At 39.5% G+C, this 144179-nt stretch overlaps 3 protein-coding genes across 7 annotated transcripts; all 3 read right to left on the bottom strand.

The window, feature by feature from the left end:
- Positions 1 to 24866: 24866 nt before the first annotated feature.
- Positions 24867 to 89306, bottom strand: MOXD1 (monooxygenase DBH like 1). Of its 4 annotated transcripts, none has more exons than XM_088161774.1 (12): positions 89271 to 89306; positions 62072 to 62218; positions 60469 to 60636; positions 60020 to 60103; positions 42537 to 42716; positions 40171 to 40273; positions 37325 to 37491; positions 35741 to 35932; positions 32996 to 33055; positions 31122 to 31264; positions 28502 to 28670; positions 24867 to 25787 (listed from the first exon to the last, which is right to left on the bottom strand). In XM_088161774.1, the coding sequence occupies exons 1-12, from the start codon at positions 89289 to 89291 to the stop codon at positions 25623 to 25625; spliced, it is 1599 nt and encodes a 532-aa protein (XP_088017900.1). In that variant the 5' UTR covers positions 89292 to 89306; the 3' UTR covers positions 24867 to 25622. The 4 variants fall into 4 exon arrangements, with proteins under 4 accessions (XP_088017900.1, XP_088017902.1, XP_088017901.1 ...); XM_088161776.1 differs by lacking the exon at positions 89271 to 89306 and adding an exon at positions 74657 to 74970; XM_088161775.1 differs by lacking the exon at positions 89271 to 89306 and adding an exon at positions 74661 to 74848.
- Positions 89307 to 93181: 3875 nt separating this feature from the next.
- On the bottom strand, positions 93182 to 124817 carry STX7 (syntaxin 7). 2 transcript variants are annotated; one of them, XM_088161772.1, is made up of 11 exons: positions 124688 to 124753; positions 121316 to 121541; positions 118222 to 118362; positions 104381 to 104450; positions 102752 to 102842; positions 100981 to 101118; positions 100273 to 100325; positions 99515 to 99605; positions 98797 to 98869; positions 97723 to 97805; positions 93182 to 94593 (listed from the first exon to the last, which is right to left on the bottom strand). In XM_088161772.1, the coding sequence occupies exons 3-11, from the start codon at positions 118301 to 118303 to the stop codon at positions 94501 to 94503; spliced, it is 774 nt and encodes a 257-aa protein (XP_088017898.1). In that variant the 5' UTR covers positions 118304 to 118362; positions 121316 to 121541; positions 124688 to 124753; the 3' UTR covers positions 93182 to 94500. The 2 variants fall into 2 exon arrangements, with proteins under 2 accessions (XP_088017898.1, XP_014729738.1); XM_014874252.2 differs by lacking the exon at positions 121316 to 121541 and having other exon boundaries at positions 124688 to 124817.
- Positions 124818 to 138510: 13693 nt separating this feature from the next.
- On the bottom strand, positions 138511 to 139621 carry TAAR2 (trace amine associated receptor 2). The gene has a single exon (XM_014874146.2). The coding sequence runs from the start codon at positions 139546 to 139548 to the stop codon at positions 138511 to 138513; it is 1038 nt and encodes a 345-aa protein (XP_014729632.2). The 5' UTR covers positions 139549 to 139621.
- Between the last annotated feature and the right edge of the window lie 4558 nt (positions 139622 to 144179).

Here is a 144179-nt window from a genome sequence, read left to right as displayed (position 1 = left end):
ACAGACTACCTGATTTCAACTTTTCTTTGTACCATCTTTTTTACCAGAACAGCCAATTTGCCCCCATTGAAGATTACATTAGCTGGAAAAGAATGATAGAAAACAGATTTACTCCTGGACACTCTTCTGTCTGCAGATCCCATGAGAGATCAAATCTTCACCCTTTCCTTCTGTAGAACCTGGTGTTTTGGGCCTCATCTTCTTCCTGGGAAAGATATTTCATTTGGAATTATGCTTTCTGTATTTATTTCAATCTTATTCTTCCGAAGCTGTAGTGTGCAAAGTAGCCTGTTGACTTTCTGCTTCATGCCTTGCTCTGAATTCTTTCATTACTTTCCTGCAAATGCTGGGATTTATTGATACAATGCTTTTCACCAAGTTTACATTTCCAAGAAGTCTGTCTCATGCTAAGGGGGGAGTAGGAAGAAACTGCACATGAAATGAAAAATGTTCTCTTGACTGACTTCAGTATAAATTGAAGATTGATTGAAACTCATCACAAAAAGTCATCCAGAAAGGATCCAGAAGTAAAATTAGTCATTGGCTTGGTATAGCTGTCTGCACTAAGTCCTCTTTGTATTTCCCAACAATGCACACAGTTTAAAAATAATAGTCACTGGAAACCAAAAAAAATATGACTGATGCTGAGTTGGTTTAAGTGTAAATGCAACATCAAAAAAATTTTAAAAATACCTCAAAGATAAACACATCTGTTTGTCTGGTAGCCACCTCTCACTTTACAGCAACAGGTTTTTTTTTTTCTGTTCCTATTCTGTTCAGCTTCACCATCCCAAATGGAATCCTGGCTTGCTTTCATTTAATTTTATTTAATTCAATACAAACCATTTTTTAAATGGCTTTACTTAATTTTTAGAACTCTAAATGAACCAGTATTAGCATATTCATCAGTGTGCATTAATATTGACTGCAGGAATTGCTTGGGCCTTATAAACAATTCTGTTGCCAGGACATAGGAGTTCTTGACAACAGTGGACTCAATTAGCAATTGCACATAGGCTGTGGACATGCACCCTCCTGGCTGTGGCTGCACCAGCTGAGCAGGTCACTGAAGCAACACCTCATCTCCATGTGCTCATCACCTTCTCTCTGGCCCCTGCCCAACATCCATCCAAAAGGGAGGAGACAATGCTAAGATTTAAAGACCGCTCCTGTTATTTTGACTGAAACAAGTTATGGGAAGTCACATGTAGAGCCTGGCCAGCAGTTCAGAGGGGTTGGTAACTTCCAGTAGCAGAGTGGGGAGGAGGCTGTGGCACTCATCTTTTTGTTGGCACAGGTGCAGCTGGAACAGGGCATGCATCCATTGCCTTGCGCAAACACCAGCTGCAAGGGAGGAGACGACAGAGCCAGAAGAAATGCCATATGGGCATGTCAACGTGCATGCAGCTTGAAGCAAAACATCTTGGGCTTGCAGTGAACTTATTCCACTCCAGGCAGCGGGAGCTCTGCCATTTACGTCTGTGGCAGAAATAATTCTGAGTTCTGAGGACGACTTGAACTGCATTAAGTGAAAGGACTGTTTATCACACATCATAAGATGAGTGTCAACTTGCTAAACCACATAATTAGATCATGTATCTGAGCCCTGAATTCTTACTTATGCACCTAAAGAAATAGATTGAATTTCATAAGCTCTGGGAATCCAGGCATCTCCTGTTGACTTAGTCATTCCAAGGGTAACTGTAAGGTACCCAAATTTTGTGAAAATAAAATCATTTATATGGCCATGGAACCTACTTTTAAGTGTATTTGTGTTAATTTTTCAGATTGTGAAATTGAATGCAAGGAAATAAAGCCTTTTCGGGAAGGAAAACTTTAAATGATGCCTCACTTTTTTCAAAATACTGCAAAATCTGTAAGAATACTCATATAGACTAGAGCAGCCCAATTTTAATGTTTTGGATGACCATGGTAAGATCTTAGTTTAGTATCATCATGGTTAAATTCTTTCTAGGTACATAATTTCTTTTCTACAGAGCATAAACTGCTTATTCCCATCAAGCACAAATCAAACCCAAAAACCCAAGCACATCCAAACCTAAAAAGTGTGACAATCACTTCAGAAGCTGTTATCTTTCAGGTACATGTAAGTAGACCTTACAGCTTCTATGTTTAGTCATAAAAGAAAATACTTAAATAGCCAATAGCAATCTCTGAAGAAAGCAATGACATTTTGGCCCTTCACTGATTTTACTGTATCTTTCCCAGTGTATTTAGAGGTAAAACTGGCCCACTGCCAGGGGTGGAAAGTTTTACAATGGTTTTTTGTGCTCTAGACTCAGAAGTTTCATGAGAGTGAGGCAAAGAAATTATTTTTGCAACTTAATGGTTTCTAGATTTGAATGTGCTTGTTAAGGTAGACCCAGCTGTGTTTAGCCATAGTAGTCACCTTGTCCAAGCTCAGTGTGCAATTGGTGTGGCAGCTGCCAAAGGCTGTGGAGCACACAGTGATCGTGTAGTGATCGTGGTGTAACCACAGTGTGCTTTGGTGGAGAGGGGACTCTTGGCCTTGGAAGGGACAGACAGGAAAAGAGACAGAGAATGGAGGGGATGAAACTCTGAGTAATAGGAGATATAAAAAAGAACCCCAGGTAAAGTCTCTGCATATACTGCACGTACTTAGCCTTTTTCATTACATCAAAACTATGTGCAATATACCATAGCATACTCATTTTTACAGGCAAAGTTATAGATATTGCAATATCTCACTTTCCAACCCTTCCTTCATAATCTCTTTCCCATATGTTAGGGATGTCATATTCAAGAATCAGACCTGCTGTACACAAAGTTCATACATCAGACACATGAATATAATAGGTGGGAAAGGCAGCTCTGAACTGCTTTTATCATTCCTCAGACCCAGACCAGCCGTGTCTCAGAGTGCCTGGAGACATGAGGGAGCAGTAACTTGTCTTTCCTCCTTTATGCTGCCTGAAGAACCTTCTGGGGGAATCTGTACTGGCTGAAATCTGGAAGGAATTATGATGCTGTGCACACTGCCAAGACAGTGTCCTGACATGGGCCAGGTCCTCCTGATCCCCATGCCCAAAGCTTTTATCCTCTCTCCACTTGCCATATGTTGTCATTAGGCAGTCAAGCCCCACCTTGAAAGCGTGTTCAACACAAAATACCTATTACCATAATTTAACCTTAACACACGTATAAATGAAACAATCAGTTACTGACTTTATAGATTAATCAAAGAGATTACCAGGGACATGTCATCTCAAGAACCATTTGCCACTGGAAATACACGAGAGAAGCTTGAGGTTCTTGCCACCCTTCTACCTCATCTCTTTCTCATACCTTGACTGATCATTGCTATCCCCTGTTTCAGCACATTCATGCTGTGCTGGGATGCTGCTCAGGTCCATGCAGACCATGTTTAAAGTGGACACTTTTGGAGCAGCATTAGGTGAGCTCTTACTACTTGAGGAATCTGACCATGCATTTGGTGTTGTTCTCCCATGCTAGAAAAGCTGATGTTCTAGCACGGATAGGAGAACAGTGGCCTTTCTACCTGCCATTGTCTGTGTTTGAAAATCAAACACTCAGACTGTGCTGGATCCTTGAAGTTCAGATGGAGATTGAGGAATGGAAAGTCTTCCCACTTTGAAGTGTTTTCTTTTTCAGTGCAAATCAAATCAATTCAATTCAAATCAATTTGGCATTAGTGTATCAGACAATTAAGACCCTGAACTGAAAGCCAATTATGGATAAATTTAACTCAAAATTATTATGGCTTGACTCTATGCTGAAAATATTTACATACATGTTTGAACTGGTTAAAGAACCATTGTGTTTAGCATGAATTAAGTTAAATACATGTATTCGGCTGAAGTCTAAGACCTTGATTCAGTAAGTGGTCTCCTCAGATGAGATACAATCATTGGTCATGATAGGTCCCAGCCTAATGTGCCAAAAAGCTGCTATCTGAAGAGCGGGACAAAACATCCAATTTTACTTCATATTTGCATGAACTAGGCATGCATATCTGGCTAGTGACTGTATCCCAGCTGTATCTTGGCATCATCTTATGTTATCATTCAATTTATGACTCTGTGAGCATTAAGCTGGATTCACAGGTGCAGCAGGTCACAGCCGGTCACAACAAATAACTCCAGCCTTGAAAGTGTCTAATTTCCAACCCCTCTTGGCATTTACTCATTTGCTTTCAGCCATTGCAAGCACTTCCATTGTGTCAGATTCCTAAATCTTTATGCAACATATCTAAGACTAGTACTGGTCTGCTTCGCTCATCTGATCTGGCAGATGTTCTTATTTCTGCTAATGAAGTATCACCACAGTAGAAGTGCTTCCACCTTTTTGCCTCAGATAATATTCAGCTCCATCCTCCTCTTCCCACTGATCTTCAAGAAAAGCTCTGAACTGCAGTGTGAGAGGGTCAGTCTCAATTCCATCCTGAAAGGCCTTTTCATGTCCTAAGCGTTTAGAGGTGAACACCATAAATTCCAGGCAATAGACTGCTCTGAGATCCTCCTTGATGATTTGAGCAATAAACTACAGTGAAAAACCACATGTTCATTGGATCAGAGGAAGATAATGAACAGTTTTACAGACTCTTGGGTCTGATATTCCCATGGCCAGAAAAGCATTTCAGCTGCCATAATTTTTGACTGCTTGACTATGTTGCTGGAGGCTTTACTTCTGGGAGAAGAGCCCCTCTTCCTTGGTTCACTGCTCTTCAAGGCTCTGCCCTGTAAAATGCTGCTTTTTGCCATAGATTGTCTTGGAACATCTAATACTCATGGTGGTTTAATGGTTATCCAGAAATACTGCATCCGGTTTCAAAGACAAAGAAAAGGAACTAAATTTCACATTCTTCTCTCCTCTGGTCCTGTTTCTGCTAGCCCTCTTATTATTGAAGAAAGCTCAAAATGGCCATAATCTGTGTGAATTTAGCAAAGCAGGGGCAGCTAGAGATTGAAGAGATCTGAGGGCAGTGAATTCTAATAAAAAAATCTCTTCCAATTTCCTGTAGTTTGAAGATTGTGAAGAAGTAGAATTTCAGATAATATTCTCTCTGGTTTATTTATAACCACGCTGGCTTTTTTTTTTTTTGATCCAGTTGATGAGGATGTAGAGCTCTTTACCTATTGTGAAAGGAGGGTAGGATTCTTACCTTTCAGGCAGTGGAGTTGTTTAAGACATCTAAAAGACTAAAGCTGCATTACAACACTGAAAATTCCATCTTGAGCAGCAGATTTTTATTTAATTCCCACTGATCCTCATCAGTCTGGGTGCTTTTTAAAAGTTTATCTCTACAGCCTTAGTTCACAGGCTCTCCAGGGCAGGGACCAGCCATTTCATCTGTCTGCAGAACAATATCTATTCATAGGGTTTTCAGTAATAGCAAGTGCAGCAGCAGTCAACAACTTACCATCAATTTAGATTTATGAAGTATGCCACCTGGCCTGGAAACATTTGCTTCTCCTGCCTTTCCCCTCTGCATGTACTGTTACACTTCATCTGAGAGCAAAAGATTCATCACTATCTCCCTCCAATGGTAAAGTTTGGTAATTTCTTTTGCAGAAACAAAAAAAAAATTACAAGATATTACAGAGCCCATTATCTAGAGGCTTTTTCTAGTCTGATGAGTAGAGGGAAAGATTGATGACTTTAAAAGTCAAATACCCTTTAGAACATGCAATCACTTCTGAAGAATGATTTTCATTTATTATGTATTTATTTATATATTATAGAATCACAGGGCTGAGCCAGAGTCTGAGCAGGAATTTCTATTCCAAACACCTGCCCATTGCAGGGCCAGCTGTATGCTCAGACCAGGATGCTCAGGGCCGTGTCCACTCCTGTGTGGCAAATGCCCAAGAGGTCCCATTATCCTCAGCAGGAGAAAGCTTTTCCTTACACCCAGCCTGGACCTCTCATTTCACCTCGGGCCCCTTGTCCCTTGGCCTCCCCTCCTGCAGCACAGTGGAGCCCCTGGCTGCCTTTTCTCTACCACCTGCTCATGGGTGCAGATTCCTTCCCCAGGCTAATCCAGCCCTGTTTCTCCACTTCCCTGCATGGGAAGAATGTTTTTTCCCAACGCTTCAGAGGCTCCCTCTGAGCTTGCTCCAGTTTGTCCATGTCTTTCTCATAGAGGTCCCAGCTGAAGGCAGCACCTACGCATGGTCCGAGGAGTGCTGAGCTGAAATACCATGTAATCTGGTGTCTGTGCTCCTATTAATATTACAAAATATCAAGCCTGAGAAAGCTCTCATTGTCTTTCCTCCGTGCTCATGAGTGGCCGGATGTCTCTCTCCAATATTGGGATGAAGGCAGCTGTCAGCATTTAGCTGACGGCCACAGGGCAGCTGCCTCTCCTGGGCTCTGCCCTCAGGGAGAAGAATTCCTATGGCAGTCCTGGCCCTTTACAGGACCTTTCTTTTCGGGGTGTGAAGAGGGGATGGGCCAAGGCAGAAACATTCACTCAAAGCATGTGTCTTTTACTGAAAACATGGAAAATATGAATGTAGCTCAGCTGAAAACACAGATCGCACAAGTCAAGGTCGGGTCTTGCTGTGGTTTCACTGTTTCCCGGTAGAAGTTGCAAGAATTTCCATGCTCTTCTGATCTGAATTCATTTGGAAAGTATGTAAATGGCTATTTTCATTGCTTGTATTGGCTTAGTCAGAAACTCATGCTGAGGAAGACAGGCATTTTCCAGAATTTTCACAAATAATAAAGCCATCATAGCTCACTCAAAAGATGCTAAAAGAGAGGTTTGACAGCATAGCTGTGGAACAGCTCAATGTGGCAGAGCTACTGGTTGTCACAGCTCAGCATGCAGCACTGGCAGGCTGTATGAGGAAGCAAAAGCTGTGCTATTGGACTTCAAAACATCCTTGTTAATAGCAGAGAATTTTCTTGCATCCTTTGTTTTGATATCCTATTCTGCTCCTGGCTTGCAGTGATTTAGTCAGCAGCATGGCAAAATAAATATTAAGTGTTCAAGGGAATAGAGTTTACACAAATAAATTCAAAGACTATGATCACAGAATTTGCAACTAATTTCAGGGATTAAAATGATGTGTTTAGCATATGTGTATATATGTGTAAGTAAAGACATGGAATAAAATTTGAGTGGTAATTTATTTACAAAATCTAATTTGGCAAAATAAATTTTCAGAAGCAGCTCAGAGAACTGCAAGTCTTGGTCATTGTCACTGTCAATGAGACTGAAGTGTTACTCCAGCTAGTTAGTCTAGCAGAGAATTGTCATCCATGAGATACTCGAATATCTTCACATCTTAAAATATAAATGTGCAAAAGCAGAGAGAGAAAAGAAAAATCCATTTCAAGCAGGGCCAAAGAAAGTAATTTTGGTGCCTATGGTGGAATACAAATGAGTTTTTCCTCTTTCTCCAACCCTCAGCATACAGCAAGCAGCACATTCAAAGCAGCATCAACACAACTAAAGAATGAGGTGATTTTGGAGACGGTATCTGATCGTCTGAAACACACTGGGAATCAAACTTTTCAGCTGCTGTTTGCCAGAAGACGGCTGAAAGCTCCATTCCCTGTTCCTTAGTACCCGTAAATCATGGAGGATCCTGATGCAGGCTGTCAGTGAGCCAGCCATGTCTGGTGAGAGGCACTTGAAATGGTTCAGAATTTAGGCTTTTCCTGGTACTCAACTCAAGGGCCACCCTACAGTAGTATGCAAGCCTGGGAGATGATTCCTCTTCCCTTACCCTCCTAGAATGTTTATTTCCTCTTGGCAAAGGAGCAGATCTGTCTTCTCCTTGATCCATACTGTGATTCTCTGTCAGATGATCCAATATGATGCCTCTAGGGACAAAAATCATGCCTTCTTGCAAGTCTATCACTCTGGGCTGAATATCAAGCATGTAGTGAACTAGATGCTGGATTTCTTACTATATCTTTCTAATGTCTTTAGTCCGATGATGTTACTGCCTGTCACATTTCCCCTTGCCTCTCTCTGTGGTTGATCAAAGTCCTAGGAAGGGAAATAAGCCAAATCTAAAGGATGCTGTATATAAACTTCTTAACTGAAGAAAAATTCTTATCTAGATCTGAAGATCTGTCTCCTAGTATTTCACTGTAAAGTCATACCATTCAAAAGGCTCAACCATACCAAAATTACATTATTTTACAGATACATAGACTGAATTCAGGAACAAGTCAGTCTATTAAAATGACAAAATAAAAGAATGAAACAATTAATCATCAAACCATCCTATATTGCTCACCCCTAAAAAAGAGGGTTTTTTTACTGTTATTACTTACCATTCGAAATGGTAAATGATAAGTTTTAAACAAGTGGTGATAGGAAACCCTAGATTTATGTCAACAGTCTGAAGAATTGTGTGATAAAATATTTATGCTAGGTAAAAATTTTTACTAGGATGATTTCATACACTGCAGAAAGAGAAGGTAAAGCTGTCTGAAGGTCAAAAGTTAAAATGCCATTTTCAGGGGAGGAGGTACATACAAAATTCAAACTGAGACCAATATTTCCTAGTGCTGCGATTTTTATCTCTGTACATTTCTTATGATCAGAATTTCTTCTTAATAAGTTCCCCTAGAAAAATTTACTCTGAGGAAGTAAAAAATATATTATTCTTAAACAAGAACACAAAGAATTCTTGGAAAGAAGGCTTGCTCTCTTACTTATAAGGTGCTCTTAGTGAACTTACCTGATCATTTGACATGAGGTCATTTGGGGACATTTACTTCTTTGATATCTTTTAATGACACACAGTAGAGATTGCATAGGTAATCAAATATTAATGATAAATTTTCTTAAGTATGCAGAACTTGCTAAACGGGCAGGTGCTCACTCAATGTGGTATATTCCTGTATATATCTGTATTCTAATCTCTTTTTTCTCCGTCCTTTCTGTTCCTAAATATTGCTAAATTTTATTATTCCTGGGATGAAATCCTATTTGATATACAGGATTGTACATTTCAGCGCAATAAGATTCCAACCGTTCAAACAGAAACATTATGCCTTATTCAAGATACAATTTATAGTTTATATAGTAGATGACTCATTAACAGAAACACATTCTAAAGTGTTTTTTTTTCCAGAGAAGCAGAGAAAATGAGAAGAGGGTCTGAAGAAAATCCTACACTGAACAACCAGGGAAAGGTCTGCCCAAGTCCTGCCATGGGCGTCTCTTAAACACATTGCAGCACATAATGTTCTCTATGGCAGGATCCCACAGACATACGAGAGCACAAATATTTATTTCACAAATTTGGACTCTGTGGTGGAACATAAACATTTTGTATGTTGCCTGTAGCTTATTATCACGGATCCAATGTTACATTTCTCAGAAATCAATCACCTAGAGTGCACTTTGTACTGAGATCCAGGGCAGGCAAGGAATAATAAGGCTGTGTACTTCAATGGTTATCCAGATGCAAGTATAGGTGTATTCCCCAGGAGCCTGCTGGAGAGCCCTGAGTGCCTTGACTGCAGGCCAAGCCATCAGTATTGTACTGTTCATGGTCCTTTCCTCACATTCACAGCCAGCCCTGGAGCCTGCTCTGTCTGGACTCTCCAAGAGAGCTGGGTGTTCTTGGCCAAGGAGAGAGTGTTTTTCCACAGCCAGGGACGCAAAGGCTCAAGTGGGTACTCATGAATGGAGGGGAATCGGGCAGGTCTCTGCTGCTGGGAGGAGGTAACTCCTGGTCAGGGGTAAGCTGTCAGCAGAGGAAGGAAAGACAGAAACCTTAGCAGGAAACACACTCATTTCTCTATGGAGAAGTCTCATATCTGAGATCCCACTTGGAGATCTCAGCTGGCAGATGTGAAGGGTCTTTTGTCTCTCATGTATCCACAGATATTTCCACACCTGAAATTTTTCAAAACATTTGAGATTCATTGGAGTGAATCACATCTAATGCCAAACTACTGCAAATTAATTTACTCTTTTTTACTTTATAATAGAATAGTTAGAAACAATTCTTCTCTACCCAGAAGACACACTTTGAACCATCCCTCTGCCATATTAGATAACTGAAGAATAGTCGCTGACCACAAGAAGTATCTGTTTTATGAGTTAAAACAAAATATCCCTCAGTATTAGAAAAATGTTATCCAGCTGACTTTAAACCCATGTGTGCATTGGACTCTTTAAAAATGTATGGCATGAATTGCATAAACTGACTATAAAAACATTTGCAATTTTTGTTCTTAAATTATTGCACAAGGATAGCTACAAATCTCTCTTTGTGTTATGATGCAACATAACAGAGGAACTGTTGGTGATTTTGTTTTTTACAGACCAAGTTCCTCTCACCTTTTCTGAACCAGACATGAATAAATGTTGCAGTTTTTCACATCCTGCTGTAGCTCACCAGGCCACTATCCCTGGCCCTATCTTATTGGTCCCCCATTTTGATGCTTGGCTGCAGCTGTGGTACCCACAGCACAAATTAGGGCAAATTCACGAGCTGCTCTAATGTGCAGTCTCCCATCCGTGATACTAAACCTTTCTATTACCTAGAACTGGCCAGGAACAAACCACCCTTTCTCACTTGCATGCCATGGACCTCAGGAGAGGTAGAGTAAGGCACTGAAAGAACAATTGTGCTAACTATATAAAGCATATGAAGAATCCCCCAAGGTAATATTTGAGGGAAGTTCAAGGCTGCTGCTGCTTATGCAGGCGTGCTGAGAGGCATTGGTGTCACTGAGGACCAGAGCCTGGCTCTCAATTCCCTGATTGTGACGAAAGCCCAAAGAAGGAATTAATGAAACTCCTACTGATTTCTTATGCCCCTAGGACCCTGCAGGTTAAGAGAATAAAAAGAATCCCATGTTGTACCTTGAGAGAAATTGTATGATGAGATGAAATCTTCCATGAGGTATCAGTACTAAAACTTGGATTAATTCCCATTAATATGAGTCAGGAACTGGCTCCCTGAGTCTCACTGTGATTAGGGAAGTAGTAAGCTTATGAAAACATCCAACATTATCTGAGATTTGAGTAACTTTTTGGATACCCTTTACCCTTTGACTATAGAGGTAACCTGATAGGCTGCTGCAGCCCTTCAGTGTTCACTCTCAACTTTACCACCTTAAATAACTTGTTATTATTGGAAAATTCTGGCACGTGGCTTCCCAGACACTTTCTAGAGGACTTCTGGAGATGCTGAGCACAGATGTTTGCAGAACACAACGGATGACATCTTCTGTTGTGAGAAGTTGGCACAGCTCTCTTGGTATTATAGTCCTTTTAGACCTGCAGAGACACCAAATCTAAATACACAGCTGCGGCTCATCCCAGCAGTTATACCCCTCTGTCATGAAATAATCACCAATAGTATCCTAAAAATGTGTGTTACTCCTTAGATAGGTGGAGTGAGAGAAGGATAGAGATTTAGAAACCATGAACAGTGCAACAGATTTGAACAAGAAATTATATTTGGAGTCTGTAGGCTGATTTTTAAAGGTTGCATGAGTCAGTAGTTGTCATAAGACTGAATCAGAATTGTTGCTTCTGAATATATAGGAAGGTATGTGGAATTTTTCAAAAATTATTTTAGGTTCTCCTTGCCAACGCTTTTGAGCACCCAGTTTGGGTGCCTGTCAGAAGTCCAGAACAACAGAATTTTCTTCAAAGAAATGAAATTAATAAATGATCAGTCACTCATTTCATTAAACAATCAGTAGAAAGATCACATGAAACTGTCTTGTGAAACTTCAGGAAGCCAAAACCTTGAGATGACTTCCTTGCTGTTTTTAATTGTTGTTTTTGTTGCTGTTGATAATTGTGGATGCAGCAGGTCATCTATCTGGAAGAGGATCAAAATTCACTTTTAAAACATCCCCCTGAGATATAGTATAAGATAAATATTTCTTGTATTGATTTAAGATTGTACTTTTCAGAACTTCTATGACTTCTACAGTCTACAGTCTTCTATTTATGTGGTCATAAATTAATTAAAGTGATGTTAAATGAAGTGCAATTTCACATGCTTTAAAATAAATTGTTTTTCAACACTTGTGATTAAAAGAGAAACTCACTTAGATTAAGAGAGTGGCTAAAGCTCTAATTTAAAATAGGTGTAAACCATCTTGAAAATCACAGACCATCTGGGAAAGCTTAGATGCAGAGAGAACATCTTGACTCAGTCTGCATCCAAGGCCAAGAAATTTCAAGGAGGTAATGAGTGATTGAGGCTGACTGCTACTCAGAGGCTGTCAGATATCCAATCCTCTCTTTTCTCCATCTCTCAGCTTCCAGCCCAGAGCCTCAGCTGGCAGCTCAACCTGTATGCTGCTGTCCTGCTTACAGTAAGCCAGCTATCCAGTAATACATTGTGATATGTGGTGAGAGAAACAGCATCCTGCAGGTAATGAAGACTGTTGCTTCTTCAACAATGTATGTATGTGTGTGTACATAGAGAAAAATAGACTGTAGGTGATATGGAAAGAGAGGAAAAGACAAAGAGAAACAGAGAGGAAAGAAAGCATTTGCAATTGATTAATATTTGCTATTTCTCAGTACAGAGAAAATATTTTCCCCTTCAGACTGCTTTGGGTTTTTTTCCAAACTGTAGCCTGAAGAAAACAGGAAGAAAGAAACCATCTATTTTTCCAGATATCATACCAGGATGCCAGCCTTTTCCTAGGTCACCGTATCAACCTTGCTGATTGTTCAGCTCACTGTGATGTGCGTAAGTTGTTTTAACAGTTGTGTACCAGCAGCAAACATTTGCCTGTTGCCTTCCTGTGTCACTGAGCTCCTCTCTTTGCCCAAGAACTCCTGGCCAGCTGCCACAGACAGTAGACTGACCATCTTGACTCGGTCATATTTATTAACTCACTCTAGATAAACACAGCTGATCAGCAGCAGCCAGTGTCCCTTACTCAGCTTCTTTTCCTGACAAACTTTATACTCATGAGGCTCATTGTGTTATTGATTTGGAGGGTGACTATCTTCACAGGGCTCTGGAGAAGGATGCAGTCAGAAAGTGTGAAGAGTTAAAGCAAAAAGCTCCAAAACAAGCCCCGTGAGCCTCTACAACTCCTAGGAAACAACCTTTTCCAGGTTGACTGATGAAAGTGTGAATTAACAGACACAAGCTTAATTAATTCACTGCGTCTAATGGAAAATGACATTTCTTGGCTCGCCCAAAGAAAGGAAAGAATGTCAGTTTAGAGAAGGGAAAATATTACAGCTAAAAGGGCATAGTTATCTTCAGGGATGGCGATTAATTGCCTGGGAAATACATGGTCTGAGAGCTCATATATAAATATTTAGTAAGCACCCTAAACCAGTTCATAACAAATTCCCTTGAACATTACTTTTGCCACACTTGTCAGTTTTGCTTTTGTCTTAAAGATGCAAGGATGTCTTGCATCAAAGCCACACCTACAGAAAGGATTTGTGTCAGTGACTGATACAGGTACCTGGGAGAGCTGTTCCAGGGAATGGAGCATCCTGGCAGCCCCTTCCTGCCCTGATGATGCTTCTCATCTGCCGTGACTCTGGGTCGCTCACATTTGCCAAAAGAAAATGTTGAGAATCAGAGAGCCAAACAGTGAGGAAAATGATTGCCTGTTGTGGTTTGGTCTGTCTGCTGTCTAATCCTCTGCCACTGCACCAAATTACTTTTCTTGCATTTCCTGGTTTGAATTTTTCTTTCTAGTGCTCTGAAGAGGACTATTAAAGTTCTGCTAAAAAAAGTCCTGCAAGAGGAGAGTTAGTTTGATAGGTGCTGATTGGTAGTCTCCAGATACTACCAGAAGGCTGTTTTGGGAAGGAGAAAGGGGTATTTTCACCACTGACAGCTGTAGCATAAATCTCTATTAGTTTTATTGTGTTTGGTTAAAATAGTTCTCAGCTGGGCTCTGTGTGGAAGTCAAGGCTACACATTGCCCCTGTTTTTCACCCTGAATAGGGATTTTGTTCCTTGGATCCTCTGATGTCATGAGCTCAATTTTACTCTTGATGCAATGCCCATTTGCTTTTTCCCTGACTGCCAGCAGCACAGAAACAGGCACACAAGGATGAGGGAGCCCACGTGTCCAGTCACCTACCCACCAGGGCACAGGGCTGAAAACAGAAAAGGAAGATGAATGGAAAACAGTCCAAAACTCAGTCCAAAAGAGCTGAATAAAGCTACAGAGCTGGATAAAATGGCCCCTCTTACCTTTGGACCTGCTGTCTCAGCTCTGGAGGCAATAACAAGCTGGCTTTGTTTTTGTGATGCAGCCTCTGGTTTGTGGGACAAGGCTGGCAGCCAGAGGCCCTTGCCCCGTGCTGGCAGGGGAGCGGGGGAACACTCACTCCAGGACAGTCAGTGGGAAGATGGATTTAGACATATTGTGCAAACCTCAATAAGTCTTCTTTTCTACTATTTTTTTTGGGCAAGCATGAACCTTTCCAAGGAAGGGATGATACAGTAGAAACAATATGTAATATTTTCCAAGTAACTCTTCCCTAACCTACTATTTAAAAAAAAATTGATAATCTATTCTTGGCATAGGCCCTGCTCTACTGAGAAGTTACTTGAGAATAGAGCAGAAGAGGAAGGGAGGCAAACTAACTGATTTTGATATGCCATTCTCCAGGTGATTTTTATCACAAAAGCACAGAATTTGTTAAAATTCACAATTGAATTAAGAATGAACAGTTGTGGTAGAGTCTGGATAAGCCTGCAAGAAACAACAAAAATACTGAATTTTAAGTTTTTAGTAGATCTCACTTCTAATAATCACAATTAAGAAAAATCTTGCCAATTCTTCCTCATGTGATCAAAATGTTGAAGAACAGGATGATAACAGGGAGTGGTAATATTTTATCTTAGCTTCTGAAAAGTTCATTAATTTGTCTCAGCTACTGCCATATATCTCCAAGAAGACGAGTTAGAAGAGAGGCAAATATCAGCATTGATGAAAAAAGGTGCAAACGAATAAAAACATCTTTGTTGAATTATTCATCATTCCAGCAGGATTACTCTAAAATTGCTGAACAGAATCAGCTACTACTAAGGTTTCCCCATCATTTCCCATTTGCAGGTCCTATTTTCAGTAGAATATAATGTTTCTGAATGCTTCATTTGGACAAAATTTTCCATGTCTAGTGTCTGCTTTAGGCTGCTTTGTTTGTGGAAAAATTCAGCCAAAATGATTCATTGGTTTCCAAATAAGAGGTTAGTTAAAAATACATTGTTTTTCACACAGTAAAAATGTTCTGATCCTTTTTCCCTGAAGGCAATGAAGTATCCCTCTCATTTGAAACCTGGGATAGGGCTTGGTACGAATGCTTAAAGGAGAGGGGAACTCAGGTAGTAGAGGTGAGCCTAGAGCAGGCTCTAAGGTATAGCTACTAAATCAGCAAGACCTGTAGTCTCCTCGCTGTCTTCTCACTAATCACTCCTCACCTTCCAGCAAATGTCTGACAAATCTGTTGTTGGGTCATTCCTTCTTTTTCCCTCTTTCCATACCTATCACTCCTGTGCCAGTACTGTGCAGCTGTCTGCAAGAACCAGGGAGCTCTGGATTCCTGTATGCTTGGAATGCTCCCTGGCTGACCAAAAATTGCAGATGCTTCTCTCTCCTTGTCCAGGAGAAACTGAATTGTGGGCATTTGGCTGTTGAATTGTTAACACCTGGGAAAAGCAGCTGGCATTTCCATGGGCAGCACCTAGCAGCTTCTGTCTGATTATCTTGTCTGGCAATTCTTAAGGACGAAATTGAAAAAAAATAAAATATAAAAATAACATCTTCCAGGTTGCAAAGTCAGGCCTTTTCATCTTTGGTTTTTACAAGGTGTCTGCCTTATCAGTTGTAGAGAATAAATACAGGGAAATATGAATAATGTTAAGAACTGTTAGGTAGGTTTTAAGCAATTCACTAGCTGCTTATTCGGCTTAGGAAAAAGTACATTGTTATGTGTCTCATCTCTTTGCACAAAGGGAGTACATAAGTATGGTGCTGGTGGGGAATCCTAATAATCCATCAAAGAAATGGAACACTTCTGGGAGGCTGCTGGTCTGTGTGCTTGTACAGCCGTGCCCTGCACTGCATCAGCACATCCTGTCCTGGCTTCTCACTCAGCTCCATTTCAAATTATTTCCTTCTGTATGTCTATAGATAAGGGGGTGCTGGGCCACATGTCCAGGTACCAGCACTCAGAGTGAGAGAGGGTTAGTATGTCAGTGTGCAAATATCAGACAGCATCACACTGGTTTAGCTGCTGAGCAGGACAAGGGGCTTGCGTCTCAGCTATCAATGGGATTCCCATTATGTGTATGCAAATATTTCCCACTGATGGGTCTCCATCATGGACTGCTGGGGGAGGGAACAGGGTTAGGCTGTTTGTGCTGTCTGTGCATGGGTGAGCGTCACTGTTGGGGCTGCTTTTTGGAGTGGGTCTGCTCTGTATTTGCATGTAATGCATGCCTCACGTTAGTGCACGTGTGCCTGTTGGGGATACATGCTCAGTCTTGCCGCTGACCTGGGGATGTGCAGCAGCAGCAGCTTCACCCCTCTTGGGATGCCAGATTCAGCAAACCCAAATAGTCACTGTATTTCTAAATGCAGACTAAGCGCCTTGTGTTCTAATGGGAAGGTGAAATGGACAAGTAAAATAGGCAGATAAAACCGATAAAAGTATTTTAATAGGTCCCATTAGGTGACAACTGAAATGTTACAGTATTTTAACCCCTCCACCGCTGGCTGCCAGAGAAGTAAGACCAGGACAGCTGCAGAACTCGAGTAATTCTCCCTAGGTACCACAAGATGGCAGAACCTTAGTTTTAAATCTTTTCTATTTCTACCTTATTGATTCTGCTTATTTTTTGAGTTTTGTTTTTTTTTTTAATTATTTTTAATTTCCTGTCATTTTTGGGTTGCCTGACACTCTCAGATACTTTTATTTACATTGTTAAACTTAGAAAGTGAGTGCAAAAATGATGTGTCTTTAGTAATGAGGTTTTGTCTACACAGCAGCTTTGCTTTAACTCTGGAGGGGATTAAAAATAATTCTGCTTTATAAGTATAACTTGACATAAGTAAGTTCACCTTTCTGGTTCTCTTTTTGTACCATTTTTTTCGGAGTAGGCCAGCCACTGCAAATATCTTTACACTGGTATAAATTATAGATGTAACCGTTTACACACAAAATGTCCTAGCTTTTGTCCTTGGACAACACCTTAGTAAAATGAATTATTTGAAAAAGGCAGATGCTTAGCTGTTGTTGGGGGTTTTCCACTTTTGTAAATGTGTTTTCTGAAGTGCACTAATGGTGCCTGGTTTCAGCTCTTCCCCTCTGACCTCTGCACCTGACACTATATCAGCAGGCAATAATCCAATGGGGCTGAGGATGAGATTCTAAGGGCTGGGTGTACTTTGAGCCTTCCCTCCTTCCTTTCCTTCGCTGCCAGTGATTCTGGCACTTCTTCTGGCACTTTCCTCCACTTCTCTCTCTTGCCTGGGGGGGCAAACAGCAGCGTTTAGAGCTGGCACAAGACTGTTTAACACCAGCTCTTTGTTTCTTCCATGGTAAAGTGTCCCTTTTGTTGAAAAGATAAGAGCTGATAGCATGTGCAGATCTCTCAGAGGGCAGCAGAGAGTGCTATTCAATAAGCAGTTATTTTTTCAGTCTGGTTCTCTCTTTTTCAGGTTTTAAAGCAAAATAGAAGAGGAAACCATGAAAGCGGGACGAGGGGGAAGAAATATTTTACTCCTTCTGCTTGTAGGAAAGAGCCCTCCCTCCTTTGCAAATTAAACGGTGTGATAAATACAAGCTGGATGTGACAAAAAAAAAAAAGACATGAAGAACCTCACAAGTTTGGCAAGTCCATTTTTCCTGTCTGAGTATCTCAGCTGTCCATTGCTTCAAGGCTAGCAGGTGGGCAGGGGGGTTGGTCCACAGCTTATTGTGAGGAAACTGGCAATTACTTGCTACCATTCCAGAGTCAACATTTAAAAAATTCCTCCTCTGCCGTTATCCCACTCTGTAGGCAGGAGCAGCAGAGAATACTTAAAACATTCATCAGGGCCAATGAAGCAAAATAACAATTTCTTTGTCCCAGACAGAGTAAAATCTATGGCCTTGAAAAAAAATTTAAAAAATTTAAATAATTTAAAAAATTTTAAAAAATTTAAAAAATTTAAATAATTTAAAAAATTTAAAAAAATTTAAAAATTTTAAAAATTTTAAAAATTAAAACTCAGTGGTTACACCATCATTAGCTGGGATCTTATGTTACATGCTTTAAGGTAGCAGAGGAATAGAAGAATTCTAGCTAGGGTTAGAATAGGAATAATGGGAGGGAAGCAGAGAAAGGAATTTATAGTTGTAAACCACCTGGGAACTAAATCCAAAGAAATGAAGATAACCCCTAGTCCAACAACTACTAATGAAAGGGGAACCGCAATATTTAAAATTTCAGAGTTTTCAGAGAAAATTAAACTTTGAAGAGGATGCTGTACAGATGGATCTGTTTATCTATTTTACACTCCCTGTTGGGGTTGAGGCTATAGAGAATATAATAGTTATATTTTTCTAATATAAAATATTTTCTTCACCTTGTAATTTCCAAAATTTTTAACCTGTTGCAATGTCATACAAACATTTTTTACAGAAGAAAACCCAGTCTGGTTTAAAAAAATCCTACCAAACAAACAAAAAACACAGAAAAGAACAGTTTCTAAGAATCAGTTTTGGCAGACAGATATTAGGCCTTTAACACAGATAGTTACAGAAAAAGGAGGTCTTTGGAAAAGGCATGTTTTATCCTTCTATTTACAGGGGAAAGATCTTGTCTGGTTACCAGACTACCTTCTGCCAAGACAGAAATGTCCTTCAAAGTGGAGAGTTTTTGCCAAATCTAAGATTACCTGTCCCAGATAAAAAATTGCTAGGACTTCATATAGGAGATGAGCAACAAGATGGACAGATTTCATAATCTGAAGCTCTTGGCTACTTGTCTTTTCCAGCCTTGCATAATTTTGTTTTGCCTAATTGTCCTCCCAAAAATATCTCTCTAATAGTTTCTTCACATCAGCACCAATACAGTCTCTGGCAGTCCTCTGTCTCCCTGTGATATCCTTTTTCACAGATTTGTCTATCATCACCCTGTCTTGAATGGTTTGGAGACAGATTTCTGGTGATGGCATGGATACACTACTGACCTTGGGACTCCTAAGCTCAGTTCAACACATTAACTATGAACTCAGTTGTTCTTTCCATCCATCATGCTTTTTAAAAATGCCTACAAATTTCATATTCAGTTATCATCTCCCTTCTCTCTGTAGCTCAGTTCTTCTACACCCTAGCTAAAAAGCACTAAAAAGCACTTTGGAGGAATGGTCAGTTGGATACATCTATCTTTAATTTTTCCTCATGGTGTGGTTCCTGAGATGCCTGTCTAAACTTTCTGACCTGCTTTTCTCTGTCTTGCCAGCCTTAGGACACTAAGTCCTCTATTGCTGAAGGAAAAGGTAGATTCATATACTCTGTAATGGATTTGTGTCACCTTACATCAGCAGCGAATCCAACCTGTCAAGTCTAAAACTGTGTCCAGGTTCAGTATTTCACTTACAGTCTCCCAAAGAGGCACAATCCGGGAATAGCTTCTCCCAGATTTATTACATGATGCCACAAACAATGGCCAACATTCAAGCAGCCTCTATGGTCTGCACAGAATAGTGCAGACTTGTTATATATAAGTTTACTGTATTCCCTAGATATGCTTTGCAAGGTATTGCACAGGTTATGAAGAAGTTTTCAAACTTTATCCCCTTAAATATCTTAAGATATCTTCTAAAGACAAACTAGGCATGCAATCTCAAGACAACCTGTGAGAAAGAAAAATATACTGCACAACATCCTCTCTTAGACCTAAGGGCATCAACTCTCCATGGAACCAACAGGAGACCTACAGAAATGGGCCTTAACAAATTAGGCATTTTCAATATGTTTTCTCTTGTACTGAGAATGTGTACTTACAGGCATTTGAGATTGTCACATTATTTTTATTCCTTCATAATGCAAAATGTTTCACAGTATCGTGCCAAGCTGTAAGAACCTTTTATTCTCTAGTTCACAAGTTAGAGCAGCGGAAGGAGTTAGCAGCTTGGGTTTTGCCAAGTTTTCTCTCAAGGGATTAGAAATTTTTAGTGAAAAAATACTGTTACGTTTCTTAAAAATCACTGCAGAGAGGAAAGTTTAAATCATGATTAAATAATAACAATGTGCTCAGGAAACACTTGCTCAAGGGTCTGAAACTAAAAGACAGAGTAATTTTTTTTCTTTCTTTTCTTTTTTTTCTTTTTTTTGTCATTATTTTGTAGCAGAGTTGTAAACTACAACTGGTCTAGTCTGGTGTCTCTAGTGAGAGAAGCTCCCAGCTGGTTTCTTGCTTGCTAGGATGCAAGAAGCTTGAAAGCATTTACAAGGTGATGTATATGCAACCCATGGGAGGCATCCATAGGAAAGGAGAGAGCAGCCTCACAAAAGGCAATTTCCTTTGCCAATAACTCTCTGAGTCTCCAGGAGTATTTACACAATCTGTTTGTGCTTCACAAGAAGAGCTTTCTGTGTCTCAGAGCTCACCTCCACACCACAGTGTTAGCTGCCGTTGGTGGTAGAGAAATTGCAATATGTTGTCCTAGAGCAGATGTGAAGCCCCAGATTTCCTGTTACACGAGTCTGTTGCTTGCAGGGCAAAAAGACATTCACTGAAAGTAAATATTTTGCTAGTATGCCCTGAAGCAGACTGTAAGTCACATTTTTAGTCATCTTAAATTTTCTAGTGTTTGCCTGGTACCTTACCATTTTCCTGTAAACTAGAGTCACCACAAACCTAAAAATTCAGTCTAGGTAAATAGTCTATTTTGCTAGATTTGATGTGCAAACATAAATTGCATTCATACCTTTTTCCCAGGTGAGTACCCTAAACACCAGGCCTTAGGTTTTGGTAGATGGGGCAATGCACCTGCACCACCAGCACTTTGCAGGAGCTGAAGTAGGGAAACTTCATGGCTGGATCCACCCCCTGTGCCTGCCTCAGTGCACCTGCAGGACACTGCTGTGGGGATGGCAAATGCTGGTGAGGGCACCTATGACCAAGTGAGACCTCTTTGGGGTGGAGGAAACAGGCCAGAGGAGCTCTCTGTGTCACAGCTCTCATTCTCTTCTCACAGCTTCACCCTCTGATAAAAGGTTGAGGGTAAATTTGCTCTCTCTTTCTCTCACCCTTATGGAAGCACAGATGTACCAAAAATCAGAAATAAGAGGCAAAGGGCAGGAGGAATGAAAATTCTTAAGCATTCCAGTAGTAATAATTGGTCTAAAAATAGTCACTTTCTGCTTGATGGGAGGAAAGAGGAGAATGAGGCCAGTGTTTCTGCTGGATTTTGTCCCTATAGCATCTGGGATAATATGGCCAAACAGGCCTCTTTTGAGCAAGCCAGACCTCCCCAGTGAAAGGAATTAAGCCCAATACAGTCCCACCAACTGGGGCTCTGCCTCTCACCCCTGCACCTCTCCACACTTGCACCCAGCCTTGATGCCACTCTGTGCAGCCAAGGATGGGCTGACAGGGGGCTGTGTGCTGGGCCTCCAGGGTGGGCTAAGAGATCAGACAATGCCATTCTCCTCGGCAGGGACAAATATTAGAGCTATGTAAACTCCAATGTTCCCGTCTCAGATGTCCTGCGTCCTGTTTTTATTACACACAGGAAAAATCCCAAATGGTTGTTAATTTACATAAGAGGACTATTTGAGGAGGGCCATGTGTTTAAATGGAAGCTCTGTAATGGATAAATAATAGACCCAAAAGGGATTAAATACTATAAATTTATCTGTATATATTTATACTATAAATATCTGTACATATACAGATAGTCTGCAGGTACAGGTGCCTGGACCATTTTGTGGGGAAATGATTAAAGTAGAATGGGATTTTCTCCACCTATTGGAGAATGCAACCCACTAAATATTTAATCCCATTAAAATATTTATGTATTTAGCTTCTCACTAGAAACTTTCACCACATTTTTTCACACAAAGAAAAGCATGAATGACATAATTGTTAAAATAACCTACTATGTATAGTTATTTTTGGGCTCATCATCTACAAGCCATAGATTTTTCAGTGTATACACATCTTCTCTTCCACCGTGGTTTGCTTGATAACAGTATTTACTGTTATGATTTTAACTATAACTATTATGAATGCTTTGAGTAGAAACACAGAGAACATATGCTTTACTAGAGCTCAAAAATGAGAAAAAACCACAGAGATCTGTGTCTGAGAGCTTTTTCATATGCAGTGTCACTAGGTGTGTGCTTGCTACTTGTTTTTTCTTCAGTGACAGAGTTAGCTCCTGGCATTTCTTGCTTTTATCCTTGTTTGAATTTTAAACAATTTCAGACTGTTCTTTTTATTTGTTTTCTGGTTTGAAGTTCCTTTAATAATGTGCTCACATCTGTCTTGGATTCTTTTATTTGGAAATATCCCAGAACTCTATCACCGGTTTCTCTTTTTGTTTACCTGTGAAGCAAAATTTTCCTTTCCATCCCTCCAGAAGTCATAAAACACTTGTGAGTTAAACAAAAATGAGTGTTTAGTGTATATGACAAGCCTGCCCGATATACTGGCAGTTATCTCTCACAGACATCCTTTCTGAGCTGGCTTTGCTTTATATCATCATCATCTTGTGCTATGCTGGATGGCAAAAACAAACACACATCTATTCACGTGTTCTTAGGAGGGGTGCCCATGGAAAGGAAATCCCTGTAGATAAGAAACTGCACCAAATCAGAGAGCAGACAGAATGGAAATTAACCCTAGATCTGCTTTATATTTGTTGCAAGTCAAATCAACCTAGGATGGATGCCAGTAGTAGCAAATGAGACACAACACTGCATGTGAAAGGGCTCCCCTGTCCAGCACAAAAGCTCTTTTCTCCTTTCCCTCCCTGTTATTTTTCTCCTTGGTCCCTGAAGAAAAGCTGTCAAAACATGCCCATTTTAGGGATGGGTTTGAGTATAAGAAAGTCCAAGGTCCCTGCCAACTGCTGTTAAAATAGGATGCATCCTAGACTCCACGATATCTCAGATGGAGGATGCCCCTCACTTTTCACATTCAGAACAGATCTGTACAGATAATCACTCAGAAGACTTTTCTGCCTATAATTCGCCATAACTAGTCTTTGTTCTTTGGTTTTTTTTTCCAACCAGTTATATTTGGGAACACAAAACAGAAGAACATATTTCTTCTGGCAGGAAGAAGACACCTACATGGTTACATTTCTTTATTGAAACTTCAGGAGTTTAATCTCAAAACAGCCATATGCTGTTTAGCATACACTATTTCCTTACCTTATCCAGGATCAAAGAGAAGAATGACAGAATATATCACTGCCCAGGTATATTTAGAGCAAGTCGCTTCCCAACAATGGGAAAGAATTTTCCCACGTAGGAGTTTTTGCTGGCCAAGTATGGATAGAGCATCAGGAGGATAAAGCCAGCCCTGTGAACTTTCTACCTTCATGGCTCATTTTAAACTCCCTTTAAGCATAAGTTCTCTAATGAGATTGTTATAGCTCCTAGAAAATTAATCTATCCATGATTAAATCTTTCATTTTTACTTGAGACATTAGCTGCTTCAGTGCTTCTCTCCTGTCATCTATCACATGCATTGTAATTTTGGCTACATGCAGAGGAGTCCTACCAGCTCTGTGATGCTTTCCTTTTCACTTCTCAAATTCAGAGAAGACAGCTGCCAAATCCTCTCCTCGTCTTCCTTCTTATGTGATATTTCTTTGCATAAAACTGCCTGCCCTTCTTAAGAAGAGGAACTGCACAGAGAGTTGGTATCAGTCATTACCAGTCAATGAACAAAAATGGGCAGAAAACCATTTTATCTCAGCTCACTTCTTGATCTGCTCTGGATTCACCACACTGCACAGAAGTGCTCAATGATAAAAAAAAGGAACATAACAAAGCCTGTATGTAACTAAGGCTACACAGGTTAGTTGTAGAGCAGGTGTTGCAGTGATCAGGGAAGCACTCTCAGCATCCAGACTAACTTATTTTTACAGCCACACTCCAGAAATGTTTATGCAATAATGAAAAAATTATAGCTTTATTGTTGCTGTAACTGCAGTGTGGGTACAAAAATGAACTTAAAAAAAATAATTCAAAGTTCTTTTTTATTGTGTGGCAAAATTTCATCGGGGAGCAATAAATTGTGTCTCTTTTAGGAATCTTCCCTACTGAACACTGAATGCGAGTTGAAAAGTTGCCGATTTCTGAATATAAATAAAACATTGTATGAGACAGAAAAACAACCTCTTAATCAGTAGTTTGGCCTATTGCAATGCTCAGCATGTGCTAACAATAGCTCCTGGCAAGCTCAGTTCCCTGTGCATGCCAGAGCCTAAATGTGAGATAAATCTTTATTGTTCCTGCTGTCCAGATCAAATCTAGAAAAGGAGTACCTACTTCTCACCAAAGATTTATTCATTGTGCAAATATCTTAAGACCAAATGAGCACCCTGAACTACCTGGGATTGGGAAAAAGAAATGCCAACTAAGCCAAAGGACTTGTACAGGATTCACTATGGGGAGATTTGAGGTTATGCCTGTGTTTTCATCCCTTTAACACCCATAGCTCCCATGTCTCAGGAGCTGAGATGGTTTTGCATTGTGTTGCTCCCAGAAATGCCCCCACTGAATGAATCCTTCCTGTAGCTTTATGGTACATGTCAGCCAGACATGCCCAAATATATGTTTGCAAGGCCTGTCCATACAGCAGTAACTTCATTACCTGCAGATATCTACAACCAAGGTAAAATAATACAACACAGACCAGGCTGAATGTGGTTAACTAAGTTGCTTTTAGTTTATTATTTTTTCCCATATACATAGATGACTTTGAAAGCACCGATGCCTTGAGAGGCTGCCTAGAACAGAGGCTAGACAGTGTTAAATGAATAAAGTAGGTATTTATGAGAAGGCCTTCAAAGGATACACCTTGGGCAGTACAAGAGCCTGGCTGAGGCTACACCCAAGATGTACAGCATGTCACGAGCTCTCACACTTATTTAAAAGTTTTGGTCCATTTGCATATTGGGGTCAATTGTCCAATTACAACTTCAGGTTATGAAGTCCCATCTTCTCAGATTGCTCTCCTCAATTTGATTTTTGGGCCCGAACCTGCAACGGCCTCCTTGGTTCTCAGGCTGGTAAAGGATTGTTTTGTCTAACTAAACTGTGAAGAGAACTTGCTAACACTCTATATGAAGCTCAGGGTTACATACTAATGCAGTACAGAATCTGGAAAATATGAAATCTAAAACTTAAGGCATCAGCACCACGTGAAAAAGGCAGGACAAAGTATAAGAAAACAGTACAGGGAAATATTTCAATATTCAATGTGTCAGTGCACCTATTGTGTTTCATACATATTTTACATTGAAAACAAAAAAACCCCACAGTTTCCAGAGGATGTACACATTTTGTTTTGATCGGGCAAATTTAGTTTATTAATAAGTAAAAAAATAAATCTACAATAGCAACAGTGCAAACACATCAGAACTCGCATGGCACACAGAACACAGATGAATAAAAATTATTATACAAAGGGCCCAGTGTTTCCTATGGTACTGGCTGTGATGTACACAATACACAACAGGATAAGGAATAAATGGCAATTTAAACAGGAAGATGAACTGCATATTACTGGCTCTGTCTTGTATGGCCGCTCTATTTCAGGAGGTAAAGCTGTCATGCCTTGGATCTGAAATTAAAATAACAAAAAATTATCAGAGTTTTGTCACAAAAGATTAGAAAACTCTTTTTGCTCTCAAGATAATTGGCAGCTTGCCTGATAATCTATTGAGAGTTTTGTACTTGGGCTGTGACTCCCATTGTGGAAACATGAAGCTCAGTAAAAATATGAGTATACTGCATGCCAAATGATCAGCCAGTGTGCATGTCCAAAGTTCTCAGCTCGAGAGCAGCAGTACACACTGGCATCCTCTCCAGTAAAGCATGGTTAGACTTTGGTTGGTTGATTTGAATAACCTTATTTTGTTTTGTGGGGTTGTTTGGCAGGTTTGGTTTTTTTTTTCATCTTTCTGTCAAACAAAATTAAAATTGGCAGAAAAAGTGTCACTCTGCTATGGGGATATAGGATGATATTTGAATGCATTCATTTCTATGTGCAAGGCTCACACTTACACGTACAAAACAGCTAAAACTATGTACACATTGTTCCATGGAACCACAGAAGGGTTGTGGTTGGAAGGGATCTCTGGAGGTCATCTGGTCCCATGTTCCTGCTCAAGCAAGGTCACATACAGCAGTGTCATATTGCTATATACTGGCCATTTTCCACTCTTCCCATAGAACTCAGCGCAATTTTATGGTATTTGATGTAACTATGTGTTTGTTACGGTTTTGACATGAAATTAGAGACACTTGTGTACACTGCTCAGCTTGCTTTTCCTAAATTTACTCCCTACATGTTAAAGAAAATAAGCCTTTCAGAAAATAAGTTCCTGGGCACATTTTTGAAAGTTTGAATGCCCACCTGTACAGCATATGCTTGCTTTGGGGATTTCATCTATGTTGCTATTGTTCTGTACTGTAGAAAGAAACCCCAACTGAATATTAACTTAAACTGAGCAAACACAACACAAAACTAAAACTGAAATAGAGGCCAACTCTATAGAAGGATGAAGGTATTTTCAACTCAGTTTCTCTGCTTCAATTTTTTTCTGTCTTGCAACAACTCAGGAATTGTTCAGCCATTCAGGTTAAATCTGTTCCTGATTTTGATGAGGATGGTAATTCAAGTTTAATCTCACTAATAAGGGAAGAGAAAAGAAAAGGCCCTAATCTTAGCTTTGAAGAACATGCCCATGTCATTTGAAAAAGGAAACTATGATTAAGGAAGAGCTAAGAATTCCCAATTCCAGTGAGCTCATTCTTTGACTACATTCTTTAAGTTGTAAGTATTTTTCCTTCATCCTGTAAGATAAAGAGGAATAGCATTTTCCAGAAAGTATAACATTAAAAAAAACCTCAGCCTATCCCCTCTTGATAAAATTTCTGTGCTTTTCGTCACCTTAACTTATGCTCTGACCAATTATCAGTGTATGGGTGGCTATGCAACTGCTACTAGCCAGCAGCTGTAAAGATCAAGAAGTTTAACCAAAACTGGTGAACAGTTGCATGTACTGTCTGTCTACAACTACTTTTCACAAGAGGTCTACAATGGGACAAATAATACTAGAAAAAACCAGATCCTCTTCATTACTTATAGCACACATTATTTTTTTGACCTCCAATGGGCAAAACAGTCTGACCTATGTTGGAAAAACCCAAGAACACTGCTGCAGGAGGGGCAATTTCTTCACCACCTGAAAGGACTGTGTAATACACTATGAGGAACCATGAGCTATTGTCTAGGGTGGGGAGAAAGAGAGAGAAGTCCTTTCCTAGGAAAGTAGTATCAGTAGTATCTCACAGCAGCTCTGCTACACTGGACTGAAATCATAATAGGAAATAAGCCAGTACAATGAGACTGCCTCTCATTCTGAGCAGAAAATCTCAAAAAAAGAAAGAGCCTTGAATTTGGAGTCTGTAAAGGAGTTCAAAGGGAAATACATATTTTTAAGCATCCCTTTCAACGATGATATGACATGCAGTAGCCATTCTTTATAAACACACATCAACATTAAAGATGACAACTTTTCTCAGCAGTGTCCTGGTAAAATACCAATAGATATTTAGAATAAATAATAATTTATTGGGGAATTAGATTTTTATCTTACAGGTTTTTTCATCAAGACAATAGGGAAAGTAAACTCATGGAGGGTAAAATGTTACTAAGTTGCACTAAGGAAACAGACTATCCAACTTTATTTTTCTGGCCCAGTACTATAGACAATTCTAGGACCGTTAAAAAAGCAAGACTCATTGGAAGAGTACCCATACAACTTTAGATTGTCTAGAAGCCCAGGTTAAGAAAGTAAATCCCTGAGGCTTCACTATGCAGTCAATAAGCTTCCCCTAGAAGGCGTCTCAGAGAGGAAAGCTGATTTAGGGATTTTGAATCTTCCTTCGCAAGACCCTAACACAAGTCCCTGACCATGGAGGCAGCCAAGGTAGAACAGCTTCCTGGCGTGGTCACTTAACCTGGACACAGCTGCTTGCTCTCCCATCAGTCCCACTGATCAGACCCACTGAAAGACTCCATCCTCCTATTACTGATCCCAAGTGCTGATTAAAGCTCCAGCTTTTCTGTTCTTTTTAAATGCTTCAGAACTCAAGTTAGGTGAAAGCACTGGTAAAACATTCTCATCATTTGTTATTGTATGTAAATTAAATATAGCTGTGTAAACATCCTGAAGATATATAATCAGATATTTATTTATATTCATTGAAACACAGTAAATCAAATTTGTTTCATGGCATCCTTACCTCCTTTTCAACACACACACTTACCGACCATTCTGCATTATCTGTTTTTGAACATCTCACATTCACAGGTAGTTTAAGCACAAGCTGATTATAGGAGAGACCCTCTGATCTGGACCATTTGAATTTGTTCATTGCATCCATAAAGGACAGGTTTTTATATTGCTTAGGACTCTTGATGATGAAAGGCCAAGTCCTAGAGAAAAATAAACAGTTAGATTTTAAAAAATAGATAAAAACGATCAAGTTGAAATGAATGAGGAAAACTTTTGGAGAATATAATCAGAAAAATAAACATACTACTACTATGTATATTATGCCTAGCTCACATTCTCAACTAACTTTTCTACTGAAAACTGATGCAGTTTCATTTATTTTGACAGACTTATGAAAGGCTGTCCGCAGATTAGTACTTGCTGCCAGATGCTTTTAGAAATGAAGGACTTCAAGACTCACATTGCTCTTCTCTGATCTACAAACTGAATGCATAAGCAATACAAAGCAGATCATCTGTTGTAACTTCCTAAAAAAACAGAACCAAAAGAAAGCCACACCCTCTCCTAGGTTTGGCAGGTCAGGTTGCCAAGATACCTTTGCCATTAGAAAGCTGCTTCCAGATGGTTCTGCTGAGCTCAGGTCAAAACTGAGCCTAGCACAGGGGTTGCTCTGTTATGCACTGGTTGGCAGCAGAAAATAACTGGTGTTGTGGACATTCCCTTTGGCATATTCCTACAAGCTGGCTGCAAGGCCATTTTTGGCCAGAGGTAGCTTAGAGACCTGCTGCACTGCTCTGAAAGATCTATCTGTCAAAGTGTGGGAGTCTTTCCCATGAACAAATGGGGACAATCTCACTTCCCACCAGCTGAAAATATTAAAAGGCAAGAAATGAGAATTTATGTCTTTCATTTAGTAAAGAAAACTTTAAAAAGTAACAAAGGAAAATTAAAAAACAAACAAACCTTTTCCATAGTTTCTGCTTTCTCTTTGTTTGACTTTGCTGAGATAAACAGAAACAACATGGTGGAGGGATCAAACTTTTACAAGTACAAAGTCAATTCAGCTAGTGGAAGAACAAAAGTATCTAAAACTTTATCAAGTAATTAATACTGTGATTGGAGCATGAGTTATCTTTCCAGAACACTTCAGACAGATCTGTGTTATCTTGCAGTAGGCTGTCTCCCACTAGCTTTGGGGAAATTGCCTATGAGAGAGTTCTGCTCCACTCAACATCTAGGCATGGAAGCTGTATTTTTTACCAAGTATTTTGGTAATGGGCAACTACTGTGGCTCAATCACTTTCATCTCTGCTCCTCATGATTTAAACCATTGTCTGTGCCACCAGATAGAGGAAAACATGTTTTAAAGTGAGGCACAATGCCTTGTTCCTACCCCTAGTTTGCATTTGTGTGTAAGTCAAGAGAGACTTTGGAAGAGTCAGTGAAGCAATTCTAGTGTTAGACTGACACAAGAGAGATGAGGATCAGGTCACATATCCTTAGGCTGACAGAGTTTAATGAAACAAGAATTGTGGATTAGGTCATAAATACTAGAGGCATTAATAATCTCCTATTCTAATTACTATTCCATTTGTGGCAGACAGTCTGCATACTTACTGTATTCAGAACATCTTTATTTCCCCAGGCCAAATGTGCATTTTTTCCTTAAGTACAGTTATCATGAATGAACACTCAAGAGAGCATACATTTGTTAGAATATTTTCTTTCTAAGCTCAGAAAGACTCTTTTAGATAGGACTAATATAGAAACTCTGTTCTCCATGTATTAAAAGAGGTTGTAAATGGAAATAGTGTGGAAAATTATGTAGACATTATTGCACTGTAACTTCCTTCAAACTCTTCTTCCTTGAATATAAGTTTCAGAGCTAAGACCTCTAAGCCTGTATGTCAAATTATTTTGCAATTATAGTTTTATATGGTTTGTTAAGATAAAATGCATAAGCAAAGACAACTCTTAAAATTTGTGATGACACACTATTAGTCTATCCATTTCATTTTAAAATCTGACTATTACCTCAGTTTAGTGCAACTAACAAAACAAATGTAATCCACCTTTCACCACAAAATATGCATTCAACTTTTTATAGTTTGATTATTTTTCTGTATTTCATTCATTTGGGAACTTTCCACTAATGACTGTTATTACTGTTTACAATCTGCTGTTGAGATGTTTCAATTTTAAGTACTATAAGGAACACATTTTTATTCTCAGAATTCCTGTCAACTAATCTAACCAGGGAAATTCAACAGCCACGCTCACAAACTCCTTTCAAAATTATTTCTCTATATATGAAACATTGACATGTTTTAATTAATTGATAGATTTAAAATATTGATATATAGCCTTTTTACAGATGTGTGTGGTGAAAACAAACAAACAAAAAAAAAAACCCCAATGTGAATAGTATTATTTCCTTAAAAGAAGAAACTTCTTTTTTATCAGAAGGAAAAAATATGCCAAATAATTTGGCAGGAGAAATAGCAGCATAGCATATTGACCAAAAAAAGGGGCATGAGTGACCATGTTACTTTTCTTTCTACCAGAAAGAAAGAAAAGTTGTATAAAAATGATCCAAGAATCCCATAGACAGAAGCAGAGGTGCTGCATATATTCATAAGCATTTTACGTACCTGACTGGTCTATAGATTTCCTTAACTCCAATGAACTGGAGCTGTTCCATTATATCTGGAATACTTGCACACCGGGTGAGGTTGATTCTCGGGTAATAGAGCAGATATGACAGGCACATTTCATTCCTGGTGCTCAGACCACCCTGAAAATGGGATTTTTCTTTAATCAGGGTAGCACTGGAATCCCACAGATTAAATCACTGATTACCATTTATATGCTAATGGGAGGTGTACCAGGAGCCCAATTTGACAAGTTTATCTTGTATATGAGGTTATCAAGTAGCTAGAGGTTATTACATAATTACAAAATACCCTGGATGCTCAAGCAATAGCTTCTAAGTTAAAAGATATCAGGAAGAGCAACTGTGGATAAAGAAAGGCTCATATTATATTGAAGTGTACTATCTGAAAGTTCAGGTTTGTTTTCAGTTGCCCCCGAGGTACTTAGATTTTCCATGGTTCAGGAACGTGGAACAGAAGAAGAAAAAATATTTTAGGAGAATTAATCTGTTTAATAAGAAATTAAGTGAGCTTTGCCTAGTGAAATGGAGGCTGGGATGGAATATGAATCTATGTGAACTCAGGTTGTAAGTACATATGCCAATAAAGACCAAGAAAGAAAATAATTATTTATGTTAACAGATAATGTTGACTCAAGCAAAAATGAACATGCATTATAAAATCAGTAATTAGAATAACATTTCTAGCTAACAGAAGAAACTGACTTTTAAACAGTCTTCCATTGAGAACCATGAGGCAAACAACTAACTTAAAATTAATCTTGGTAAACATGGACAAGATTATAAACGGCATGTTCCTAAATCCTGGGTGGGAACAGTTCCACAAGTCTCACAGAACCACAGGAATAGGAATGGAGAAAACAAAACACATGAGCCTAGAGTTAGTGTGGTCACCATACAGGAAAACAGGACAAAACTCAAAAGCCTTCATTCTTGTTCTTTTGCTTTTCATTAAATAACTGCTGCATGTGCCTACATGCAAGCCATCATTCAGGGAGAAGTATCCCTTTGTTTGCTCTCTGGATGCCAGGAACAGTTCTTCCCTGCAAAACCAACACCTCTCATGTCTCACTTCCCAGAGGTCTGGATCCATCTACTCCCCAGGAAGTGGAATCAGATCCTGGCACTATTTCCCTCCCATAGGCAAAGTGGGTTTGGCATCACTCTACATGTTCCCAGCCAACTGGCACAGTCCAGCTCATGTCCAAGTAACCAAATTTACTTCCAAAATCCAGTGACTGCATTGCAATGGCCAGTGCCCGGCCTCTGTTAGCCAGTCAGTCTGTTTCTGGGAGGCTGTGCTCTGCCCCATGCCAAACCAGAGCTGGGTAGGGAGGGGTGGTTTCTCAACTCCTCTTCCCAACACAAAGCACCTCCATTCTGCCTGGATTCTATGTTAGGCACAAAACTAAATAAAAAATCAAGAAACATCCTGGTCACAGCTTATCTAAAAATCAACACATAAGAACTGGAAATTGCAAATTCAGGGAAAAATGTGTAAAAAGTTCATAAAAATAATTCATTAGAGTACACAGAATTTGTATATTAATAAATGTTGTGAAGAAAGCACCCCCTATGCTAGAAAAGTTTGACTTCTAAGGATTTTTTGTGAGCTGACCTGCTTATTTTTATAAACTGGTCACATTAATGCCTTATGCAAGAGATCAGACTAAGATCACAATAGTTCTGATGACTTTAAAACGTAAGAATCTATGAAAGGAAAGACAATAAATAATTATGTGCACACAGGTATTAGCAAGTAAATTCACTTTTTAAAAGTAGTGTTCTATGAGAAAGGTTTTAGTCCCCAGTATTATCTGTGTACTTATTTTGATCTACCAAAATATTGCTTACCCATGTCATGCGAATTCGGTCCACAGTACTGTAGTGGCATTCTGTCACTAAATTATCCCCCTGAAATGTAAAATTGAGGAAGTTCACAGTTCTGAAGTTTATCAACATCAGCTTCAGGTAACCACAGATGGCAGCAAGCATTTAAGAAATAAATATCAGAGGAGTGGATATGACTTTTTGAAAGAGTGAAGGATTAGGTAATTGCCATATGTTTTAGGCAATTAGGTAATTGCCATGTGCCACTAGGCCTTGGCACTTAGCATTTATATTATCCCAGATTCTCAGAGATCGCCCATGGAATTAAACATAACCTTATTAAGAGTGTTGTCTGGATTTCTTTTTAAATAGAAATGAAGATATCCAGTTATGATCCAATTTTCTGGAAAATTATACAGTAGACAATGTATACAAATTATTCTCACTCCAAAACTCATCCAGTGCTACTTTACCCAGGCTAATTTACACTTCCAACTTCAATAGAAATATTTGGCAAATGAGGAAAAGAAGGCTTTCCACATCACAAAAACAGCTATAACTCTGCCAAGCCTGGGAGTAGAGGAGTGGCAGGCAAAGACTTCACTACATTGACAGATACATATGGGAAAGGCTGAATACTTACCTTCTCAAGCACAAATAACTTTTTGGTGTCTTGACAAACTGATCTACTGTTTGCTAATACTTTCCCTCTCTGTACCTAATCAAGTACAAATCTGAAAATCACCATGATAATCAAGTAGATTTTTTTGTATCATCATCTTCCTTTATCAACCATTATACTTCCCTTAAAAAAAACAGATCACCCTTCAAAGGCTGAGAATTCCTCCTTTCCTACAGGCTGTTTCTCTAGATCAAGGCCAGCACAATCTGTGCTCCAGACTGCTGGAAGAAGGTGCGTCAGCCTCATGTCAGCCAAGTGGAGACAGAGGTTTCTGAAGTAGCGTGAGCTGGCACAGTATCACTGCTTCCAGTGGGAATACTCTGTTCCCAACACTGAGGTCTCTGGCTCTCCTATCTTACAGAATGGATAACATTCACTAAAATTGTTCCTTCTGTGAGACTAGTTCAGCTGCTTCCAAATGGAGAAGAGAGTGCTACTATGTGAAGAAAAATATAACCTGGACTCCACAAGCTGGAAGAAGGATACACTCTTGGGGGAGCTTATAGAAAAAGAGAATAACAAGAACTTACATGCAAAATCACACTATTAGTTGATTAAACTTTTCTCTGAATTACACTGGATCACGTATGTAAAGCTGCACTGCTAGTTTTGCATAAGATGAAATCAATGAAAGGCATAAAAATGGTTCTCTTCAGAGAAAGAATTCCATCTTCTACTTGAGCTGGCTTTTTTGTCAAGTTGCTGTTACTATCAGATACCCTTTATAGTTTTTCTGTTGTCTATTCCCTTATGTTCATGAATTTTAAGAGGCCTTTTGCTGTAATTGCATGGATTTGCCTAAAAATATTACAGGATTTCTCTGCAAACTTGTCATCCTCTGCCAGCCCTAAAATCTTCAACTCTTCCTAAAACCTTCAACCTCCCTTCCTGAAGGAGGTAACACTGGTTTGTCTTTGAAGCCCCTAGACTACAGACAATTTGACTTCAAAGAGTAAATTCTGCGCTTGAATATCCAGGTTTTGGTGTAGAAATTAAATTATAAAGTTAGCATTTTAGCTTTTTGTCTTTAAAGTACAAATATCAAAGTCTCACTGTGTGGGAGAAGAGACATAAGAGAGAAAGGGGCTTGAAGAGAAGCCCCCGAAGTTTAAACCATGGGGCTCCTGACCATACTTGTTCTGTCATTTCAATGGTATTTTCAGATCCTTCTCCCTTAGTGATTCCAATTGTAAAAAAAAATCCATTTTTTGACATTTTGCATCTGGCAATTTAATAACATGCTTGTTCACATGCACCAGCACAAGCTGCTCTGCTGGCCAGACCTGGAGCACCCAGACTTTGCAGCACTAAAATATGTGTCATCATGCCAAAACTTAAAAAATATACTGGATGAAAGGAAGAAGAGTGAATAATTTTTAAATGAGTGACCCACAAAAAACATAGACTCTTTTCATGCAATACCTATGCCTAGCTACCGCTTTATAATATAATTGCAGTTGGAATATTTCTGCAAGTTATGTTGCATTATTTTCAGGAATACAGTAGATAGAGTTGTATGATTTCTTCTTTCAAAGGGTTTTGTTTGCTAGTGAAACATCAGGTGGAACATGAGCATGGAGTTTGGCTCCCAACAAGAAAAACTGTGAAATAAACAGAAGATTTTTAAACATGTTTGTAAGGCTATATACCTGTTGTGTCCAAATGCTGAGGATATGCTACTTGGTCCCACAGCTCTGTAAAGCCATAGGGTAGAATTTCCATTATTCATCTTTCTGGATGCACAAAGATGGTACAGCCAGGCACACAAAGGATTTTCTAATCTACTTTGTTCAAACATTTGTGATAGTAAAGTTCAAATCAGGTTATTATGGATATCAAACATACCCAAAGAATAGCTTGATTTGGTGAGCCAAGCCAGTTCTGTGGTGACCCAAGTGGACACTCCTGAGACACTGAAACTTTAATGCATTAGTGACTCTGCAATAAGTGGTAAAATTAACAGAACATTCAAGAATTCTATGATGCTACACTTAGAAACTCTGTAGCAAATTTAATCCTAAAGGTGAGAAAATGTAAGGTACATGATCTCTTAAACACTTTCAGTAGAAGAATTAAGAGTGTCATACTGGCAAGATGGTTCTTTCTTCTTCCAGGTACTGAAACTCCTGGAAGTTGAAGTCAAACTCGTCGTCATAAGCAAGGAGCTTCTGCTCCTCGCCGTTGTGGAAGTGGCGCATCCTGATAGCTCTGCCAGCAAGGTGAGCGTGGAGAAGTACAGCAAACACCTGAATCCCAGCAGGTCTCTCAGCACCTAGAGCCTGCCCAAGAGAAACCAACTCCATCAGTGTTCCCAAATCCAAAGTAATCTAATGCAAATCTAATGCCATCTACAAAGAGAGTGAAAATGCATTCATTAATGCATTTTGAATTCGCTCAGTTTACTGAAAAATGCAGTCTGGAGCAAAACCAAAACTGTAAGTGAAATTCAGGGTTTATGTACAAAAAAGGCTAGGGTTTTTTCTGTGATTATTTTTATAACAAAAACATGTTTTTACTCCTAATGCACACATTTTTTAAAATTAAAATCAACTGGACTGCAAATAATTCGCAATGGTTTAAAGACTTCCAAGGGAACCATACTAAAACCTGCACATTATTTTGGTGATAATGACTGATATTAATGAATGTGGATGTTTATTGTGAAAAGGAATTTCTATGCAGCTATGAATGATGCCAAGAGATGCACTTTAAATTGAAAGGCTGTAGTTGTAACATCCTCTACTTTCCATCTTTAAGTGAACTGGTAATGAAATATTGGAAGTTTACATGTACAATTTTTTCCAGGTCAAAAACTTCTGCAAATTAATTTTTCCAAATTGACACAAATTGACATCACTCTCATTCTAGCTGACATCTACTGATCTTAAACTTTGCATTGAGTATGCTCAATTTTGATTCTTGTTCAGAGCTCAAGGTAGAAATAATCTGTTATCACAATACCTTTTGAGAACAGCCCTGGGGTCAGAAACCTCACAATAATGGATAAAGCAAGAGTTTTAAGGCTGAAAAATGCCAAGGCAATACACAACATTTAAAATCACCAAGAACAAATCTAAATTTTGCATCTAATTTGGCCTTCATTTTAAACCATGTTATTAATTCAACCTTCCTCTGTAGATGATAAAGTATATGAGAATCTCCCATTATACAGTCACCACAAATTTTAGATAATACTTCCATTGCCTGCAGAGATATTTAAGTTGTCTTAATGAAACCAAATACTTAATAAATGTAAAACTTGTTCAGGTCTTCAGTTTCTGTGGTTGGTGTAAGAATACCTTTCATGCTTTCACTTCATCGTTAGAAGCCTTTTGCACCTGCCCAGGTCTGAATTGGTCTCAACCTTTTTTTCTGGGCTAGCTATTCCAAGTTATTAATAGTTTTGCCACAGAAAGCAGTGTATGCTTACATATTGAACACAAAATTGAAACACTGTGTCATCCATTGTTACTCAAATAAATAAAGCAGCCTGAGTAGTGAGCATGCGAAGTACCCAGTTGAAGAAGACAACATTTTGGAGGACAACATGTACCATCAAACGCCTTTGCTCATATCTTTTAACTGTAACTATCAATCCTCCCAAGAAGTTCAAGTGACTCTTCCAACTATTTCCATGAACGAAAACCAGTGGATTCAAGCAAAGGACATACCTCTTCCAGACATTCCAGTGTGCAGTGACCCTCTGACACGAATTCAGGCATGCCCGGTGGGATGTTGTGGAAGAGGCTGACCCAAAGACCGGCTTCAATAACCCCAGCATCATATTTCCTTAAAACTGGAGTATAAATTAGCCTCAAACCAGAGTTATCTATCAAGCCTGCAACAAAAGAACACAGTTAGCCATGGCTAAAAATCAGTTTTTTAAAGGAGAAAAAAAACCAGACCAAATTGCTTCATGTTTCTCATGCTTTGTGATAAAGTTTCTACATGAAAATCAAGGAATGCACCTCTATAACATGGAAATTAGTGAAACCATATGTGGTTTTCTCTTTTTAAAATTTTCAAGCCACATGTCATCTTCTACTTGAGAATTTTATCTATTTCTTCATCTTGGGTCCTACCATTAATTGTATTTTCCCTTTGCTTTGGATTGCCTGTTACATTCCAGCCTATCTGAGATGAAAAATACATCCCTTTTACAATCTCTCCAATTAAGAGAGCATCAATTAAACATGAAAATTGCCTTACTAAATCCCAGACTTGTAGACAATACCCCCACCTTGAGTGAAGTAGACAAGAGAATTGCGGAGTACTTTAATGTTGTCCTGACTCAAGGACTTATCTTTATTTCAAAAATTAGTTTAAAGAACCAAAGCCTGCTGTTTCGAGACTGTGTGGTTAAGAGTCAAAATAATACAAATCTATTTTGTTCACCCACATATGTTTAGCCATATGTGTTTGTTAGTGCATATGATAATAATTTATGTTGCCTTTACCATCTAAATGCTTAGAATATTTGTCTTCTATTATATACATTATATACATTAAAAGATATACACAAAAAAAGGGATTAATTTGTGTTTGCACAGGAACTATATTCTGTTAGTTCATCTGTTAATTTCTTTGTATTTTTGGATAGTAACTTAAATAATTTCAATTTTGAAAGTGAGAAATGCAGAAAATATGTCAAATATCTCAGGGAAGGTAAGATGCTTCCTAGTGACCTATATTAGTCTTCTGAAAAACAAAACAAAACAGACATAGCAGTGCTTGAAGCCAATTTTTACCTCAATATGATATCAGCAGTCTATTTTAAGATAAGCAAATGGCAGAGGGACAGAGCAGGGACTGTTACCCAGCCACTAAAATACCTAAGATGGAATAGTGCATATAATTATTAAGGAATAAAGGATATGAACTGTGCATGGCCAATTAAGAATGGAAATCAGCCATGAGACCTCCTGCAACATATGAGTCACATTTAAGGTGATATATCATGTCCCACAGCATCCCAGCTTTAGCATTTGGGAAGCCATACTCCCTTCCTTCCTGGAGATATTTGTGCAACCTCATCAACTTGAATTTTTCCTTTGTGCTATTTCTGCTTCAGAAATTTTTAGACATTGTTAACATCTAAATGTCAGACACTCTTATATATGACACAACTCTGTTATGTCAGAGTTTCTGATAAACAATCTCAAAAGAGGCCATTTTTCAAATGAGAAATAAGTGTTAAGGACTACAAAACCAGAAACAGTAAAACCCATCCGTGTTAAACTAAAAAATGTTTCAACTCCTCCTATCTGGGAGCCAAAAGTCACTACCAATCTGAGTCACTTAGGAAAACACTATCCCAGGTCACACTGTGAGGCAAACAGTGCAGCCTTTCACCACAAGACCCAAACTGGGCACATGCAGGTGCCAAAACACACAAAGGAAGGTCACCCAGCAGCAGGTTTGATGTTGTGTCAGGAGAATTGAACCTGGAGCAGATGGAGCACCCAGGTCTACTCTCCTGTACTGCTGGCACGATCTCATACTGTGTATTTTGCCAGGGAGGAGGCGAAGCATGACCTGGATTACAAACACCCTGCTCTGCCTACGCTGTCTGAATTTTCCCAGCTCTTCTGGGACTGTCCTAACAAGGCAAAATTGTTCCTATTGTTTAAAAGGAAACAAAACATTACTGATTTCCAGTTTTTCCTATGTTTTACTTCGACTAAACCAACACTATCATACAGCACAGTCAATTAAAACAAAATTATGGATTTAGGGACACAACATAATAAAACATGGTTTCTCAGCATGTGACTTCTTGGGCTTTCATACAACTTTTGATAAAAAAGCATACAGTATCAAGGATGTAAATGAAGTTTATTGTATCCCACATGCTGATAGTACAGAGTCTGTCACTAAATGAAAAAAAATAGGATAATTAATTTAAAAGATGAAGATGGCAAACAACAGTAAGAGAGAAAGCCATAGCCCACATAGCAAATACTATTTTAACAAAGGGGTGTAGAGAAAGGCCAGTATACTATGCTGCATTGGATTTTACTCGGGTCTTATGTAGCAATCACCACAATATTCTCAGGTACAGTAGGTTAATAAACTTCCACTTCAGAACAAAAGAGTTTCTGTCCCTAAGGCATCTTCAAAGTTCCCCTGATTTTCCTGGGATCCTTGGTTTCTTCCTTTTACTTCTTTTAAATATAAATTAAATTCAGGAAGAAAGAACAATTTTAAAACACTATAATAAATTAAAAGCTTATCTTTTAAGATAAACTGATTTTACTGTGTGAATGGTCTAGAAAGCTGAGCCTACACTTCTACTTCAGAAACTGCCAACAGTTCAGGTAGATGTTTATCTAAAAAAATACTACAAAAAAAAAGTTCAAGGGCAGTGGGAAAAACAATGTGAACCAGGAGCTATTGATCAGGAAAAAATAACCCTCAGCTTTTTATTTGCTCTGTTTGCCATGCAGTGCAGGCACGAGCACTTGTGTGTAGTGCATTTTCCAGCCTGGCATGTTTTAAGGCGTGTGAGGCCACAAACCTTCCGTGAATGATGGGTTGTCATAATGCACCTCCATAAGGACAAACAGAGGGTCAGCTGCTGTGCCAATGGATAACCCAACATGAGGAGGGTAGGTGAAGCCCTGGAAATCAATACACACAGAAATCAATACAGAGTTAAGGTATTTTTTGCCATAGTTAAGAGTTAATTTCTCTTTGTGAGTACATTGATTCCTTCTTGCAATGATATGATCATATTAATGATACAATTTACAAAAATAAATTCTTTTACAGCTTTCTGAACATGGCCTTGTGATAAAATATACCTCTTATGTACTCAATAAACTTAATAACTATGTCAATATAAAATAGTAGATCCCATGCTTCTCAGAGGACAAGGCTCTGAGCAAAATAGTCTAACCTCACCTCTGACCCTGCTTTGAGTAGGAGGCTGGATTATAAATTCCTGAGGTCCCTTCCAACTTGTGTTATCCTGTGATCTTATGATTATTTATTCTGTATTTATTGTTTGAACAGAAAAGAAAAATTTAAACTTACAAACATTGCATCACCAAGCACATAGTCTGACAATAAAACCCTTATGAAGAAGCGAATCAACATTTTAAATGTTCTCAGCTTCTAAAAGCAGTAATTTCCAGGGAATACTGAGGTTGCATGTAATTAACTTGCTTTTTGTGCACAAGTAACTGTATTCCAAGTAAAATGATTTGGACAATAAATGTGATCTTTATGGCTACGTTTCTACTGGCAAGACAACAGTGAAACAGCTTGTGCTGGACCCACTGCCCCCGAATGATGCTTCTCTGGACAAGCTCTGGTCACGTCTCATGCACTGAACCCCATTTATTGCTAAAGGTGCTGGGTTCACCCCTGCACATTTATGGCAACTTCATCCCACAGAGGCCTGTGCAAATTCTCAAACCACTCATGATGATAAACAAAGCTTTGTAACTGGGAGATCTCACTCCCGGTTCAAACTAAAATACCAGTATCTACGAAGTGAACTCATTTACCAAATTCACTTTAATTGGAATTAATCTGCATAATTTTATAGTATTTAGCTAATATTTTAATATGCAGTCTGACATTCTAACTTTCTGAACTGTGCAATTTGAGATTCCAGCTTTCTGATGCTTGATGGGCATTAATGAATTAATTGTAGTATACAGTAAAAATTATTATCACCTTCATTCTACATAAGGGTAAGCGAAGGTTAGTGAAATGAGTACTTGGGCAAACCTGAATGTAACCCAGATCTGTCAGATTCCTCTCTACAGGTCTTTAACAACAGGATGATCCTTGCAAAAGCTTCCATAGAGCATGTAAAATAATAAATTATTTGTATGAATTCTTAATTTCACTTAGATTAAGACAGCTGGAAGTACAAATACTAGGTCAGAGCATAGCTGGTGGCAAAAATGCACACACCAGGGATACCCCAGCATACACCAGGGATTATGCTTGTAGTGGATTGAACTTCTTTTGATGGGCCCATTTAACAACTCTTGCTTCCTCACATTGCAGCATTTGCAGATGGTTTTGGACTGCAGGCTGGCAAATGAAGGTTCCAGAAAGTATCATCACCCCAGTCCCTCTCTGTGCCCAGACCATCATTTGGGTGGGCACAGAGTGAATCAAGGGCATAAAGAGCTGTGATTCTTTTGGCAGTCGTGCTGTGTTATGTCAGCTGAAAGCATTAACTGCAGCCTAAATTAACATGAAATAAGCTGCAAACAGCCTGGGGTAAGCACGGCATCACAGCCTGTATTTGCTGTAGATATGCCCCACTGCCATAAGCAAAGTGGTCCTTATGCTGGCTCTGCACTGACATAGGATCTCTCCTACATAGAAATGACGTTTCTTTGGACAGGTAGGAAATTTCAGAATCATATGCCTGAATGGGGCAACAGTGAAACCAGGTCCTGGTGAGGTACAAAATTAATCAAATTTATGTATAACTTAATTTAGACAGTTGTGCCTCTGTGTCTTTTATGAAGTCACCTACAGACACTGCTTTTTTTTCTGCCCTTATCCACAGGTAGCAGGCACTGGTCATTGCTGGAGGCAATTTCCACATCAGATGGGACAAGATGATACAGCAACAGATTTCCCTGCTCCAAAGCTATCTTTCTCCCCTAAGGCATCAACTCCCCCTCTACTATTTTCATTACTTTTGGGTTGTCACTCAGGATTACCACTGCATTTCATACTTGAAAGGCCAAGAGGAGGTTGAGGACGTCCTTGTGAGGCATTTAGGGACTGTGATCCTGTACCATTAAAAATAGACATTAAGTAATCACTAATATACTGAGAAGAAATTCCATGATGATACACACCCTCACAAAGCCCCGTTGATGAACCATGCTAGACAGACATTCATCCTACCTCTCCTCCAATGGCCCAAGCAAAAATGACTGTCTCACATGTCAGAAAAGAGTCTGGCATGTTGGGGTGGTAACACTCATGTCCATAGTCCAGAACACTGTCATTCAAATTGCTGCTGCACTGGTAGAGCAGGATGTGGTGCACCAGGTTCTCGTGGCCTTTCTGGATCAATGGCTCAACCTATCAATGGCAAAATGAAAAGAAAAAAAAAGAAAATATATCTCAATATGACTATTTCAATGCAGGTATGAAGACAGGACTAAAAATTCTATTGTACTTTTATTTTAAAAGAGGGGACTCAGTGTTACATTTTACTTAGCTTGGCATGTAACCTTAGCACTCTGCAAACTCAAGGAATGAAGTTCCTAAAATTTTCATTTTGCCCAACTGCATCAATGAGGGGCAGGAAAACACATTCTGCATCTGGACCAAACCTCTGTTACAATCTTGCTTTTCTCTCTTCTCCCATCCTAGTCTTGCACTGTCACTTTTCTTTTTCCCTGCCCAATCTTGTTTAGCCACATTCCAGCAGAAGGGGAGATATAAACTAGCTGAAAGTGTGTTCTGCTGAACCAGTTTGTTGTCTGAACTACTCAGAGGTTTTCATCCCTGTTTCTGCCTCTTTTGTACTATTTCAAATTACAGATGCCCATAAATTCTGTAAGTCTAGGGTGAGCCTGGAGGTATACCCCACATTCATCAGCAGCTCAAAATAGACTTTCAAATTTTTTTGACATCTACAAGAAATTAGAATTTTTTTTTTAGTCTGCTCAGTTGTAAAGACTTTACTGACATGAAGTCATTCTTGAGAGCCTGTTTATGGAAGTGATGAGCTGGAGGGCTCTCAGTGGTGCTCCCGTGCCCCCAGTATAATTAGACCACAGAACTTCTGTGTAGGCTAAAATTATTTAATTTCCATGTAAGTGTTCAGTCTCTGTTTGGATGGGTGATGTTAAATCATCTCTGTCAGAGATTATGTCCCTGGGGAAAATATGAATACTTTTGAAAATAATTATTTTGCATTTCACAACGATCATATTCCACAAAATATCAGCATATAGAGGACAGTACTAAAATGAAAGGAGTTTTTCCCTTGCTTTTGCTTTCAAAGATTTCAAGCTATTCTAGCATATCTTCCTTCAAGTTCAATAAGATAAAGATTAATATTTTCACAAGAAAAGTAAAGCTTTGACAATGCAGCTCTTAAGATGCAGGATACCATGCAGTATTGCCTTTCAGTATTAGGAAAGAGAAGGTTACTTTAAACAGGAAAATTATATATATGCAATCTAAGTTTGAATCCATTTCATTTTGCAAGCATATGCATGTGCTACTGGAGGACAGGAACAGGGTAAGCAGGAGTAGTTTATTACATTATTAAAGTATTGCCAACACAATTTCTCTCTCTGCATTTTGTTCAAACTGCTAGATTAATTACAAAAGAGGAAGGACAGGAGGAAGCAGCCAGAGCCTGTCTGCATCAAGGCCACCTTTGCTGACATGAATCTGCAAAGTTGAAGTTGGGCTCTTGGGGAGTTCAGATGCTGCTGAGTACCTGCATGTCCACCCAAAATGAACATAACCCACTTCACTGCACTTAGAAATCAGTGGAAGGATACCAATTGTTTCAGATGCACCAAAGTTTTTTTCTGGAGGCAAGACTGAAATACTCCATAGGGGATCATCTGTACTGTTGTCAGTAATTCCTGTTTCAGTTCGCATTACCATCGTTGTGAATTACTGCACTATGGAAGTAAAAGGTATTTTTGAAGAAGATGAGTCAGTTTTCCCATGAAATAAAAATGTATTCCCCAACATATCAGACTGAATGACAAAGATTCAGAAATCCATTTCTACTTAATGTTGCTTCTTCCCTCTGCTCTATCATACACTTGCATATTTATCCAAGTACTGGAGAGCTCAAACACAGTCATAACATGGCAGTTTATACATTAAATACCAGAATGTATACATACACACATACATACATACATACATACATACATACAAGAATTGTGCAGCTCTGCATATTGTATATATTAGTCAAGGAAATGGTTATGGGAATATTATCCCTATATCTACCAAGAGAAAGGAGAACTTTTGTCCCAACACGTGATAGTTCTGCCGGCTGCTACAAGATCCCAGCACCTGCTGTGCTTACAACCGCTACTTCAAAACCAGCTTCCCCTCAAAACAATGGCACATCACCAGAATTAGAAACTCACATCCTGTCATTGGTTTTTAGTATCGGTTACCTAAACAATTACAGCACTTCAAAAAGCAGTTTTGTTCGGCTTTCTTAAGTGAAGAAAAGGAAAACAAAAACTAGAACAAATCCTTACACATCTTTCCAATGCATCTTGTAGGAAAATGTACATTTTTCATATGCAAAAATAAATAATGAAGAGCAGCAGTGAAGTTATGCTTTTCGCACGTTTTTACTACAACTTGGTTAAAGAGAAATTTCTCTTTCCCCTTTTAAACAGAATATAAGTTAAATATAAATAAGAAGGAAAGAAAATATTAGAGTGATCAAAATTCTAATTAAAAAATCTTAGGAAAATCTTATTAATCCTGCATTGTTCCAAATGCTTGGAAATATTTTAATGGCTAGCTCCCTAAGGCTCACAGCATTATTTCTAAATGAAAGAAGAGAAGGAAGAGGACCAGACCCCTTATACACTTCTCTGATCTGAAGAATAACTAACTGTATTTACTTACTAGAATGACTTTGGCAGAAAAGAAAATTAAATACAATCCCATACTTTATTGTAGTGTTTAACTGGAGCAGGGGTATAAATGTGCCATTCTATATCCCAGGTGAGTGCTGCCCTATTTACTCAGCTATGGGTCATTTTAGCTTATAGAATAAATTAGTTATTTAGGCTGCCTCACACTTCCTCTCTGACTTTCCATAAAGAACATCTGTACAGATTACTTTGCTCCAAGCCAAAAAGAAACCTCATTTTTTTTCCCAAACCTCATTTTTTTCTCAAATAAACAAAATCTTATTTTCTGTCCAGCCTTACAAGTAATGATGAACAAAAACTGAATTTCTCAAATAAGGGGCCAAATTTAGGAAATCATTAATGTCTTTAGAAGTGCACATAAGTAGTCCTGGGTGTAAAATTAGTTGCTAAAGCAGGTATCTATAATCAAGTATCTAGGTCAGGGTGCCCTGTTTACCAGAGTACTTGTAGCCTCAATGAAAGATAACACAATTTTCAGAACTCTACTTTTCCTGGTCTCCAGTCACAATGATAGGGGACCAGCCCTGAAGAGTTGCCATGACTGTTTTATTAATTTGTGCAACTTTAAGGATACTTATGGAAAGAAAATTAATTGAAGTGGCACACTAGGGCAAAGGAGTAAAATAGACACACAAAAAAAGTGATAAAAACAGGCATGTGATAAAAAAATGTGATAAAAAAGTCCATTAAACTCTGCAGATTTAAGTGAACAGCAATTTTATATTTGGGTTCTTATTTATACACAGACTTGTTTGCTCTGGTCCCTTACTACAATGGGACTCTAAAATGACACTTTGAGCCAAGGAATATAGTAAGCAATAATTAAGTAATTTAGATGAGCTGTAGTGAAAATGGGAATCTACCTTTCATTTTCATTAATTATGAAGAAACCTGTGACTTTGAAATGTATTTCCTTCCTTTGTCCTCACAACTTCCTACCAACCTCTTGTTAGCCAAAGAAGTAAAGAAAGAAACTGAAAGGAAACTAAAAAGGAATATGCATATAACTACCTATCTTCCCCATTTTACTTCATTCTTTGAGGCTCATCTGTGGAATTTTCAGTGTTGCTGACATGCAAGGAGGACCCAGCTGTCAGGCTTCATCTCTTTGCCATGTTGTGAATAAGCCTGCAGAGATACTGCACCACTGGGCACCTCGGTGACTTCTTCCCCTGCAGGCAAAGTGCATTTTCTGCTTGACATTTCCTAACTGCCAGAGGCACGGAGAACAAAAGCCCTACATCCACTCTACATCCAAATGCCCAAACTGTTTGGGATTGCAAAACATAAGTGCATGCAACAAGGCACAACCTCTCCTATTTTTCATGAAACCAGCAGAAAGATCATGGTTTATTATTCATGATCATTTGCTTTATGCTTCTTCCTCTCCACCCTTCTTGAAAGTTTGGCCAAAAAGTCTTTCAAACTGAGCACACTGACATACATAAACCTGACTCCCACTAATAGAGGTAAAAAATAATAGATGTACTATACACCCCCAGCACTTCAAATCAGGGCTGCTAAGGAAGGAGGTATTTAAAATATATCACACTCAAGTGTAAGTGAAGGCACTGCCTTCTGCAATCAAAAGTATGGGTAATGGTCACAGTGCTTGGTTTGTACTCATCAGGCAGGCTGAGAGGTTTTACAGAGCTCTCTTCATGGTACTGATTCTCTTGGGACTTGTGAAAATTCTGACTTTCAGAAAATATCAAATAAAAAATTTTCTAGTGCTTATAATGTTAAACCAGATTACATGCATGCTGTTCACCTCTCATTTTATCAGAAGCCCTATTTTAGGCAACAGGCTGATATCACATGAACAAAGAAAATGTTTATATCTGCCAGGCTGGCTTACTCATCCTCAATTTTTCTTCCTCTCTTCTCTGTTTCCTATTATCACTTTATCTATTTCACAATCTGAACATTGTCATATGTTCAGATGTTCATCCCTTATAAAAGAAGCCAAAATTTTAACATAACAGTGCCTTGCATCTCAAGCTGAGGATAGGCAGGGTCAGGATACTAATGTGTGATATATTAAACAGGAGGAAAATGCAAACATCCCAAGTGGTCCAAGAAGTTAGATTTCCTACAAGTTAAAAATATCTCCAGAAACCTGGAAGTCTTTCTTGCTCATTCCAGTTTTTCTACCTTTTTATTTGTTCTGATTTCTTTGATGGTAATAAATATGGTTTGTTCTTTATGCCTGCTTGTGCAAATGATAAAAGTTATTCAAATATCTCCATAGTCTCACCATAACATCCCTATTTAGAAAATATGGCCCACCAACTGTCAGAAAACAAAACCCTGACTTTATTTTTATATAGCAAAATAGCAACAGGTTTCTGATCTGCTTGCAGCAATGTTTCTATACTAAAATGTCAAAGAAAATAATGATTTTTTTTTCTGGCTCAAACAGGTAGTTCCAAATTAATCTTAGATTTTAAAGACATGATGGTACAGTATATTGCCATGTATATGATTCTGAATAAGGCTGCAGCCTTACACAACATTTCATATAGGTAGGCAGTGGTGGCACAGGGAAGAAAATGTAATTCTATAGTCTCAAAATGGAGAGTTAAAATTTGATTTTTATACTAGCAGGGCTACATCTAGGAGAGTTTCTAGTCTGTGATTAGTTAGTTCATTTATATGAACTTGCCATGTCTCTAACTCAGAGCAAAAAGTAATGGCTGTGAAACTGAGTACTGGCTGAGTTCACTTGAAAAATTTGCAGAAGACCAAGTTATAGGGTCTCTGCTTTCTGTACTCCTCATCAGGAAGAACTCTTGCATTCTTACTGATTACTCTGGTCCTGGTACTTATCTAGAAAATGTGTACCAAGCACATATATTAAAAAATTATCTGACGTAGAAAACTGTTTCAAAGGGTAACACGATTTCTTCTCATTTGAATTCATCAAGATTTTTCTAAGGTTTTTTAAATGTAATTGTGAAATGATCAAATATTTATCAAAACCATCACTTTCAGGGTTTTAGATTTTTCTTCAGAAAAGCAAATACTTAAAATACTTGGCTTTATAAAATTGGATCTTTTTTTTAAAAAAAAAAGTATGTACTCCAGAAAAAATCTCTCAGTAATATGGCTTTATTTTCCAATAAATGTTCTGAAGGAAACCACCAGACATTTGCTGCCTAACACTGCTGCTTGCACAAAACCCAGAGATGTGCTGAGCTAAAACAAGAGCTGGAAACACACCTCTGAGCCGGGGTAGATGCTGAAGTCCATGACTCCAGGGCAGACCAGGATTTTACACTAACAAACAGCCCTCTGATGTTACGAAAAGAGCAGGGACCACCCTCCCCATGCCTCCACCCTACCCTGTCTGTCAGAAAGCATTAAATTAATGCCACACAATAGTTAGAGCTGGAAGAGACACTTGCAGTGATCAGCTGGCTGAGGTCTAGCGTGGACTAGCTGCTGTAATCTATCCTGAGATCATTCGCAAGTACACAGCTTAGTGCTCATTTCTGTTTTACTCACTGTACAAACCAGATCCTAAATTCAGTCATCACCTCTAACAAATTCCTTTACATCATTCTCTAGTCCATGTGCTTCTGAGTTTATACTGTGCCACTTAGAAAGGTGTATATTTTGTTGAGTTAATTGCAGGAAATAGAGCAAAGCCACTGCTTCTGGTTCCCTCGTGGTCATCAGGGATGATTACATCTGAGGTACAACAGAGAGCATTACTGCTTAACTTGAATTGTCCTTCAAAGGCAAAAATGTTGCCCCAAATTATTCTCATGGACATTTTTCATACCTTCCAGCTGGAGAAAAATATAACCTGAGCACTTAGTGACAGCTCTTGACTTTTGTATTTAAATAAAAAAGGAGACGTAGACAACAAAAAGGCCCAGGCAACAAAAACCATCTCCAGCCCTAATCTCATAATGTGATTAGATAAGGTTTCCTTGGAGGATGGAAATTTTCCAGACTGAAACTTCTATGCAGTTTTAGGCATTGAAATCTGTGTGGTATGTACTTAATATGTGTGTGGGGGTTTTTGTTTTTCCCCAAAGTGAGATTCAAATACCAAAAATAATTTTGATTGGAAATAACTGTTATTTGATTGACTGACTGATTGATTAATTTAAGATGTATTGTTGGCATTTGAGCTTAACTGGTTTTGGGTATTCTTTTAAACGTAGAACAAAAATTCTAACTTCACTGAGGAGGAAAGTTCCTTACCACGTGAATGGAAAATCTTATTCAAAGCACATATATTTCCTGTTCTGGGTATAAAAAAAAAGATCTGTTTATTCTGTGACTGTGTTCTTCAACAAAGGCTCTTATTTAGGTTTTATTAGTATGCTGCATTAAGAAGTAATTACCATACTTCTGTTTTAAGTTTTAGAATATTTATTGGACAAGAATATGTATTTTCAGGTAAAATTTAACTGCTGCTGTTCTTTTAGCTTGGAGAGAAGGCTATATATCTAAATTGATATAAATCCTTCTATCCCCATATAGTGCTACTAATAATTACACTGTAATTACAAAAATCCAGAATTTCTGCAGGTCACTGTGCTGAACAACTTAAATATTTTAATTGAGAAAGAGGAATCAAAAAACATAATAAACAATAAGCCCGAACATTTAAAAATGAGAGTTAGAGATGAGTTCAGGACTTGTCCTCTCTGTCATCAAGCCCATTCTTAAATTCTTATTCCTAATTAATTACCTGGACCTCTGCCACTCATAAGGAGTTTCAGACTTTAAAGACTTGCAGTAATTTAGACTAAATCCAAAAGAAGTATACCTCAAAGAAATACCAATAAAACATTGTTTCTGCCTGACGTATGCCTGAAGATTTAAGATAATGCATTTTGTAATAGTTAAAAAAAAGTATAACCCTGAGGAGCAATCTCATAAAAAGCTCAGGTCAAGCAAAAACATGTTTCATTTGGTTATGCATCCTGGCAGTACACTCATTGTACTCCTGAGCAGCAGAGCCACTGGCAGTGGTTGTGGTCTTCAGGATGGCCAAAGTGTCTCAGCACAGCTGACACACTGCAAGCTGAATTAACTGGCAATTAATCATGAACATTGTTACTTCCTTATGAAAACAATATCATAATAAAGTAATAGGTAACCAAACATGTTTTGGGTCTAAGGCCAAAATGGGTAGCCAATAAAGAGTTTATATTTATTCAAGAGGAACATACAATTTGAATAGTACAAATAATAAAGTCAGCTAAGGTACTCCCGTTTGCTGGATGTTGAATGGAGTACCATTCTTGCACAGCAATGTCTATTTCTTTGAGGCCACAATGGAAGAGGTTTTAATTTTATTGCAGAACTGCAAAACAACCCCCTTCATAGCATTATGTAACATAACAATCCCCAATAACATTACACGTTTTCTTCTCCTGCCTGGGAGTGAGCACCCAGTTTTGCCTGAAGGCAGAACACACGAGAATTGACAGCGTGTCCCTTTCGTGTTTTGCACACACAGAAATGCACTACCAGGAAACACATTTTCTGAAAATGACATGCTGGCTTCTGTGAGGGGCTAACAAAAGGGACCACATGTGAGAAACACCTTAGGCATTCAGATAGTGAGCTCCTAGAGGAGCCACCAGTCTGCACACCCTGGCACCTTCAGTTTGAAGGGAAAGCAGGTGATAAAATAAGCACAAGGCTCATGATTTTGACATGACAGCCTCCAGAGCAACTCTCAGGAACTCAGCAACTGCTCACAACCCTCTAAAAATTTATATTTACAGGGTTAATATACATAAGAGGGCTTACAAAATAAATGCAGTTAAGTAATGATCGCATTAATACTATTTCCACATTTTCTCACCCAGAGTCAGACCTGGATATACCCTTTTGCAGGACTTCATCACCCATCAACACGTGCAGGAAGTCACACAACAAGGGCTATTTCCAGATTACATGGTTCTTCTAAAGTCTGTGTTAAAATTATACCATAGCAATTATCTAGAAACCAAAACTCTAGTTGACACTTCACAAAACAGAAAGACACAGTTTCAGTCCCAGCAACTTTAGGCACAGTAATGGAAAGGTCACAGCAGTGCAGGAAGATGGGGAAAGGGAGTTATGGTCAGTTCATCACACCTTGCTCCTCCCACTGCTCAGGAAGAGGATTCTTTCCCCTGCCCCAGTGTGGGGTCCCTGTCATGGTGACAGTCCCCCATGAGCTTCTCCAGTGTGAGTCCATCCCATGAGCAACAGCTCTGCATAAACTGCTCCAAGGTGGGTCACTCTTCCACAGAGTGCAGGCCTTCAGCCACAACCTGCTCTAACATGGATCCCCACAGGGTGACAAGTCCTGCCAGGAAACCTGCTCCAGCATGGGCTCCTCTCTCCATGGGGCTGCAGGTCCCTGCCAGGAGCCTGCTCCAGCACATTTCCCACAGGTTCACAGCCTCCTCTCAGGCATCCAGCTGCTCCAGCCTGGGCTCCTTCATAGGCTGCAGGTGGATCTCTGCATCCCTGTGATCCTTTATGGCTGCAGGGGCACAGCTGCCTCACCGTGGGCTGCACCACACTACAGAGGAATCTCAGCTCCAGGACCTGGAGCAGCTCCTTCTTCCCTGACCTTGGGGTCTCAATAGTTGTTCCTCTTGCATGTTCTCACTCTGCTATTCGCTGGCCACAACTACATCTGCACAATAAGTCTTTTTTCTTCTTCTTAAATCTGTTATAGCAAAGGCATTCCCACCATTTCTGATGGGCCCAGCCTTGGCCAGTGGCACGTCCATCCTGGAGCCACCTGAGATTGGATCTGCTGGACATGAAGGAAACTTCTGGCAGCTTCTCACAGAAGCCACCCTGCAACCCCCCTGCCACCAAAACACAGCCATGCAAATCCAATAGAGTCTGCTATGTGTGGACACGGTGGAGGGGCCTTTTCTGACCATTGTTTGTCTATTTTTCCACTGTTACTAAAGTGGAGTTTATGCTCTGTTCATAGCTGTGACTACTGTGCATTGCAAGTGAAAGCAAAGATGGAGAGAGTCATAATATCATTTTCTGAAAACCACCACCAATAGCTGGAGTTGGAGATTAAAAGATTGGTGCTGAAGAGAAATACTTCAATTAGATCGGAATAGAAAGTTCTGCTCCATTTAAATACCATTGGAGCAACTTAATTTGCCTTGTTGAAAATTTGTTTAAGATGCTGCTACAATGTGATTTGTCTGAATTAGAAGGTTGATCTTCAGAAACAATGCCAATATGCTAGCAGGACCAAGCTAGGTTTGCTCTGTAATCCATCCACACAAGCCTCATCAAGAGAATTTTGCTGCCTACGAGCCTGCTGTTCTGGTATTCACACAAAAGATGCTTTGCAACTGCTCATCCAAGGCCCAATGCTGCTCTGAAGGGTTTTGTTGCCTGCTATGATAAGAAGTGCTGGATGTTTGGTTGAAGACGATTTTCTTATCTTTTCAGTGCATCTCCTAGTCATAGGTTTACTTCAAAATGATTTATAAAGCTAAGGATGAGGAAGAGTAAAATAAAGACATCGCAGAAAACAAAATGGGGTTAATCAATAGCAATGGTCTCCTGAAGATTGTCCCACAAATCTTCTCAGAACTGGGAGGTAAAACCCAGAGATTTTCACAAAAAATTGTACTTTCTGCTTTTCCATCCTTACTTTTGGTCATATTTTAAAGTAAAGCTGCTGTCATCTGACTTTTATTTAACCAAAAAATCACACAGCACACATATTTTCCTACCACCTGCTGGCATGGTCAATACATTGTCATAATGGATGGATGCTGTTTTTTTTACAAAGCAAGAATCGAAGAAGATGGATTAAACTAACTAGACATTCAATGTTGCTGATGACAGAAAGAAAATATATTACCTTTGCATGTCAAGTATGGAATAAATCATGCAGCAATAACTGCATAATTTAAGAATTCTTATAGTTAAGATACACTAGTGAAATGAAAGAAGACTACTTCAAAATAAAAATACTTAAGAAATATAAAGTTTGGTAGGACAGTAAAATCTGTGATCAGATATAATTTCATCTGTGGTCATATATAATTTAGTCTGTGATCATAGAATGGAATACCTTAAACAATTTTGCATATGAAATAATTTAGCAGAATATGAGAGAATAATGTATTTCTGTAATTCTGTCCTCAGACAGTGCTTGGGAAACTTTTAATTTTCAGCCTGTTCAGTTACATGAATCTTTAGCACTGCAAAGTCTAATGGGCCAATTCAGGCTTGCACCAAAGAGCCAGCCCTGCAGATCAAAGGGCAGATAGCTTACAAGCTCTGCAGCGTGAGATGATTGTTTGGTTGCCAATCTAATTTACTGGGGCTGAAATTGCTTTGTAGGGGAATGCATGGGAAAATATAGAACATTTGTTTATGTCAGGCTGCATGATGCAATTTGCTAGAGTTATCACATTTAGCAAAAAGCAAAAGTTCAGGCCAGAGAGTAACAAGCAGTTACTGTCTGCTATCACTCAAGTTAAAAATCAGTGCCCTCATTTAGGTACTGCAGGCTACAAGCTGCCCTTCTGGCTTCCAATCAATCAGTCTCTTAAACTGGAGTCCCTTTGTATTTTCACACTGGGGTCTTTGGTATTACTAAAGCATTCCACTGTCAAAAAGCAGAGTTACCCTTGGCAACAAGTTTTCTGGAGTTTTTACTTCCTTATCAGTTCGCCCCAAAACAGAACATAAAGATTAACTGGCAGCTGCTGGTGTGTTCTAACACAGGCCTTTCTTTAATTGAAAAGAGGCTCCCTCTTCTAAGGAGATCAGCAATGGAAAACTTTAGTGCTGATATAAAAATATGCCTAATGTAACACTTCTCAGCTAATGCTAAATAATTAAGGTTTTTTCTGGTTATATGATTAGCCTGTTTCACTAGTCAGATTGAAATCTTAGTGCCAAAAACATTACACAAGGCTGTGGTTGAGAAAAGATCATTTTCTCACAGGCAGATTTTTTTTTTTAAAAGTATCTTTTTTGCAATTTTTTGTTTTTATCACAGTCTCTTCTCTCCCCTGACCTTTTTGGTTGGGATATGTCTTCCCTGATTCATTCATCTGGAAGTTACTCATCTAATACAGGCTGGTGGTGTGGGTTCTCTCATCCATCAGTGGAGAGACAGATTGAACCATACACGGGATGCTTGAGCTCATACATTTCTGACAGCTCCTCTAGGCTGATACAAGCAGCTAGTTTTGCCACTGTAAGGTCAATTAAGCAGCTGGCACTGACCCACACATAAGTCAAGTTAGATGAGAGGAAGCCTATCTCTGTGGCTGAAAATTTACTGTCTTTAATATGTTGCCTGAGGGTTCATGAGCTGTACTGAAGAGATACTGAATTTTGACCACACAGCTTAAACCCTAGTGTGAGGCTTCTTCCACATTTCAACAGAGCTAAACCTGCTCACACCATTCTCATAAGCAGGTCACGTGGAAGGACTGATTTATACAAGAACCAAAACTTCCAAGAGCTTACAAAATGCAAATACTATCCTCTTTCCAATGCCAAATGCCCTCTAAAACAGGACGTCCTATTTAAAAAATTCTCTTCCAAAATCAGAAATATTTTAAGCTCTTGGGCACAGCCACATCAAGCATTCTGCTGGTATTTCTCTGACTATACTAGTTTTGAATCAACCTATAAAGTTTAGAACTAATGAAAAATGGGTTATTCTTAGAGAAAAGACACGTAGATACAGTTAAGTGACAGCACTATCCAATTTTGGGGTTTATTTTACATTAAATGTTTTTCCTACTCTTGGAGTAAAACTCAATATTTGACATTTTTTGACTAGGGGATTATTACTAACGAAGCCTGGGGAACTGCTTTTCTTGGGGAAAACACAGTGTTTTTAAAAGCAATTAAGAAAACACAGGGAGGAAATTTACAGTGTTGGAACTAGCACAGGCATGCTATGCTGAAAAGCTTCACACAAATAGATTGTGGCATGTCTGGCATGTAAGATATACATAGCAGTCTTTCACCAATATATACTCTAAATTTGCAGTTTACATACAGCATTAAACAATTTGTCAGGTGGAGAGGGCGACCACAGGTCTAGAGGATTCACAGAAAATCTAGAGACAGTAAAAGAAACACTGAATCTTAAGGCCTTTTAATTGCAGCAGAGAAAACAATCAAGCACATGGAAGACCTGATGTAAATGTGAAGACAGAGTAATGAACCCTTAGCAGATGCAGTTATTTGAATATGCAATATGGCTAAATTGAAATGACAGAAGACATGGAGTATTGAAACCTAAACTAATGATAGTAATAAAAAAGAGCTGCATCTGTAGTAGAAAAAGCAAGTGGAAAAAGCAGTTAAGAACAAGCTTTGAATATAAAGCAAGAGCTGTATTTACTGAAACACTGGGAAGTATTTCTCATTAATGTGAAACAAATTTTCACTTTCTTGTTGCTGGAAAACACCTTCATGATGCCTGTTCACAGCAAGGGAAAAAATAAATTCAGCAAATAGGCAGAAAAACCCTAATTATCAGCAAGTAATCTTACAACTTGTCAAAACAAGAGAGATGCATATCACTACACATTTATGCACAGACAGTGACAATCATAAAAACTGGACACCTCAGCAGTACAAAAATGACAAGATTTCAAAAGATCCAGTTGGCTGCCACTGAATTTTTTTTTTTAATTGAATGAGCAAAAAGAAAGTGACAAACCAGGTAATTTCCAAGGGGGAGGATTGTGCAGAGATCCCTTTCAGGGTGTGCTCCCTGGGATGACTGCCTCTGTCTCTGTCAGCCCTGCTCCCAGCCCTGGTGCAGTGGTGCCTCTGCCTGTGTGGGCTCCCCACATCCAGGAACCTGCCCTCAACATGGCTTTAGCAGAGATACAGAAATATTCTCATGCACAGGTGTGTGTGTGGACCTGCCTGTGTGTCTGCTCTACCTGTGGATCCTGCTCTCCCTCCTTCTGAGAGGTTCTTCTGGAGTGGAAGTGCACTTGGTGAAACCAATTTCTTCAGGAATGTGATTAAAATATTCAGGACCAGTCAGAATAATGACATTTACAGAGAACTGCAAATAATCCCAGCAAAACATAGTCTTAAACCCATCACCAGAAAGTCAGGGCTAGTAACTGGAACACTTTTTTCTAAGAAATCTACTTCTGAGAAAGCTCCTAGCTAACTTCTGCGTGTGAGAAAAGTGAAAATCCCTTGGGTAGTGAGCCTGAGGCACACACCACTGCCTGAAGCTCAGAGCAGCAGAACAGGCCAATGCACACGGAGCTGCAGGAGGAGTTTGCAGAGAGGCAGCCATGTGCTCTCCCATGTGAAGAGCGGCCAAAGTTCATCACTCTGGGACCACTGCAGGGCCATCCTGCAAATATCTGATTTGAATGCCTCCAAGCAATCCCTTTCATCTGTTCTGCCTATATTATTTTCAAAACTTACCTATTACACTTAAAACTGGTTCTGTTAATAGAAAATGCCCTGGGGGGGATATCCTGTAGAAGTTCAATAATTTTTGAAGGAGCCACAAGTCAGCCAGGTAGGCACTGGGGACATTAGAGCCACAAAAACAGCTCTGTGCCTGGTTTCGGTTGTTTTCTGGGTCACTATTGTCACTATTGTGCCCAGCTATTGAGAAACTGTCTTACTCTGTTTCATTTCTTAGCAGACATGTTATTATGAGTTGTCTCTCCAGAAGTTCCTAGAGGCATTGGAAACAGAAGGCATTGTAGGGACATGTAGGAAGACACAATCTCTTCCCTGAGGAGAATGCTGCAAGAAATGTGAAACAAAAGAAGATTTAACAGAGAAGTTCTAAACCTGGCTTCATTGCAGTGAAGATCTGCTCTCCATTGGTAAACGCAGCATAAGGAGAAACTACCTATCCATGTCCTTATTCTCCCTATGAGATGAACACAAGATTACAATCTTATCTCTTGCATAATTTGCATAATATGTAGAGCAGCTGCATCCATGAAAATATGCTGTGTCAAATTATCTGTGATTCCTGGAGAGTAACATGAATACTGTGCAAAGAGAAAGAAAGACCTAAGGTCTTAGATAGTTTATCGTTGATTAATATTGAGATCTCTTGCACCAGTTATTTCTTTGTCTTGTGCAAACAGAAGAAACTAAAACATTACTTCTGGTCAACCCTAAGACCCAAGTGTTATCAGTTACCCAGCTGTGGCACCATTAGATTATATTTACAAAACATATTTGTAAATACCTTAAATATATTCTGGCTTGAAGCATAATATTTTTTTAAATAATGCATCTTCCAAAGGCATTTAAAAATCCTTTTAAATTAAGAATCTGAATTCAGAATCTGGCATTTGTTAATCACAGACAATTAAAAGTCTTGACGTCTACCTTTAATGACAGGTCTTTTTGCAGTTTCCTTCATTAAAACCTCATGCTTTCCTGATTAAACTGGTGTTTTAAAAGTACTTTATTTTACAGTGCTCAGAGCAATTTTCAAGAAGGAAGAAATGACAGAGAACAGTGGAAAGAGGAAAAAAAATTCCAGTTGTGGCTGATGCACCTGCTTGAGACCCCAGATCACGAGCAGATTTACACATCAGGGCAGCTAAGCACACGCTGTTGGTGGCACACCTTGTCCAGCAAGTGCCAAACTGAGCCTCTCAGTGCTCCACAAAATCGTACAGGAGCACAGAAATGGCCAAAGCCAGCTCACATGTACACTGCTGAAATAGACTAAAGTTATGCCACAGACAAATCTGTACCATGTCTACACCATTTTTTCCTGTCTGTAAAAATGAGATGTGTAAGTTTGTGTGAAAACCGTGCTACAGAAGGAATCCAGAATCAACATCTCTGTAAGTATTTAACTAACCCAGACAGTTTGATGAGGCCAAAGAGCTCATCCGCCCTCCCCTTTGTGAAACTAAAGCTCTGTTTGCACAGCTAATATCTTCCCCAGTAGCCATAAGCCCCATCCTTTGTGTGTCAGTAGGCTTTAGGAAATGTTTAATCAGTTTGCAAGAGCACATAGATACAATTCCACAACAACCCTCTATGTGGCATCTAAAAACGTCACTTACAGGAGAATGCAAGTTGTGCCCCTGGAAAGAAAGGCTTACTTGCATTTTTCTCTCTTTAACAATTTTTAAGCAATATTATGAAATTTTTTTGCTTTTCTGAAAACGGAAAATCACTGAGGCTTCTACTCTAATTTTTCACTTTATAAAAAATATTATGATTTGAAAATAACAGTTTCTAAAACTTTAATATTCTTCATACATTATTGTAAAAATAAAGAATATAAAATTATTCTGAAAAATAAGCCGTTGTATTTCTGAGCTAGAATCTTGTTTTAGCTTCAACCAAACACTATTTTTTTAAAAACTGAGCAACTGTATGTGCAGTCATGCAAAAAATTTGGAAAATAATTTCAGAAATTATACACAATGAATATTTCTAGGGAACTTTTTAGCAGAACAGCAAGTATCTACAACTTCCACCAAATTTATCATGGAAAACTTGATTCTGATCCTACCATTTTGAAGGTCTCTCACTTGAAGGAAGAGAACTAGGGATCTTGACATACATATTGTAACACAAGAAAATTCTCCATTTCATTCAGTGAAAGTAGCTGTGACAAATTTCAAATGGGATTAAAGACCAAGTGCCCGAAGGCAGAAATTGGGGCCTTGCAATTGTTCATTCTGATAAAGTACAGAAACACACAATATTTCAGAATAATTATAGGTATTTATCATACTGACATTGAGATCATATGTTAAAGCCCTCTGAATTAATTAAAAATTTCAGTCTTACTGAATGAAGAAATATGACTGACAACAGTAACAAAATAGTAACAAAAAAGAAGAAATAGAATTCTACACTTGTGGGTTCAAAGAAAGATAAAACTGAGGTCCAGAACTATCTCACTGTGCTTTCTTCAGCATATTAGAAAAAGAAGAATTTGTTGTTTTATAAGATCTTCAGTATATTGCTTCTGGGGAGAAATGTGAGAATCATCTTTTCCTCAGCACTCTTAAGCTCTTATTTAAAACAGAAAGAAAAGTTATAAAATGTGTTATAGGAAAACATGTTTATGCATGCTGGTTTTCAAATCACCTAGGATCCTGGTGAGCTTTGTGTGAATGTTTATTCACACATTTTCATTATTTCTAAAATAAACTACAATGTTCATATCTTTTAAAAATAATAATATTTAGGTTTTAAACTGCTGATAGTAGTGGTGTGTGTTCTTGTGTGATGTAACCTGGCTCCGCATTGGCCATCACAAGAAAGGTGACTGGAATCAAACAAGAACCTGGCCCTTTATTTGAACAAACATCACCATTTAATTATTTTTTAATTTAAAATTGCTATCTGGTAAAAGAAATTAATTAAATTCCTATATAAAAACAGAAACTTGATGTAATCTGCTTTTAGACAATTTTACTTAGTCCTTGCCAGAAATATTTACAGACAGAAATAATTGTCAACCTCATTTTCTTAAGGGGCAGAGGATGAAGGAGAAAAGAACTGCAAGAAAATGGGTCTGTTACTATGCATTCCAGTCGTCAGGGCACACCTGAGCCAGGTTCTGAGCACACATACACAAACACTTGATCCGTATTTGTGAATACATACAAGAGATCTTGCTTTCCCTCCGGTAAGCAATGAAAAAAACTTCAAAAGTGCAAGAACTTATTTGAAGTGTAATTATTATCTAAATTCCTCTAATTTTTCTGAGTCTGAATCACTCACCTTTGTCACGTGATGCTTTTCATGCTGTACAGGAATCTTAAACATTTGGCACCAATACGTTGTGTCCTTGTCTGGTACAGGCACCTGTCTTAATAAAAAGGGCAAGAGCACTATCACAGAAGTACTGTGTACTATCATAGAATCACAGAATGGTCCAGGTTAGAAAGGACCTTAAAGATCATCCAGTTCCAATCCCCTTGCTTTGGGCAGGGACACCTTCCACTAGACCAGGCTACTCAAAATCCCAATCCCTTGAAAACTTCCAGGGATGAGGCACCCACAGCTTCTCTGGGCAGCGTGTTCCAATGCCTCATCAACATCCTAGGGAAGAATTTCTACCTTATATTTAATGTATATATTGATGTCACACTACCAGCTGTGTAAATCCAAGGCCTTGGCTACCACCTCATTCCCATCTCCACAGACACCCACAACATGGAGTAACTTACGTCTTTGTTTGTCAAGTCAAAGAATGGCAAAGAGGCAGATGAGACTTCCTCTCTCTCAGGGTTCAGCAAACGCAGACTCTTTGTACCACGATTAGATCCGTGGTAATTTTGACCTGCTTCTCCCATATCTTTGTGGTGGTAGGCCCATATTACCCTCACTGTGCTCTCCTGAAAAAACAAAGCAAAATGTCCACAAGGGATAGGAGCAACATTTTCCTTATGCAGTTTCTATAATTCCTGCAATAGTTGTGACATAAGTGTATTTAAACAATGACAGCATATTCTAGAGGAGCAGTCATTTACCTACACAATTTGGCCTTTGAAATAAATAACGTTTTATACTCAATGGGTTAATTGGAAATACACAGAAATTAAATTGTTCTCTAATCTATTCCTTCCCTAATGTTGTGAACTGAAATAATATCTTCAAATTGCAGAACAGACTCACAAAAAAGTAAACAACTAAATGCATTACAAACATTTTTCTAGAAATGTTACTTATTTTATCAGCAACCAGAATGTTTCCCACACACCTCACACCCCCCCAAACATCTGCCAGGCTCAGGTCAGTGAAGATGTGAATACCTTCAGTGAATTGCTGTCCTTAGATACTATGGAAAATTAATATTCAATTACAGAACAGATTTACATTTTAAAAATCAATCTAGAGCCACTGCACACATCAGTTCTCTGTAAACCATTCTCAGATTACAATAATGACCCTTGAGACAAAGTGCTATAATAAATTCTGAAGTGCCTCAAGATGCTAAATTATACTGAGAATTTGGAGCAGGTGTGCAAACCAGAGATCCATTGACTGCCTGGAAAACTGGTGGTTTATACAGGTGGGGTTTGCTTCCTGCACTCTCAGCCTCTCATATTGCTATAATTACATATATTGTAAAAACACAGAAAATTAATATAGTGCTTTGCTCCTATAGTAATGCTTCCAAAAGAAGTAGTAAACAAGCCAAAGTGTAGAAAGCCTTGCAAATCTCTCTAACCTGTCATTTCCAATACTGAAGTCATCAGCTTCATGTACTTTAAAATTACACTTAGGAAATAGCACAGCAATCCCTAGGGCAACAGAAGAATTTACCATGAAAATTATTTTGCCATGGAAAGTTTTACTATCAATTTTTTCACTTTTAGTTTTGAATAAAGAAATAAAACAAACAGACCTTTTAAATAGATTTTCTCCAATTTTTTTAAAACCTGTTTCTAAGATCAATTACAAGTTGGTGCAGAGTCTTAAAAGTAGTTCTTAATTTGGCCTCTCTTGAATGGTTGTAACAATGGCATATAGGACTTGATGGCCCAGAGGTATCTATTTCAATCCTCTATACACTTGTTAGAAATTACAGAAAATAATGTATTAAAATAGAAGAACAACGAAAGCTGAAATTTAAGCAAAATAGTTTAATAAAACTAGCAGAAGTTTTTTACATGGTTAATTTGAGCAAACAGATATTTTGGAAAGTGAATTTCTCTAATTCTGTCCTTTTACTATAAAAAGATATTTTAATTAACAGCTCATTAACCACATACACATTTATCCTGTATTAATTACTTCATCTGTCTATGTATAGTTAGAGACTCTTACCGTTATGCTCTTGTCATTTGTGTCACAAGTGTGCAGCTCTCTGCTAAAAGCCAGTATTGTATGTGTACTGTTTTCCATGGCATATTCCAGATGGTAATCCTGTTGAGGGTCCTTTTTCAGTACTCTATTTTCATCTGTAAAATAATCCTATTATAAAAGAAAGGTGGCCCATTATTAAACTCTAATATTAAAAATGAAACTCTGTCAGGTACTCAGTTTTTTTCAAAACATGTGAAATTCTACAGTGTCAGTGTTGAATCAAACAATAAATTTGAGGTGGCACTGAACAATTTTTTATACAGAATCTTCAAGAAAGCAACCGTCCTTGATAAACAGCTTAAAGAATGCCTTAAGTAATTTTAGCAACATGCTGCCTGTATGTAACTGCAGAAATAAAGGTTGGACCCAGCAACCAAGAAGCTTTATTCATCATAACGGGGATGTCATGAACTCCAGGAGAAATTATAGAGAGAATGAAATTCACTTCATATTTGCATCAACAATAGTGTCGCTCCTTTTTTCCACAACTTTTCCTATGTTTTTTTCTTTCCCACAAAAAACAAACCTCTTGAATGAACACTGACTGGAACCAGAAACCCTACAGCTTAACTAGCACGAGAAGCACTCATTTCATACAAAAGCTGCTGGGATTAGGTTGAGGTTTTGGCAGAGGCCAGGGAGCTGTTTGTAAGAGAGATGCTGCCCATCCAGGGCTCTGCAGAGAGCCGGCACAAAGGAGGAGCATGGCAGCAATGTCAGGTCATTAACCTCCTCACCCCGGATTCCTGCAGCCCCGTGCAGCTGGGACCCGTCCCTCCCTCTCCTCCCACCCCGGCCACCAAGGAAGGGCTGCCCACTGCCTCAGATGCACCTCCTCTGCTCACCCGCCTTTGACTTTTCGGCTGTTTCTGCCTGGTTTGGGGTCGGGAAGGGTCTTTTAACTAACCAATGTATTTCTCATGCCAAACAGGCTACTGGCAGACACCATTAATTGTGTGGTGTCTTTGCAAAATAATGCAGCACTGTCTGGTCCCAGCAGGCATTTATTTTTGTAGCTGTTTGGACCTCTGTTCACTTTTGGAGAGATTTCTAGCTTTCCCCTTTCATTAAGGTTGAGGTAACCAATCTGAAAAACAGTAAAAAGTTATGCCCAAGTATTTTGATACCAGTGAAAAATAACCAAAACTTCATAAACTCACTAAAGTCATTTAGTGAGCTGTAATCTTAAATTTAATTCCACCCTAGAAATCTGTGTGTGGGCAAGACACCAGAGAGTTCTTTTCCTGTCGCCACTTCTTACGACTACAAATGATTAAGTACATACATGAGAGAATAGGCAAATGGAAAAATAATCACTTGAAAGAGCAAAACACATGCCTGGGACCTGAAAGAAAATGAACTGATGAGTTATATTTGCTTAGAGAAATAACTTGGATTTGCTGTTTTCCAGACAGAATAAGACTTGTTTTGTGATGGTTCTTTGAAGATGGATACTTTATGGGATCAAAACACTCCACTTTAGCCCTGCATCAGAACCTGGAAAGAGGCAGTGTATGGTCTATACATAATACCATTCCTGCTCTGAAAACACTCTTCTGTGGAATGTCTGCTTCCATCTTTGAGTTAGTGAGCATTTGTCTGGACGAGAAATGTGAACATCAGTTTTTACTGAAGTGTGATAACTTTGCTTCAATGTCACCTTAAATTGGAGATACAAATTCAAGAGCAGCTTTTGCTCATGTGAACAGACTCAAAGTCTCTGCCTGAAAACAGTGTGAAGGGAAGCTGAGAAATGTGATGAAATGGTGTGCAAACTCAAATGTTTTATGGTGAACTTCATCATTTCATCACAAGTCTAGAGGACACAGCTCTAACCAGAAAAAAAACCCTTGTGATATAGTCCTGATTTCCATGAGCCTGAGGCAAGAATGCAAAAATAATGCCAAGAAATTCTGTAATTAAGGTATAAGCCCAGATATGCCTCGATAACCTCATTATCAATGCAATTATCTGAGCCATTTGGTTGACAGTCAAAGACAGGTGGCAGATCTGGCTCACCACGAGGGGCTCACTTTGTGGCTGCTGGTGAATGCTTTGGGAAGGTGGTCCCAAAGCCCAGGCCCCCAGAGAGGACCAGGCTGCTCCCTGTGGGATGAGAGCTGTATTGGGCACTCACTGCTGCCTGCTCAGGCACTGCCTGCCCACCCCTGCTGTCCAAAATGAGCAGAACCTTGCTGATTTCAGTGATTTCACCTGAAATTATTTTGTGGCTAGATGTAGCTAATGCTATTTTTACTTCCTTTGTTGAAAATTATCCAGATGTTCATCATAAAAATCAAATCAAATAATATCACACAAAAAATGCACACCAAAAAAACCCGCCAAAATCGAAGCCAAAACAAAAAACAACAACAAAAACCAGCAAAACCAAAAAACCCTGAACAACTTAAAATTTGATTGCTCAACTTCTCACATAAAAGTGGTTTGTTTTCCAGTTTTGAAATAAAATAATGCCACATTGTCCAGGAACCATATGAATCTCTCTCTGTTCACATAGAGATTTTGTAGACTTTGATCAATTTACTCATCAGAGCTTAAAAGTCTTTAAGATGTGTTTGTGTACAAAACAGAATGAAAAAAAGGTTTTCAAAAATGATGACACAGTGACAATCTGCGGTGCTACATCTTTTTCAGCCACAATTTGTAAAATATGCAATCTGGAAAAATAAAAAAAGTTAGATATATCTATGTAGATATGTGTCTGTACCTTTATACATATTCTACTCTTCCTTTCAGAGAAGAAAGATTAAGATAAAGTCCTGCTGCCAAAAGTCCTTGTGCAAATGCAATCAAAACCATCACATTTGGACTGCCCACACTCCACTCTTTTGTCTAGTCAAAGGAGAGAGCTGTATATCTCTGGAGGCCTTTGAAAAGTGGCAGTACAGAGGATGGAACTACCAGAGTCCAGAGAGGGTAAGCTGGGCATTTGGGCTTCAGCTAAACAAAGGAAATATAAATTTAATTTAAAACTCTCTCAGGTCTAGACTGCACAGAGCTCATCCAAATTCACAAGTTCCGCTTATTTAATTCTGTTAAGAAAGGAGTGGGATGTTTTAATCCACAGAATTACAGTGCTTTGATATCTATCACAGATAGTTCTAAAATGGGCTTCATACCGGAACATTTTATTCTTCCAACAAGCAGGAAAAGTCTCTAACATGGTATAATCTTTTTTTACACAGATCTGGTTTTACTACCCCACACAGCTAGAAAACCTGTGTCTTTTGCAGGGTAGGTTATACTGATATAAACCTTCTGAATTTCATGGAGTCACTACAGATCTACAATAATTGTCAAGTCCTGAAAAATGGATTTCTGAAATGCTCACATGTGCGTGGATAAGTTCACCATATGGATTTATGTACTGATTCAGTACTTGCATTCACCAGTTTCTTATGCATGTAAAAAGTATGTATCATATGTTTAATGAAGATAAATTTTTCAAATTACACATCAGCTTTACAGAAGTTATAAGAATTAGTGAAAGAGAAGGGTGAAGTGACTATATTTTTCTAATATGAGTGTCTTTGGCTATTTAAAGACTAAGTGTTTAAAAAATCTTCAGCAGTGTTGGTCATGCTACATGATAACAAAGATGTCTATTTCAGGGTTTACTTATGTGAATTGTTTACATGTGAAACATTTAAAATTTTTGTACTCCCTTTGATAATATTGCATTAAATGGCATATTGAACTCTGGACTAAGTTGTGCAATCCATCAAATAATTAAGTATCTCCTTCCTCGCATTACCTAAAAGTTGAAACAACATATGGAAAATGAAAAATCTTCCTGACATTACAAGATATTTTATGCTCTTTTCCAGATGTGAGGCAGATCATGTTATACTGTTTTTCAGATACCATTAGCCTCTCTCCTTCTTAAAAACTATTTTGTGGTATATATGGTTTCTGATTTCTGTTCCACAAACAGGGAGAGTAATTTCTTAAGGATGTAAAAAGACGCTGGTTTCTCCTTCGAGAATGCAAGCACAGCTGCAGAGGGAAGCCTGACCCCAAAAGCCCTACCAGCTGTCATCACAGACTGAAACAGGTGTTTAGGGCACTCCCTCCCCAGATCTTTGCAATGTCCAAGATTGTTTTGTTTATGATATCCATTTCCCATCCTAAATTATATATATCACCTTTCAACCTCAAGGAGCATAAAATAATTCTCAGATTGTGGCCCCATCCAGCAATGGCCTTGTGGGCTCAGCTTGCGAGGAACTCAGCGCCCAAATTTATGTGTGCTGCCCTTCACTAACTGGGCCATCACTGCTGTTCCAGCAGCACTCTAACACTTAAAAGTGAAAAAAGGGAGAAGTCAGGAATAGGAAATGAAAGGAAAACAAGCTGTGTTTCAACTTGTCCTCACTGATGGTCTGTAGCCAACCCCTGGAGTTTGAGACATCCCTGTCCTGATTTAGAGCAAATTTGAGAAGAAACTTCCAAAGGGGTTCCTCTAGAAAGCAGATTCAAGTGGCCCCTCCCCCAAGTGGTTCAGGAAAATATTTCGTTGGTGAAAAGTGGAAAAAACTGTGTACGGAACAAGCAAATTATTCACAAGTATAAAAAATGAATAATATTAAACAACAAAACTTCTCGCTCTTTAGAAGAGATGGCAAATTCAGAAGTCCCTGCCGTGGGTGTAGCTCGGCTCGCTCAGTCTCCCTCAGTCCCTCCTGAGCTGGAAAATCCCACGTCCCAGCCCTGGTGGGACACAGGTGTGAGCTCCTGCTGTTCTTCTGGGTTTTCTGTCCAGAGCAGGTTTGAACAGTTCCAAGGAAAAAGCCACAGCCTGGGGAACTTCTCTGCCTCAGCTAGCTAAAAACTAACTAAAAGCAAAGGAGAGCTCTCCTGCTGTCCGTGCTGCAGGCAGCACAGTCTGTGAGCAGGAATGCTGAAGCTCTTATCTCTGTACTTTTGAATACAACCGCCTCAGACAATCCACCGCTCCTCCTTCTCCCCCCTCCACTCTCAGATCTAGTTTTAAAGGTGCAGAACTTAATATCCAGCATAAACACAACAGAACTGGGGATACAAGCATCATAAAGTCACCCCAGAACAATCCCCAAACTGATTGTCATCCCCAAAGCTGATGCCAATAATAAGGACCAAAGGGATGCTTGGCAAAAAGGATCATGAAGCTGTAACAAAGATGAAAGTCGGCACAGGAGAGGATTTATCTTAGTATAAATAGGGTGGATAAACTGCTACGGTAAGGAAAAGAACTGAATAAAACATTTGTTTGAAATAAGCACCAAGTTATGCTTTTCTGGGTTTCCAAAAAAATAACTGTGGTTAACATTTCTCTTTTTTTATTGTTGCATTCAATTTAAATGGAATCCTGCTGCTCAAGGTTCCAGTACACGCTAGATGTTACCACCTAAAAGAAACTGGTTTTACACTGTATTTGGCAAGAGCCAAACAGAACATGAGTTTACAAACAAGCAAATCAAACTGTTCTGCAACCTCAAATAAATTTCAGCTTGAGTTTCAGGCAAAGATCTTGCTATGCTCTTATGCTGGGGAAAAGCAGAGCCCACTCACAGCAACCTAACACGAAGCAGGAGGCTGAAAGCATTACTGTGCTGTATAAGAACACCTTGAGAGCATTCCAGTTGACTGAACCAATCTTGAGATTGGTTGCAAATGAAAAAAGAACCATACAAAGTGTATAGCAACAGCAATCAAGAAGTCGCAGAAAGTTCCTAAAATAACTGGGATCAGTAAGTTCACAGCCAGTGTCCCATGAGCAGTCTGTTTATAATTAATTTATTATTTTGAGGAGGGGTCGGGGCAAGTTGCATTGGTTTTTTTGTTTGCTTCTGGTTGTTTGGGTGGGTGGGTTTTTGGGGGGTTAGGGAGGCTGGGGGTTCTTTTGTTTTGCTTTTTTAGCTACACATCAGATTAGCATGAAGTGATTCAGTCCTTGCTGACAGGAAGCCTGGATCTTGCTCGTGCAGGCAGTTTGGAGAAGCTGTTCACAATTGCTGGTACAACTCCAATCAAACTGGTTAACATACACTAGAGTGTGGATTATTTACTTCAGGTGCACTACTAACTCTGATAAGGACAGGAAATTTTTATCTCTAACAAATAATTGTGTGCATATGTCTGTACTTTAAATGCAGACACACACATATACACAAAGACACACATTTCCATTTGTGTGTCTACAGAAACAGATAATGCCCGAATATGTGTGTGTACATGTTCATGTATTTTCTTCACAAAAGGAGAGCTTATATTTTTATATATGAAACACAACTATTTACTTAGAAATATGCCCTTTCTCATTCAGACTGGGTAACTTGAGTACACAACTGTGTATTTCTTATATCCAGTTAAATGCTACCCAGGGTGGCCTACAGCTGGCAGTGACACCCCTTTGTTTCTGTGACATTCCTCAGAAGTAAAACATACCTCTTTCTCTGCACACAAATGAAAACACTGAAGTGTGGAGTCCTGTCTAACTTAGCACAAGAAGGTGTAAGAGGCACTAGTGGCTAGAGGCTGAAATATGGCCTTGCATATCGACATGGATAATTTGACATTGCATTGGAGTCCCAAGGCCCTATGCAGGTCTTTACATCAAGAATAAATATTAATTTAAGAGTTTATATTCCAGTTATATCAGAAGATGTAACGCTAGATTAAAGGCTGTCCTAACACAAAGAGACTAGACAAAACATGTAGCAAAGTGTTTTAAGGGAAAGAAAATCAGTAAGGAGGAGATACTGCATGATATAATCTTAGAACTGCACTTTATCACAAGGAACATTCTTTATACAGAAGCCACATTTATCCAGTGCAGGTTTTCTGGGTTTAATTACTTTAATTACTTCAATTATGAGGAAGATTAAAAACACGTAGGGGATTTTCAAGCACGAAAATTAGGCATATTTGTTCCCAAAATTTCTGGATCTGCCTTAGAAAATCTCCCTTCTTCTCTTTCCTGCTTCTGTGACACTTGTTTGTATCGGGAATTAAATCATCCTCCCATTATTTTAAGCTTTTGTATCATTCACAGTGGCTAAAACTCCATATTTTTGGGGAGATGTGAGAAAATTTCATTTTCTTGGCGTTTCCAAAATCCAAAGGAGAACAAAAATGTGACAAAGAAAAAGAAAAACAAAAAACAAACAAAAAAAAACCACAAAAAGAAAAACAATCCCAACCAAACTCTGGAAAACAGTCCCCTGAAGGTCTGCAAATTACAAGTTTCAGAATTCTTCTCATCTTTTGTTCACCAACTGTTGCTTCCTTGTCCTAACTATTGTACCTCTCAAAGGGAACTACAAAGCACCCAGCCACTGGAGATGTACACTGGAGTGTCTCTTTATGCCCCACATCGGAGCCAAGAGGGAGACATTAGTCATCTGGAGATTCTGCCCCAATGCCCAAAGGCATGAAATACCTCCAACAAAACACCGACTGAGATATGTCAGTGTGGCACTCGCTTTGCATCTCTCTCTTGGTGCCTTTCAAGTTGTTTTCTAAACACTTCTTTTGTTGCTGTTGGCATGAGTGCACTTAAAAGCAGCATATCGTTAAGTACTGAAAATGCTCACTGTTTTCCGTCCTTTAAAATCTCTTCCAAGTACTTCCCTATGAGCAATTAAGCTAACTCTATGGGATACATTTGATAACAGATATTCTTTAGTTTGGGTGACAGTTAACAAGCAAGGCTCTAATGAATAATAAAGTACTTTTTAGTGACACACAGTCCCTATTCACCCTGAGTAGGGACTATTTTTGTGCAAGTTCAACAGAAGATTCTAACAATGCAACCCTCTTGTATAACTTGCACAAAATAGGCATTCATCAAGGAGGATTACTCTCCCCAAAATGGGGCTCTCAGCAGCTACGTGCGGTGGGTGGGGATGCACAATTCCAGACAGGGGTGGAGACCAAGGAAAAGGCATGGGTCTAGCAAGAAAATGCATGCTGTGTCAATTCATAAGTACAAAAGAGATGCATTAGGAAAAAAAAAAAAAAAAGAAGAAGAAGAAGAAAAAAAAAGAAAAGAATGAAAAAAACTAGATGCAAAATCTAAGGCTGCCCCAAGATCTTGTATGAAGAGTAACACATGCTGCAAATGACCATGGAAATATTTCAAGGTAGCATTTTGCTAAGAATGAACTTTCCAAAGTCCAACTCCTCCCTATAGAGACAAAGGCAGCTCCCAGCTTTCCAATACCGACCCCCACTGGTATCTTCTTGTTCTCAGCCAAACGCCACACAATCTTGCTCTGACACCCCAGGCTCTCAGCAATGTGTGAGAATAATCTGTTCACTGATCTCCTTTTTCTCCTTCTGCTCAGTGGAGGTGCCTCCCTCATGGCAAAACACTGAGTCATGCATGTATGTATACACACATCCATGCTATGTCCTCTACATCCTCCCAAAATATGTTTATCAATATTTCAAGTGTCAAACTTCTGAAATGTCAGGACAGTAAATGCATAATTCCCTGATCATTCCAATGCTCTTCAAAAAACTACTCTAGTACACCATGAAGGTTTGTTCTTCTTCTTTCATGACATCGTAACACTTTTCATCCTGATATATTTAGACAAAACAGACTTCCAAATTGTTTTAGCCTTTCCTCATGTCAGACACCCTTTCAGATTAAATACAGCTCAAACACAGAAAAGCAAACCAAACCAAACAGCTCATTCCACCCAAGTTCAGGATGCACTGAAAGCTGAGAAAGTAAAACCCAGCATTAGATATCCAGGACTTCGAGTCACCAGGTTTTTTCAAGGCAAACACTGCCTGCTGATGGTGGGAATAGCATTTACTTGCTCTGAGAGGATGAGGAATAAATGCCAGAGGAAACATTTTCTCTTTTCTTTGAAAGCTATCTGGCAGTTTTCCTCTACCCCAATACATGGATCTTCCACAGACAGGAGAAGTATGTGCTTTTACCCCAACTGGCAGCCGTAGTCTAACTATATTTACATGTTTATTCCCAGAAGAGAACTCTTACCTCTGAGAACACTTTCTATTTTTGAAGAAGGAGAGAGAATTTGGTGGGGGGAGAAAGGCAAAATTGACCCAAGGGACTAGAGATTTCAATGCCCACTTGAAAGGCTATAAAGGTGTTTCAGAACATCTGCACATCAGGCCACTAACAAGCATCTCAAAACTTTCAAAGAAACCAAAAAATGACCCCTCTAAGAGTTTAGACCACGATGCACATTTTCCAACTGATGGTCATGGAATAAAAACATATTTCTAAAACCAAAAAGAAAAGTAAGTTCATTCATTATAGGGTGTACATATTTCATGGAGTGCAGCTAGGCATAAAACCACATACTTTCAAGGGTGCTATCTATGAAAAAATCTTTTTCAGTAGTAAATAATCTAAATTATGACGATATATACTTAACACAGAATGTATTTTTAAAATATTAACTGAATTTGTTTGTCCAGTTAAGGGAAAAATTGGATATTATTGAAACAACATCCTAGAACAATTTGTTCATTTTCTAGCAATCCCCGCCGCAAGACCAGAAAAAGCCTCTGGACAAATTTTGTTTATCATCTTTGTTTCTGGCCGTTCCTTGTTGGTGCAAGGAAAAAATTTAACTGAGCAACTTTTAAAAAACCTCTGTTCAGTTTAGAAAGAAACCATGCTACCTAGAACTGAAGAAGGAATGGGGATGGAGCAAGCCTCAAGTGTCAAGCAAGCGTAACAAAAGTATTTCTTCTGTATCTTACCTACTCAAAAATGCAACAAAATAACTCATAGCTCTTAGCATAACAATTTATGTGCTAAATTAGTATTTCAGGAAAAAAATATTATTAGGTTTGTGTCAACATGCATTTGCTACAGTCCTTTTCTACTTGTAACAGAGTGTCAGTGGATAAAATCTGTGGAAGAGTGGAGTTAATATGGGCCCATTTTTAAGGATGTTGAAAACCTGTGAAGGGTACTGAAAAGAGCCACAAAAATGCTTTGAGTGCTGGGGGAAACGTCCTGTGATGCTAAAGAGCTCAATCCATTAATTTAACAAAAAAGAAAATTGAGGAGTGACTTGATTGCCTCGACTGCAGCGTATAAATAACTTTATGAAGGCGGAATGCAGGGGGAGTAGTTTTTAATATAGTAGAGAAAATACATAGCTGAAAGCTAAACCAAGACAAACTAAACCTGGCAATCAGGAACAGCAGAGACTCGTTATTACCACAAACTATTAAGGGAAGTGATGGATCCTCCACCACTGGACTCCTTTACACTAGGTTTGGATGCCTTTGACAAAGACTTGCTTTACCCTAGCAGGATCTATGAACTAACCAGGAAAAAAGCTTAGGTTTCTTTTAATGAAAAGAAATAGGTGTGTCTTCTGAATTGCAAAGCCTTTCTGAAAGCCTTTCATTCTGTGTGTGAAGAGCTCACTGCTCAATGAGCAGCCTAAAGTGGTTTTTTTTCTACTATTATTAATCTCCTATTTATGCTTCAAGCAAAATTATCTTCATTTTGAAATATGGAGAAAGCAATATTCTGAAATTCACTAGTCTGAACTTAAGGAAGACAAGTATTTGCCTAAACTTCATACAGCAAACTAATGGGGGGAAGAAAAAGTAAAAGAAAATTTTTAAAGGAAAATATTTATACTAAAAGCTCAATTCTTCTGGAAAAGTTTTGATTTTATAAAACCATGACAAATAGTAGGGAGATCATATTAAGCATTTTGTTCTCTTATGGTGGATTGTTAATAGAAAGTTCATATTCTTAAGGAAAAACCTCTTAAAATTTAAGCAGCAGCTTCAAATATCAACTAGTTCTAACATAATGAGGGAAAGACAGATGACTTCTCCCAGACCATACTCTAACAATCACTCTGCCCTTAAAGTGCATCTCTGAGTTATTATTCAAGCAGCTGAGGGTGACAACATGTCTTTCCAGACCTGATTCCTCTTTCAGTCATCCGTGGGACAAGCTGACCCTGCTTCCCCGATCCCGCAGCAACTCCTGCCTGCTCGATCTCAGGCTGATGAGAGGGGACCAAAGGCGTGGCTCCGCTCCCCTCTCATGGTTCCTACTCCACCAGCCGCCAGTGTCTCTTGGAGGGGATGACTCGCTGTCAGCACCAGCAAGGCCTCTGTTCCACACCCCTGTCCCAGATGTAGTCCTGACAATATCTAGACTACTACAGAAACATCCCAAGAAAGTTATGCCAATAGAGTTGGGCACCTCTGGTGCTGCTTTACCAGAAGAAGGACACATACCAGGCGTCCTCCCGGTATTTACTCTGCAAGCCCTTTCCAACATCTGTGTCAAAACACTTCGAGGTGAGGAGAGGAAGAACACCAAGAGCAGGAGCAGCGCCGGCTGCGCGCCAGCAGAAGGGGACGTCAGGAGGCTTGGAAGGTGGTGGGAAGTTACCCTCATGCCAGTGGGATTAGAAAGAGCAAGTTCAGGCGGCACCGGGACGGCCAAGCTCTGCCAGCTGTCGGCAGGGTGAGAGGAAAGGTGCCACACCTCCCCGGGAGAGACTCTGCCCTCCCACCCCTCTCCTCCGCGGGTCTAGGCTCAGCGGGCAGGCAGCAGAGCGTGCCCAAAGAAGAGAGAACAGGGCTGTTCCATCTTCTGGATAGAGGAAAGAAACCTGACACCTTTAACGAAATCCATGAAGAAGCTTAGAGGGAAGGTTGGCAGGGAGCGGATCGAAAAAAGTACCTCCTCCAGGGGACAGGAACGCAGAAGAATAGGGATAACCCGAAGCGTGGAAGGAAGAAGTAAAGACGTACAGGGATGCAGGGCAAGAAGGCTTCAGAAGAAACGCAGGGCAGGGAAAGAGCGTCCCGAGAGAGGGACAGAGGGGGAAAGGTGGGCGGACAAAGAGGACCCGGGTCGGCGGTCGAGGGGAAGGAGCAGGGCCTTACCTGCAGGTAGGGCTGGCCCCCCTCCACGCCCCCCACCACGATGTCGGCTGAGGCCATGCCGCCGCTGGCCGAGAGCCCGAAGCCCACGTAGCCGCGGGTGCGCACCTCCAGGCGGAGGGCGAGGGCGCTGCCGCGGCGGCCCCAGCGCAGGCGGTAGGCGCCCGCGCCGTCCAGCACCGCGCTGTGCGGGTAGCTCCGCAGCGCCGGACCGGCCCCGGCACCGGCACCGGCATCGGCCCCGGCGCCGGCACAGGCACACAGGAGCCCGCCCAGCACCAGCGCCCAGGGGCGCAGCCGCCGCATCCTCTCGCCGCGCACCCGCTGCCGCCTGAGCGTCTCGGCGTGTGCCCGGCGAGGTGTGCGTGTGCGGGGGATGTGTGTCTGTGTGTCTGTGTCTGTGTGTCTGTGCGTGTGTGTCTGTGCGTGTGTGTGTGTGGGGAAGGGGGGCCGGGTGCCCCGGTCACCCCGCCCCCGCTGCGGGCGGCACCGCGCCGGCCCCGTCGGGGCAGCGCTCCCTCGCCGCGCTTTGTTCGCTCCCGCCCCGGCCCGGCCCTGGCGGCCGCCCCCGGCTCCCCCGCGCCGCCCGTCGGGGCTGGGCCGGGCCGGACCCTGCCGCGCCCGGAGCACCTGCCGTGCGCTCGCCGAGGGGGCTTCTCGCCGAGATGCTCGGAGCGGAGCTCGCTTTTGCCACCCCAAATCCTCCTCCTCATCGGGGAAGCGGAGGGAAGGCGGTGGACGGGAGATCTCCCCGGCAGCCCGGCAACTCTAACTCCAGTGGAAGAATTCCATGGGAGGAAGCCCCGCGGCAAAAGAGCGCTTGCCCGCTCTCGACCGCCTCCCCTCTTAGTGCGAGCGCACGGCGCGGCGGACGGATGGAGCTAAGCAGATCCCCAGTCGGGAGAGTTCTTTTTGCATTGTAAGTGGGAAACGAGGACCCCCCCGAGTGGTTTGCACTGAGACTGCTACAAAAGCACATCTCAAAACCGCACTCGTATCCCTTGACACCCCGGCAGCCATCCCCGGCGGCTCTCGGCCAGCCCGGCCGTGCGGTCCCCGACACTCCCGCAGCAGGAGCTGCCTTCCCTTCCCCTGCTCCCAGCACCACCGCCATGGCGGGGGCGAGAACAACGAGCAGAAAGATGCTCTTGGAGCAATGCTCCCCAGCCCTCTGCAAAGCCGATTGGAAACAAAAAATAGCATGGCACCCAAAACGGGAAAGTTAGAGTCCACGAGAAGTCATATTGACCCTTGAAAGCTCTGAGCTGTATGAAATCGGTTTTAAAAAGAAGTTATGCTCTTTGAAATGTTTTTTCTTCACATTTAAATGAAAGAGAAATAGCCTGGTACTCAACCAAAATGGCATATTAATTCAGTAAAAACCAATCAAACTAGTACATAAAGGAAATTTGTAATGCTTCCCTTTTTTGGCTTTTGCGTGACAATATTTCACAAGTGTCACTGGAATTTCCAGAATACAACCACCCACTGTGATGTGAGGGATATATCGAAATAAACAACAACTTCTAGAAAAGAAAATGCATATAAAAGGATAAGCACCAAAAATTACTTTTACCTAAGGCATCATAAGAAATGAGAGAAAAAAATAGATACTGGTGAAAGGAAAGCAATCTTTAGAGGGAATAGATTAGTGAGACCTTTCTTCCACTTATAGCAGTAACTTCAAAGGTAAAGACTCAGATTACTGACAAAACAGAAAATTGTGAGATGCTGAGTGTTTAGATTCTCTTTTACAAAATTGTTAACGCCTGCAAGTGGATATAGATTAATTTAAGGAGAAATTGCAAGTGTGTGACAAGCCCTGTCAAGGCCAAAGGTGTAACCTCAGCACATAACTGGGGGCACTCAGCCTTTGTAAAACGGTATGCTAAAGGAGGGATACTTAGAACAGTTCCAAAAGTGCACATTTATCTTTTCTGACGGCAAGCATGATGAAGGAGTGAAGAATGTTTCTTAAATTTAGGTTTTTTCTTAATTTTCAAAGACTGTGCATTATGTTCTTAGATGACAGAAACCCCAAGATAAAGTTTAAATCACATAAGGATGACAAACTCACTCTTCAAAAGAATGAATTACACATCTAGTACAAAATTGCTGCCTTTAAAGCACAACAGTGAAGTCCAACTAGTGCTTCTCAGAGCATGCATTGTGTAAGCATTGGTACAAAAGAGTGCAAAACGCTCGCTTTGAAGTATCCAGCATGTCTCAGTTTGCTAAGGGTGGTGCTGATGGCATTTTAGGAGCCTCTACACAACATGTTGTAGTGCAGGGAGGGATGATGGACTATCCTACACAGCATGTTGTGCTGCACAGCACAGCAGACAGAAATAGGGCTTCCTAGCCAGCCTGGATGCAGATCCATGAGGGAAGCAAAGCTGGAGATAGGTATGCAGTGTAGAGGCTGTCAGGAACAGCTGCACATCCCCCCATACAACAACCTGCCCCATGCATGTCCAGCTCCCTGCTCCTCTCCCAGCAAACAGGCACAGAAAGAGAACTCCAATGCAGACAAACTTGTGGTTGGTTGGGATCTTCCCAATTATTCAGTCAAAAGCCAAAGCAGCAGGACCATCTAGCACCTTGGACACACTTGCAGCATCTCAGGCAAGCCAGAATTTTGTTATAGTGAGTCTGGTAGAAGTGGCAACACTCATGGGAAACAGCTGTGCTATTTCTGGTGAGCTGCAGTGGCCATGAAGGATGGACAGTTCCACCCAGCCCAGCATGGGAGTCCTGTGCAGGCAGAGTCAGTGGCCAGGGCAACCCTGTTCCATGGCTTTGGAGCTAGCACCAGATTGCTCCGGAACTTCAGTTTGCCTATGAGGAGAAAATTGGCATTTTGGAGGCTGAGAGTGGGAATAGAAACAATACTTGAATTCTTGAAATCTCCTATGGGACTAATGAATTTTGTCTGAGCTCAAGGGTCAGTCTGCTGCTTCTCTGCAGCGCTGAAGTCTGTACATCTCAAAGTCTTGTGGCTTTCTACCAAAACCTGGGGGTAATGTTATCCTGTCTTCCAGCAATATACCACACTCAGCAGCACTGCTCACTCCATCATGAGCAATGTTATAAGGGCAGGAATAGCAGTCCTATTGCTTCCCAATTTCCAGAAAATATTTTTCCATTAAAATAAATCATCCAAACAGTTTCACAGAGCTACACACTTGATCTACAAATATTGTGACAAAACCAACCTTCTTCAACTTGCTGCTATTTATAATCCAAGAACAATACTCATGTAATAAAACTTTCCTAGTAGAAGAGGCACTTTGTGGGCAGAGCCGCACAATTCCCAAAACTCACATTAAGAGACTTTGACAACTTCACCAGAAATTTTTTTTCATCATTAGGAGACCAAATATATGAAGAAAACAGAGTCTAAATCTGTCTAAATCTGATCTTGGCCTATAAGTAATGCTGCTGGCAGGAACACAGAGACACATTCTCTCTGAAAGGAGAGAATTTCACTACTTCTCTTCTGGACGAAGGCAGTCACCTAACCAAGACTAGAGAAAATGAGCAAGTGTTTTCTTTTTAAAAAACCCTTACTACCATTGCTAAATATCAGCTTGTCCATTGCTCCCTCACACCATTGTATTGCATGATTCACATACTGAAGTACTGATTAAAAAGTCATAGAACGGTCTGTGTTAGAGATTGGCTAAGTTCCAACTCCCCCACCATGGGCAGGGACACCTTTCAGTAGACAAGGCTGCTCAAAGCCCCATGCAGCCTGGCCTGGAACACTATCATAGATGGGGCATCCACAGCTTCTTTGGGAAAGCTGTTCCAGTGCCTCACCACCTTCACAGGGAAGAATTTTTTCCTAATACTTAATCTAAACCTACTCTTTCATATTGAAGCCATTCTCCCTTGTCACCACAAATCCTTGTAAGAGGTCTCTCTTCTTCTTCCTTGTAGGCTCCCTTGAGTTACTGGAAGGCCAACATTAGGTTATCCCTAAGATGTCTTTTCTCCAGACTGAACAATCCCAATTGTCTCAGTTTTTTTCTCATAGGAGAGGTTCTCCCTCCCTTGAATCAACTTGATGGCCTCCTCTGGACTTGCTCTAACAGGTCCATGTCCTTCCATGTCCTTCCCAGAGCTGGATGCAGCACTGCAGGTGGGGGTCTCACAAGGGCAAAGCAAAGAGAGAATCCCCTTCCTCACCCTGCTGACCATGCTGCTTTTGAGACAGCCCAGGATGTAATTGGCTCTCTGGGCTGCCAGTGCACACTGCTGGGTCATGTCAAGCCTTGTGTTGATACCTGGCACTGCCTCGAGCAGCATCCTGCACTTAGAACTGTTAAACCACATGAGATTCCCTTGAGCCCACTTAACCCTGCCCAGATCCCTCTGGATGCCATCCTGTTTTTCAAGCTTCTCTACTGTTCCTTTAGGAGTCAATTAATTATGAAGTTTTGGCCTGATCATGGGTATCTAACACCTGGTTTATCCTTGTTGGTGTATTCTGGCATTGAGGTGATCTTGCCAGAGAGCAGCCCAGCAAGAGCTGTGTGTCCTGTCCGTTTGCAGGCAGCAGGATTTCTCAGAGGCATAAAAAGGTTTGGTTTCTGCCTATTTCTAATGTAGCTTGTACTCCATGGCATGCTTTGAGTTAGTTGTCTGCTGGCTTTTCTCTAATGCAACTTAGCTTCAATGCAGGAAATTCATTAATATTGAACACTGATTTTTTACTAATAATTAATGCAAAGTCTTATACAAACTTTTTGTAAAGTAGATAGCCAGTAGCTACATTGTCTTTCTAATAGAGGGCAACAAGAATTCTGCTCTCACCTGTGAAATGTAGATTAATCACCTTTTATTCACCCTTTTAATGTAATGATTTTTATCATGGATACAGATTTTGACATCAATGCAATGCAAAAGAGTTAGAGAAGTATCTTGCAGATCCAGCTGGAAGCTTTTTACAGTGGCATAATGCCTATGCAGAATAAAATCAGCTTCACTGGCAATCCAGTTTGTGTTCAATGTGGATAGGGAACTGGGAGCAGGAAAGGTTTTGGGTTGAACTGGATGTTGTCTTTGGAATGCTGAGCCAGCAGGGTGGTTCCTAGGGAACATTACTGCCAGCATAGGTAGAAGTTAGAAAACTTTTCTGTCCTGATCCAAGTCCATTGCTTCAAGAAGAGCAAGGTGGATACATTCCATCCATGCCTCTGTAGGCATCAAACAATTCCTTGGGCACACATGATAACCTGGCTGCTCTTAAACATGTTTTAAAGTATATATCTTAAATAAAAAATTTCAGATATTGTTTGTTGTCTTAACCTCCTTAACCAAGGTGAGAGGACAAAGCACTGCTTATTTTATTAATGTTGATTAAAGATGCACTGGGGAGAATAGCAATATAGCCATGTAAACGTAGCACAAGTTGTGTATTGGTTTTTAAAGCTTTATTCCACTTTTTCTTCCCCCATTCCATTTCCCAAATACTTGAAAATTATTTTTACATTTCAAAGGGGAAAATGCCTGCAATTTAAGTGATCACTGTAAACAGAGTAACTGTATGAAGGTTTTTAGAAATTTTTAATTGTAATTCTATCAATTTTATGTTCTTGTTTTGAATTTTTCTTTTCTTTTGTAGGGAGTAGTAGAAAAGAAGACATGGTTGGTTGGTTTTGCTTTCAGATAGGCATACTAAGGAGATGCAAATTCTTCTTATGAAGTAATACACATTAATCACAAAGCTGGAAGCAAAGTTTGGGACTAGTGAGTACAGAGGTGAACCATTTCTACCTTTCTTTCTTGACTCAGCCTGACTTTGGCTCAAGTTAGGATAGTTTTGGAGCTCTGCTGTGTTACCTACAATCTACATTTCAAAAGTTCTGTTAATCTCAAACTAATATAAATAAAGACTAGTATGCTTTCAGCTATTCTTATGATGAGTCTGGACTCATATCTGTTGATGTTTTAAATTACTTGCCTGAGGAGACAAAAATAAAATCATTGTTACAAAAAGAATATTTATTCAGCCCTGTGCTCAGGGCAAAAGCAGAATGATTTAGTTTTCTTTTCTTCATCAGCAAGCTGGTTTCTGTAGATGTTGCCAAATTTCCAAATACCTTGACTCAAGTTCATAAAGACTTCTTACTTTTCTTGGGAGAGAAAACTGGAGGGCAGGAGTTTTATTAGACCAGTTGGAAAAGCCAGAAGGCTTTACAGCAAAGAGTTTCTCATTTTCCTTGGTTGTGGTTGTTGTCTTTTCCCGTCTTTTATGAACACTCTGCAAAAGGAGGCACTTAGGTGCAGTGTAATCCTGGGAACTGATCCACAGGGAGTCCTACAAGGGGATAGATACCTCAGCAATGGCATTTCTACACAGTCACCACACTCAGGTGTAGGGAAGAATTAATTCCCTTTCAATTGAATTTAACCTAATTTCAGGTTTTTTACCTTTCAGTAAAATCTGAGTGTATCTGCTCTGGTGCTGATGTTCTGTGGAGAGGAACAGCTTTTAACATATGTACTTTTAAGTATAAGTACCCTTTAAAAATGGTTGCTTATGCTTCATATATATCTTTGTGAATTACAATTCTAGCTGTCTGTCATACAGGACATAGTTTAAATGCTTTTTGGTATTAGATATACAGATATAGATATATAGTACTTATATATTAGGAAAAAATTATTTACTGTGAGAGTGCCAAAGCACTGGAACAGGTTGCCCAGAGAGGTGGTGGATGCCTCATTCCTGGAAGTGTTCAAGCCAGGTTGGATGGGGCTCTGAGCAGCCTGCTCTAGTGGAAGGTGTCCCTGCCCATGACAGGGGGGTTGAAACTAGATGGTCTTTAAGGCCCCGTCCATCCCAAAACATGTTGCGATTCTATGATCTTTGCTGTTTGCTCCTCAGCTCCTATCAGCTCCTATCGGGGAACATCCTCAATAAGGTAAAACCAGGAAGCTAAGTACATCTCTCACTTCTAGAACTCATTAAAAGTCTTTATCTGAGTAATGCACTTCCCAGATGACAATTAACTTTCTGAGACCACCTAAGCCAAACCCTGACTCATGAGTGGGATCACCTTTTTCCTGTATCAAACCTGAGAGGTGTCGGTCTAGCCTTCCAATTATGTCTATCAGTGCAATTTTTTTTCCTCTTCTCTTTTCTCCTTCTCCCTTTTGGTAGAATCAACTCTGATCCATCATCATTCTTCCTGTTAGAAAGCTATGTTAGGTGGCTGACCTTGGAAGCAGCAGTTTAGGACCTGTTCTTCACCTTATGTATTTATCTGTCTGTGTGGAAGTCAACATGGATGCTTTAGGAGGGGAGGAAGGCACTTCCTGGTCCCTACCTCTCAGTGCCTCGTTTTCTGTCTTGAGCTCATTCAGAAAGCAGCTGGTGGATATAGGTTTTCAGCCTGTGTCATTTTTGTAAGAAAATGAAGAGCATCACTCCTGTGCAGCCTTCACAAAGCTCAATAGGCATCCAGTATTCTAAATCTAGATGATCAATCTTTACGTTTTTTCCTAATTGGACAGATGGATTCAGAGAGCATAATTGACCTCTAGGTTTAGTTTCCCCCTCTTATTTATAATGTTAAAATTAGCAGAACAAACACAAAACAGAAGGAGAGCAGGAGGAAGGACTTGGTGCCTTTGGGGGCATGTGTTGCTCTGCAGAAAGGGAGAGCATCCCCATGCCCTGCCTTCTGACAGCCTGCACAGCCAGACAAGGCTATAAATGCACACAAAAACCAAAAATGTAGCAATAAGAGGGTGCCAAGTCTCTGCATCTTCTGGACAACCACAGTAACATCTGTCTTCCCCACAAATTAAGATTAGCTTGCAGTTACTCCGTCTAACAAAAATGTCTCCAGAATTTTTCGACACAGTAAAATATCGAACCCAAATTTGTTTTCATTGAAGACAGTGGCAAATTCCTAAATGCAGAAGTAAACTTTCTTTTGAGAAGAAAGACATTTTTTCAGTGGGAAAAAATACCCATCTCTAAAACTATTAAGCATTTTGATGAGCTTTGTTTACTTTGAACTGATTCAATACATTTTGCTCCTGCATATATAACACTCCCATCCCCACCCCCAGGCACTTACACAAGATGACTTGTACTGAAGCAAAGAAAATTCTGTTGAAATGTGGAGTTCATAAATAAAGTGTGTGCATATAAAGTGTACACAGGTTGAGGGATGAGATTCTTGCCTGCTGATTCGACGGTAAGTTTAATGCAAGATTTCCAAGAGATCATATTCAGCATGACCATCATGAAAGTGTCTGGACATTTCTCCTGAATTTGTTGAGTTGTTTGTCATGGCCGTGGATATTTTTGTCAAGTTTACAACCTAGAATGACAAGCACTCTTACTATGAGAGTGAAAGGAATATGACAAAAAGCAATGCAATTAAAATCCCTAAAATTAACAAATGACATCACCTATTGACATTGTCATCAATGGATCAATAACATCCAGAGATAAACAGCCTTGAAGAAGGAATAAAAAAATGCAAGACCACAAGATCAAGTGTAAAAAAAAAAAAAAAATGAAGTCACAGGTATATGATAGAAAAAGTATCCTGAAAGCTGTGATGCTGACAGTATCACAGGTATTAACCCTTGGTAAAAAATCTACAGAGCAGGAACTTCCAGTATGAAACAATGAGACAAAGCAGAACTGGCTCTGCCACCAGGGAAGAAGACAAGCATTGCTGCACTGTGTCCCCTGTGCCAGGATCCACACACCAAAAGGGCAGTTTGATGCTCAGTTTGGTTATTTAAGAATTACTTTAACAGAATTATTTATACACTTATATTCTTAATTTTTTTAATAAAACAGCTAGATTGAGGATCAGTGTTACCAATACATATTATTTTACAAATCACTAACATTTTTTCAAAGACACTATGCAAGTCCTGCAGAAAAACAGTAGGTATGATGGACAGATTCCTAGAGTTTTTGAGAAAGTTGAACTCCAGACTTTTCTTCTAAACCTCAGGAGAAAAGCAGCTGTCTGATGGTCCCGTATGAGCACTACAATATAGATTTGCAGCTGTCAAACATTCCTAGGCACTTTTTTTTCAAAATAGGGCTCACTTCACCAACATTGGAGTATTCCAAACACAACTAAACAAATAATTGCTTGGACCACACAGTATTAGTCCAAAGTATGAATACATGTTATTTCATTTTTTAGTGATAGGTTTGTTAATACACCATGAGACTGTAGCCTGAAACTCAGACTTATATAAGAAGCCTTTGGACGTGTGACTGTACCAGCTGAACTCTATAACCATGGACTATTTGTGGGGACTCCAGGAAGGAGCTGTAGTTAACACTTTCTGCAGGTGATACCAGTTTGGATCCTTGCTTTATAAGCCATCATATGTCTCCAGGCATGCTACAGTGCATGGGTGAGAGGGGAGAACAAACATCATGCAGAAGTGTCTGCCTGTTTGCTGGCTTTTGTTTTAACCAAAGCTTTAATTCCTTTTGTATTAGCCACAAGTCATGATATTAACAAAATACATAGATAATCTCATTTTGACAAAACATTGATCAGCTGTGGAAAAAAAGAAACTCCCTCTTCAGGTAACCAAATTTGCTCTGAACTTCCAGCAGCTGCAGCTCTTTAATATGAAAATGTGACAGAAAAACCCCAAAACATCTTAAATGTTAACTTTCATTTATGTAAACCCTTAATTAGAATATGAGGATAAAGACTGATTACTTGATTCCTAAATTTACTTCATCTCAGGTCCGGTGATTATGTTGTGATTGGGTGGAGGAAAGCATGGGGACAGGTTGCACAAAAAGAAAGGGAGGCCCCTGTTCCACTCTTACTCCTCTATAGAAACACCAGAGCAAGCAGAGGCTGTCTTTTCCTACTGCCAAAGAGAAGAGATTTCTGTGAGAAAAAAAACTTAAAGATAGGAAGACAGCTCTCCCCCATTCCTGCAGGACTGTGGGGTCAGATCTAGTCTACAAGCCGTAAATTAACAGGAGTGCTCCTTTGAAAAGCCAGTGACTCTGCTGTATTTAAAGCAGATTTTGGCAGCAATTTCACATGCAAACCATTAACAGTGAAAATATAAGAGCAGTGGCTTTTGTGCAACCCAGATATGTGTGAATACATGTGCACAAACATCCCTCTCAAATGTCCCTTCCAAGAGATGTCAGAGGCATCTCCAAACTGCATTTGTGCAAAGGATTGAGGGGTTTTGCTTTAAATGCCCTGTGCTGGTGCCAAGATTTCAAGCAGCTGACTTGGGCATTGCTATGTGACAATGGAGTCTGTGAAGCACCTTATAAACAGAAAAATCTTCCCCAGTCCATGATTTCTTTGTGATACAGCATTTTGAAGACAAGTGATATATTCATACACTACTCTATCAGGAAAAGAAGCCTTTTTTCCCCTTTTTTTCCCCTTTTCCTTTAATCAGTAGGAGAAAAATATCACCATAGTGAGATCAACATTTTCGTCTAGCAGCATAACACTCTGGAGGTCACATATATGGACCCATAATGGTTCTGCTTTAGAAACAGAGCTCCTCAATAAAAAAAAGTTAATTCAGCAACTTTCCCAGACCCTCTGGAAGCTGGAGAAGGCGGTCACAGTACACATCCATCTGTGGTCACAACCTCAAAAGGCTCATTTGATACCAATGCTGCTGTTGACCTCTTCTTTCCAACCTAGATACACAATGTGTCATTTTCAGTAAGTAGTGGTATTTCACAGACTTTAAATCATAATGACTTTTTGTTGTTGTTGTTTAGCTTCATTCATCTCTCTCTATTCTTACAAGCCTGGCATTGCAATAGCCAAACTCTCAGTTTTCAATTAAATAGAAGGTCTACATGTGATGAATTTTAGTTTGTTGATGTTGTACTGCAATTTCACAGTGGTAAGTATAGACCAGAGTCTGACTCTTCAGCATTTTCAGGAGCATCTGTGTTATTCTAGCACCATACTCTTGTTATCCGTGGTAGGATATGAGGTTGCAGTCCAAACCCAGACTTCCCTGCAAATTACTGGCTTATTGCTCACAGCCTCTTGGCAGAGCTTTCTCCGTGAAGTACATTGCTACCAGCTCAAGGGATATCCACAGTCACCTGTTTATTCTTCCAGAAAATCTGCATCTGGACTAATAATTTAAAGCAAAAGTTTTTGAGGGTTTTCCAGATAACATCTGCAGATCTTGGGCAGATCTTGCACTGTGTGTCACCAAACCTTGCTCTTACACCTGGTGGGAATCACAGCTGCCAATAGGGTGATTGGTATGGAGCTTGTCCAGATTGTTCTGATCCCCTTTGAATGAGAAAACAGCCTAAGCAGGGATGCCACAGCATCTCAGGCTTCAGACTCTACTACTAAGCTGTTGCCTGAGTTTCAAGCCAACACTTTGGGTTTGTTGATTTGCTTGTTGGTTTGTTGGATTTTTAAAATAAATTATTTCCCTATCACTACCTCAGAAGCAGTGCAATTCAGATGTGCAGTTGTCACATACTTGTTCTCATCCAAGATGACTCCCACACAGCAGCCCAGACTAGCCCCAGTCCTGTGCCATCCTGTTAAGTCTTCTTCATCCCCTTGCCCTCAGCATCTTTCACAGAATAAACACTCAAGTTATCTTGGCACCCATTAAAAGCAAATCAGTACTATTAGCACCATAATGAGTAATAGTCATTAGGCACTACTCAGCACAGTGGGAAGTATTCTGTGATGAGTATCCATGGAAAATTTTGCAACCCTGCATAAGTAGAAAAAACAAAACAAGCAACTCCTAAAAGGAGCTCATGTTAGAACTAGGTTAAATGATTTTTTTAAACAATTTGCATTATCCTTTCTTATTTTGATTTACAAACCTCATATGTATTTTTTTCTTTATCAGTCAGATAAAGAAAGTTTTATCAGACAAATGGTTTCCTGGTAAAGCATTTGAAAATATTGTACTTTTTGCCTTCCTTAAATAATTTTAGTCTGCTTTTGTTAAAGACTTCACCAAAAGATCCTCTGTGAACTTACATGGCAAAACCTAATGAGGAAAGACATAGCACTTATCTGAGGAACCTCCTCCCTTCTCCCTTTAGAAACAATTTCTGAAGGTCAGCCCAAATTTGTGTCTCAAAAAAAAAAAAATTTAGCTGCCAGATGAAAATATTCAAGGTGTCCTTAGCATCAAAGAGCTGCAAGTCACACTAACATAAGATTTTACTACCTCTTCCATAGTATTTTGTACACACCTTTCAAATTATATCAGTCTTGAAGAGTCATGTCCTCACATTCCTTTGAGGACTGGAATTGCTGCATACAAGCAGAGAATACAACTTGGGGCGGAGTTCTTGCTAGAAACATCCCAACAGAATGGAACAGGAATATTGGAGATATGATTGTGGTGCAAAGGAATCATGTTGAAAAGCACAAATGAACAAACTTGCATAAAGAACACCTCATATTTGAGCACCTTCCCGGCAGAATGGCAGGGATGAGGTATAAAAGCAATGAAGAACAAAACGTAATTAAAATACAACACCCTCTGACTTTGCTACCTCAAGGATATTATCAAGGCAAAAATATTTATGCCTTCTTGAAATTTTGAATACTATTTAATAAAATACTTCACTTGTTAAGTGTTTAAGTTTCTGAGACTGATATACATTTGTCTCATAACAACTCACACATAACCAAACAGAATTATGGCTGTATAACTCAATTACTTCATATTACTGTGATGCCATTACTTTGGTCTTAATCCTTTTGCAAACTTTCCTAACGCATTCTGCTTCTGCTTCAAGCCCTCCAAATGCAGCCCTCCCAGAAAACAAGAAAATAACTGGCAAGTCAATAAAACTTCAGGGAATTGACCACTTCCCTAGAATCATAGCCAAAATGACTCCACCAAACTACTGAATTCTCAGGAATCAAATGAAACACAACATGCAGAACAGCTCCCGTTTTTCCCCTCCCAAAGCTGTACAGCAACAACAGCAAAGATGGTTTTTCTGGCTGTAGAGAAGGCCAGCTTCAGAAGGCTATTCATAGAAGAGAAATTTCCAAAATTTGAGACATCTGTACAGGGTGACAGCCACCATTTATTGTGCAGAACAATGTTGCACAGTGTTATTCACTACAACCATTACAGTCATCTACAGTTTCTCAGACCTACAGTTGTTACATTTGTTTCTGCCCTTCTCTGTAGCAGAAGCTACAGAAAGATCTTTTTCTGTCTTCCCTACCTCATCCTCTCCTTTCAAATATTTTTCTTACTTTCATTTAGTCTTGTGGTCTTTTTGTAATATTTCTGGGTTTTAAGAACTCTTCTAGTCTATGTGCATGGTTTACAAAATATCCCTTTAGCTTTTTTTTTTTTTTTTTTTTTGTAGGGCTGTGTTTGCAAATGGATGAATCATAAACCTCATAACTTTTTTTTTTTTTTTGAGAAATAATATCTACCTAAAATGCAGAGGACTTGCAGTTTAGCTAGAGTGTTTATAGATATCTTATGTCTGAGGGGAAAGAAACTTGAGGTCAAACTTCTATGCTCCCGGCAACATTCAGAAGTAAATTTAGGAGTAGGGGCAGGAAGAGGAGATGACAGGAGGGTTGACTTGCAAGGAAATGCTTGGCTCACTGGGCACTTGCCTTTCTTCAGATGCAATTCCATCATAAAATTAGAACTGCAGGGGTTAAATAACAAAATAATCCCCACTCCAGTGTCTGCCAGAATAAACAATCTGAATTTTTCTCTTTACTGGGAAGAGCATGCTGAGATCAAGGCTATAACTGGTTGAGTTGTTCATGGAAGTTTCTGAATTGATGATGTCAAATTGCTTCATCACTGAATGCGTTTGACAGTGAGGGAATAAAATGTTTGTTCCCAGCCTAGAACTACTGACTTGTACAGTAATCATGTAGCCAACCTAACTGACCTTATTTGCAGAAGGAAAGTTGTCACAATGGGGTGAACAGAGCTTTAAAGCAGAGCTGTACAGGCTGCCAGGCAGCCTTGGAACAGAGGAAAAGTTGCCAGCACAAAAGGCAAGATCAGGAAAAGTCATGAACAGTTGCTTTTTTAAAAAAATAACTTCCTGTTTGGGTGAATTGACACAATGTTAAGATCTGATTATTACGGTTATTAACGAGATGCCTCAGCCTGCACGAAAGTGCAGGTGCCAAAGTCAATAGTATAGATTTTATTTAACAGTAAATGTCAGGTAGAGACAGAGAAATAGAAGAGAGGAGAGGGTGAGAAATAGATTAGGTAGGAAGATAGCCACCAGCCCCATGGATCCAGTGGCATCCTGTTGCTCATCTTCACCCTGCTCCCAGTGGTGGAAGTCCCAGGAAACAGGGAATTCAAATATTATATGTTCAGGAATACCCAAGCACCTCCTCTGCAGAGAGCAGATGGAAGGCCTCAGGAATGAGTACGAGGGTCTGATGGTTTATGACCCCTTCTAAGACATGATAGCCGCCTCCTTTACAACTGAGCCAAAACTCCCGAGACATCCCAAAATTCTCCTCCTCCCCCTCAGCTGGGGGGAGAGTGTGGCCACTCAGGTGCCAGATTGCCCTTTTCCAGGGATGCCCTGTGGGGTTACAGTAGATGAAGGATAATGGCTCATGGCTCATCTCCCCTAGAGCTTCAAGCTTTGCAGTCCCTGCTTGGGAATTTACAGACTAATTTGTAAACTAACAGACACAATACAAATCAGGGACAAATGGTCTACTTTGCGTCTCTATTAGCAGTTCTCTGATTATTTTAAATAATGATTTGCTGAAGACATCAAAACTATGGCTGATACACAAGAAAGCCTCAACTTGTTTTTGTCATCTTACAAAGACAGTATAAATCTACTTTTTAACAAGCATTTCTGATCCCCCAAACTTCTTCAGCCCAGCTCTCCTTGACAATACCATGGCTAATCCCCAAGACAATAGTTATTCTTTATCTAGTTGAAGAAAAGCTGTTGGAGAACAGCATATTAGACAATGAGACAACAGAAAAGTTCTTGAAGACAAGATACGAAGGACCCAATTGCGGGGTTTCAGTTTCCTCTGCATTGAGAACATCTGTGTCTACGAGAGGGGAGAGAGGAGAGGGGAGAGGGGAGAGAGGAGAGGGGGTGGGTGGGAAGGGAGCAAAAGTAGTGCAAATGGCAGGGAGTATATTTATCTACCCTCTCCCCAGGTTGCTGGCTGATGTTCTCCTTTAAAGGAGAAAAGTTCCTCTCCTTGTCCCTGCTTACCTCTTTTAGATAAAGGTCCATCCAGCCGGCAGGACTTGGGAGCAGTTGAAGCTGTTGCTGAGAAATTCCCTTGGAGCCCTTCCTTCTAAAATGCAAACTTGGCAACTGCAGTGAGCTCCAGCAGCTTTTATGAGTAAAGGTGGGAAGGCAGATTATCTTTTATACTGCCTGGATTATGCAGTGTGCCTACTCCTTCCCATCATTATTACCTCTTCAGACGTCAAACTGTAGTGCCAAAGACCAAACATTTTCTGCATAAACATTAAATAAAGGAAAAACCCAATTACAACTCAGTCCAGAATGAATTTTGAAGGGGAAAGGAAGGGTGGACAGTGCTGCCAGTGATTTCCAATTTTCTTTGTATTTATTTTTACTTTTCACCTTTCACTTTTTAAAAAATACACAAGACATATTTTAAAATGTGACAGTAATAAAAAGAAAAAGCTTCAAATGATTAATTTTCTTGTGATATTGAGCATTTTAATCTAGGTTATTTTTGTCTTAAATCAGAAAAATATATTTTATTAGCAGTAGCAAAGAAATGTTGTGTTCATCTACAGAGATATGACTATTAAAGAGCAGATACTTATACCGAATATTTCTTCTTAGAATATTCTTGCAAATACAAAATCATAGAATAGTTTGGATTGGAAGGACTCTTTAAAAGTCACCTAGTCCAGCCCTCTTGAAAAGTGCAGTGACATCTTCAACTAAATCAGATTACTCAGAGCCCAGTTCAGCCTGGTATTGAATGTTTCCAGGGCTGGGTCATCCACCATTGTTCTGGGCAACCTATTCCAGCATTTTACCACCCTTATTGTAAATAATATCTTCCTTATATCTAATCTAAACCTATCCACTTTCAGTTTAAAACCATTCCCCCTTACACATCCTTGTAAAAAGTCCCTCTCCAGTTCTCTTGGAGTACTTCTTCAAGAACAGAAGGGCCACAATTAAGTCTTCCTGGAATGTTCTCTTCTCTAGGCTGAACAAATTCAGCTCTCTCAGACCTCAAAAAGGAGCTGTCCAGCCATTTTGTGGCCCTCGTCTGTACCTGCACCATACCCACAAGTGTGATGCATTTCCCTACCCTGAGTACCTTTCTGATATTTGAGATAGTGATACTCGAGATAGGAGCAAACCAAGCCACTGCGGCTGTGTTCAAGACTAGACATTCAATACAGCCAACAGGAAAAGCTGAGAATGAGTTGCATTAAAAAGCAAGTTACAGCATCATTTATTGCTTTCTGCCTCTAAAAAATGAAGATTTTGCTACCTTTTCTGGTTATTCCTGGGTTTCTTGTTCATGCAAACATGACTCCCCTTATCACAGAAGGATATAATGTATCAGGATATACAAAGCTAAGTAAATACTTTGTTATCTGCATTCTTAAGCTACAGAAACCTCTATAGCATCAGGGGCACTGTCAGAGAGACCTTTACAAGGACAAAGATTCCTGGGAGTTGATTGCTTTCAGATATTTATTCTTGCAAACCTTATACTGCAATAACACCTAGAATAGCTCTGCAGGTGGGCACCTCATCAGAGGATAATTAATCCTCACTCCACAACAGCTTTGGGTGACAGCTCTGGACTTAATTGCAAACTGAAAGGGAAAGCTGTGTGGTACCCACTGAAGCACCACTTTGCACCACAGGTACCGTAAGAAACAGAAAGTCATCAACTGTTTATATCCAGCAGCAAGGAGATCTCTGCACTCTCCCCTCTCACTGGTGCTCTTGAAATCATCAACGAGATTCAATCAGAATTAAACAAAAGCAAAGCAATTAATCTCTTTCACATGTGATACCCAACAACACTGTGCTTGAAACATCCCAAGCCAGTGGTCAACTACAACAGTATTGGCTCAACTTCACTAACAGATTATGTCATTCTCTCCACCTCCCCACTTTACTCTCCACTCCTTACTCCATCTTTTTTCATGGTTTCAAACTATTGATATCCAAAATCTAGCCCACACCTCTGACACCAAACATATTTGCTGACAATACACACACACAATGTGTGGGTGGGTGACTTAAGAAGGCTCCTCGGTACAGTTAGCTTGGGGGTATTGCATACCCTGCTGAATATCAGAACAATTTAAAAGGGGGGAGGTGCAGAGAAAAAAATAGAAAAAGCTTTAAAAAGCTGTGTGCCCCTGTGATTTTCAACTCTTTGAAAAAGTAAGAAAGAACACAAAAGCACCTCTGGTGTGTGGTTAAGATAACTACAAAGGAACTATTCTTAGCAGATTCCTTCAGTAAAATGAAGGGTGCTTTGATTTCATTTTTTGGCTTTCCTAATCTGACAGATATTGATGGTTAATTCAGAACAGCCAAAATCTTGGTTCTAAAAACATTGACTCATACATGTTACAGCCAGACATTTTATTGGGTTCTTAATAAATATCAAAGCTTCCTTTAAACACTTCGAATTTGCATTTCATACATTTAAGAGTGTATTCATGTAGGGGAGGGAAATGATAGAGAGAAGTTCTTTAAGAGCAGCTTGGAAAGGAGTATTTATGCCCCTCAACATGGACACTCTAAATACAACCCCTCCCAGCACTTTGTTTCTGCCTAATCAAGTTTGGAAACTAACAGCACCAAGATGCTTAATGTGCAATTAGGGCCTTGCAGGCTGGTCTCTCCAACAGGTACAGAAGCTTGTGTGTAAACACTCCAGCACTGACCTCCCCACCAGCCCCTGCCTCACAGACCAGGTGGCAGGAACAGCAGCAGCCAACACACCTTCCAAAACCATCCTGTGACTTCTGAGAGCTGGCCCTTTGTCTCACCCAGTGGTTAAGGGCTCCAGTGTCCCACCTCCACTGGGAGTCAAGGAAGAATTCTTTCATCTGAGAGCATGTGGGGGAGGCACCCCCACACCACAAGCAGGGTTTTATTTCAATAAATCATCAATGAAAGCAGGCAAGGCACCCACAGGGACTCTCAGGAGCACTCTTCTCCCTCAGAGTACCCCAACCACTAACACCAGAAAGCAGCCGAACAGGCACATGACTCTGAAAATAAAGAGACAATTCCATGTGGGAAATAAAGACATTTTATTTCACAAATCAGACACAGAAGAGCAGAGATCGCAGGTTGCAGCAGGGGTTTGGGAAATGCAATGCTGTGCAACCTGCAGAATTTCCAAGTTATTTGGTGCTATTGCCCCAGCCTGACTCTCACCAGCTCCTCATAGTGGAAGCTTTTATGTACTGGCTATCCCACCTTGCAGTCACTACTGGACAAACTCAGTAAAGAGGGTATTCATCCCTTTATAAGGTAAACAATCAGTAACTATACCATCTCTTCCCAGGAACAATATCCTTCAAGGTGGTACACATTTCAGTAGAGAATCCCCCTAGCAGAAAACCAAACAAGAAGACAAATGCAATGTAAAAAGTAACAAGCATAGAGAGAATTTCTAATCTGTTAGGAGTCAGAGCTGAAGTTCTGCTGCCAAAGAGCTCTTTTCGTTCCTCAGCATGTCAGTGGAATCAGTCACTGACAGAGGAAGATATGAGGTACTGCAACAGGCAAGAAGGATCAGGTCATCCTTCTCTGCCTGTTTGCAGTAGTGCAAAGAATTTGTTAAACATTAAAGCCAGGAAATCTCCAATGCCAGTTTTAGACAGTTCACTGGTAAGAAAGCTACCTGGCTAAAATGCTGACTGCTGTTCTAGTTTAGGCTAGTGTAGTCTGAAAACAAAAATCCCAGGGCATTAGCAATACTAGCTGAGAATGCAAGATGCAGGAGCATTTTCATTAACTTTGTGAAGTATAGGAAGAGAGGTTCCCTGGGACCACTTCACCAGGTGAGATAAAATTCTCTGGAGTTGTCTAGATGACAGCTGTGCTTCTGAAGATGGATTCTGAAAAAAAAAGCAACTACTAGAAAAGTGTACTCTTTAAAAGACCTTTATTTTGGTTGTATGGTTACAATTACTTTATGCTTACAGTTAGATTGCTCCCAAATAATATTTCGTAGCTCACCATGTACACAGTGCATTCTCTATCAGTCTGGTATGGAAGAATTTTATAAAATACAGATTAAGAGACTTTTTCATCTGTACACTTTTCAGATTAATTCATCAAGATAAGTAAAAAGGCAAATAGATTAATTGGCAAAAAAGTGTTTTTACATTTTTAATATATTAGTACAAAATGGCACAAAAAAAAAAGGTCATTTTAAAGGCTATAAGCAAACTTTTTTAATGCTTTCAGCCAGTTCAACTGATTTTAACCTAACTTCAAATACCAGTGATGAACTTGGAATTGAACTTGTAATCTTCTTTATTTAAGCTGTGTGAAAGACATCACATACAACTTCAGACCTGTTCATGGAAACTAAATTACAGCAGTTTAAGAACAGTGACATTCATGTGCAGCTAGGAAGTTGTGAATTTCTATTCTTCCCAGCAAGTCTATGAAGTCACAGACTAGAGCACATTTTCATCTAACCAAACCAACTCATGCACATTTCGGATGCAAAGATACCAGATGTGTGCAATAAAACACAGTATTTCTTAATGCAAGGACTGGAACAAAAAACCGCACATAATTACATCATTCAACCTTCCTACCTTTGCAGGAGGCTTCCAGACATAACCATACTTGATACCAGATTTAGAGATAAATGGAACATTTAAAAGATTTCAAGCAAACTGAAGGCTTAATTCACAGGCTTCAGGTATAAAAGAGAGAACACATCAACTTCAGCAACCTACATTTTATTTTTGAGCCACCCATATCAAATGGGTAGGTGAATGTGATGGAAGGGAAAGAGAGAAGAAATATATTTCTAACTTAAAAACAAATTCTGAGATGTGAATTTGTTGCCTCAAGCAATAATCCAGGAGTTTGTTTTGGCAGCAACATTTAGCAATATCCCAAAAGATAATTACTCACCCTGTCAACACAAATTATCGTTACTTTGATTAGCCCCTAAACCTTGAGATGTTTTATGTTCAAGTTAATGGAACAGTTTATGATATTGACTGTTTTTTTTCTGGTAAGACAGCACCCAAATCTGAGAGGAGAGGCAGTTATACTGATGGCAGTACTGAGAACATTATTTCTCAGATTAAAACAAAACAGTCTTATAAAAAAGAGTGTGATGAAGTACAGAACAACTATTTTACTCAGCTTCACAATGAGCAAACCATGACTATGAATTTCCTTTCCTAATTTAAATACAATCAACAAAGCTTTTTCCAGAGACTTATCTTGAAAATAACCAGAAGATGAGTCCAAGAAGCAATGCTCCAACAGCAAGTATAACAATGATTATGCACATCTTCTTTCGGGATCTTTGCTGCCAACAGAGAGAAAACCAAGTTGATTGAAAATTGTACCACATCAGAACATCAGAAAACTATTCAGATGCTTTTAAGGTCCTAACTAAATTCTGTCCTTACATATAAAGATGGTCGAGTAATCTAAAAAAAAAAAAAGCAAAGTTATCTACCTTATTTATGGCTATATTATTCAACAGAATTATTTCAGTGGCATTTTCTGGTACACATAATTAATTAATGAAAGAAAACACAGTAATGTAATGAATGGATGTAATTAGAATTCTGGGGGAAGTAACATGAGCAGAGGTGACAGCATAGAGAGGAAAATGGATAACCAGTTGCACAACAGAGGAGGCAGAAATGGCCTCCTAGAAAAAAAAAAAATACTATTAGTGTATATACAGAAGGGAACAACGGACTGCAATTTTAGACTGCTGTGTATCCATTCACAATTATTTTAAGGGTGTTTTTGCCAATTTTCTTAGGTAGAACTTGCTCTTAAAGAAAACAAACAATAAAAACAAAAAGCAAAAGACAAAAAACAAAGAGACATGACTAGAGACACACTTATATAGATGTCACTACAATAAAGTCTAAATTACGAGCATGTTGAGAACTTCTGCATTTCCCATACAGGTCTGTAACTTGAGATACCAAACCACTCAAGATCAGCAGCAGTCTATCATTCTTTACCTGAAGGGTATGGAATCTGAAGGTTTCCTTCACAGGATAAAAGAAAAGTACCAATGAGTTTCTCAGGCTGTTGCCGATAGCCAAGGAATAACAACATTCAGATCTTGGGATTCTAGGCCATAGCCCCAGAAGTAAAGCCAGTCTGTGCTGTACTTGGCAAAAGTTCTTCTGCCTGGGTGGTTTTGATGTTTTGGGGTTTTTAAAATTTTCCTCTCTGAAGAACAACATCTGTGTCAGTTCTTCATTGAAGCTGTCAATTCTCTGCCCAGTATTACCCAGACCACCAAATTTCGTAACAATTCTCTTCTTCTAGTTTTATTGTCTCATTGCAACTTCTCTCACCATCAGGCTAAGATTTCTTCATTTCATTATTTTACTTGCTAGAACTTAACCAGTTTGCTGGAGTACCTTCCTCCTGTGTCCATTATCTCCTTACAGTCACAATCTCTTCCTTCTGCATCCTGTTGACCACCTCTTACCAGAAATGCATTGAAGTCAAACATTTCCTCTGTAAAACTACTTAAGCAAGGCATGGCAAACTCATTTCAACATGTAATTGATCATAATTTCTACAAGTGCTGAAGCAGCCTGGCTTTGCCCATATTGCTCTGCTGTGAATGTACTTCACAGGACAGATGAGTGGCACAGAGCTCATCCAACCACAAACAGGAACTGCATGGGTATCAACAGCCTTGTGTCTCCCAGCACACCTGGGCCTCTAACACTTCCTTGAGGGGGTTAGGCCAGATATAATAGTTGCTGAAATTTTTCAGCACCTTGGAACATGGATAAGTTTTCAAGCAAAGGAAAGTTCAAATCCAAAGCAAACTACATAGTCCTTTTATCCAAACACAGAGCAACTCTGCAGTATTTGGTGCCTCTTGCAAGACTCACTCAACAGAAGTTTGTCAAGTCTTGATAACCTTCCTTTGAGATGGGAAGATTCCTCCTCAAAATAAATCATGAAGCTTTTCATTTTAAATTTCAACCAGAAAACTTACACCTTACACTAAAATTTTAGGTCGCTATTATTTTTTTTCTCTGAATTTTTGAAGTATCAAAATAAGAGTCCTCAAACGTACTTAGTGTGCCAATTAATCCCACTGAGAATACAGTCCAAGGATGCGCCCTCTCCCACTTCTGAAATCAACAGGCAGTCTTTCAGACATTCTGTCACTCATTTACTGTCCTAGCGACTACTAATACACGTAAGAGGATTTAAAAAAAAAAGTCTAAGGACTAACTCTAACTTAAAGGGGAAGATTATTTCTAGTAATTGCCAAAAATGTTATAAAGAAGTGGCATATAAAGGTATTTTTTTTTCAAAAAAGTCTGACAGTTTGAAATATGTTTTCAGCATCAGAGTAGCAAGTAATGAAAGCTGGATATATATAGCTTCAGGAAGATTTTAGACAGCAAAAATTGGTGCTAACTGGCCACACCTTCAGAAGATTTTCCTGCCTATCTTCCCTACTCCTCCAGTGATTTCCAAAGGCTTGATCTCCCATATATAGGAACTTTACCTTCTTGAATTATAAAAGTAGGAGTCTGTGTAAGGTTTTTCTGTTGGTTTTGGAATTTTTGATTGTTTGTTTTAAGTAAAGGTGTAACTCCAGATGCTCTCATAGAATCTCAGAAGGTTCTTAAACAGTCTGACTGGAAACAGCATCACAGGAAACCCAAAGCTTTCTGAAGTCACTGACTTTCATTTTATATGGACCTAGAAATACCACTGTAGTCTAACATAAACCTTTAAGTCTTCAAGCCTTGAGGAACTTGCTAGGCAAAATCTGAAGTTCATAAGTGTGAGAAATGCTGGCATAGAAAGCTCCCCAGGCCTTATGCATACAGGCTCAGAGATAGAGATGGATATAGTGTTTGACCTATGACCTTGGAGAAGGCATGGAGAATTAGAGCATTGAAGTGAAACAGACATGAAACAAGAAAATAAGTTTGCAGTTTAAGTAGAAATATGTTTTAAGCAAACAGAAATATTTATCATGTAAGCAAAGCAGCATGTTAAGTGAGATAGTAAAATATTTCAAAGTTTAGCAATAGAACCTGTTATAAAGTTAGTTAGAAGTTTAAGATGCATCAATGTAAGTTTATGAAGTGTTATATGATTGATTGAAAAATGACACATTGCAGCAAAGCCATGAAAGACAAAGCAATTAATGATTGGTGTAAGAAGATGTTAGCAAACTTTGTAGAAATACCTGATTGGCTGAAAAACTAATGAGGCATTGCAATTGAGAATTAGATCAGCTTCTGATGTTGTGGCGTTAGATCTAACACCTTTAATGTCTTACCCTTCCATGAGATTTATAAGGTAATAGAGCAATAAACCATGTTTTACAGTGTCTCACAGTAGTCCTGTCTCTCATAAATATCCTGATACATAAGAAAGCCTAAGTCAAGACTACTGCAGGACAGTTTCACACAGCTGGTATTACCTGGTAGTTTGCTGCTCTTGACAGCTGCTGGTTTGCTTGCTGCACATGTACATCTGCATTTTCCACATTGGCTTCTATGCTGTCTTTGTTTTGAAAATAAAGATTTCAAATTTTGGTAAGTTATAATGCAAACAAAGGCACAGAATGCTGAAATATACTTGAGAGCATATATAACAGCTGCCCCAAAATGCTGATGTCTTCATCAGTATTCATCAATGTACCTTGTATTATGAAAGCTTGACCCAACCTACACTTATGCCCGAGTTAATTCCAGAACTGCCCAGGCAATGATTGGCTGAATTCATGTCAGGTAACAGCTCTCCTGTTGTGCATGCAGGGCTAAAACTTAGATACCAACCAGAAATAAATACCAATCAGGGCAGAAATTTTCAGTACTTCTACCTTTTTTTTTTTCCATTTTTAAATTACCTTTTACTTGTACTCTTACTACTGACTACTCTCTGCTCAGATTAAAAGAAGTCCTAGTGTTTATGAAACAGAAGCAACAGACCAAACAATACCCCAAGAGTCATAATTCTAGTTTGGTGTTCTATCATATTGACACAGATTGTATTTTTTCAGTAGAAAAATATGAATCAATTATCGGTCAAGATGGTAAAAAAGCCCTGAAAATATATTCTGGACATAGACAAGAGCATGGCTTAGCAGCTGACACAGAAAATGGATTCTCCAGTCACATTTTGTTAAAACAATAAACCTGTTCGTATGAAAGGCAAAGCATGAATCTTTGCAGAATCTGCACACTTAGATCCATTAACAAATACAGTAAAATGTCCCACAAACTCAAATTTTATGTACAAACAGTCCAAAAAACTACTTTAAAGACATTTTATACACATAAAAAAATTACATGTTTAAAACTAGATTTTAAGCACTCTTTCTTACTATATTCCCAGCCATCTCAGCAAGTCTACGCATTATTAGGTTGTACCTGATTTGCTTTAGCACTGATAGTGTCATTAGAGGAATTCTTCCTGCAAAAGGAAGTTCTACACTGCAGCTCACCAGACAAATTGAATAAAAAATTTCAGGTAATAGTTGAATTGAACTTACCTATCACATCACCTTGTTCATGAATCATCATTCCTAAATCTTTGAAAATTTCATTGATATCCATAATATCAGCCTGCAAAACGAAATCATTAATGTACATCACACATTTTAGCATCTATGTGCATTTCAATATAAATACTGTTCCTTCTCCTCCAGGGTGTGCATCCATGACTTTGTATTACAGGATAAAAAAAAAAAACTTAATGTGCTTATTTTTAAGGTTTTTCTGGTACTTTGAGACTGAGTTTATGAAGTCCTTACTTACAAAAGTTTCAATGAAAGAAAATCTCTGTATTTCCAGAAATGTTAAAAAAAGTCCACTTAAAAATGAACATGCTGGACAATATATTGGGAGGACATGTGAGGAGAGGTATATATATTGTTACATTTATATTCACTCTTTAAAATGGTTCTGTAGTATGACCATATTGGAAAAAAATGTACATAGTTTTTCTTGCCATCATATGAGCACTCTTATTCCATAGCAGAACCACTTAAGTTAAACACAATATATCAAAACATGGCTTTCATACAGTAGCTTTCAAATGTACATTTCACATCTAAACACAACATTTGCAGCTTTGAAGGGTAAACCACACCCACAGACAAACCCAAATTCCTCAAGATTCCTGTCACCAATTAATGCTCATGCTCCTTTAAAATGCTATTTCTTTGGAATATCAAAAGCATATTATGTTGTAAAACCACTTGTACTTACTTCAAGCTGCCTAATGGAAGATTCCCTCTCTTCAATAAGACGGAGGTCATCTTCTGTAATTTCTTCATCTTGCACTTGTGCTTGTGGTTGACTATCAGACAAAAAAACAAAACCAAAACCCATGCAGAATTGAAAAACCACAATGACAAATTATTCAGAAGGATAAAACTACAGTTAAGGACATAACACATTTTACATTATCAGTTAATAATATGTGTGTTTTTACTTTTGTCTGGCCCTGGCTAACAGAAATTATATAACCATCACAGCTTTGGTGCAGCAGAGCTACTGGAGCAGTGCTGCACAGAGCAGGTGGCTGACTAGAAATTCTAGGTATGAATACAAGGTCAAAGTTCCTTCTGAATTATCAACTGCAGAATTTACATCTATCTGAGCAACAAAAAATAATCTGAGACTAAGAAACAGTTCTTGGAGAGTATGGAAGTAATGGGAGTTCTCAGTAAACACTGGGCCCTTATCACAACAGCTTTGCTTTATTGAAATTGGACTCTTCTTCCCTAAGTTTGGGTCCCAGAAAACCCAAATGCAGCTTAGGGGACCTTAAGGACATGGTTGAAGCATCATGAAAAAAGGAGAGACATGATGTGAACTGCTTCTTTTTCTCCCCACGTATGCCATCAAAGTATCTTCTTTATGTTAAAAACAAAACAAAACAAAAAAATCATGGACAGCTTGCTTCCCTGCAGGCTGTTTATCATTCTGAGATAAGTTAAGGTGTATTAAGTAATTAAACCTACCTGTCCCAAGAGACAAGTGTTCCCTCTTTGTAGTTATCTTCTGGAGCCCCACCCTACATGATCAGTGTTTAAAAATATAAATAAAACATTATAGCCCTGAAAATAGCACTGGCAGCATTTTTGTAAGGAGTCAATACTACAGGGTTTCTAGTAAGTCAAACTGAAACATGATTCAACATGTTCTCATCCTGATTTTGCTTTATGCATGCATAAGGCTGAAATACAAGCAAAAGCATTCAGCTCAGTAACTGCCTGCTACAACTTACAAGTACACAACATGCATTTGGCACGGAGTGAAAAGGCAAAAGTGATATACTGACAAGGAAAAGCTCAACATCTGAAGCTACTCAGCACATCTCCACCTTAATACTCCACTGAAATCTGGCAAGTCATTCTTTCCCAAAGGGAAAAATCTGTTGATATCTAAAGGTAGAGCAAAATCCAAATCTAGTAGAAGTTGCTTTTGCAGGATTACAGCATGAACACAGAGGCAGTTCATTCCTTTATGTGACAAAGGCAAGGAAAAAGTAACAGTTGTCCAGAGAGGTTATTACAGCTTAATGCAGCCTTCACTATAAAATCATATACCACATGTTCTGCAGCATTTAGACTCAGCTATAAGCTAAGTAGCACTGTGGAGGCAAATCTGACATGGAACATCACAAACATCAATGCAAAGAACACAGTGGCACATTTTCTGATACTTACAGACACCCTTGAGCTGGCTCTTACTCTGGCTACAAAGTCCTTTTCCTTCTCAGCAGCTTGCCTTTGAAGTCTTTGGAAATTTGTCAGTGCTGTGGTGAACTCTCCCACAAGACGGTCCTTCTGTATTTTTCTTTGACGCTGTAGGAGAAAAAGTTTTACCAAGTCAAATGAGCTCAGGCTTTTTAAGGCTTTACTATTTCCAGTCTGCTAAATACCAAAGCACATATATTTTTCTTTTTCTTCTAAATTGGTGTAAGGGAAGGCTGTCAACAAAACCACTTGCAATTCCATGGACAAGCCTTTCCTTCTGGGATCACATAAGCACACAAACTAAGGCATTTGAAGAGGAAATCAATGTATTTATTTTCATTTGACAGCTGGAAATGAGAAATGAGGAGTGATAAAGCTTCTACCTTACTTATTATCTGCTGACTGTAAAATCTTCTGCTTTGGTGTGAAATATTTTGACACCAGGAATGCTAAAACATACAGAGGTGACTGAACATAGAGGGGAGGAAGGGTGCAGAAAAGAAAGAACAGAGCACTTCATACATATTTTACGTAAATGCTGGAAATACATATTGAACTGAATCTAGAAGTGGGTTCACATACCCACTTAAGTGCTTTAGATCCAGAAATACTTGTTCTAATCTTTCAGGTTTGTTTTTTTAAGGATGTAGTGAAGGGAAGGGGAATATTGGCCACTCAAGAGAGCCTCCACCATATTTTCCTAAATACATGCATACATCAACCCTTACAAATTTCTGAAAGCTTGCAATTTGCCATTCATGAATCTGTTATTTATGCATTTCATTAAGAAATAGATTTGATAAAAGGGTAAAATTAAACAGTAAAATATTTCACTATGAACTTTTCAACTCCAAGATAAGCAAACAGCAAAAAACCAAGAAACTTAAGATACTTCAGCTGAACTAGAGGTTATTTACGAAGACCAAGTTTTAACACTGCTGTTAGAAGTTTACAGCTTGACAGTATGAGCACACATGAATCATGGCCTGCCATTTGAACTGAGTGTTTCAAGACCATTCACTTTGCCAAAGGCTTCTTATTAACTACCAGGCAAGTTGTTTAAGTGACCATAACCCGAATTCATGTTTTTTAGGATCCTGTTGCTCTCCCCTTACTTAAGTGACAGATTTTGCTAGGATAAGAAACTACAGGAGGGCAGACACGAGTGTGCTAACCACACAGCCACTTCACATGTTTCTGACTGAAAGATTTTACACAGACCTCAGAAAAAAGGTTAATTCAGTAAAACAGCTCCTGTCTAGTCTAGTCCTCTTAAGAAAGGAAAAGCCTGTGCTTTTTGACGAGCATAGCACATATGCTGATCCCATGATGCTGAACAGACATACTGTGATAATCAAATTATTCAGACAGTGAGCGAACAGTGTTTTGGCACACAATTCCTTGACCCTGGAGTCAGTCGGAGTGCTGGCAGAATCAGATACAGTATCACTGCAATGGATTACAAAGTGTCCAGCTACCCGAAAAAGAAGAAAGGCACAGCACAGTGCATTGGTTCCCACCACTTCAGTCACACTACTTCATTCCTGACACATAAAAACAACTTCGGGACAAGTCTGGACAGCAACAAAATATTCTTACATTTTAAGTATTCCTGCATTGTGCAAATGTCTTAACTAACTAAACAGTGCTTTGAAAACAGGAATAAAGAACTGAAGTGACTGAAATACTTTACATGAGCCAATATAATAGTCAAACAAGTCATGCTTTTTTGGTTTTATACCTGTTCACTTGTCGCAGGCAAAGATCCAAACTCTTTAATGTATTTGTCAGTTTCTTTGGCAAGTTGGTTGGTGTATTGCTGCTTCTGTTGCCTAAAACCAAATGCAAATTTTCATTAGAGACCATTGAGTTACTTTGCTGAATTTCACTGATTCTCAGAAAAACATCAGTACTAAAAGCTTCTCTGAAGTACACAAAGCCATATTTATTCTGCTCTTCACTGTAAAGGCATGAAATCACAGATTCCAGGCAGGACAGATATTGAAGAAGGTGTTTTCCTTAGTGTGACAGCATAATTAATAATTACTTACTTTTTTCCCCCCTTAGGTTTCTTCTATTTTATTAATGTGCAGCAATACATTTGTAGTCATTATGAACACAAATATACTTCTGATATTATCATACAATCCTTTACCAATATTCACTTTTTTTTTTCTGAAGCAACTCAAATTCTCTACCTGCTTTGGCATCCTCCCCGCCCAGTCTATATAAAAAGATTTTACCTGGAAAGTTATTATCAAGCCATCAGCATCAATATTTAAAATAATCGAATAACTCCTGGAAAGGCCAAATACCGAGACAACTGAGAAACATAAAAACTCAAGCAAGTTTACCATATATACATAAATTATCCCAATAAGGGATAAGGGTCTGAACCATGTACTTAACAACAGTTTCTGCAGTGTTTAGGTGTGAATTTATGCCTAGATCCTATTGGGTTATTGCATAAACTGTGTATGTTGCTCTTCCCCTGTTCCCAGTCTCCAGTAGAATAAGCTTTGTGGATTATGCCTGGCTAACGTTATTGGCCCCAAACTCAGGCTATTATGAAGAAATTTGGCTGCTCACACAAAATGAACATCATGACTTTGTTCCAACACACACCTCCTCGTACTATTCAACGGCCTCAGCACATCATGAAACACAGAAAACATGCCAGGGTGAGCACAACATGTTGCTTACATGCATTTGTGATGCTGAGATTAATGTGGTAAAAGAGTTTAATGAAAAAGAAATCATACTGGTTCATTAGACCGTGCAGAGAAGTAGAGAACAGCTGCTGTCTCTCCTAGAGGCGTATTAGTCAAAGTCCACCTTTAGGTGACTGAACTCCAGCAGAGCATCTGCCTTGGAGTCTGATTTCATATGTTACTATTTCTGGTACTTATTTATTCGATAATGTCATCCTATACTGTAGCTTTCATCACTAAAAACAACATTCCTCTTCCTCTCCCAGTATTCTACCTCACAAAAAAACCACCCCAATATATTCATTATCTTCTGACACTCCTACAGGCAAATTGGCAGTGTTGACTGCAGTGGAGGGATGTGGGGGTATGTTTTTGAGCAGTGATATTGCTTTCTGGTTGTGCCATTTGGCTAACAAACAGCACAGGTTTTATAAATGCACTGATACTGCAGGCAGTGTGCAGGGGCAAACCAGCTGATTCAAGTTTACAGACTATCCTACTTTTAGAAAGCACATCTCAACATCTAAGTTTCAAATAGATCTCTATGCTCACCTTTTCAGGGAAATCAAGCACTAAGCCTAACAGACATCCACCTCATCACCTAAGAGGAGACTGTTTACAATGCAATGAAATTTAGTGTTTTTATGTGAAGTACTCACAGCTGCTGCCTCAACTCAGGCGTGTCCTGTGGTGTTCCAAGCTGATGTAGTATTCTTTGTATTTCAGCAGCTGTTTGTGAAGAGGAAGAAAAATTTGAATGGGGCAGAGACAATTGCTACTCAGTTTTATGCATTTTTGCTTGACAATTCTAAAGCCATATAAATTAATCGACAGAAATGGATATGCAGGACTTTTCCAACCTATTACAAAGATCTCATTTGTAAGTTCCAGAACAATGAGTGAATGATTTTTGCCATGTCAAAGACAAAACCTGAGGCTTCTTATGAAGGATGGGAATGTATTCAAATCTTTAGGTAGAAACAGGCAATTTAAAGAGTAGCCAAAATTTTCACAACAGTAAGTCTAAATCAGGGGTTTTATTATATTTTTTTTTTAAATAAACATTATCATTATTATTTTATGCATATCATTTTGGAAAACCATATGGAAGACTTCTATAACATTATCTTACACAAATATTTCAGAATCCATGCATCAATAAAGAGACTGCAACAAAGCATTCATGGGTTTACAGTACATCAATAAGGAAATAAAACTCATGTGTCCAGGTTTAAATTGCAATTTTGAGAATCTTATGTTTTTAAGTCTGGGATACAAACTGCCAGTAATTTTTAAGTATATTTCATAAAACATACTAGTTTTGAACTGCCAGAATTGACATATTGTCTGAGCCTTATTTCCAGCCCAATATATTTTACTGTCACATGAGAAAGCAAGGAGAAAAATGGACAGAAACTTAAAGGATACGTAGTTTTTCACTATACCTACTCTTGTATTTTAACTGAGCTGAAAAACAGCAACACATGAGTGAAGATTTTTGATTTTGGCTACTGTCACCACTTGGCTACAAGGACCAGCCCTTCCCTGCCTCCTTCCTGCTCGGTGAGGCAGTGACCGCCTGCCCGCGCTTCTCCTGGGCAGCTGCAGCTGCTCTCACACACTGATTAACACGAGCTCGGAGTAATTAAGCTTCCTTTTCTATGGTCAGTGTAATGATTCTTTTAAAACAAACAAAAAGATAACTGGCATAGAGTTTAATATCTATAAAACGGAACACTAACTCTCCTGTATTTGTTCTAAGGCGCTCTCTCTTCTGACTCCAGAGCCGAGGAGCTCGGTTATTCCGTACGCACTTTTAAAAGGGAAAGTAAAAAGCAAACCAGAACAGACAGAATAAGTCTCGGTGTGTCCTACTGCCACCTAGAGGTGCTTTATTTAACTGCAAGTAAATAAAATGCAGGCTTGTGTTTTAAATAAAAATCCCCTGAAACATGGCCTATATTTAAAATATTTTCATTCCGAGATAACTGCATATTTATCCTACTTCTAAAGCTGAACACAAGTTGATAATTGAGAGAAAATTAAAAGCCAGCACTACAAAATTGGTCAGGTCTACAATTCCAGAGGCAGAGTTCATGGCAGTTCAGATCTTGCAATTCAAAAATTTAGCATAATTTAAAACACATTTTACCATAAAGTCTGTAAGTATGCTTAAAAATAGAAAATTTCGAATAGGACTTCAAATCACAAGGGGAAAAATTAGATTAAAAAAATCCTAAGGACTGAAACAGTAGCATTTTTTTTCAACTTCCTGCAATTCACTATTTTCCACCTTAACCTTTCACAATAATGGGTATTACTGAAAAAATTTAATTATTTGTTCATATGAAGTATACCACAAGAAAAATGAAAATACTTATTCAAGTAAGTAAATAGAAAAAAAGGCGGAGCAGAAAAAGTAAATTTTGGCCAACAGTCTTCAGCAGTACTCCAGAAGATGCTTCATTAAAAAAGTCAAAACCAAGTTGGTAGGACCAGTATAACAAAGGAAGTAGAGAAGCCGACTTTCTTAAAATCTTGATTTACAGTATATACCTATAGATTGATGAGTTAAAGAAATCCAGTCTTTCTACTCCTTTGTATTAATAGAAATATGCTGGAGTTTATACAGACTAAAAAAATACATTCTTTATAGTCTTATAAATCTATTGTTTTGGCTTGTATTTACTGATTTCTCACTGTAGCTACTTCTCATTCAAATACTCGATATAATTTTATACATATAATCACAAAGCCTCCTAAACTATAGACACTCATTTTACAGTCATAGTTTCACAAACAAAATTTTTTAACAGGATTAAAGATATTACCTTGGGGACCACAGAATGAAAGGGTCTTCTTCCCTCACATGCACACACAGGTCTCAGAGAATCTGATTAAAAGCAAGAACCAGCTTTGCAACTTCTCAGATCATAAGAAGTTTCCTTTCCTCAGGGGAAAAGCAAGGTAGCCTTAGCACCTCCTACTAAAGGTTAGGCTGCAGAAATATCCCTGCTTTTTCCTTCCACTGCTCCATCTGTGAAACAAGCAGGGAGAAGAACCAAGCAGGCAATGAGCAAAACTGCTGAAAACCTGAGATTACTCTCTGGAAAACAGAAGTTCCTAAATTCCTGATTTCACTGCTGATGGTTGTATTTATAAGGTTGTATTTAACCAACTATTCAGGCCTGTGTAGGGAGTTCAGGCTGGCAGATCACAGCACACAGAATCTGCTCTGGTCTCCTCAACCCATCAGTAACACTCAAGTGTCCCAGAAAGCCAAAGGCTTAGGCCTAGCTCACAAAGCCCTAGCACTGCACTGCAAACATACTGGTAACAGTCGGGGACCCAAGATCACAGCACAGCTTTACCAAGTTCCTAGGCTACTTCACTCTTTATGGTTTTCTCTTCCCCAGTTTCCCAATTCTTTGAACAACTCAAGGAGTTCCAAAAGACAGGAGTAATCTAAGGTCTCTCCTGTCCTGGACGTTACCAATCCTACCACAGAGACTGACTGGATCTTGTGCATGATTTTAATTCATTTCAGTGCAAAGTCAGACACTGGCTCACGTGAGCACTTAGGCTCCTTGGGCATACATAGGTGGCTGCTGGACTTTGCTCAGGAGCTGCACAAGGGCACACACTAGGTGTGCATGCAGGCGTTCTTTACCAAAGTCACCAGGGTATGGCAGCAGCCTGCATCATAGGTTGCAAACTCCTGCAGCCACTTCACACTGCACATCAGGGTTTATGTTTGCATAGAATGAAAATCAACAGCTCTGTCAGGGCTCACACTACACGTGCAGGAACAGCACCCTGCCAGCTGTGGGCTGAAAATAAAAGAAAGCAAGTCCACTTTGGAAACTGAGCAGAGCAGGAAGCTTGGTACATGACACTGCAAGCAAAATGCATTTTTCCCAATGAACTGCTGCCTTGCATGCAAAGGAATCTCTTTTTTTTCCACCTGAAAACTAGTCTTGTCTTGGAAAGAAGCATTAGTAACATTAAGAAGACTTTTCATTTGTCTTTGCAACCTTCCTGATCTAGATTTCACAATACACAACAATTAGCTGATAAAGGCTACTCAGCTTCTCTAAGGCTGGTCACATGCTCAGGAACAGGTTAATGATGAGCCAGAGAAACAATTAAGACCTAACCTGAATTCCTACAAAGAAAATTATTCAAGAGTCAGCTCATGTTTATTTTTACTAAGCCAAACAGCAGTTCCATTTCTAGTCAGTGGAAGGTTCTTCCTCTAGTTAAGGAGAACATAAAAAGGAAAGTAGTAGTCTCTGATATCAAAGACCTCCATTTCTCTACAAGAGTCAAGGAAGTAGAGAGAGTTGCAGTGGAAATATTTACAAGATTTAACAGGTAGGAGTACTTGAGAAACATGTTCCTGACTGAACTGTAACATATACAATTTTTTTCATAAATAAAATCATGTTTCACGCACTAGATCACACAACTATCCTTGCTTTAGAGCTGGCTAGCAAAGAAGAATGTTTCCTTTCCTTCCTCTTCATTTTGTCTTGTTTTTCAGCCAGATTTGCAAAGCTGTTTCATTACTACAAGTAAATGTTGACATAACTTCTGATTCTGGTCCTTGAAATCAGAACATTTAAAAGGTGGCATTGGAAGCTTTAAACTTAAAGGCACAAATAAACTAATACAATGAAGACCAAAATGTAAACAACTTACTTCCTTTAAGATCATGGGTGTAAATAATCTTAACCTCAAACTGTGAATTAGTAATCACTGTACAAGCTGTAACACCACATTGCTGCAGTAGAAAAGGTAAAAAAACCCCACCCAAATCCTTCAGTAAATCCTAATGTTCGAAAGGCAATGCACCAACTAAGAGAATAGAAATTAAGAACAGAGTGGAGGTCACCTACCGTCTCTGATACACTGAGAAGTGTCCAAACACTGTTATTGATGTTCATCTACAGCATTAGCCAAAGGAAACTGAGGATGGTCTTACTCTGCAATGTTTATCAGTAACTCCAGATACAGGAGAAAAGTTCTCAAGCTACCCACAATCAGCTGTCTTCCTACCTTAAACCCCATTCTGTTTCACATTTGGAAAATCAAACTTTAAAACCTCAAGTGGCCATGACCAAGCTTGTTGCAGCTTTGCACCTGGAGAATGACATGTATCAACAACATAATGCCGAGAGTTCTAAAAAATATACCTCAAATATAAAAGCATGAAACTGAGGGCAAATATATTTAATGAGTGCTGCTTATTACCCCACTGCAGTAACCTCACTTCTTACTTGGACAGTACAAGACTGCTTTATAGACATCCAGCAACTGTTTCCTTCAGTTTCCTTCAGCCAGACCCACCACACCGCCTAGTTTCATAAAGCTATGGTCTAATGCTTCCACAGAAAATGTGGCACTCACTGGGTGTGCAGGGAAGAAACACCAACAGCAACACAAGCAACAAACACTAAGGCACTGCACTGAAGAGGACAAGAACCAGACAAGCAGGCAGAGCAAGCACAATGAAACCTGCCTTACAAAAGAGCAAGAATTGGGACCTCACAGGAAGAAGGAGCAGAACAACTCCTCCTGAATGCTAATTGTAATGGTATCATCTTTGTCACCATCCTATACTTAAAAAGGGACAGACAGGGTTTTAGTAACTGTATGAGGTTCACAGGGCTAAGACAACAACAGGTATTCAAAGACATTGCTTATTCATTATTAAGATATTACTATAAAATTATAATTTTCCTTATTCCTGAGCCCAAGGAGAATAAACGGAATCAGCTAAGTCTTCTTTTGTGTACACCTAAAGCAACATTTGATTTGCTCCATGTGAGCCTTATGCTCCAGCTATGGCTTCATAAGGCAAATAAGAAGTGACTACAGCACCAGCACAGTCACCTTGCAGAAATGCTTTGTCAAATACCTCACACGCGCTGTGACTGGCTGGGTAAGTATGAAGAAATCTCCTACTTCTTTCCAGCTGAACAAGTGAGTCAACAAACAGCACATCCAGTTACAGATTAATTTGTGTGGAATCTAATAAACTTCAGAGTCCCGTCAGAGCAGGTTACCAGAACAAAAGAATTATTTGTTAAAATTACACCAGTTCAAACTGTTTTTGCCTAGGGACAACAGACTTCCTCAATTTATTCAAATCCAATTCAACGTGTTTTCCTTCTGCACTTCAGCAGAGGGTACTTGACTAAAGAGGAGGAGATGCAGCAGAAAACATTCCTGGATCAAGCAAAATTAAGAGAGAGACCTTTTACAAGGGCACCTAGTGACAAGACAAGGCAGAAAGACTTCAATCTGAAAGAATAGGTTTAGGAAAAAAATTCTCTCGTGTGAAGGTGACGATGCACTAGAACAGTTTGCCCAGAGAAGCTGTGGATGCCCCATCTCTGGGAAATCCTCACAACCAGGTTGGACGGGACTTGGAGCAACATGATATAGTGGGTGGCATCCCTGCACATGGCTGGGGGTTGGAACTAGATGATCTCCAATGTCCCTTCCAACCCAAGCTGTTCTATGATCACTGATTCTGATTTAGTTGCAATATCTCCATCAGATGAAACTCTTCCGTGTAAGACCCTCTTTAAAGCTATTAGTCTAGCTCATGCTCCCTCAAATTTTACATAAATCACAATGCCAAAGTGCTGTCTTCCTAGTCCTACCTTAACCAAGAGTGACAGTTTATCAGAGGAATCAAATCCAGGACACCAGTCAAAAGATACCAGCTTACACTAAAAAGCATCCCCAGGAACTCACCTAATTGGGATCAAATATCTTAAAACTTTGGTAATTTGTTTTTAAGTAATTTGCTTTATTCTGTCTTAACTCAGTGTGTAGCACTGATTATTTTAAAAACAGGAGAACGCACCAGCACAGAAAAACAGTAACTGATGCATGTGTGGGAAGGAGAAAATAAAATGAGGATGGGCCTGAAGATTGTTCCGTGTGCTCTAAGGACTAAAGACTCAGTAAGCATGGAAGAGTGGGAAAATATCCCGTCTTGTATCCTTTTCTTTATATTTTGTTACAGCTTCTGGCATTTCTAAATAGAATCATGTCCCAGAGTGACCAGGAACACCAGTGTCTCGAGTTCAGGATCTGCCCTCAGTTTTTTCAGTGCTGTTGTAATTATTTCATTATAGTGTACTCCTATCTATAATGGTCTTTCAAGGACATAGTGAAGCAGGACTGAAGTATTGGCTGTTCTTCTAATGTGGGTGTAGAACGTACTAAACACACATTGTTTAAGTGCACAATAACTGATCATGCAATCAATTATTACAGCTCAGCCAACGGAAAGTAATTAAATCAATCACTTTACATTCTTATCCTAAAGTATCCCTGGTAACTTCCTGACACCGGGAAGTTTGAACAGTTTTCTAAAGAATACCAATAGTTTATTAAAATATGAAAATGAAGCATAGTTCTGCAGTAAACAGTAACTGCACAAACACCATAACCCAACCCACTTACATGAAGGAAGTCTGTTTTTTAAGAGGCCAGGTTGCTACTGCAGCTACCTCAGGAGCTGACATGGAAGGAGACACAACACACCACAGACTGGTCAACACAAGCAAGTAGCTGCTCCTGCGGGGTCACTCACAATCAATCACTGACATGGGTTTATTCTAAGCCCTGATAGGTGTCCAGCCCCTAGCACAGCAGTTTTATAGGAGATTTGATAGAAGGCTCTGTATTATCAAGCTGCTATGCAATCTCCTGCCCACAAGGAGGAAAATCCAACAAAACTGAGCTGCAACAGGCACTTTAAGTACCTTATAGAGGATCTAAAATACAACTTTCTAGAGACAGGAAGAAGCATGGGGACCCCGGCCACATCCCTTCTCCTCTACTGAAAATCCAGGCTGTTTTGCAAAAGTTGTCAAGGTGAGTCCATTTATACTTGCTCCATCAACAAAAGCAACAGTTGCAGTAAAACTGTGGATGTCTTCACTGGACACCTTGCTATTTATAAAAATTGTAATGCAATACAGTGGCAGTCAAGGAAAATCAAGGAAAAATTCTGCCTTTTCTGCACATATTGACACAGTGTGCTGGGGCATAGACGGAAGAACCATTTTTTCAGTCTATTCTGCTGCTAGCAAAAATAAATCCCTCTCTCGTGCAATGTCATCCAAATGAGACAAACAAGACAAAACATAGAAAAAAAATTTTAAAACTTTCCAGATTCATAGACAAATCCATGAAGCATGCATCCTTAAATGTATATGCTATTTTACACAGAACAAAGCCTTTAAGAACTGCATGAAAATGATTCAGGCTTGAGATTTTCAGAAATAGTTTATTTCTACAAGAACTGTGAGCTTAATAACTTCACCTCATTGCAAAGACAAGCATTTAGAAAGACCCAAATTAGCTAACTTTCTCCTCAATTCCTCATCTTTGGAAAAAGTCCACAAAATGAAATACAGAAGGATATAATGGTGCTTAAAATCCCTAAATAACTAGCCTTTTCTAGGTTTTATAGAAACTTTATTCTAAATCCAAGAAACTTTCTGGACAATAGCAACAATAAGAATATAAAAATTGTTATAATAATAATATAAAAAATTGTTTCAGCTGGTATGTTCCCACAAAGTTAAATCTGGCTAACTGCAGCTAATTGGAAATTACTGACAATACCACTGTTAAAAGTCTCAATAAGCTCTACTGGGAGCCTATTTTCTTTAGAACCACACCTGTACAAAACCACACTTTATATATAGACCAAACAGAATTTTGTTTTCATACAGGCTTTGATTTCAACACCTCAGCGATCTCATTTACTTTCCCTGTGCCCATCTGTGTTCTTCTTCAGCCAAGAGTAATCATGCGAACCTGCTGGTGTTTCAAACATAGTGACAGATACAGTTTTCGTGACTTTTTCAGGCTTTTTAGCAGAACATTTTAACTACCTATTGGGCTTAAACCACAACATAAAAGGCATCTATCAAAAGTGTTACTATTTTTCAGAGTTTAATATGCATTTATGATTTTCTACCGTTGGATAAAGTTACAGGCCAAGTCATATGATTGATCTAATTTGACTCCCATTTTAACAACATTCAGTGAGAATAGGAGCTTATGGCTCAAAAATAGTAGCTTATACTTAGCTCAAAACTTGAGATGCAAAAGAAATTGAACAAAACTATTGTCACGGGACAGGTATCACATGACAGAAGGGATCTCTGCTGGCTTAAGCTGACCTTCCAGGAATGTGCTCTATATGAATTGATGCTTATGCTGCCTTAACAAACAGCAAAGGAAGTCAACAGAAAGCAGAAGTCCCTATGAGAAAGGATCTCTCAAAGTCAGCCAGACTCCCTCCAACCATATGTGGATTATGGCTACCGATTTTTATTTTATTTTTATTACCTTGCAGCATGCAGAGAATGTGTTTGTTGAGCTGGGCTGATCTTCAGTGTGAATGAACAAGTCAAATACTCTATCAGTGACCTACGGTGCCAATACTGATCAGGGGTAGATCATGCCATTTTTACTGACTTTGCAACCAGCGCTGCACAAAATGCTGACAGGACCTGGAGGAGTTGGGAAGCAAAGGAAGGGTTTGGTAGGGAAAGAATATGAATGCATTACAACAGTTAGCATAGGTCCTCTAGCTACTTGATTACTGTTTGCAAACAAACAAAAAACGTTTTAAAAGAAGTGTTTTAAAACCCAAAGACTGGGTATATTTTACCAATATCAGGTCAGGCTTTGTTCTGTGTTGCAAGCAAAAGGCAGCAACTGCTTCTAAATGGACAGCTTCCAAAGCCCTGCTCAAGCAAGATGCCAGTGGAGACTTGAGAGTTACATATCCAGCCTGCACGGCTCCTGCTTTTCTTCAGGGACTGCTCCAAGTAGCATATTTGGTAGCTACAAATAAAATATTAAATACAAAGAAAATAAAGGCATACTAGTCTGCTTCCTCAATGACCCACACATGGCAGAGTTATTTAAGTATGTGGGGGTGAGGAAAAAGCATGCCTGGTTACTTCTTGCACAGTTCCTGCAGAGACATGAGTCAAATCTTTCCAGCTGATCAGAAGAGGCACCTACTCCTCTAACTGCGTCCTTCCTACATTTACAACCATGGAGTTGTTCCTGTAGAGGAATGAAACTCCCATTTTTCTCCCTCTTGGGAACATATTTTTAAATAAAATGCTTTCCCTCTTTTAGCCACACAAAGAAACAGTCCTTTAAAACACAGAAAACTGTCAGATTTCAAAGAACTGCTCCCTCTCATCTTCAGTCATAAGATGTCTGAAAGTTACATATTTTAAAGCCTTTAAATTAGGTTTTTCGTTTGCTTTGCTTTATCTACTTTCATCTGTCTACTTGCTGGAGGATCAGATTTATACGATTGTATGCCCTTCCAAAAGAGAGGGAGGGCAAAAAAAACAAACAAACAAACAAAAAAACTCCCAAAAAACCCCCCAAAAATATGGATTCAATGTGCTCATCCTCCTAGGCATATCCACCCTTGGTAGAAATACAGTTTTGTAAGCAGGCAGAATTTGTTTTGTCACAGAGAAATGTACTTTGATAGCTCAGCTTGTATCTGTGCATCACACTCAGTCCTTGTCTATCCAGTTGCTGTAAACAAGCAATCAAGAGGAAATATTTCAAGGAAATATTGAAGGAAGGCATTTAGATTTGTCTCAAGTTAATAGCTTTGCCATTAAGCTGCCAAATAAGTGAGAGTGCTACCTGTGAAACCCAGTTCTAGAACAACCGCTCCTTCAGCAAATACTGATTAAACCACCTTGATAATAGGTTCTGTCTGCAAAGGCCAGACAGGTTGGAGCTTTACATCCTACATACATTCTTCAACATAGTCTCTCCTCCATATTCTTGTTCTTCATATTCAGAAAGTTAGGGACAAAACCACCTTTAGATGCATTGGACATTTAAAATATGAAATGTAGGTCACCTAGATTTTATAAACAGATATAATGTAGGCCTGGAATGAGAATTACAGTTACTTTGGACTAGAATCCAAACAGACCATCAAACCTTAACCATCAGTTGTGTTCTAGTAAGACAGAAATTTAGCAGCTGCCCAAGTCTAGCTCATTACACACATCTTTGGCTTTATTATTTAAATCTGAAGTTCCCTTAGCTGTTTGCAGCTCTGCTTCTCATCACTGTTAACACAGACCCGAAACCAAACCAGCGAGACATGGCTTGCAGGCATTGCTGACCTCACCGAGGTTCAGCACACAACACTGCAGCTCATTTGAGCACATGTGATTCAGACTCCCCAGACTTCAGAGCACTGCTCAGAGTCACATGGATACTCCAAAAACTCCAAGAGTGGGTCTGAGAGCCTAACTCTCCCTCTCCTGCCTGAGGCTCACCACTCTCTTCAGATGTCACGAGCAGCGTTAAGTTTTTTAACTCCAGCTTCTCAGTGAAACAGTTGCAACAAAAGTAATAGAGAAATACCCCACAGACTAGTTCCCTAAATCTCAGCTCAGAGACATTGCTGATAAAATGTGAGGTTCAGGCTGAGGAAAGCAGATTGCTCTCTAGATGTTAAGTGATGTCATAATCACTTATTTCTCCAGAAATGCTGGAAATGTGAAAAAGCACATCCTTCTCTAAAGAACAGCTGAGAAGCTTTTATACACAGAATGTTCTGGGGTTGGGGATCTCAAACACAGGCAGTGTAAGACAACCCATAGTATAGACAGCAGCATATGCTGCTTCCCATTAGGCTAGCTCAATTTCAATCTTCAAGGTCCTAAAAAGGACTCACCAACACCTTCTCCTCCAAAGAAACTCAAATAGCCCAGTACAGATAGCATTTATTGTTGAATTGAACAAGGTTTGCATAAGGCAGAAGCAAGTCATAGCTCTCAACACATCTTCAACAAAACAATCAATGGCATGATTGGATCAAAAAATCTGTTCTTTAAAGTTAAAAGGCTAACCAAGATGTTACCAAACACAAATGTAGAAAGAACAGACCAAAGAACAACTCAAACCAGAAAGAATACTATCTTGGAACTTATATAATTATTGAAGTAGTGTATTAAACCAGCATAGAGAGGAGCTTTCCTAATCAATCAGTAACAGTGGGCTAGATGAACCAGGAAAGAACAAGAGTATTAATACAACAGCAGCATCTTGCCCATGCATTATGAAGCATGAGGTATTTAATATACATATTTTATCTTGAAACAGATCAGATTTATTACTTGGAAGGTGAGTATATAATAATTCAACCTTGATGAAATGTTAAAGATTGTTGTTCTCACCCATGCTACTTCCTATAAACTCTGGTGTATTATGAAATCTTGGCTGCACTAATATAGGAAGTTCTGTATTTCTCCAACAAGTTAAAGGGCCAGGTCATAGCTGGAAGGGCCAGCTTCCTTTCAACTAGTCTGTATCTCATCTATATCTCTGTAGCAGTATTCTCATTTTGCTTGCATGGTAGCAAAAGTGTGAACTAGTTTTGAGGCACCCCCTGAAGTAGCCTGGTGATCTGAAATGAAATTCTCTTCCTCTGTTAATCTCACTCTGAAAACCAGAATATCTACACACCTCCAGATTAACCAAGAGGAATTCAAGTGCGTTGAAACCGCTCACAAACGCTTAGCATTTCTGGGCAGAAGTGAAAAACCAAGTCAACTGCTTAGATGGAAATCCATGCATTTAGGGTCAAGATTCCTGTGCCTCTCCCCCTTCCGTCCTAACCAAGATGATAAATAGCAGTCTAAGAGACATGTTCAGTATCTCACTAGCACTATAGGCGCCTAAGCTTGCAAGTTTCTACCCATCTGACTTGGAAGTTCCTGCAGCTCACACATTCCAATAGAAAGCTGGACAGGTTATTACATATGGGAAAAAAAAGCTAGAAAAGAGTCCCTAAGTCCTTAGAGAACTCAGTTCAGGAAACACACTCAGGATGTCCATAGGATCCAGATCCTCATAAAATCTAACAGAGAATGGACTGCAAGAGTAACTGAGTCGTTACAGTTCAGTCAGATCTACAGAATAGCACGGGATGGAATCCAGCTGTGTCCCTACCAGAACTAGAAAAGTGCTTGGCTGGAGCTTTTCAGAGCAAAGCTCCTGTTTCTGAAGCCATGCAGCAGTGGGGCTAGGAGACATTTGGACTTGGGGCTTGGCATGGAAGTAGCACCTATCTATTGCTCAGACTTTAGCCATCTAAATTTCAAAATACAAAAGACAGCAGGACTGCAGGTAACTCTTCTGGCATATCTCCTATCTATGCATGGGTAGCTTGCTGTTAGTATGCCCTGGGGAGGAGACACAGAAGAAGGAAGAGAAGGGATGGAAGGGGCAAGTTGAGATTAAGGAATCACTGAGTCCACACAAGATGGTTAATTATGTTCAGCAACTTTCACAATACTCTAGTTTCAATCACTGACTTTATGTTTTCACCTGACAGAAACCCCTTTTTTTACATTTTGGAGCCTCAGTATCTATCACAAGTTGGCAGCTGCCTCTGGAAGACCAAGTTAGAAGTCAGACTGAATGAATTCACCGAATATATTTAGGAAATGAAGTATAAGGACTTTTACAGAGTTGATTTGTTAACCTAGGTTGTGGAAATATAACCCTGAAGTACAGAAACTTTCCAATAAGGCAAAATTGCAATTTTTGTTCCTGTCCGTTGAGATCTTAAATTCTTTCTGGAAGAAAACACAAAATGTAACAGAAAAAATAGGAAAAAATCCAATCTGTACCGCTAACCTGCGCTATAAATATCAACTTCTAGAACTTGTCTTGCAAAACAAAGATCAAAATTTTAATAAAAACTGACATACTTTACTATCCAGAATTAATTGGAAGTTTTAACATTAAAATACTCATTTCTGCATGCACTCTGCACAACATAAAACACATGTAGCAAAACTAGCCACATGTTGCTCATGACTACCTCCCTTCTGATGAACCATATACTTGACATCATTTGTAAAGCTGTATTTGCTTCCTATACACACACATTAAAAACAAAATGGAAAATGGCAGAAAAGGGAAAAAGGGAAAATCTCAGCAGCCTAATTCACCTCTAGCTTGAATACCCCAGTTAGGCAGCTAAAAAATACTAAGTAGCATGAAACACTGGTATATTAAAACCTGCAAGATGTACAAGGGACAAGGGGAAGCTGCAAGGCCAGAGCTTCTGTCCCTGCAAAAAGTATTCAAGCTTCAGAGAATACTTGATGCAATCCTTGCTCAGCAAACACCTCAACCTACCATCTTACAGTGCCCTTTAACTGCCAGGACAAACCTGGTGAATACAGAGTGATACTATTTGTACTTGCCATGGCAGATCACTGCTAACCATACACATGAAGGAAAGAACAGACACGCTGTGTAGGGTACCACAAACATGCCAAATGAGTAGGCAGAGTTGGAGTTAATTTCCATGAAGGAATCTCAGAAACTCATCTCGAATGGGGGCACCACCATTACTAAAATTTTACACAAAACATGCACAAATACAACTTACAGCATTGTGTGATCTTCTGGATGTTAGAAGTTATGCGTTGGGCTAGTTGATTGGGATCCCCAAAACCTGGTCCGTACGACATGGCTGAGTAGGTCTGCTGTCGCGGTCATCCACAACAGGAAAATGACAGACACTCTCTACCTACAAAAAATAATAGTTATGTTTCAGTCATTGGTTTATATTGGTTCATCTTCTTAAAAAATATAGGGGAGAAGATTAAAGAAAAATCCATACAGTAATGTTTATCCTCTCCAAAAGCACTGTACTTCAAAGACAGAGTTTATTCTTTGTCAAACTTCTTATGTATTTCCCCCACTGTTATCAAAGAAAGAGTGTAATTTTAATTTCTTGTCATTCCAGAAAAAAAAGCTGTATGTTTAATCTGAAAATGCCAAACCCTCTGAAGAATTACATTCCAAACCAATTATATTGTTACTTACATACCATATATCACCCATCCAATTCAATCCAGCATAAGTAACCACTGGAAAAAAAAACTCAGCAGATATCACACAAGACATCAGAAAAAAGGCAGCATCCAGTTTCCTCTAAACACCAATCATTTGCATCAACTTCAGTTATAGTTTAACCCAGTGTTACCTAAATTCTATGAATTAGCACTTTATCCTGTTTCAGCGGCTGCATTTGTCAATATGAATTCATTTTTCAACAACTTGGGTATTCAAACACATTTTTAGTGTTTTTCCATCCATACAGATCAAATTTCAGCACAATCTCGTGTGCTCATATCCTAAATAGAAATTAACAAGACAGATTACACTATCTGCAAATCAAAACTGGCAGTTTATCTGTTCTGCAGTGAGAATGCAGAATAATCAAGCACATACACATCCAACACAAGTCCACAATTTCATCCAGGCTTACTCTGCTGCACATCACCTTCACAGGTTGAACATTTTAACTTCACCACTTTCCCACATTTCCACTGTTCAACCCTTCCAAGCAATGTCCACTTCTGGCCCATTGGCTTCTGGTTAAGAGACACAGCTAAAACTCAGTTTCTGGTATACAGAAAAAGAAAGAACATTCACTGTGTGAAAAGAAGGAAATAAAAAGGCCAACTGATTTGTCAAGTATGACAGCAGCTGGGCTACAATTTGAAAACTCAAATCCTTACAAACTTTTTAAAAATACAAGCAATTAACAGTCTGTGTAGCCAAATATTTCCTTTCACCTTTGGAAATGCCTGTATTAATAGAGGCAGCAACACCTTGGCTGTTTTAAAACACAACTGGTTTCATATCTCTGTAACATTAAATGATCTCTAGTGAAGCCAAGACACTGTACTGGTCCTGACATTGTACATCCCACCAAAACTTCATCAGGGACGTAACTACAGATGTCAGGCCCAGCCCTGCTGCCCTGCAGGTGACATCACCTGTGCCCCATGAAGAAGCTCCTGCTACCATGAAGACAAACCCGGCATGATTCCAAAATGGCTGCTTCACTACAATCCCAAACCCTGTTTGGAGTCTCCACGGCCTGAGGTATCCCCTATTAATGAACAACCTGACTGCAGACAAGGCGACAGGGAGTGTATTTGCACTCTTCTACTTGCTGCTCTTTTGCCTGAGAGTCATGATAGCTGTCTGCAGTGTAGTTCCCTGTCTTTGTCTGTACCACATGCAGATTCAAGTTATTTTGACTTAAGTCTGGAGTCAGCCAGCGAGCCAGCCTAAATCTCACTTATCTGGGCCAAGGCTGGTATTACAACCCTTGATCTTTTTGGAATCTCCAGGCAACTTTGCACTGAATTTGTATTGAAAGAACAAACCCACTCAAATTTTACAGCAAATAAATGCCTCTATACCTTGGTGTATTGACTAAGTAAGGAAATCTACCAGTTCAGTGAAAAATACAATCATAGGCATAAAACCAAAGAAATCACCTAAAAACTAAGTTTGAAAAAGACCTCTCAGAACTGCAGACACGTTTTTTAAAAGTTATGACTACTTCTAGACACCTTAGCAGCATGTTAACTACAATGCTACTTACTAAAAAACTTTCTAGTTAAATATTACAGTTAATGTTAAAAGTTAATCATATGTTTAAGGATAATGTTAAAATGCCACTGCTAAGGAGGAGAGATGGCAAAAGACCAAGCTACCTAGAATTAACTGAAATAGTTTTTCATGATTGGCTTTTCTTCTTTTTTATTTGTATTCACCAAACAGCTGCCTGTAACACTGTTCTCAGGAATACCTTTACAATCAAGAGAGATACACTGAATATTTCATCCAAGTCTTGACAAAAGCAGTTACTGCTTTTCTTTGTCTTGTAAATTGCTATAGCTAACTGTGTATTTAAAGGAGTTACATTCCACTACACTGACAAACATAATTGTTCTATACATAAAGGTTTTTCAACTTTCTACTACAGCCAAACACAATAGATAGCAAGATGTTCAGATGACAGACTGCAAAGTCCACAGGATATAGTTCAGCTTTTCAACTGCACATGCAGATCTCTCTAATTGTTGACACAATTCTTTTTATCAACCCACATACTTAAGACTTGAGATTTATAGTAAATTTGTAGGATAGCCACAGTTGTAAACAATATAAACCAGTAAACCACAGCTGGTTTACTCCATGTACATTCTTCTGCTAACAGAGCTACTCCTGTATTATTTTTCAGTAATACAGGTTGGTGACAGAGTAAGTGACTGGTCTGGGGAACAGACAGAAAGAGAGGTAAGAGGACAGCCATCAACTGTCATCACCTCCCAATCTTCACCACCCTTTCTCCCTCTAGTTCCCACAGTAACACAGGCATCTGAACCAGATGAACACCCTATTTCCACTCACAACCCCTTGTTAATGCTGAGTTACTCAAACTCCTCTGAAAACACAGATAAGCTGAGCCCTTGAAAGTCAACTGCTAAGGACCTAGACAAGGTCAGGGTTTCAACCACTAGGAAACAAAACAGGCATACCAAGCACTTCCTTCCATCCAGGATGATAGGAGCATTCATCAAGACACTGAATTTCCACAGGAATTACCCCTTTTCACTTTCACAGCATTTAACTACTCTGTTGTGAGATATTTTGGTATGACTGGCTGCACAACTTACAAAACAGGGAAGTTAAAAGCCTGCTGCAGTTGCAGGAAGTACACTTCGCCTTCAAACTGGAACGCAGCTGCACTTGTGGTAGTCTTCAATTCCTCTAAAAGTTTCAGTCAGGTGTGAGTTTCTGATTGCACATTTTATCTTCTGCTCAACAACTCTGCCTCTGAAGGGAATATACTAGTGCCAATTCAGCTTGTCAAGCTACTGTAGAAAGTCCAAGGAACTGAATCTACAGGCACAAATGAAATGAAAAATCAGAAATGTTAAATGTTAAATATTAGTTAACACTAACTGAGGCAGGACCTAACTGCACATTGAGGTTTAAAGAATTCAAAGGGCTGAATATATTTTTCATAATTTTTGCATTAACTAGTTCCTATATCACATGGCCATTCAATACCAAAACAAAAAGTGAATCTTAGTATCAACATACTTTCTAGAAAGGTGTTTGTCAGGTATAAGAAAAAATCCACTTTTCCATCAGCTACGAATTAGAAACAAGAAATCTCTACATCTAAGCAACTCCCCAGTGTCATTTCTGAAAGCTCCATCAGGACAAAAGGAAGTGACGTGACAAGCACTACATGTCAAATTCCACAGCAGTCACACGAATATTTTGAAGACTCCAGTCAGCTACAGTTAATAAGCACATAATCTATTTTTTATTTTCTCATTTAGATATTTGAAGAATCCTCCTTCTCGCAGAAATCTAGCCCAGATACATTAGGATAAAAACCCTTAAGCAATAGTTTTACTCTTATAGCATTAGGACCTAGAAATGTTTACATGGACCCTTAACTTTCAGAAAGCAAAAAGTACATACTGCATTCCATAGAACACTTGAAAATTTAAATCTGATCTGAATTTAAATCTGATTTTATGCCTTTAAGTATCCAGAAACAAGTCATGGGGCTTTCCTTACGGGATTTTTTTTTCCTAGATAAAGGTCACAGTAACAAAGCTTCTCCTAAACAATATGTGGTTTCCTTTATAAATTACCCTTCCCCCAAAAAAGTGCAACATTCTTCAAGTAGGGTGAAAACACAGGCAAAAGTGATGAACTGCTGAAAAACTTGGGGAAAAATTTCAGCAAGTCACAATGCTAGCTACAGAAAAGGACCTCCTGTTACAGAACCTGAGGGATTCTCATAACTGACTCACAGCAACTGACTTAGTAAGATAAAGGTGAGCATTAAATCTGTCATTATTTTTGCTCGGGGATGAGGGAGGTTTAATTTTTCCTGGACATGCATCTTTTTTTCCCCTCATACTTAAGCTAAAAACTTTAGAGACTAACATTACATTTCCCACTTTCTCCTTTTACAATGCGCTGAAATCCCGGTGCACACACAGACTCTAGGCCTCCATAATATGCAAACGAAGTAGCAGTAAAATTAAATTCCTCTTGCCTTCTTAAAAGAAAAGTTTCTAGATTTTTTTCTATCCTCTAGTTTCAGGTAGAAGTCAAACTTAAATCCATACATGGAAGGAAAAAGCAAAGTTTATTTAAAACTGCATCAACACTAACAGAAAAGATGTCAAAAGGTAACTTCCTACGTACTCTGCATAATTCCCTTAGCCTTGCCATGTTACTGACACTGAAACCTACCAAAACCAAGCTTTCATCATCTCTCAGCTCTGTGTTTGGGTTTTTTGGAATAATTATTAGATTGTGGCACTGGTCAGTGTTTTATTAATTTTTCCTAAAACTGATTCTGTTGAACAAAGATGCAACTTAAAGCAGCAACATTTAAACTGCTCAGCATGAGAAACTAAATTACAGAAGCCTGAAATTCTATTAGGCCTAATGCATCACCAACACTTAGCATATATGGATAAAAATTAACATGCTTGCAGTTGTCTGATTCATCCACACTGATATTTATGATGAACTAGGTGAAGGAAGCACATAGCATTCACAAGCCTGAGAGAACACATTAGGGATTGGCAAAATGCCTTAAGTAAGAGAATTATGTTTCCTAGGAGCGCACAAGGCATTTAAAGGCTTTATGATGAAGCAAGGAATAGGAAAACGAACACTGGAGACTGAACTGTGAGGGAAGAGAAGGAATGGGAAGTCTGAAAATGGACCTGAGACGACCATTTCAAAGTTCTTGTGCAGATTCTTGTGCAGCTGGTAAGCAAACAACATCTCATGGGAAAAAGAAGATGGGTGAGAAGCCCGATATACCTAGTGTGCTGTTTGTTCTCACACAATTCTCCCTTACAGTACCTTGCCTGAATTGAACCAAGTGCTCAGATCAAGTGCACCAAAGGAGAAGTTACCTCTGCACAAAATCTGATTGCAACGCATGTCGAGTCTCTCTGAGGCCTACCAGGGTACTAATGACTACATATAACTTATGGTCTCCTCTCTCAAGAGTTTCACTTCAGTGTAAGCCACCAAGAAGAGTACTACCTCATATTCTGAAGACTACAAAAGGGATCTTCATGAAGCCAACACAGACACAGGCTATAACAATGCCATCATTTAGCATCACTTTCTTCTAATTTTGACATATTTTAACTCTTTTTTTCACCCTTCACCTTCTTCTCCATTAAGAGCAGTTGCACAATCCCCAGGCTCCAAGCAGAAGGGCTGCACTGCCGGCAAAGCACAAGCCTGTGTAATGACCCGTCAGGAGGGCTCCACTCGCCCTGCTGGCACAGCCCTCTGCCTTTGAGAGGTTTGCGGAGGGGATCACAGCACAGCATTCTGGCCAAGTATCCTGAGATTTTATCACTGGCCTTCTTCCACTAAGATGTGGTGCCCTGCACTGCATGCAAAGCGGAGTGCAACCTTCCACTGAATTGCTGAGTTTGAAGAAGCGCCCATTCCTGATGCAGCGGCGAGTGATTCACCAGGCAAACAGCGATAACGTCGGGCCAGGCCCGGGCTCACTATTTACATCAGCCACTTCTATAATGTCCCCTCCTCCCGCTGAATGCTCACCTCGGACCGGGAACAGCAAGGGGAGCATTTCCACAAGCCGGGAGCTCGTCCTACCCTACAGTTCCCCACCAGCTGCTATAAAACACCTGCTGTAGGCCCCGACCCTTCCCCGAGAGCATCGCCAAGCCCGCAGCCCTGGTACCGTGGCTGTCACAGGGAAGAGTGCGGGGGAAGAAGCCGGTGCTGACACGGCCGACCGCGCTCCAACACCGTGCTCCCCGCACTGCCCCTGCCCCACTACCCCGCCTCGCCCACAGCCGCCCCGCTCGCCCCACGGCCGGGCACGGGGGCGCGGCCCCGGCCCCAGCCAGGCCCTCCCCGCGCCTGACAGCCCCTTCCCGGCGGGCCGGACACCGCCCCGATCCCCCTGCCTGCGGCGGGCGGCACCCCCAGCGCCCCAGCGGAGCTCCCACGGCTCTTACCCGGCCCCGGCGAACCCGCTCCCAGGGGTGCGGCGGGGGGCGGTGGCGGTGAGGGCGTGGAAGGGCGGGCCGGGCCGGGGCCTGCCCGCCCCTTCGTGACGGGAAGGCGGGGAGAGGTGCGGCCCCGCCCGGCGGCTGCGAGAGCGGGGCAGGGCGGTCCCTGACGGGCGGCTCCGCCCAGGCCTGCGGGGGGACCCTGCGGCTGACGGGCACCGAGGGCTGCCGAGGGCAACGGGGCAACCCCGGCAGCCGCAGCCCTATGCGAATGGAAAAAGTGAGGGTGAGGAGTATTTAGGGAAAAGATGCTGTTGCATCAGGAAGCAGGGGGGAAGCATGGGCAAGGATACAATATTGTTGGCGTTACTATGTTAATAGCCTGCTTTGTCAGCCCTGCCTTCAGCTTGGGTCATTTCTTCTCTAAAGGGGAATGGACAATTCAAGCGAGTGAGTGGGAAATTGTAGATCTCTTTGACGGTGCCTTTGAATGCAGAGACGGACAATATTGAGCTGGGAGAGGGGCAAGCGATGCCAGGAGCACAGGGCAGCCGGTACCGGGCTCGGGAGGACAAGGAGGATGCGGTGGCCGCAGCACCAGGGCTCCTCGTGGCCCAGCTACCTGAGAAGTGACAGGTGAGCCTCCAGGCTGCCTGCACAGCATTTGAGGCATTTCTGCATCCTCCCCACTTCTTCAAAGGGACAGTGACAAGGCCAAACGCTCCCCAGAGGCCTGGGGCTGAGCCGCTTCGTCTGCAGGATACCCCTGTGCGCATTGAATTCTGATTGCTGGGAATGGCGCCTCCTCCACACAGCCCAGCCTCGCCCGAGGAAGAGCTGCAGAAACTGGGAAGCGCAGGTTTAATTCTGCTTCATTGTAGATCTTGGTCGTTGCTAAGGTTTAGAAATAGCTAGAGCAGTAGAAAACTTACTAGGCATCCTAACCCAGTAATAACAGAGGAACGTAATAAACTGCAAACACAATGGAGTTAAAGGTTAAAGGTCTGAGATAGGCAAGACTACCCTTTAGCTTACATGTGGTCACAAAGCATGCTGAAAGGAGTGGCAAACAGAGTCCGAGAATTGTATGCCTACATAGAGTTCTTATGTTAATTGATGGTTGGAAGTGTAATTTTCTTACTTTCATGAATTGAAGTTACTAAGGAGAAAAGCCATTCTGATATGCCTTTTTGCTGCGGGAATGCTGTATTACATAGTCAATCTATTTTTACCAGGCTATTTTTATTAGTGATGATTTTAGCGTTGCTACATGTGCGGTGTTTTCCCCATGATCCCACTAGGTGGTGTACTGATGAGAGTATAATGCACATCCCTTCCAAATCAAGGGCCTTCCTTGATTTTCTCTGTCATATAAACTCCATTGATTGGCCCAGTCACTCCTGCTTCATAAAACTTCAGCAGAGATCACTGTCAGTTTTCCTCCAGAAAACAGTACATCTTTTACTATATGATTTCAAAAATGTATTTCTCCTTAAAAAAGAGACCCTTCATCAGTGAGAATATTTTTCCTGCATTTACCTGACTACTCAGGTACTTTTTTTTAGGCTTAGAGGTAACACCCAGTCATGGCCGATCGATTCTCATTCTATGGAAACAAGGAATCCAAATGCTTTCCTAGTGAAGCTGTGTGCTTTATGAAGAAAATCCTGCTTCTCACTTGTCATAAGCACCCACCTTTTACTGTTAAATATCTCAAAGTCATATAATTATTTAAAGTAACCAGTTGAAGAATAATTTAAAAGCCTGAGAGGGAAAAATTTATTATAAAACAAGCTTTTCAATGAAATGTCTGTACTATAAAAATACCTTAATAGCCTTTGTAATAGAATAATAAAATAATTATGAATGTACAGTTACTAGACTATTGATCATATTTATTGACCAGAACTGCTAAGAGCACAGTATGCCCTGATAATATTTTTGTTAACTCCTATAGAAAAGCTATTGACTGGGAGAACATGCCCTGTTTCACCGTTTTTGAATAAAATAGGAAGATTCCTTCAGTTTCCTATTCTAGCAATGTTGCACAGATAGGGATTGTAAAGAAGCCATCTCTAAGTGTTATCAGTGATGCTGAAGCATTTGTGCCTCTAAATGCATTTCATTGGCTCCTTTCTAGAGCTCTCACACCAGCATTACCTGAGGATTGAGTTAAGAATCATCATTCATCTACCTTTCCTGTTTCTTGTGGAACATAATAAGATTTCGAATGACTGAATAAAATGGGGGAAGTTCTGGGCAAAAAAAAAGGGGAATGTTGAGCCCTGGCTATGCACAGTCAATGCATACCATAGAGGATGCTCTGGATATTTACTGACTCAAGGTCAGAGTGTTTGCCATTTATATTCTTGTCATGTGTGTAAAACTGAAATGAAAGGATGTCCTGTTTGGGGATCCATGCCCAGTATGGTGTATAACGTCTGAAAGAGATGGAAGTTAAGCCTCACCAGCACAGTGTGATTTCGAAAAAGCACACCTTCCTCCTAGCCCAGTATCCAAATCAGGACCCACTCTCCTGCCTGTATTTCTGCCTCCCACTTCCTGCTCCTGCCCTGGCCCCTAATGAGCAGACACACACCCGGCAGCGTGGGTGGCACAAGCTCCAGGGCCACCGGTGACGCAGAAATGAGGCTCTTATTTCCATGCAGCTCCCTGGGCCAGCACAATGCAAGATGAAATGGAGCAGCCCAGCCCTTGCTTCATGTTCCTGATGAGTGTCCTTTTCCAAGGCATGGGCAGTGCGTAAGCGGTGCGTAATTTACCATACGGGCCAATCTCGTTCTCTGCTATCACATCTCACTTGCGCACCTCTAGCTTTACAGAGGAAGAATAATGTTTTCAGTATTTGGCAAAGAGTCTGGCAGAGCTTCCTAGACAGTCATTACTGATGCATTCCACCATCAGCAAGAATTCCTGTTATTATCATTGTCATCTCTGTTTGCTAATTTAATCAAAATATCCACTCCAGAACCAGAAATCTGATTAGATTCCTATTATACCCAGTCTTGTACATAATTATGATGGATGATGGTTTCCAGCTTGAACAAATTTATGGGTTAATTATACTGCAGAATGACCTGTAAAATCTCTTTATTAAAAAAAAAGAAAAAAAAAAAAAAAAAGAAAAAAAAAAAAAAAAGTAAAGCACTGACTATTTGTATGTTATTTAGGCTGGCACTTGCTCTCCACCAACAGTAATTAACATAGTAGAATATGTTTTAAATAAACAGAAAATTCTATTCCTGATATTGATAATGTTTCCTAAAAAAAAAAAAAAAATTCACTAGCAACTTATCTTCAAATCTTTCTTTCCTTAACAGTTTAATTTTCAGACATGTTATACTTTCATCTGCAGGAGTGAAATGAGCTGACATTATTATTTCAGAGCCTAATGTTTAATTAAGTAGTACTTGAAAATAAATCATTTCTCTAACTTCAGACAGGCCATTTTGAAATAATAAACATTTATAAAAGGCATAAAATGAAACAGCATTACTTTGTTCAGATATAGAAATACAAGCCTACAGAAGAAAAAATATTAAAATTAAAAGAATCTATGGACTGCAAGTTCAGCAACTAGCTCTGATAGAATCCAATAGGTCTTCATTTGGAAAATGACATCATTGTTAAGCAATCAATGTTCATTATTTTGCAGCTCATCATCATCTTTGTTCTCCTCTTCATTCGCAATTCATAATTACCTTAATTTCTTTCTGGAACCATGCAAAATAAAAGAAGAAACTCACACAAAGGGATCCTGACAGAATTTGTCTAGGTAAACCAAACAGACATCAAAGGTAAGGGGGCACAAGGCAGAGCTATAAAAGTGAGGGAAATGTTTTTTAATGATATTTCCAAAATGCAGTGTCAGAAAATCAGGAGATCTTGGCTACTCCCAGAATTTTAGCAGTATTTCCTCCTCACCTGCTCTGCCATTGCTACTGTACACATCAGTACTCTGGGTTCTGCTTTTCCCTTTCTCCATCAAAAAAGGAGATCTAGCAACAATCACAAGATACTATGGCACAATTCTCACATAGCAGAATAGATGGTGGTCACCCACCAAGGGACTAAATCTCATCCACTTCCACAGAAGAAACCTATAAAAGCAGATTATGCAAAGGGACTGAAAAAAAAAAAAAAAAAAAGAAGTGACTAATTGCATGCATGGCATATATCCTCTGTAATCTGTTGAGGACTGGTAAAAAATATCTCAAAAAGCAATTAGCAACTTCGTGGATGTTCCCTTTCTCTATAGCCTTGGCTGCAGTGAGTTCAGAGCAAAAGGTGTCCATGTAAGTTTAAAGAGGTGCCAATGTTGTTAAGCTGCCCCTAGGACATGACTCAGTTTGAGGCTTGCAGATTCCTGCACAACTAAATGTCAAAACTTCTGTTATGTGCCTTTCTCAAGCCTGATGTCCCACAGAGAAACAATCAGTATCATTTCAGATGCCCAGATGTGTCTCACCTGGCTGTCAGCTACTGTGTAGGCATCTCAGGTTCCCTATTACACCTTAGGTGGCATTTGGCAAATGATTCAAATTTTCTGAATAGCCACTGACCATTACAGCTGGAACTTTAACAACCATTACAACTGTATCTATAATCAGGACTTAAACACTTACCAGAATTACAAATGCCTACTTACAAATTTAAGAGTCTTAAGCTCAAAACTCATCCCACAGTCTAGGTCTTCAGTGTATACCACAGCTTTCCTGTGCATTTCTGTGGTAATTTGGCACCAGAACTTTTAATAGAATTCCATTCTGTCCTTTACTCTTCAGCCTGATCCTGTGGGTTTGGTAATCTTATTATAGAAAATCTGCAACTATATGCAGTATGGGACAGGTTTTTACCTTCTGCTTCAGCATGAATAGACATAGGAACAGTAGAAGAAGCTTTGGATTTGTTCCAAGAAACAATGAATATTAATCTAGCAAACTGGGGGGACAAAAAAATCTGGAGAATGAAGAAAGATTGAATTACACTCCAACTCCAAGCACAAGGCTTCTAAAAGTTGCAGTTTAAAACCACCGAAATTTTATCAGTCTCTATTCAGGAAATCCCAAAAATATCACATAAGCCCTCTTTCTTGTCTCCTTCCTCCAGATATTTGCTCTAATTTCAAATGTTTTGAATACCAATATTTTTTTCTCTGACCAAAGTCTTAACCTTATGGACAAAACCAAAAAGAATTTGAAATAAACAGATGTCAGAACAGATTACATCATCTCAAAGTTGTGACTAATTTGTACTAGGAAAGGAAACTGTTCTTGACTGTTCTTGACATTAAAAAAACGAATGATAAGATAAAGCAGAGGGGAAAAAGTTTTACCATTTATCTTATTGCACATATTAAAATATGTAGCAGCTACAACAATTACTGTATTGCACTGATGTCTAGATGTCAAAGATTATCTAACTGTGCCATTCTTCTTTCTAGTTCTTATACATGTAAGGCCTGATTCAATTGCCTGCTGCAGGTTGTGAAGAACTTACCACTTTTCAACAGGCTGTCAGGCATCTGCTGGTCTCTTGCTGCTCTTAGCTGCATGCTTCCTACAGCTGTTTTTTCTTCTAGTATTTGTATTTTTTCCCCTCTCTTCTCATCTTATCATGGAAAAGGAGACCAGTTCACAATTTTAAAAAGAGTCAAATAATGACAATTTACATCTTTCAGCTTAGGAGCAAGAAGACCTTTTTATCAAATATTAGCTTACAATGTTCGGAATGCTATCACAAAATTTTAAAATACCCATCATACTGTTCCTTCTCTTTACCCTTCCTTCTTCAGACAAAATTGCTGGGTACAGTCTCAAACTGAACTTATGTTGAGTGTGCTATGCAGCCCAACAACCCACAGGAAAACCCAAAAAAATAGGATAAGCGTGCTATCTGATATGGTTCAATCTGCAGTGAAGTCGTGCATAGCCAATGTATTTTTTTATTGAAACTGCTGCACATAACCTCTAAGATCTAAATACCTATAAGTAACCTCTGAATCTGAGTTCCTTAAAATAGAACAAGACAATTTCAGAGGATTATTGATTTTCTAAAAGGGCCATCATCTGTGCCCCTTTGCTGTGATTTTTTTTCCTCACAGCTACTAAAAGAGCCAATCTGGGATCTTTAAATAGAATATAATAGCTTGAGAAGGCTATGGGCTTACTAAAATGACCTACACAGAGCTAGAACACTCATATCTCAAATCTTCCATCAAGTCTATTACAGCCCATAGTGCTGGCTTTTGCTCTCTCTTAGTAGTGAGCAGTGACCACCTCTGAAGAAGTTGGTTGAGTGTTTTGTCATTAATGCACAGTGGTGGGAATGTTTGTAGAGTAAATACTCTCTCAGTTCCTTTTAAGATCCTGCTAAGTGTAGCACACCCCACCTCCAAGACAGAGGGTCTCCATAGGATAAGGTGGGTAATTTTTCTTCATATTTCTTGCCCAAATGCAAAGATTTGACCTTAAGCTTTGTAGCTGGAAAATTCTAGTCTAAAGCACTTGCAATAAATTCTTCCACCTGTTGCATACCATTTCTCTGTAACTTTTATGTTTTCCTGCTTTTAGTTATATTGATCTGTTTTCCATCTATTCAGCTGCTCGTGTAGGACATACCTGTATGATCAGCTTTAGAAGCAGTACCTCTGTAGGTTAGCCATCACAACTTAAATATTGTTAAAAGTGCATATGGAAAGAAAAGAAATCACTGCCTTCTGCAACTGTAGCATCTTTGTCCAAATTAGTTATCTGAAGAATTAGAGAAGGATTAAAAAAAGAAAAATTTAGTTCAGAAAGTCTGTAAGAAGAAATTCAGATATTTTGTCTCTTATCTTTGAAATTAACACCTCGTATATTTACTTCACTCTAGATTTGTCTTAATTCAAAAAGAAAATATTCTTTCTTTCAATTTATCTATCTTGTTATCCTTTATCTCTTTTTTAATTTATGAAAAAATTGAAGATATTAATCTCATAATAAAGTGAAAAATACCAATAGCTCTTCATATTCAAAACATTCTATTTCATACTTTTTTCTGTCCAAACTTTTTTCTGATTGTGATCCCAAAGTACAGTTTGTTAGTGATTATTCATGAAGTAAAGGAATTGCAAAATATTGACAGAAAACATTGAAATACACATAGAAAAGAGTTGAATAGTTGAATGTGACAGTTTTTGGGTCAATAGCTCCCTGCAGAAGAATTAATCAATAACATGTCTTAAAAATATTCCCTAAACTGCACAAGAGTTCTGCAGGTGCAACCAATACAGCCCTTCTCCAGAGTTCCCAATTCCCTTTGCTGTTGTCTGCAGTGTGCAGAACACAAGTCAGCTGGGAATAATCTAACCAGAACAAGCAAGGTGTTAACATGAGGTATTAATTCACATTTCAGAAGAAACATTAGAAAATTAGGCTATTTTAAGCTGATAGAAAACGAAGGGAGAGATGAAGGTAGGGTGGTGTGCTTCACAGCACTGGCAGAATTAACATACTGAAATACAAGCCACCAAGCAGTCCAGCCTGTGGAAAGCACCAAATGGCCTTCAGCTACCTGGATATGGCCCATGTAAAGCTGCCTTTTTACACTGAGCAATATTTTAGTGGTAGAAAAAGGGCAGATGTGGCTGAACTGGCATGGACAAGGGGTAGGAGAGAGCAAGGCAGGTTGAAGCAGACCTCCCCATCCCCGAAATTCTGCTGGTTCCAGGCACCTGTGCAGCCCTGACCTTCAGCCAGACCACTGGTCCCAGGCTGTGCAGGTACCACTTGCTCCCTGCAATTTCCACCAAAGGAAGCAGAAATGGCCAATGTAATTGCCTACAATTCCCTCCAATGGTGAATCTGCAGGATTAGAGGTGATGTTCTGGTCCAGGGCTATTCCACAGTCTTTAAACATAATTTTCAAACTCTGTAGAAGCACATTTTCTTCCTCACAACCGTGACCCATGAACAGTGAACTGCTGATCACATTGCTTGTATGAGATACTGATTTCTGCTACATTGTCACAGCAGAAAATAAGAATCACTATCACTATTATTATGGCCCAATAAAAAATGATTAGCCCATGATATTAGAAAAGCCAGATGCACCAGAATATCTTGCATCACCAGATAGGGTCATCTTCCTTCTGTACTCACAGACTAAGATAGCTGCATAGCAGCACCCAGCCGTCACTTTGGTGTCCTGTCTGTGGGAAAGGGGTGCAGTGCAGTAACCACTGGGGACACGGAGCTGAAGCTCTGCCAAATATACAACCTTTGACATATATGATAGGGTTTTTATTTATATTTCATTTATTCCCTTTTTGAAAATCTAACCTTTAATTTCTCTGAGGGAATGTACCCACCTTCCTAAACGATAACTTATTTTCATAAGGAATGCAGTATAGCACATGGAAAGGCAGGCAGTTTTTTCCAAAACTAGACCATCATACGTGCTGTAAATCAACCCACATTTTAAATATTTTTCGGCTACAGAATGAAAAATTACATTTATAAAAGCAGGCAGAGTTTGATTTACCATGTCTGTAGACGTCTGAGTAGCTAAAGATAATGGGAGTATTTTCAGCTGGAAAAAGTTTTGGCTCCATTCTCATCCCCTAGCTCATTTGGAAAGATTGGTGTAACTAGGGTGCTAATTTTCAGACAATGATATCTAAATAACTACCTCCTGTGATTTAAGCATGAGTGCTTCCACTGACTCCTGGATACAATGGCTGTTCAGTGTCTTGGCCATGTAACTTGTGACTGTGTACACACAGCAGAGAATCTGGATAATGTATCCTGTACATGTTTCAGTGTGCTGAGTCATTTCCTAGAATCCACCGCAATGTTTCTTAGGTTATTGTATTATATTGCTGTATCTAAGTCCACTCAGATGTTACCTGTTACATGTTGCATGTTATATGTGATAGTAAATGCAAATACTGAAAAGATAAAGGAACCTTTATAAATATTTGCAAAGTTTTCTGAGAGGAATTCCAGGAGTTGCTAATTAATTTATAAAGAATAGAACAGGAAGGCAGTAGAGTACACTGAAAATAGAAGTGTGAGTATTGCAACTGCAATGACTATTTTCAAAGCGTTTTTTAATCAAATCATAAAGCATAAATTATAGACCTGCAGGCAGAGCTGAAACAATCCACCCAGAAGTTGTCATTGCACAAGTCCTTAGGTGCTGAGAAGTTTGTAAAAATATCAACTATTGGAGAAAGGGAGTCAAGAACAACAAAAAACATACCAACGAATCAACAGAAGCAAAAAAGCCAAACCAAAACTATACAAAGCAGCTAGTATTTAACCCTGAGAAAACCAAGCTAAAGGTAAATAAGAAAAAAATTGAAAAGCCATTTGAGAAAATTAATTCTTTCATAGGGATGGTGGTTTTGGTGATCTAAGGAAATGGTGAAAGATGGTATAATTAGAGGCAAGAGAGAGAAATCCAATGGGAAGGTGAGGTGCTGCACACAACAGCATCACAGGATATGCAGGGTTTGTAGGAGGGAGCCCCGAGGTACTGGCATGATTTCATGGAGCTGGCTGTGCTCTGGGCCATGCCATGACACTGGGGAAAACTCAGTTTTGAACACGGAGCAGACCAGAAAGTTGTTGGGAGAGTGGATTTCTGGAGATGATGGATGGAAGAACTATTTGCCACCAGACATATTTGCCACCATTCTGGACAAGATGGTTCCACACCTGTATGTGCACTTAGCAAAGGGGCAAAGGCCATGCTTTGCATTTCTAGGCGCTGAAATCATGACAAAGTCAGACCAATACTACACCAGCTGTGAGCTTCAGAGCCTGGATGAAGTAATGATTTGGTAGCTTGAGGTATTCAACGAAGTATTTCAACACAGTCCCAAGGAAGAAAACCAGATTAAAAATATTACTTAAACATGAAGAAAAAGGTCTGTTGGGGAAAATTTTCTAGGGATAAAGATGTTCTTTAATACACAATCTCTTGTTTGAGTCTTTTTTCTCCATCCTGCATTTTGGCGGAAGTGGGTAATTAAAAATAAAAGTGAAAACATTCCTCCTGTCTTACAGGAAAAACTGGAATATTCTTGGTTTATATACAGCTAAAAGATTCATGGCTGTCTTTTGAGAAACTGCCCATCCTTTTTAATGTCAGCATTTGCTGCAATGCTTCATCAGTGCTCTGTTGCTGCTGCAGCCATGAAGGCTGACACACAACTGATCTGGAAGGAAGATAATTTGATTAGGTTCTGTAAACAGAAGAATAAATAAATTACTGTAATATATTACTGTTATAGCTGTGTGTGTCTTTTTGTCAGGAATTTCTTGAAACAGTTACTTTCTTTTACCTAATTTTCACTAAAGCTAATTAAAATGTTGTAGGGTTTTTTGTTAAGAAACAGTGCAGCTGAAAAATGGATTCTATTAAGCGCTAATTTACCTAAACTTATCTGACTTCTTTGGCATATTTTATTTTTGACTAGAAAAATTAATGCCTGTAAACCAAAAATTTTTATTTAAATCTTGAAGAATTAATTTTGAAACTTTATGCTAAGTATTTGTTAAGTGCTCTGCAGTATTAAGGCATAAAATAAAAACCGACACAGAACTTGCAGAAGTAAACCAATCTATTTCTCAAAGTTCTCAGATGGTGTTTTTGCAACTCAAGGATTTTTGGGGAATTTTTTACCCCTGTCTTAATATAAGGTATCGCTGATCCTTTTTGTTAAAGCTGCTTTTGCCTGTGGACTCCACAAGAGGGTGGGAAATCCTTCCTCAATGTTCAGGCTGTGACAGAAAAGATTAAAAGAATAAAATAGAGTTTAACTATTCTGACCACAAGCAGGCACTGTAGAAATACCTGTGAGTTCCTGAGCTGCAAATCATTTGAGGGTAAAAATGTAGCACCTTTTTGAATAAAAACTGCTGTCTTTGAAGAGAACTCTGAATGTTGCTGTTTGAGGCATTGCAGGAGGGAGGCTGAGTGCAGATTTCCTGAGTGGGATACTCCTAACCACATCTAACTGCCCTGCATGTTCAAACTGGGATGTACCAAAAGGGAAAAGGTTCCATGGAAGTGCTCTCAGACTGAGGCCCTTGCCTGGATGTGGAAGCTTGAACTTCCTCCTGAAACCAGAATTGCTCTTCCTCTGACAGCAACGTCAACTCTTGCTGGAATCAAGACATCCTAACCCTTCTGGCTGATTCCCTGAGGAATAAAAACACTGTCTAGATTTGCTATAGACCAGAATTCATGCTAAAACAGTCCACTGTGTAGTGTGGAAAAATAGATTAATGATAATGACTTTCAGGAAAAAAAAACAACTCCCCCAAAAAACCACCGAAACAAAACAGAAAAAAACTATCACAGACACTTATGTTCTCCTATGTACCAGCAAGTGTGGTCTGCAGAAAAAAAAAAAAAAAGTTTTATTCTAATGCACTAGGTTTTGTGCTAAGCAGTGGGGTATTTTTCAGCTGCAAGTTTAGCACCAGCATCAAGCTTAACAGCAGGGAGAGCAGCATGACATGCCACAAAGTCGCTCAGGAGCCAAATTACACCACGTGACAGATCTACAAGAGCCTTTGGTCAGAACTACAAAAGACCTACTGACAGGTTGCAAGTCATTTAGCAAAACTAGCTAAGTAAATACTCATTTAACATCCAAGGGCACACACTGGACACACAGAAGGACATGACACACTGAGACAAAAGTTGTCACTGTAGGAGATGTAATGTACAGGGTTGACTAAATTATTTATGCTGTATGTTAATGAAGTAATTTTATAATTACTTAAATGTCTCTGATTGCATTGTGTGTCATCAGCTAGATATTTAATATTTAGAAGAGCTTTCAGAAATACCTAAAAGTGTATTTAGAGACTTAGACACCTAACATTAATGTAGCACATTAGTTTCTTGTGAAACAAACATAAGGGATTTAAACTCTGCAAAATACTTGAGTACTGTGAAAAATACTGCTGGCAGCAAAGATTGTGAAGACACTTGAAAAGGATCTGTAGTTGTCTCTGTGACTAGTGTTATATATAATTTTTTGTGATCCATCTTTTGACTCATGGTTGCACTGCTGGGACGATATCAGGGACCATGTATGTTTGTTAACTTTCAATAAAAACCCATCATAGACTAGTTTCAACACAAAGACAAATCTGGCATGCAAATTTCTCTGAAGAAGCCAGGTTGAGCTGCATGCAGACAATATCTGGCACAGCTGGCTGCAACACCATCTCTTCTGCCTCTCCCTGCTGTTGCTGACACACTACAGGCCCTATGTATCACCTCCAAAAACTGAGTATTTCACATGGCTCGGCTCCGAAAGGAGAACCAGAAAGTTCCTGGTGACATCTCAGATGGGACCCTGACCACTAAGGCGTTGTGTGAAAGGTGTTGTATGCAAGGGTTGCCCTCTGCTTCCCCAGAGAGCTGGCCCCCAGGAACGCACTGCAGGAGCAAAATCAGATAAAGATGAGTTTAGAAAAACCTGAGGCAACAGCACAGGCTCTGAAAGTCAGGGCTAGGCTGTGTTGGAGATCCAGCTTTCCAGAACTGAGTCACTGGCTGCAATCAACCTGCTGCTTAGTCTTCTTGCTCTCCACAAGCACCCCTCTGGCTGCCCTTGTGTTTAATCCAGGGGTCTCCCTAAGCATGCACGGAGAAATGGTATGGGACAACATATTACCCACCTTGCAGGTGCCTAAAGACTCTATTGCTCTGTTCCCTGGTCTGGCTGTTAAGCTAGTGACAATTGTGCGCAAAGAAAGAACGTGTCAAATTAAAGACCTTGGGGTTTATGTTTCTACTGGGAAAGGTGAGAGCCTTACATTGTACTTCAGACAAGTCTGTGACCTTCCAGATCCTTGCTGTCCTAAGTGTTTCAGGGTTGATGTGAAACTGGAATTTTCTACATCCAAAATAGCACGTGTTCATATTACCACAGTTCCATTAAAAATTTTTCAGCAAACAAAACAAGTAGCCATCACTGGCACGGCATGCTAGTGCAGGTGTGATAAGCCAAGAAGCAGATAAACGTGGATGGCTTTTTGGTAATCACTCTTTAATAAGGGCAGAGTATACACTGTAGGCATAGTGGAAAAGGTAACTCAGAGGTACAATTCACAATAAAAACACTGCAATGCCTGCATTCAGTAAAGACAACTCAGTTAAGCTTATTTTAAATATGTAACTGATGTGAATGCTGACAGTGCCTCTTTCTGATTTCAGAGGGAGGTCAGCATGGCAAGGACTTAAATTAGAGCTTCCAGTTCAGTGCAAAGGTATGGTGAGCTGACAGCAAGCATATTTTATAACATCTGGAGCCTGACATCCAAACAAAGACCAGACAAGCAGAGAGATGAGTGCAAGCCATGCTCTGGTTCCTGAGTACTCTTTTCCAAGTACAAAGCACACGGAGGATAAGGGGTGAAATCCTGATTCTGTTGTTTTCAGGGGAAAAGATTGACTTTGAACCAAAATTACACTCCCATTTTATTTGCTTGGGAATAGCAGGAGACTATACATCTGCTAATGCCTCCTTCACAAAAGGGTGACAAATTTCTCACTATATGAGTCTGGGATATGTTCAGTTTAGGGCTATTACGAGTGAACCCTAAGAAAGACTAGGTGCATAAATACAAGATTAGGTGAAATAGTGAGTTTATGGGCTGTATGTAATTAATTTCTGAAATTAAAAAGAATTCTACAGGACTGACTCATACAATTCATATTGCACTCATACTGAAACATTAATATTCAGTAATCCACTATTTCTTCTTCATTTCTAGAGCTACTCTCACTAGTAGAATCTATTACTGTGGCTGATCTTCAGATAAAATTTTTGTTGTACGAAAATGTGGATTTAATATTTTGCCTTCTAAGATATATTTAAATGTTTTCCGAAACCATGAATAGAAGAATCCATATATTAATGGATTGCAGAAAGAATTTAGATATCCAAGCCAGTTTAGAGAATCAAACAGAGACAAAGGAGTGGAAAAATTTAAAAATGGATCAATTAAGATTGCAAAAAAACAAGGAAACCAACATATTAAGAAACTCAGCATAACAATACTCAAAGTCTTAGCAGCTTTCCTGTCTTTATTCTTAGAAAGCTCATGTTTCTTATTATTTTTTGAGAGCCTGTGTGCCTGTCTCAACTCCAATGTGTGCCTTTGGGAGACAGTAAAAATTTTAACATAAATCCCTATCATAATGCAAGCAGGACCAAATAAACCAACTGTAAATAAAAAAGCCCCCCACAGTTTGTTGAACACAATCGGACACAAGCCTGAACATTTAATCAGCATTTCATATCCCTCAATTCCAGAAGCATAAGCTTCTGAGAAAACTACACCAAAAGCAAAAGCAGCTGGCACTGACCAGCACAGGGCCACAATTTGTTTTATGGCTGCTGGAGTCATGGTGCTGGAGTAATGCAGAGGGTGGCAGATTGCGTAAAACCGATCCACGGCAATGGAACAAAGATGGAAAATAGAAGCTAAACTGAGCATCAAATCAAAGCTGTAATGAACCTTGCAGAATATAATCCCGAAAAACCAGCAGTTCTCTACAGACCTCACCATGCTGTAGGGCATAATGGCAAAGCCCAGCAGAAAATCTGTTACAGCCATGGATAAGATGAGGAAATTGGTTGGAGAATGGAGCTGCTTGAAATACGAGATGGAAATGATTATGGCCAGATTCCCAAAGATGGTGAGAAGGAAGACTGCAGTTATGAATAAATACATTACTCCTTGTATTTCTGCTGACCTAAAGTTCTCAGGACAGGATCTGTTTCCAAGCTCAGAGCAATCAGCCAAATCCTTTGAGATATTTGGAGAAAGCATAATCAATCCTTTATTAGACTTTTCTTTTGGAAGTGCAGTTCCATCAGCAGATTTAATTTTCACAAGTCTCCAAAATATTTCAAATCCTAACATACAAGAATACAAGGTAAAGTAAGTCAAGAGCTTGAACTCCATAACTAAATGAAATGCAGTAATTCAGAGGCAAATTTTCTCTTGGTTTAGAGACCAACTACAACCAATTATTCTTCTGAAATGGCACATGAAATTCAGTAACTGGAAGCTATTTTAAAATTAATTGCAAATATTATTTAAAACAAAGCAGTTGAAAGATTTAAGTCGAAAACTTAATTACCTCTTAAATTAACTCAATTATATTATAATAGACATTTTATTTCGTATCTGGAGCATTTTGGAAAGTATGGTTCTTGTATCTTATATACATCATAATAATAGTAAATTTAAAGTGTAGAAAAACATGCACAGACAAAGAAACCCTCGAGTCACTTCAGTCCATAAATATTATATAGGATTTATGTCTCTTAGAATATTGATATTTCTTCTGTGGGAGAAATGTTATGGGAGCTGGTATACCTCAGCTTTCTTGAAGGTTTCAGTTAATGAACTACTCACCCATGCTCATCTTAATGGTCACAAATCAGTTGCCAAACACTCATTTACCAAATTATTTATGCTGCTAAACTCACCTGCTGTGCATCATAAAGTACCAGCAATGAACATATCTGAAGGAAATTGGTCGTAAAATTGGTATGATAATTAATATTGTTTCCTTTCCCTACAAATACACCTGCTTTCTATCATTATAATCCCACTGACAAAAAGGGTGTGGAGACAGGTTGAGGTTTATCTCCTGTAATAAACTGTAGTCCAGCTGCAGTAGTTATAAATGAATACACTAGTGAATAGTTTCAAGGGGCAAAAAAATTCCTTTAAATTTTCTGTGGAAAACCAGACCCATTTCTTCTACCTCTTTTCCTGATAATTTGTTTTGGACAAAGACCGAATTTTGAAACAGAAGCAGAAAGAGATACTCTTCTCCACAGCAGTTTAACCCACTTAAAATGAACATGGGAAGCAGCTCAGACCACTGATCTTTTTTCTAATAAGTATCACTCAGGAATGAAGAAAATACAGAAATTTTGTATCAAAAGATTAAAACAGATATGGGCAGCCAGTTTTATAGGCTAATCTTCCCTGCATCTGTTAATAATACCATAAATAAATTCTCTAAGTAGACATTTTTCTGTTTTGCTATTGTCCTGCAAAACTGCACTGTGAGTAACAGGCAGATCCCCTCTCTAACCTGGCTCAGATTAATGAAAGATGGGGCTTTATTTTTCTTTTATGACAATACATTTAATTCCCGGTAGATTTTGAGCTAAACATATCTATGCAATTTAGGGGTTTACACCAATAGGAGATAAAGTGTCTATTCCCAACGCCATTATTTTTGTTTGCTGTACTAATTCCTTTACCCTCATGTACAGGGGAGCTGTTTTGCTGACTTAAGGTAGACACAAATCACGTTGTGCCTCATTATTTCCATGTTTGGCTTAAATACTGATTGAAGAGAGTTATTCAATTATTTATTACTAACTGCTTTTATTCCTCTGGGCAACCTTCATTAAGGCAACAACAGCAAAAGACAAGCTCAAATTTGTCAAAGAATTGTTTTCTCCTGTTGGGAACTGAAGAAGTCCAAAGGGTATGGGATGCACTCCCTTTTCAGTGATTCCTCTCTAACTGACAGATAGCTTTTAGTCTGTATCCTATGAGCAGCCAGTGTTTAAGGAAATTGACTTTTCCTATACCTATGGGAAATAAAAGTCAAGACATCTAGGAGCAGGCTGTGGAGTTCCCATTGTCTAAGTTACTTGTGGATCCAGTCTCTTAAGAAATGAATTTGTTTTACAAAGGCTGTTGCATAATCATTTCATAGAAACATTTTCAACTACCCATGCAGCTAGTTGGATTTAAAGTGGCAGCATGAAGGTGAAAAGATTTTATTAAAAAACCTGCAAAGAAGGAAATTAAATGTACCTGGTTATGCAAGATCATGTAACATTATGCAAGACTCAGTAAACAGTATGGGAATTGAATTTCACAGAATCACAGGATTGTAGAGGTTGAAAGGGTACACTCTGCCCAATCATGCAGATCATCAGTGAAGATGTTGAACAGGACTGGACCTAGCATTAACCCATAGGGTAGATCACTAGCTGCTGGCCTTCAATTAAATTTCATGCTAATGATCAGCATTCTGGCCCTGGCTAGTTTCCAATACACTTCACTTTCTTCTCATCAGGCCCATACTTTATTACCTTCTTTGTGAAAATCTTATGAGAGACAGTGTTGAAAGCCTTCCTGAAGACTAGGTAGATAATAAAAACTGCTCTTCCTTTGTCTACCAGGCCAGTAATTTCATCAAAGAAATTAATAAACTTTATGTCTAATGAGAAGAGATTAGTCAAAAAAGCGCTTGCTTACGGGTAGACATAGTCTTTTTCTGAATTAAGTCTTCAAGTGCAATGTGTGGAAATAGCATCATAGACAATGAAGATGATCAGAAAATCTGCAGAAATAGAAGAATTTCGTAGAACACTGTGTCTAATATTTGACTGTATCCATTATTTTGTCCTTTGTTGAATGGATATTAATGCATTGTAGAGGACAGAGAGTGCACAGTGTGCACTGCCTAGATGAATTAATGATTTAAGAAAAGCCATACACTTTGCAATATTTACGCATTTTGACCGTTCATTTTCACTGTTTGAAAACTTCACCAATGCATTTTTTTAATCTAGGAGTTTAAAATACTCCATTTTAGAGTGACTCCTTTCTGAGGTTTCTGAAAGGGTCCTGCTTGGGCACTTAGTGCTCCTCCTCTTTTCCCATCCTCCTGCCTCTGGTATCTGAGGGACCACGAGATTTGGACACAGATGGCACCACCATGCATGAGGTGCTACACCAAAACATGAGGCACTAAGGCAGGATACAGGCAGCAGTTCAGGACTCTGAAAGTTGCTGTTGGTTTTTTACAAAGCATGGAAAGTAGATGTCATTACAAATGGTCCTCCCTGGTGACAAAAGGAACAGATGCAAGTTTATTGGTGAAACAGAGCCTTTCATCATGCTGGATTAATTGCTTTGCACAAGTTTTTGGGGTAGTTAAAACATTTGAAATCACCCACAAGGGAATAATTTGTTTTGCAAAAGGTGGCTATCTGGGAAGTGTTTAACAAGGTCACTAATTAAATGTGTTGATAAGGAATTTGACAATACCCTTTGCACTTCGTTTGCATTGGGATTCTTTGAAACTGCAGTAAGGTATATTCTGCTCCACCAGACCTAACTCATGATCTGATTGGACAACAGCATGAGACATTTTCCTTATGCTTTACTAATTTATTCAGGTCTTGGGTCCAAATAGAGTCCCTGTGGCCTCATTAACACCTCTCATATGTGCACATCACCCTCACAGTGGGAAATAGCCTTATGCTGTCTGTGATTAGAGCTAATGAGAGAAAGTAACCTGGGACTTCATTACAGATACTGTGCTAGAGAAGACTCTGTAAATAGAAGGCAAGGAGGCTCTTTGGGAAAGTGGTGGCACCAGAGGAAAAAAGTTATTTCGGAAACTTTCAGAGTTGAGCCATGCACGAAGTGGGTTTATATTTTAGTTTATTAAAAACAAGGAAGACGGCCTTCCAGATGTAGCTGAAGGTCATCAGCAACCTGTATGTGGAAACTGGAAACAAAACAGATTATGGTGGTCTTATGAAGGCACAATGTTTGGATATCTTCTCTAGTGGTTTCAGCTGGGAAAGGGTTAATTTTCTTTATAGACGTTTTTGTGGTGTTGTGTTTTGGATTTGTGATGAAAACAGTGTTGATAACACACACACAACCCCTATGTAAGCTAAGACTGAGCAGTGCTTACACAGTATTAAGGCCTTTTCTTTGAGTAGCCAGGGGTACTCAACAGTTTGGGAGGGGACATCTGATCCCAGCTGACCAGAGAGAGAGTCCACACCACATGATGATGTGCTCAGCAAAACCTTGGGGGGAGAAGGAGGAACTGGGGTTACAGTGAAAGAGAGTTACAGTGTTTGTTTTTTCAAGAAACCATTACACATGGTGGAGCCCTGCTTTCCTCGAAATGGCTGAAGATCTGCTTTGCAGCTGGGAAGTAGTGATGAATTCCTTAATTTGCTTTACTTGCATACATGGCTTAGACTGTCTTTACCAGCAGTTTTTCTCACTTAGGGAGTGTGGCTCTGGTTTCTATGGGTTTTTAAGAATTAGCTTAGCAGGCGGGTCTGCAAGGACATGATCTATTTGAACTACAGTCTGTCCTGCACGCAAGTTGGGATTCTATTTATTTACCAACTCCTCCTGCAACCAGAAAAGAATGCCTGAGAGATGCCACAACAAGTTATGAAAAGAAAATTTCCAACTGTAAACTCTGGTAGAGCAGGAATTGTCTGGAAACACAGTGATAATTCCAGATTTTCAGTGAAATAGGGCTATAAGAAAGTAACACTGAAGGTGAGAATACTGGTAGTGAATGGTGCTGCATCCAGCTGGGGATCAGTCACCAGTGGTGTCCCTCAGGGTCTGTGCTGGGGCCAGTCCTGTTCAATATTTTTATT

This window comes from Sturnus vulgaris, chromosome 3 (assembly GCF_052056855.1).
Source record: "Sturnus vulgaris isolate bStuVul1 chromosome 3, bStuVul1.hap1, whole genome shotgun sequence".
In the NCBI taxonomy this organism is placed as follows: domain Eukaryota; kingdom Metazoa; phylum Chordata; class Aves; order Passeriformes; family Sturnidae; genus Sturnus; species Sturnus vulgaris.
This window is presented reverse-complemented; position numbering and strand designations above follow the sequence as displayed.

Excerpts from the sequence above, each read along its gene's own strand:
- TAAR2 (XM_014874146.2), bottom strand. The coding sequence starts at position 139,548 with ATGCTTTCTCCAAATATCTCAAAGGATTTGGCTGATTGCTCTGAGCTT.
- STX7 (XM_014874252.2), bottom strand. The coding sequence starts at position 118,303 with ATGTCGTACGGACCAGGTTTTGGGGATCCCAATCAACTAGCCCAACGC. Across the intron at positions 102,843-104,380 it reads CCTGAGTTGAGGCAGCAGCT|GCAACAGAAGCAGCAATACA; the intron begins GTGAGTACTTCA and ends ATTTGGTTTTAG. Across the intron at positions 99,606-100,272 it reads ACACTTGTCTCTTGGGACAG|TCAACCACAAGCACAAGTGC; the intron begins GTAGGTTTAATT and ends TTTGTCTGATAG.
- MOXD1 (XM_088161773.1), bottom strand. The coding sequence starts at position 74,332 with ATGCGGCGGCTGCGCCCCTGGGCGCTGGTGCTGGGCGGGCTCCTGTGT. Across the intron at positions 62,219-74,029 it reads GGGGCCAGCCCTACCTGCAG|GATTATTTTACAGATGAAAA; the intron begins GTAAGGCCCTGC and ends CTTTTATAATAG. Across the intron at positions 33,056-35,740 it reads AAGAAAGAACCATCTTGCCA|GGGGATAATTTAGTGACAGA; the intron begins GTATGACACTCT and ends TTTACATTTCAG.